This window comes from Ovis canadensis, chromosome X (assembly GCF_042477335.2).
Source record: "Ovis canadensis isolate MfBH-ARS-UI-01 breed Bighorn chromosome X, ARS-UI_OviCan_v2, whole genome shotgun sequence".
In the NCBI taxonomy this organism is placed as follows: Eukaryota; Metazoa; Chordata; class Mammalia; order Artiodactyla; family Bovidae; genus Ovis; species Ovis canadensis.
The window spans coordinates 115830897-115975075 of NC_091727.1; the positions used below are offsets into that span (position 1 = coordinate 115830897).

General features: G+C 40.8%; 3 protein-coding genes and 3 long non-coding RNA genes across 11 annotated transcripts; 5 read left to right on the top strand and 1 right to left on the bottom strand.

Annotated features, from left to right (window-relative positions):
* Positions 1–25165: 25165 nt before the first annotated feature.
* On the top strand, positions 25166–37125 carry LOC138931185 (uncharacterized). The gene is made up of 4 exons (XR_011446445.1): positions 25166–26002; positions 33459–33498; positions 35289–35434; positions 36592–37125. It is a non-coding gene; the product is annotated as an uncharacterized lncRNA (long non-coding RNA).
* A 7030-nt stretch (positions 37126–44155) lies between these two features.
* Positions 44156–89763, top strand: SLC25A14 (solute carrier family 25 member 14). 5 transcript variants are annotated; one of them, XM_070292102.1, is made up of 11 exons: positions 44156–44329; positions 48980–49132; positions 54345–54438; positions 55802–55949; positions 58431–58525; positions 59774–59859; positions 63382–63477; positions 75935–76059; positions 76836–76971; positions 88291–88371; positions 89333–89763. In XM_070292102.1, exons 2-11 carry the CDS (start codon positions 49001–49003, stop codon positions 89372–89374), a joined length of 1035 nt encoding a protein of 344 aa, XP_070148203.1. In that variant the 5' UTR covers positions 44156–44329; positions 48980–49000; the 3' UTR covers positions 89375–89763. The 5 variants fall into 5 exon arrangements, with proteins under 5 accessions (XP_070148203.1, XP_070148204.1, XP_070148205.1 ...); XM_070292103.1 differs by lacking the exon at positions 44156–44329 and adding an exon at positions 49263–49509 and having other exon boundaries at positions 49062–49132; XM_070292104.1 differs by lacking the exon at positions 44156–44329 and adding an exon at positions 49263–49500 and having other exon boundaries at positions 49062–49132.
* An 11941-nt stretch (positions 89764–101704) lies between these two features.
* Positions 101705–102712, bottom strand: GPR119 (G protein-coupled receptor 119). The gene has a single exon (XM_070292108.1). The coding sequence runs from the start codon at positions 102710–102712 to the stop codon at positions 101705–101707; it is 1008 nt and encodes a 335-aa protein (XP_070148209.1).
* Positions 102713–111051: 8339 nt separating this feature from the next.
* RBMX2 (RNA binding motif protein X-linked 2) lies at positions 111052–120997 on the top strand. The gene is made up of 6 exons (XM_070292098.1): positions 111052–111132; positions 111329–111444; positions 112556–112607; positions 117894–118023; positions 119744–119921; positions 120373–120997. Exons 1-6 carry the CDS (start codon positions 111068–111070, stop codon positions 120930–120932), a joined length of 1101 nt encoding a protein of 366 aa, XP_070148199.1. The 5' UTR covers positions 111052–111067; the 3' UTR covers positions 120933–120997.
* A 9475-nt stretch (positions 120998–130472) lies between these two features.
* On the top strand, positions 130473–136783 carry LOC138931187 (uncharacterized). Its single transcript, XR_011446447.1, has 2 exons — positions 130473–130563; positions 136687–136783. It is a non-coding gene; the product is annotated as an uncharacterized lncRNA (long non-coding RNA).
* LOC138931184 (uncharacterized) lies at positions 130867–133698 on the top strand. 2 transcript variants are annotated; one of them, XR_011446444.1, is made up of 4 exons: positions 131109–131304; positions 131943–132033; positions 132810–133053; positions 133370–133698. It is a non-coding gene; the product is annotated as an uncharacterized lncRNA (long non-coding RNA). The 2 variants fall into 2 exon arrangements; XR_011446443.1 differs by lacking the exon at positions 132810–133053 and having other exon boundaries at positions 130867–131304.
* Positions 136784–144179: the final 7396 nt, after the last annotated feature.

The following is a 144179-nucleotide window of genomic DNA, read 5'->3' on the forward strand; positions in this document are numbered from 1 at the left end:
TAAAAATAAAATTACACATCAATATCTTTCATAAATATAGAGGCAAAAATCCTTAACAAAACATTACTAAATAAAGAATCATACTTCAAGACTCTGCTTGCAGGCATGCTCAGTCCCTCAGTTGTGTCCCCCTCTTTGTAACCACATGGACTATACCCCATCAAGCTCCTCTGGACCAAGTAGGGTTTATTCCAGAATGCAAGGTTAATTTAACATTAAAAATCCATCAATGTAATTCACCATATTAACAAGATAAAAAAGAAAATCCATACAATCATTTCAATAGATGTAGACAGAGCATATGACAAAATCCAATGTCCACTGATGACTAAAATTTTCAGAAAATTAGAAATAGTAAAAAAAAAACTTTCTCAAATGAATAAAGAGCATCTATGAAACACCAATAGCTAGCATCATAATTGATGGCAAAAGATTGAATTGTTCTTCCTTAAGATGGGAACAAGGCAAGGATGCTACTGTCTTCTCTTGTATTCAACATGGTATTGAAGGTCCCAAGCATTGAAAAGAAAGAAAGAAATTGAAAGCACTGAGATTTTTAAAATCCCTATTTGTAGATGATATGATTATTAATGTAGAAAATCCCAGAGAATCTAGAAAACAAATGTTAGAACTAATAAGTGAACTTAGCAAGGTCACAGAATACAGGGTTAATGTAGAAAATCAGTTGCATCCTTATATACCAACTTCTGCAAAAAAAAGGTCAGTCTAGTCCTATGGTTTTTCCAATAGTCATCTATGGATGTGAGAGGTGGACTATAAAGAAAGCTGAGAGCCGAAGAATTAATGCCTTTGAACTGTGGTATTGGAGAAGACTCTCGGGAGTCCTTTGGACTGTAAGGAGATCCAACCAGCCCATCCTAAAGGAAATCAGTCTGGAATATTCACTGGAAGGACTGATGCTGAAGTTGAAACTCCAATGCTTTGGCCACCTGATGCAAAGAACTGACTCATTGGAAAAGACCCTGATGCTGGGAAAGAGTGAAGGTGGGAGGAAAAGGGGATGACAGAGGATGAGATGGTTGGATGGCATCACGAACTCAATGGACATGAGTTTGAGTAAGCTCCGGGAGTTGGTAATGGACAGGGAAGCCTAGCGTGCTGCAGTCCATGGGGTTGCAAAAAGTCAGACACAACTGAGTGATTAAACTGAACTGATACCAACTCTAATGGCAGAAAGCAAAGAGGAACTAAAGAGTTTCTTGATGAGGGTTAAAGAAGAAAGTTAAAAAGCTGGTTTAAAACTCAACAGTCAAACAACTAAAATTATGGCATCTGGTCCCATCACTTCATGGCAAATAGATGGGGAAAAAGTGGAAACAGTGACAGATTTTATTTTCTTGGGCTCCAAAATTACTGTGTACAGTGACAGCAACCACTAAATTAAAAGACACCTGCTGCTTAGAAGAAAAGCTATGACAAACCTAGACAGTGTATTCAAAAGCAGAGACATCACTTTGCTGACAAAGGTCCATCTAGTCAAAGCTATGGTTTTTCCAGTAGTCATGTATGGATGTGAGAGTTGGACCATAAAGAAAGCTGAGCGCTGAAGAATGGATGCTTTCGAATTGTGGTGCTGGAGAAGACTCTTGAGAGTCCCTTGGACTGCAAGGAGATCAGACCAGTCAATTGTAAAGGAAATTGATTCTGAATATTCATTGGAAGGACTGATGTTGAAGTTGAAGCTCCAATACTTTGGCCACCAGTTGTGAAAAGTCACCTCATTGGAAAAGACCCTGACGCTGGGAGAGGTTGAGGGCATTAGGAGAAGGGGGCAACAGAGGATGAGCTGTTCAGATGGCATCACCGACTCAATGGACATGAGTTTGAGCAAACTCTGGGAGATAGTAAAAGAAGGGAGGCCTGGCATGCTGCACTCCATGAGATCATGAGTCAGACATGACTTAGCAACTGAACAACAGCAACAATACCAAGAGCAAACAATTGGGAAATGAAACTCAAAAAACAAATCTATTCATGATAGCACTAAAATGTAAAATATTTATAAATAAATCCGATTGAATTTCTCTACTTGGAAATTGCAAAACAAAACTGAGGGAAATTAAAAAGTACAGACATATACCATGATTCAATAATGTTAAGTGACAATTCTCCCTAAATCTATAGGTATAACACAAACGCAAAACTCCAGTAAGTTTTTTTTTTTTAAATTTTTAAAGTGCACCATTGAGAAAAAGAAAAGCCAAGCCAGATACTGGGGAAAATATTCACAATACATATATCAAACAAAGGAAATATCCAGAATATGCACACACACAGTCAATAAGAATAAGATAAAATAATAATGCAAAAAATATTTCAACATACATTTGACAAAAAGAAGAGAGAAATGGCCAATAAGGTCATGAAAAAATACTTGAAGTCATTAGTCTTTGGGGAAAGGAAATAAAAAACCACATTGAGATACCACCACATGCCATTAGAATAGACAAAAATTTTAAAACTGACCATATCAAGTGTTAGTAAGGATGTGCAGCACTGGAAATCTCATACTCTGCTTGTGAAAATGTACCATGGTTATGACCAATTTGGAAAGCATTTTGACAGTTTCTGAAAAATTGTAACATAAGCCTACAATATGATCCAGCTATTCCACTTCCAGATATGCATCTGTGAGAAATGAAAACATATGTTCAAAATGACTTGTATGCAAATGTTCGTAGCAATTCTATTTGTAAGAGCCCAAACTGGGAACAACCCAAATGTGTATCAACATATGAATGGATAAACAAATTGTGGTATACAATGGAAATTGGGGTATATACTCAAAATGGAAAGCATCAATAAAAAGGAACAATTATTAATGCATGAAACAATATAGATGGATCTTAAAACCACCATGCTGACTGAAAGAAGTCATTAGAAAAATACATAGAGTGTAATTTCATTTGGTTAAAATGCCAGAATGCAAATGAACCTGTAATGACAGAATGCACAGATCAATGAGTACCTGTACTTGAGCTGGGGATGGAAGGGGAGATTCAAAAGGTTGAGGCATGAGGGAATTTTGGGGAATGATGGAAATGTTTTATATTTTTCTTTCTTCCTTTTGAACTTACATTTTCATTCCATTCTCTACAGAATTTTATCCTCATGAAATATATTTCTATTTTTGAAAGTCTTTCAACATCCCCAAATATTTCTCTGTGATAAAATCATAGGCATATTCTTAAGCTGGTAAATTTTAGGGAAGAATTCAAAATGAAGTTGAGAATCTGGAAATTCTAGTTTGAAGGTGATGCATGATAACATTCATTTGGCATTTACTATGTTAAATTACTAAATAACATTATCTATGAATGTCTTATTTGACTACATAATTACTGAATAGTTCATTGAAGGCAGAAATGTATCTCAGATGCCTGGCACACAGTAGATGGCTCATTGATTTATTTTCTCATTCATACATGCAATAAAGATTTCTTGAGCATTTATATGTAAAGTGCTTACCAGGACTTGGGCATATAATGAAGGATGTATCCAGGGCTCCATAAATTTCTCTTGATAATTGATTGACAATTATTAGGTACATTTCAGAAATTGTGTGATTATCTTTTCTCCTATAAGTATAGGTGCATTTTGGTCCTACTAACGCTGTTGTAAAATCAAAGACACTGAGACACAGAGATTAAGTGACTCACTTGGGGTTGTGCACTTTGTTTTGAGTGAAGCAATCATTAAGACCCTTACAGATTCTTTCCTGAAGCAAGGTGCTAGAGGAATTCATTCAGATTGACTGGGGTTTATATTTTCATTTAAACGTTCTCACTTCACTTCTGCTGCATCCACCTTCTCAGACTCATATTTCTCAATTGCTTTACTTCCACTTTAGACACTGTCAGGATAAATTAGACACCAAGGGTCCGTGATATTATCTGAAGCAGAAATACTGTAAGTATAAAATACAACAAAGCAGTGTTTTATTTCTATATAGTGTAGTCCTTTTTTTCTCCCTGGAGATTTTTTCCCTAAGAGCAAAAACGGAAATGATAACTGGGTGAATGTTGAAGCATAAAAAAAGAAAAGAAAATTTTATTTTACTATATATCCTCCAGCAAGTGTAGCCAAAGGAGGGTAGGTAATAGTAAGTATTTTATTGCCTGATGATGTATCCACAAATCATTCTGCTGAATAATCTGGTAGATTCCTGACTATAAGCAGATAAAGGGTAATGACTCTGATTATACATAAACTTGGATCACATACAGGCACCATTTTTGCTGTAATCACCCATACATGGCCTAGCCCACTCAGTTGACATGGCATATTGTTAATAAAGCATTAGTACCACAAGTACCACCTTCCCAGGTGGGACTAGCGGCAAAGAACCTACCTACCAATACAGGACCTGTAAGAGACACAGGTTTGATTCCTGGGTTGGGAAGATCCCCGGACAAGGGCATGGCAACACACTCCAATATTCTTGGAGCATTATACATGTGAATTATATATGAATTATATCATATCACATTTTTCACTGAGGCCATTGTTTCAGACAATTATGGTTTCCAACAAGATAAATGCAGTGTCAGACAATGTACTTGTGATGTGTGCGTGCTAGGTCACTTCAGTTGTGCCCAACTCTGTGTGACCCTGTGGACTGTAGCCTACCAGGCTCCTCTGTCCATGCGATTCTCTAGGCAAGAATACTGGAGTGGATGCCATGCCCTTCTTCAGGTGATCTTCCCGACCCAGGAATCGAACCTTAGTCTGTTATGCCTCCTGAATTATATCAAGATCAAAATAATTTAGACTAATAATAGTAGCTGTTCATGAAGGATTAAAATATGGGTTTTTACTGTATAGAGTTTATGACTCACCATTGCTGTTAGGTTCTGTCTCCATTCTGGTCTCTCTGAGAGAGCCATGATTATTAAGTCAAGTCTTTTTTAAAAATTAATTTATTTATTTTAATTGGAGACTAATTACTTTACAATATTGTGGGTTTTGCCATACATTCACATGAATCAGCCATGGGTATACATGTGTTCCCCATCCGGACCCTCCCTCCCACCTCCCTCCCTATCCCATCCCCCAGGGTTATCCCCGTGCACCAGCCCTGAGCACCTTGTCTCATGCATCGAACCTGGACTAGCTTCATATATGATAATATACACATTTCAATGCTACCCTCTCAAATCATCCCACCTTTGCCTTCTCCCAGAGTCCAAAAGACTGTTTTTTACATCTATGTCTCTTTTGTTATCTCGCATATAGAGTCATCGTTACCATCTTTCTAAATTCCATATATATGCATTGGTATACTGTATTGGTGTTTTTCTTTCTGACTTACTTCACTCTGTATAATAGGGTCTGGTTTCATCCACCTCATTAGAACAGATTCAAATGCATTATTTTTCATGGCTGAGTAATATTCCCTTGTGTTTATGTACTACAGCTTTCTTATCCATTCGTCTGCCAATGGACATCTAGGTTGCTTCCATGTCCTGGCTATTATAAACAGTGCTGCGATGAACATTGGGGTACACATCTCTTTCAATTCTGGTTTCCTCAGTGTGTATGCCCAGCCGTGGGATTGCTGGGTCATAAGGCAGTTCTATTTCCAGTTTTTTAAGGAATTTCCACACTGTTCTCCATAGTGGCTCTACTAGTTTGCATTCCCACCAACAGTGTAAGAGGGTTCCTTTTTCTCCACACCTTCTCCAGCATTTATTGTTTGTAGATCAAGTCAAGTCTTGTGGGAGAAACAAAGTTTCCCCACCAGAATGTGAACTGCATGCAGATGTGGAACCTGATTTAATTAGCAGTGTCTTCCTAGGATATTGTTCTTAGAATGTGCATGCATGCTCAGTTGCTAAGTCTTGTCTGACTCTTTGTGACCCTATGGACTGTAGCCTGCCAGGCTCTTCTTTCCATAAGATTTCCCAGACAAGAATACTGGAGTGGGTTATCCATTTAAAATATAGTAGTGTGTACATGCCCATCCCAAACTCCCTAACTATCTCTTCCCCCATCCTTCCCCCCAGCAACATAAGCTTGTTCTTGAAGTCTGTGAGTCTGTTTCTGTTTTGTAAGTAAGTTAGGTTTTGTATCATTTCTTTTAAGATTCCACATATAAAGGATGTCATACTTCCCCTTCTCTGTCTGACTTACTTCACTCAGCATGACACTCTTTGGGTCCATCCATGTTCCTGCAAATGGCATAATTTTATTCTTTTTCATGGCTGAGTAATATTCCATTGTATATATGTACCATGTCTTTTTTATCCAATCCTCTGTTGATAGACATTTAGGTTGCTTCTATGTCTTGGTTATTGCAAATAGTGCTGCAATGAACTTTGGGGTGTGTGTATCTTTTTGAATTATTATTTTCTCTGGATATATGCAAAGGACTGATATTGCTAGATTATATGGTAGTTCTAGTTTTAGTTTCTTAAGGAACCTCCATACTAGTCTCCATAGTGGTTGTGCCAGTTTACTTTCCCACCAACAGTGTAATGTGGGCTCCCTTTTCTCCACACCCTTTCTACCATTTATTGTTTGTAGACTTTTTTTGGTTTATTTGTAGGCTTTTTTGATGATGGCCATTCTGACTGGTGTGAGGTGATACCGCATTGCAGTTTTGATTTGCATTTATCTAATAATTAGTTATGTTGAACATCTTTTCATGTGCTTTTTGGCCATCTGCACATCTTTGAAGAAATGTCTATTCATATCTTCTGCCCATTTTTTGTTGGGTTAATTTCTTTTTTTCTTTTTTTTGACACTGAGCTGCCTGAGCTATCTGTATATTTTGGAGATTAATTCCTTGTTAGTCTCTGTTTGCAAATATTTTCTCCCATTCTGTGGGTTGTCTTTTAGTTTTGTTTATAGTTTCCCTTGCTGTGCAAAAGCTTTTAAGTTTAATTAGGTCCCATTTGTTTATTTTTTATTTTTATTTCCATTACTCTAGGAAGTGGATTAAAAAATATCTTGCCGAGATTTATGTCAAAGAGTGTTCTGCCTATGTTTTCCTCTAAGAGGCTAGCCTTACATTTAGGTCTTTGTACCTACTTGTTTTGATAGCACTTTCTTTACTTCCTCTTATTAGGTTGCTAATTACCCATACCAATGGTATGGACTTACAGGCAAGCCACAGTCTCAGGAGAATGTAATGCAAGTGAGAAAACAAGGCACAATTTAGTATTTGCTTTCTTCAAACGTGTATATCAATTGGCTCATAGGTCTGCAAATGTGTGCAAGAGGTGGTAGTGCTGTCCCCCCCCCCCACCCCAGATATAAAAAGAACAAGATGTCAATGTTCGGAATGAACCATAGCCGAAAACCAAGTGAGAAATTCACCAATTTAAGACTCTCTTAAAAGAGAATACTCAAGAATGTTGAAAGAGTCCACAGAGTCTCTAAAGAATTATGAAGGGTACAGTCTTTTTCCTCAACGAGAAGTCTCCATGGCACCGCTCTACATGTGGTCTGTTAGGAAAGCCTGGATGGTGGTGGAATGCTTAGTGTAAACCTTGACAAACATGCTAATTACTATTCTAACGAACACTCTTTTTCCTCATTCATCTTCACTTTAGAGAGAATAATAAAGGTGTTTAGAAGACGGGGTCAACAACTGGAGAAAGTTCAAAGGAGAATCGGTAAGGAAGTTAGAGAGAAAGAAAAACAGAAAAAGAGAGAAAGGAAAAAAAAAACAAGCGAACAAGCTGGTGGGAAGGGGAGTGTCCGTGGGGGTTGAGGCTGCTCATATTAGATGATTCTGGATTAGCCGTACTGGACATGGAACAACAGACTGGTTCCAAATAGGAAAAGAAGTACATCAAGGCTGTATGTTATCACCCTGCTTATTTAACTTATATGCAGAGTACATCATGAGAAATCCTGGGCTGGAAGAAGCACAAGATGGAATCAGGATTGCCGGGAGAAATATCAATAACCTCAGATATGCAGATGACACCACCCTTGTGGCAGAAAGTGAAGAGGAACTAAAAATCCTCTTGATGAAAGTGAAAGTGGAGAGTGAAAAAGTTGGCTTAAAGCTCAACATTCAGAAAACGAAGATCATGGCATCTGGTCCCATCACTTCATGGCAAATAGATGGGGAAACAGTGGAAACAGTGTCAGACTTTATTTTTTGGGGCTCCAAAATCACTGTAGATGGTGACTGCAGCCATGAAATTAAAAGACGCTTACTCCTTGGAAGAAAAGTTATGACCAACCTAGATAGCATGTTGAAAAGCAGAGACATTACTTTGCCCACAAAGGTCCGTCTAGTCAGGGCTATGGTTTTTCCAGTGGTGATGTATGGATGTGAGAGTTGGACTGTGAAGAAAGCTGAGCGCCGAAGAATTGATGCTTTTGAACTGTGGTGTTGGAGAAGACTCTTGAGAGTCCCATGGACTGCAAGAAGATCCAACCAGTCCATTCTGAAGGAGATCAGCCCTGGGATTTCTTAGGAGGGAATGATGCTGAAGCTGAAACTCCAGTACTTTGGCCACCTCATGCAAGGAGTTGACTCGTTGGAAAAGACTCTGATACTGGGAGGGATTGGGGTCAGGAGGAGAAGGGGACGACAGAGGATGAGATGGCTGGATGGCATCACTGACTCAATGGACATGAGTCTGAGTGAACTCCGGGAGGTGGTGATGGACAGGGAGGCCTGGCATGCTGCGATTCATGGGATCGCAAAAAGTCGGACACGACTGAGCGACTGAACTGAACTGAATGAACTGAACTAATCTCCTGCTTCCCTGGCAGCTCAGACAGTAAAGCGTCTCCCTACAACGCGGGAGACCCAGGTTTGATCCCTGGGTCGGGAAGATCCCCTGGAGAAGGAAATAGCAACCCACTCCAGTATTCGTGCCTGGAAAATCCCATGGACCGATGAGCCTGCGGGACTACAGTCCATGGGGTTGCAAAGAGTCAAACACGGCTGAGCGACTTCACTTTCACACTTCCACTTTCAATCTCCTGCCACTCATTCCCGCAGACAACTGCGCTGGGGCCCCAGACCCTAGTACCTGCGGCTGCGCAGGACCAGGCGGAAGGACAAGTAGTCCCCCTTTAGGGGCGGCTCGTTCTCCGAGAGGCTAGGGCAAAGGAAGGTGAGTGGACTGGACCGCAGCTTCTCTCCTAGTGCCACAGTCTTCCTGGGTGGATTCCGCGACCCCGGGGAAAGCATTCATTCTTCTACAGTTAAGTATGCTGCTCTGTCACTGTGAAGCATAATGTTAGCTGTAGGTTTTTGTAGATGTTCTTTACCAAACTGAGAAAGTTCCTCTCTATTCCTTTTTATATGAATGGGGGTTAAATTTGGCCAAATGCTTTGCGATGTCAATTGACATGCTCCTTGGATTTTTCTTCTTTAACCTTTTGATATGGTTGGTTACGGGGCTTCCCAGGTGGCTCAGTGGTAAAGAATCCGCCTGCCCATGCAGGAGATGTGGGTTTGATCCCTGGGTCGGAAAGAATCCCTGGCGAAGGAAACCGCGACCCACTCCAATATTCTTGCCTGGAAAATTCCATGGACACAGAAACCTGATGGTCTACAGTCCCGTGGGGTTACAAATAGTAGAACAGGAGTGAGCGACTGATCACATGGCTGGTTACATTGAATGATCTTTAAATGTTTAACCAGCCTTTTGTACATGGAATAAAGCCCACATGGTTGTATTTGTTTCATAATTTTTTAGTCTATTGTTAGAAGATTTTGTTGAAGATTTTTGTGTCTAAATTCATGGGAGATATTGGTCTGTAGTTCCTATTTTGCGCTTGTTGTCTGGTTTTGGTATTAGGGTAATACCAGCCTCATAAAATAAGTTGAGAAGTGTTAGCTCCTGTTTTCTTTTCTGGAGGAGGTTGCATAGAAATGGTATTTTCACTTAAGTGTTTGGTATAATTATTCAGTTCGCAACCCTGGGATAGAACGTGGGTCTCTTGCATTGGCAGGTAGATTCTTTACTGTCTGAGGCACAAGGGAAGCCCCCGTAATTACTCAGTAAAACTATCTTGAGCCTGGAATTTCTTTTCAAAAATGTTTTAAATTATGAATTAACATTCTTTTGTAGTTATAGGAGTATTCACAGTAACTTTTTTGTCTTTAATGAGTTTTGTTTGTGAATTTCAAGCAATTGGGCTGTTTCACCTAAACTCTAGAATTGCTTGCAATATTTGCTTTCTCTCCTTTTGATGTCTGCAGGATCTGTAGTGATACTACCTGCTTCATTCCTGATATTGGTAATTGTGTCTTTTCTTTGTCAGACTTGCTAGAGGTTTGTGAATTTGATTGATCTTTTAAAAGATCCAGCTCTTTGTTTCATGGATTTTCTTTATTATTTTCCTGTTTTCAGTTTTATTGATTTCTGTCCTTAGACACAGGCCTTTTGGAAACTCATTCTAGAGCAGAAAAACCTTGTATAACAAATAATTATGATTGTATGGTTCTATTTATTTAAAATGGCCAGAAAAAGTGAATTTATAGACACAGAAAATAAATTAGTGATTGCTCAGCCCTGAGGGTGAATATGGGGATGAACTAACTGTAAATGGGCCTGAGGGACCTTATTGGGGAGATGAAATGTTCTAAAACTAGGTTATGGTGATGGTTGAACAATTTGGTAAATTTACTAAAAGTCATTCAATTGTACACTTGAAATTGGTGAATTTTATTTATTTTTAAGGTTTAAAAAAACTTTTTATTTTATATTGGAGTATAGCCAATTAACAATGTTGTGATAGTTTCAGGTGGACAGCAAAGGGACTCGGCCATACATATACATGTATCCATTATCCCTTAAATTCCCCTTGAAATGGGTGAATTTTAGAATATGCAATTTGTATCTCAATAAGGTTGCAAAAATAATTATGAAGTAATGTGAATAAGTGAATAATCAGATAATCTTGTCCTCTTTTAACAGTCAAGGAAATGGAGACTAAGTGATTTGCCCCAAATCACATAACTAACTAATTAGTGACAGGGTTAGCATGTGAATGAATCTAGTTCTATTAAACCAAGACCAGTCATCACCAGCGTGCGTGTGTGCTAAGTTGCTGTGTGTTAAGGCTCCCCTGTCCATGGGATTCTTCACGCAAGAATACTGGAGTGGGTTGCCATGCCCTCCTCTAGGGGATTTTCCTGACCAGGGATCAAACCCAAGTCTCCTGCGTTGGCAGGCGGGTTCTTTACCACTAGTGCCACCTGGGAAGTCCAGCCACCACCAGAGGTACTAATAAAAGAAGGGACAGAGACGTGTATGTCAGGAAATAGATACCCTATCACAAGTGGAGGTTGCCCCTCTCTCAGAAATGTCTTCACTCTGTGAAGCAAAGATCTCACTGAGTGGTGACCTAGACCTCATCTCACGTGCCAATTGATGGGGCTGTACAAGCCAGCTAGCCTCTGGCAAACCCTTTGACTTGATCAGAGTGCTTAGTTTCAAGCAACAAATACCAATTCTGAGTGATTAAGGTAAGAAAAGGAAATGAACAGCTCACGGAATCATTATGAGGATTAAGAAGTAAGCTCAGAGCTGGGCAGCTAGGAACAATGCTCAACATCACACTGCAGATTCCACCCAATGGGAAGACTACTGTTCCTGATGTTCCCAAGTATCCTGGACTCTGCCCCTTCCTTTACCACCACTGCCACCTTGGGTTTACAATTTGGCCAGTTCGCAACTGGGGCTGTTGCAAGAGAGAAAACTTATTGCTTTCATAGTTAATATGTTTCTAGTTCTTGACTCAAATTCCTATGTAGGTGCTTCTGATTGGCCCCATGTTTTCGTTGTTCAGTTGCTCAGTCGTGTCTGACTCTTTGCGACCCCATAGATTGCAGCATGTCAGGCTTCCCTGTCCTTTACTATCTTCCAGAGTTTGATTGTATCCATTGAGTTGATGATGCAATCCAATCATCTCATCCTCTGTCGCCCCCTTCTCCTCCTGCCTTCAATCTTTCCTGGCATCAGGGTCTTTTCAAATGAGCTGGCTCTTCACATCAGGTGGCCAAAGTACTGGAGCTTCAGCTTCAGCATCAGTCCTTCCAATGAATATTCAGAACTGATTTCCTTTATGATTGACTGGTTTGATCTCCTTACTGTCCAAGGGACTCTCAAGAACCTTATCCAGCACCACAGTTCGAAGCATCAATTCTTTGGTGCTCAGCTTTCTTTATAGTCCAGCTATTACATCCATACATAACTATTGGAAACACCATAGCTTTGACTAGACAGACTTTTGTCCTCAAAGTGATGTCTCTGCTTTTGAATACACATCTAGGTTTGTCATAGCTTTTCTTCCAAGGAGCAAGTGTCTTTTAATTTCATGGCTTCAGTCACTGTCTGCAATGATTTTGGAGATCAAGAAAATAAAATCTGCCACTGTCTCCATTTATCCCCCCATCTATTTGCCATGAAGTGATGGGACCAGATACCATGATCTTCATTTTTCGAATGTTGAGTTTTAAACCAGCTTTTTCATTCTTCTCTTTCACCTTCATCACGAGGCATTTTAGTTCCTCTTTACATTCTGCCATTAGGGTGGTATCATCTGCGCATCTGAGGTTATTGATATTTCTCCCAGCAATCTTGATTCTAGCTTCTGCTTCATCCAGTCTGGCATTTTGCATGATGTACTCTGCATATAAGTTAAAAAGCAGGATGACAATATACAGCCTTGACATACTCCTTTCCCAATTGGGAACCAGTCCATTGTTACATGTCCAGTTATAACTGTTGCTTCTTGACCTGCATGCAGATTTCTCAGGAAGCAGGTCAGGTGGTCTGGCATTCCTATCTCTAAGAATTTTCCAAAGTTTGTTGTGATCCACACAGTCAAAGGCTTTGGTATAGTCAATGAAGCAGGAGTAGATGTTTTTCTGGAATTCTATTGCTTTTTCTATGATCCAACAGATGTTGGCAATTTGATCACTGATTCCTCTGCCTTTTCTAAATCCAGCTTGAACATCTGGAAGTTCTCAGTTCTTGTACTGTTGAAGCCTAGTTTGAAGGATTTTGAGCATTACTTTGCTAGCGTGTGAGATGAGTACAATTGTGCGGTAGTTTGAACATTCTTTGGCATTTGCTCTTCTTTGGGATTGGAATGAAAGCTGACTTTCTACAGCTTTCTTTGTGGACACTGCTGAGTTTTCCAAATTTGCTGGCATATTGAGTGCAGCACTTCCACAGCATCATCTTTTAGGATTTGAAATAGGTCAGCTGGAATTCCATCACCTCCACTAGCTTTCTTTATAGTGATGATTCCTATGGCCCAGTTGCCTTCACACTCCAGAATGTCTGGCTCTAGATAAGTGACCACACCATTGTGCTTATCTGGATCATTAAGAGCTTTTTTTTTTTTTTTTTACAGTTCTTCTGTGTATTCTTGCCACCTCTTAATCTCTTCTGCTTCTGTTTCATTCATACCATTTCTGTCCTTTATTGTGCCCATCTTTGCATGGAACACTGCCTTGGTATCTCTAATTTTCTTGAAAAAAATCTCTGGTCTTTCCTATTCTATTGTTTTCCTCTATTTCTTTGCATTGTTCACCTTAGAAGGCTCTTATCTCTCTCCTTGCTTTCTTTGGAACTCTGGCTTTCTTATCTCTCCTTGCTATTCTTTGGAACTCTGCATTCAAATGGGTATATCTTTCCTTCTTGCCTTTGCTTTTCATTTCCCTGCTTTTCACAGCTATTTGTAAGGGCTCCTCAGACAGCCGTTTTGCTTTTTTGCATTTCTTTTTCTTGGGGATGGCCTTGATTCCTGCCTCCTGTACAGTGTCATAGTTCATCAGGCACTCTGTTTATCAGATCTAGTCCCTTAAATCTATTCCTCACTTCCACTGTATAGTCATAAGGGACTTTATTTAGGTCAAACCTGAATGGTCTAGTGGTTTTCTCCACTTTCTTGTCTGAGGAGGCCTTACAAATAGCTGTGAAAAGCAGGGAAATGAAAAGCAAAGGCAAGAAGGAAAGATATACCCATTTGAATGCAGAGTTCCAAAGAATACCAAGGAGAGACAAGAAAGCCTTCCTCAGTGATCAATGCAAGGAAATAGAGGAAAACAATAGAATGGGAAAGACTAGAGATCTCCTCAAGAAAATTAAAAACACTAAGGGAACATATCATGCAAACATGGGCTCAATAAAGGACAGAAATGGTAGAGACCTAACAGAAGCAGAAGAGATTAAGAAGAGGTGGCAAGAATACAGGGAAGAACTGTACAAAAAAAGATCTCCATGATCCAGATAATCACGATGGTGTGGTCACTCACCTAGAGCCAGAGATCCTGGAAAGTGAAGTCAAATGGGCCTTAGGAAGCATCACTATCAACAAAGCTAGAGGACGTGATAGAATTCCAGTTGAGCTATTTCAAATCCTGAAAGATGATGCTGTGAAAGTGCTGCACTCAATATGCCAGCAAATTTGGAAAACTCAGCAGTGGCCACAGGACTGGAAAAGGTCAGTTTTCATTCCAATCCCAAAGAAAGGCAATGCTAAAGAATGCTCAAACTACCACACAATCGTACTCATCTCACATGCTAGTAAAGTAATGCTCAACATTCTCCAAGCCAGGCTTCAGCAATACGGGAACCATGAACTTCCAGATGTTCAAGCTGGTTTTAGAAAAGGCAGAGGAACCAGAGATCAAACTGCAAACATCTATTGGATCATCGAAAAAGCAAGAGAGTTCCAGAAAGGCATCTACTTCTGCTTTATTGACCATGCCAAAGCCTTTGACTGTGTGGATCACAATAAACTGTGGAAAATTCTGAAAGAGATGGGAATATCAGACCACCTGACTTGCCTCTTAAGAAATCTGTATGCAGGTCAGGAAGCAACAGTCAGAACTGGACATGGAACAACAGACTGGTTTCAAATAGGAAATGGAGTATGTCAAGGCTGTATATTGTCACCTGCTTATTTAACTTATATGCAGAGTACATCACAAGAAATGCTGGGCTGGAGGAAGCACAGGCTGAAGATTGCCTGGGAAGATTGCCAGGAGAAATATCAATAACCTCAGATATGAAGATGACACCACCCTATGGCAGAAAGTGAAGAAGAACTAAAGAGCCTCTTGATGAAAGTGAAAGAGGAGAGTGGAAAAGTTGGCTTAAAGCTCAACATTCAGAAAACTAAGATCATGGCATCTGGACCCATCACTTCATGGCAAATAGATGGGGAAACAGTGGAAACTGTGTCAGACTTTATTTTGGGGGGCTCCAAAATCACTGCAGATGGTGATTGCAGCCATGAAATTAAAAGACGCTTACTCCTTGAAAGGAAAGTTATGACCAACCTAGACAGCACATTAAAACGCAGAGACATTACTTTGTCAGGAAAGGTCTGTCTGGTCAAGGCTATGGTTTTTCCAGTGGTGATGTATGGATGTGAGAGTTGGACTGTGAAGAAAGCTGAGCGCCGAAGAATTGATGCTTCTGATCTGTGGTGTTGGAGAAGCCTCTTGAGAGTCCCTTGGACTGCAAGGAGATCCAACCAGTCCATCCTAAAGGAAATCAGTCTTGAATATTCATTGGAAGGACTGATGCTGAAGCTGAGACTCCAATACTTTGGCCACCTGATGCAAAGAGCTGACTCATTGGAAAAGACCCTGATGCTGAGGAAGACTGAGGGCAGGAGGAGAAGGGGACGACAGAGAATGAGATGGTTGGATGGCATCACCGACTCAATGGACATGGGTTTTGGTGGACTCCAGGAGTTGGTGATGGACAGGGAGGCCTGGTGTGCTGTGATTCATGTGGTGGCAAAGAGTCGGACACGACTTAGCAACTGAACTGAACTGCATTCAGTTGGGTATATATTTTCCTTTCTTCTTTGCCTTTTGCTTTGTGTATTCATGGAACTAAATCCCCGTGTAGATTGTGGAACTAAATCCAGGCTGCAAAGCAGTCTGGTGAAATGAGTATTTGACACCTTCCTTCTGTTTTCATAGTGAGAGCCAGGCTCCACGTTCCTTCAAGAATTATTTTGGTGAATTCCTTATGCTCAGAAAGGAAGTTCATATGCTGGGCAGCCAAAATGCACACACACACATGCACGCACGCATGCACGCACGCACACACACACACACACACACACACACTCACACACTCAAATTTCCACTAGAGCCTTGCTCAAACTGCGGTCTGGAAACCAGCATCATTGGCATTAACTGTTAGAAATACAGATTCTGCTGCAGATCCTCAGAATCAGAACCTATTTTTCAACAAGAACTCCAGATAATACATATGTACACTCTATTAAAGTTTTAGAAGTGCTACGCTACCTTGTACATATGTAGTCCTTTTTAACTTCCCGAAATTAGTCGCTGTTACTCTGTACTCATCCTTAGGGTTGTCAGATTTAACCAATAAAAACACAAGACTCCCAGTTAAATTTGAATTTCAAGATAAACAATGACTCCTTTTTTTAGTATGAGTATGTCCTGTATTTTATCTGGCAACTCTGCTCATCCACATGCTCCTCTCTCTGCAGTTAAGAAAATGAACAAAAAGGAAAATGAACATAATGGCTGAGAGGAATGCATGTACAACATAATAAATAGCGTAACAGCAGAACATGTAAACTCTACCCAGTTTCCAGCACACTGAGTTCTGTGCAAGCATTCCAAGCCTGAGGTCTTTATAATTTGAGGGGTGAGTGGCTTTCTCTTTTAACTGCACAATAGAATAGTCATTTTTCCCCCAATAGACCTATGAATTGCAGCTACTTATACTTAATTAACTTTGACCAACACCTTTAACCCATAGAATCGGACTTGTGTTCCTTTCAAAATATGGATTAAACAAATCTTAAATAAAGAAAATACATGGTAAAAAAAAAAAAAGAAAATTTGAAAATACGTGCTGGCTTTCCTCTGGGGAGTACTTCTAGTATAAGACAGCTTAATTCACTCTAACATTTCAGCCAATATACCTATTGCCAAGCAACCAAATAAGGAATTTGGCATGGTTGGGAGAGAGTGCTTTCTGTTTATAATTCTTAAGAATAAGGGATAAGGTTCCTAGGTAAAAGCTTCTTCCATAGGTGAACAGGAAGTGAGCTCCCTCCAATAAAGGTTAACAACAAACACCTTTCAGTTATCATATTCCTACCCAATATTATCCTCTACTGTACTCATTTTTGCATGGTTTCTTTCACTCAACACTGTTATCTTGAAATTCACTCAATCTTATGCATGTATCAGTAGTTCTTCCTTCCTGCTGCTGAACAGTGTTCTGCTAGACACTTCAGTTGTTCCAGTTTTAAGCTATTACAGATAGAGCTGCTCGGGACAGTTGTATACAAATCTTTGTGTAGATATATGCTTTCATTTGTGTTTGGTAAATAAATAGGGGTGGAATAGCTGGCTCATATGGTAGTAATATGTTTCACTTCAAAAAATATTTCACTGCACCAGGTCTTAGTTGTGACATGAGGAATCTTCAATCTTTGTTGAGGCATGTGAGATTTTTAGTTTGGGCATGTGGGATCTAGTTCCCTGACCAGGGATGGAACCTGGCCCCACGCATTGGGAGCACAGAGTCTTAGCCACTGGACCACCAAGGAAGTCCCCCTGTTTCACTTTTAAAGAAACTACCAAACTATTTACCAAAATGGTTAAGTGATTTTACACTCTCTTAGAGCTCCCCAACAACTTCACTAACACTTGGTGCAATCAGTTTTTCAATGTTAGACCTTCTTACAGTGTGTAGTGGGCTTCCCAGGTGGTACTGGTGGTAAAGAATCCACTTGCCAATGCAGAAGACATAAAGAAATCTGGGTTCGATCCGTGGGTGGGGAAGATCCCCTGGAGGAGGAAATGGCAACCCCCTCCAGTATTCTTACCTGGAAAATTCCACAGACAGAGAAGCCTGACGGGCTACAGTCCATGGGGTCACAGAGTGGGACATGACTGAGCTCGCGCATACAGTTATCCTCTTGACTGGTGATGAAATGTCCAGAGACTGTTAGAGGGATTATAGTTCCAGGAAAAAGCAGAATATCCTTTGAGGCTGATGAGTATTAGGGCCTAAAATATGCTTAATTTCCTCTCTGGAGGTTTTATTTCATGTTTGCTACTACCTTTTATTTTCCTGATTATTGTTTTTCTTCCACCTTTTGATTCATTGTTTGCAAGTCCCACTGTAGAAGCAAATGTCTATAATAGGTGAATGTCTATAATAACAAATGTTTATCATTATAGAATTGATAGAATGTCATCATTTTGTTATCCTTAATGAAGTGGTACAAGGAGGAAAAGATCTTCAGAGACTGCTAACTTCAGGAAAACAATAGGTTAGGCCCCAAATGGGTCGATTGACTAGGCTTTTGTTAAATATCAACGTTAAATACTAGAGAAAACAGTTAAAGGTTATTATCAGTCACTTGTACATGCTATTTCTATCAAATAGCTCAGTATTTAATTTATAATATAGAATAGTCACAGAAACTATCTGAAGCTTTTTCTCTCCAAGTAGTGGACTAGTTGAATAAGAAGTACATTCAAAAGATGTAGCCATTAAAAATAATCTTTTCCAGGTCTCGTTGGAGGTATAGCTGTCTCTAGGATTGGAGCAGGAAATTACAGAGTGATCCTGAAACATCTTGTCATGTAAGAAAAGTATCAGTGATCACTGGATCTTCCTAAAAAGAATTCAGGAGCAACTTGAAGATCCCTCCTATTGTTCAAAGAGGGGAAAATCTGAATATCAATGAGAATAGTAACTCTATTGGATTGAAACATATCAAATCTATTTCAATGCTTTAGGTCAGATTAATACTGTAAAACAACGCTAGGGAATCAACTCATTTTAAAAACTAGAAAATAAAAGAGAATGAGGTCGTATTTATCCTGCCTTTCATAGGGCCTATTGTACTTGAGGATAACCACAGAGTTAGTAAGAGGATGTTTCTCTTTATAAAATATTCTAGTTGATAAATGGAGAAGAAATGATAGTATGTCATCATTTTATTATCCTTAATGAAATGGTGCAACTAGGAAGCAATCTTCAGGGGCCATTAACTTCATAAAAACAAACATTGTTTATTTTGATGAAGTCCAAGGCATTTACTTTTTCTTTTCGTGCTTGTACTTTTGGTATCATAATTAAGAAATCATTTCCTAATCCAAAGTCACAAAGATTTAACTTATGTTTCCTCCTAAATTTTTATAGTTTTAGGTTATATTTCAGGTTTTGAGCCATCTGAGGAATTTTATATATGGTTTGAGGTAGGGGCCGAATATCAGTATGTTCTTTTGTATATAAGTATCTATATTGTCACAGAATGATATGCAGAAAACACTATTTTTTCCCATTGAATCAATATGTCACCCTTGCTGATATAGCTTACCTCCGGATTCTTATTTTATTTCACTGTTATATATTTTCCTTCCTTATAGAGAAACAACACTGTTTTGATTATTGCAGCTTTAATTGAGTAGTATGAATCCTTCACCATAATTCTTCTTTTCCAAAATTGTTTTGTTTAGTCAAGGTCTTTTGGAATTCCACATGAAATTTAGGATAAGCTCATCCACTTCTATAAAAAAGGTATTTTGATAGTTCTTTCATCAAACTGAAGATCAATTTGGGAAGAATTACTGTTTTAACCATATTATCTCTCTATTAAATTGGGCTGACTTTCTGTTTATTTAGACTTTTGTTAATTTCTTTCAAGAATAGTTTGTATTTTCCAGTGTACAAATCTTGCATTTCTTGATTAAATATATAAATATATTCTTAAGTACTTTTGTCTTTGATGATACCTTTTTAGAAGGAGTGATAATGGATTTTTCAAAAGAGCTTTGTTGATATATAATTTGTATATAATGGATTTTCTGACATAGAGTACAGTACAGTGGTTTTTGGTGCATTACACTATTTATAATAGTGGCAAAATATGTATAACATAAAGCATTTTATCCATTTTAAGTTTATGATACAGTGGCATTAAATGAATTCATATTATTGTGTTACCATCACCACTATCTTATTTCACAACTTTTTCATCACCCCAAACAGAAAAACTGTAACCCTTAAGCAATAACTACACATTTCTGTTGCCTCTCAGCGCCTGGTAACCTCTATTGTACCTTCTTTTTCTATAAATTTGTGTAATATAGATAACTCATATAAGTGGAATCACATAGTAGGTGTCCTTTCGTGTCTAGCTTATTCACTTAGTGTAGTGTTTTCAAGTTTTGTCCATGTTGTAGCATGTATCAGAATCCCATTCATTATTTTTAAGTATTTATTTTTGTCTGTGTTGAGTTTTTGTTGCTGTGCAGGCTTTTGTCTGGTTGCAGCAAGCAGGGGCTACACTCTAGTTGTGGTGCGCGGGCTTCTCATTGTGGGGGCATCTCTTGTTGCCGAGCACGGGGCTCTAGGGCACGCGGGCTTCAGTGGTTGTGGCTCCCGGGCTCTAGAGCACAGGCTCAATAGTTGTGGCCCACAGGCTTGGTTGCTCCGCAGCATGTGGGATCTTCCTGGATCAGGGATCCAGCCCACGTCTCCTGCATTGGCAGGCAGATTCTTTACCACTGAACCACTAGGGAAGTACCCCTCCTTTGTTTTTTAAAGCTGAATAATATTCCATTGTACATGTATACCATATTTTGTTTGCCCATTTATCTGTCGATGGACTTTTGACATTTTGGCTATTGTGAATAACGCTATTATGAACATGAGTGTACACACACCTGTTTGAGTCTCTGCTATCAATTCTTTTGAGCATATATACAGAAGTGGAATTGATGGATTGTATGGCTTTGCTATGGATTAAATATTTGTCTTCCTAAAATTCATACGTTGAAACCCTAAGCCTCAATGTGATGGTATTTGGAGGTGGGGGCTTTGAGAGGTAAGTTTAGATGAAGTCATGAGAGTATAGCCCACATGATGAGATTAGTGTCCTTATAAGAAGAAACCTTCTCCTCTTGATTTCTCTCCTCCTATGTGAAGATACAAGAAAGCAGCTGTCTGTGAGCCAGGAAGAGGGCTCTAACTGGGAATGGAATTGGCTGGCACCTTGATCTTGGACTTCACAGCCTCCAGAATGGTAAGAAATAAATGTCTATTGTTTGAGTCACTCAAGCAGACTGAGAAAATATTTATGTGTTTAACTTTTGAGGAACTGTCAAATTGGTTTCCCACAGTGACTGCATCATTTTACTGTCCCGTTAGTAATGCAAAGGTCTTTCAATTGCTCTTCGTACTATCCAACTTGTTATTTTCCCTTTTCTTTTGAATATGCATGGTAGTGGATGTGAAGTGGTATCTCGGTGTAGTTTTGATTTGCATTTGCAAACGTCTTTTCATGTGTTTATTAGCTATTTTTGGTGAAATGCCTGTATAAGTTTTTTGCCCGTTTTTTTCCGTTACCCATTTTTTAACGTGACTTTATCTTTTTGTTCTTGAATTCATAATGCCCAATGAAAGAAACTAGACAGAATGGTCATATGTATTTTTTATTTTTTTCAAACTTTAAACTTTTTTATTTTGTACTGGGGCATAGCCAATTAACAATGTTGTGATAATTTCAGGTGAACAGCAAAGGGACTCAGCCATACATACACATGTATCTATTCTCCCCCCCAAACTCCTCTCCCATCCAGGCTGGCATATAACATTGAGTAGAGTTCCATGTGCTATGCAATAGGTCACAAAGCTCATATATTGTATGATTTTTCTTAATGTGAAATATCCAGAATATCAAGTGCATAAAGATAGATAGCAGATTAGTGGTTGCCAAGGCACGGATGGAGAGGTGAATGGGGAGTGAGTGTTTACCAGGTATGGAATGTTCTTCTGGGATAATGAGAGGATTTGAAACTGGATGGGGGTGATGGCTGCATAGCATTGTAAATGTACTAGATGCCACCAAATTGAACACTTTAAAATGGTTCATTGTATGTGATGTGAATTTTACCTTAATAAAAATAAACAAGAATACTAGCAAGATTTACAGGAATCTTTGTACCTACTAATGTTCAGAGAGTAAATCTAAATAAATTTTCTAGCAGAGAATCCCAGAGATGGGATTTTCTTGCTGGCTGATAGAGGAGAATAGTTGGGAGTAACTGGCTTATGATAACATAGATTTAAATCTTAGATTTTTTTTTAAACTGATGTCCTAAGTCTTCTTTTATATATATCGTTGCTGTGAGGGCTTTTCTCCAGTTGTGGTGCACAAGCTTCTCATTGTGGCAGCTTCTCTTGTTGTGGAGCATGGGCTCTAGGGCACATGGGCTCAGTAGCTGTGGCTCCCAGGCTCTAGAGCATAGTGTATAGTTGTGGCACAAAGGCTTAATTGCTCCTTGGCATGTGGGCTCTTCCCAGATCAGGAGTCAAGCCTGTGTCCCCTGCATTAGGCAGATTCTTTACCACTGAGCCACCAGGGAAGCCCCCTAAATCTTGGATTTTAGTTCAGTGATAACTGACATGTCGTGAACTGAAGGGTTTGATTGCTATGAAATAATTTTTAAAATCATATTGTTCCCTCTAGTCCCAAGTGTACAGAGTTATTATAGGAAATCCCCTGGTGGGAATAATAAAATGTGTCATTAAAAATAATTTAAAATGACACATACAAAGACTACATTGTGGCATAAATTTTTTTCTGTTATAATGTCAAATGATTGATAGATTTCATTCCAGCTCCCATTTTTTGAGTGTCTGCTTTGTAGTATGTTATACAAAAATGCCTGGCAACCCCAGCTTTCATGGGATTTGCAGTCTACTAAGAAAAAGAAAGTATAAAGTAAAAATATTGTGGCCCCAATAGCTATGAAAAGTTCTACCAATTAGTCCCTCAGAGGAGTCACTCGCCATGACTGAGGATTTGGGTAGATGGCTGTTTCTTCCTCTGAATCAGTTGTCTGTAAAGGGTGAAAAGTTGGCTGTTCATTACTCTTGAAAGCAGACGTGAACCCCTCAGATCAGGTTACGGGCTTCTTCCTGCTCCAGGATTTCCTTTTAGCTCTACTACTCAAATGTGGTAGTCTCTTATCACTGTGGGCCTCAAAAGTTATTTAATCCATCTGCCCATTTGATGCTTGGGTCTTTGCTATCAAAAATGATCATTGGGCCTGTATTAGTTAGAAACACGAAATGACAATGAACAGAAAACTCAAATCTCACTACCCTAATCACTGAGGGTAGACCTAGACTCAAAAGCTGCTTGATTCAGAGGCTCAAAAATGACACCAGAGTCAGATTTCTTCCTGCCTGTGCTTCTTGATGTGTGCTTTATTTTGACTTGGCTCTTTCTTACTGCTGATATGTGGCTGCCTGCAGTTATCAGGGGCTCTTTGTTTCTTTGAGCACATGAAGAGGAGGTGGTTGCTTGCTTCCACACTCCTCCAGATAATGAAAGAAAAAGTTTCTCCAAAGCCCCGGGAAATTGCTACTCTCCCCTTCCCCAATTAGATTATGCTCATAGCCAGCCAGTGGCAAGGAATGGGACAAGGCTGATTAATTTGGATTTGAATTGTGCTAATTTGCTAAGATTGGAATCATATGTTCTGGGAGGGAGTTAGGGCAAGGATGTGACATTAAGGAACAGGAGGTGGCCACCAAGATAAGAAGAGGATATTGGGGAAGTTACCACAGGGTCTGTCTGATACAGGGTCTTGGGTTAGCCATTGACAGCATCATGAAAATCCCCTGGAGAAGGGAATGACAGCCTATGCCAGTATTCTTGACTGGGAAATCCCATGGATAGAGGAGCCTAGCGGGCTACAGTCCATGGGGTCGCAGAGCTGGACACAGCTTAGCGACTGAACAACCACAAAGCTACAATCGCCTTCCCTGCTGGACAACTCCCATTCTAAGAAAGTATATTTTCCATTGAATTAACCTTCTTGTTTCCATCCAGCTCAGAGTACCAATGGCTCCTTCTTGGCATGCTGTTTCCTTGAATTCATTACTCTGGATGTGTTTTCCTTCTCAGCAGCCTCTTCTGCCTGGGCCTTACCATTCTTTACTGAATTCACTGACCCCAAAGGTGACTGTCTGTCACTGGTATTTCTTCCTGAATTCGGAATTGAACTGAATGGAGGTTCAGTTATCTCTTCTTTCTCCTCCGTTTTCGGGTTCTTCCTCAAGCCAAGTCCAGTTGTGCCAGATAGTGGCTATGTGATCGTTCTCCGTGGTAAAATGAAAAGGACCGTCCTGATCCATTTCCAAGGACTGGTCCCACTGCAAGTTCTGTGACATGTTAATTATGAAAAATTCTCCCGGTCAGTACCCACACAGAAGTCCCCGTGACTGAGGATATGGGGAGCTGGCTATTTCTCGCTCTGAATCAATTGTTATTCGAAGGATGAAAAGTTGGATTCTGGTGGGAGGAAATGATTCTGGGCGTGAAGGGCTCGGTGAGTGCCGTGTTTGGAAACCTGAAGCCCACACTGCTTTGTCGAGTTTGAGGGAGTTTCTGCCCTTTATTCTGCACTGGGCTCCGCACCGAATGTGATCAACCTAAACCTACTCCGAGGGTAGGCCGAGGTAGCCTGGCCTCCCTTCACTCACGCGCGCATCTTCTTCCTCCAAGCGCAGCGTAGCCGGCCCAGGCCTGAGTCGCCAGCAGCCAGAGCCGCTGGCTCGGAGACGGCAGCCATCAATGGCCTGGGCAGCGGATCCAGATGCGTCCGCAGCTGCATCTCCTTCTGGCTCCGCTTCGGGACAGAGGGAGTAGCTGGAAGAGCAGAAGGCTGGAGGCGCCCCGGTGCCCGTCGCCCCGCACTCCCCAGGGGCCTGCAAGCCTCTCGGCCGCCCTGCCCTCCCCTACAGGCGGCTTTGTCCTCCCGCTGTGCAGAATCTCCCTTCTCCTCCCCCTCGCTTCAGATTCCCGCCTGCCTTTCTGCGCCCCCCGCCCCTCAGCCTCCGGAGGGCCCCTACTTCCCCCGCGCAGGTGGCGCCAGCGAGGCGGCGACTAACGGGTTAACCAGGGGTTCTTCCAGGCGAAGGGGGCGCGCCAGAGGGGGCGCTGGGGCCTAGTCGGTGCTGAGACCACCCCAGCGACAAAAATGCCCGCCCGAGGCGGCCCACCGGCTCTGTTCCCGGAGACGGCCCACTCGCCCGGGAGGAAGGGGCGATCGGGACGGTGGGCCGCCTCCCTCGCCTGGACTCAGAGCCCCTGCTCTGGGTGAACCAGAGGCGCTCTCCCCACTCAAGGAACTGGAATCCGGGTGGCTGGATGCTACTGTGGGGCGGCTGGCAGTTTCGGGCTGGCGACGGGGAGAGGAGTGACCCTGGCCCGCGCCCCGACTCCCGCGCTACCGCGGGGAACCTCTGGCCCGGTCTGCACGGGGGAGGGATGCGGGCCGCGAGTCCGGGATCGCGAGTCTGCGGGCGACATGGGGGTCTGGGGCCGGGGCCCGGGCTCGGGGGCGCGTGGGGCAGACCGCGGCTTCCGAGCCCAGCGAGCCTTGTGGTCTTGGTAGGTGCCGAGCTGGTCGGCCGCGGGCACGACGGCAAAAGTGGGAGGAAGCCAAGCCAAGGGAGGAGGATGCTGGGCGACAGCGAGACGTTGTTTTCTTTTTAACAACGGTCCTTGGACCCGCTTTCTGACTCCAGGGCCCCGTTGAGGATATCCGGCGGCCGCTTGGACCTGGCCCTGCCACAGGCGCCTTCCCAGCATCAGGGCCATTCTATCCTTGAGGGGCGAGCGGGTCACTTCTTGTCTCTACTGGCCGCCGCTGCTGCCCAGCTGGCAGGGATGCCCAAGGGACCTCTTACCCGGCCTGGGCTCTTCCGCCTCCCGCCCGCACCTCTTTGGGAACTAGTAGGGGACCTTGGGAATCAGCCCGGCGCCCCCAGCCTTCTTTCTCTTTCCTGACGCCCTGCTCCATCTGCCCACTCCCCACTCTGGCTTTGGTGGTCTCTCACTAAACCTTTTCCCCCAGTTTAGGACCTGCTGGAAGGGGTCCTAAGATGAAAGTCAGCCGCAGCGCGTGGCCACTGTAGAGACCTAGGAGCTGAACAACCCGCTCCACTTCAGTTCGGTATGAGAACTTTCCGCGGCATCTTGGAAAGCTGCGGAAGTTTATAAACAAAAATAGGCAAGAAAAAAATTGGGGGAAAAAAGCGATCTGGAGGTTAGGCAGCTTGAATTCCATCGGCTTTGAGCAGCAGTTCTCGGGGCCAGAGTCCAGCTTCCCTGACTCGGACATCTGAATTTTGATGTAATGTCTAGACTTGCAGATTTAAAACTTGACTGCCAGAGAGGTCATTTTGTTTAACCAGTTGAAAACAGTGAAATCATGAGTCACTCTCTGACCCTGATACTTATTAGGAATTTAGGTATTTAAAGTATTATATGAAAAAAGGTTAATTTTTTTTTCCCAATATCCCTTTCAAATCCCTTCTCCAAGATCAGATTACTACAGTTAATGCTATCTGGGCTTCCCAGGTGGCGCTAGTGATAAAGAACCTGCCTGCCAATGTAGGAGATGTAAAAGACCCGGTTCAATCCCTGGATGGGGAAGATTCCTCTGGAGAAGCAAATTATAGCCCACTCCAGTATTCTTGTCTGGAGAATTTCCATGGACAGAGGAGCCTGGCAGGCTATGGTCCATAGGGTTGCAAAGAGTCAGACACTACTGAAGCAACTTAGCAGGCATGCAGGTGACATCTGAAAGATGTCAGTTATAAGAAAGTACAAGGCTAGAATTTTCAGCCAGTTTTAACTGGGCGCTTTTATTTTAAGACTGTTTTGGCTTTTTATTTTTGGCATAGGAAATAATTTAATACCTTAAAAACCCCTTTGGTTTTGGCTGATATTTTTTGTTATTAAATGGTTGAATTTTGTTGTTAACTGCTGCATAAGAGGCAGAACCAACACTTGTTCTATCAAACTGTCATATGGTGAATCTTTACTGTGTGTGGTAGTGTCATTGGACACAATTTTGACTGCATATACGTAAATGTAGAGTAAATGTAGTGAGATTTTCTTTCTTCCAAAATGAAGCTCAGAGGCAAAAAATTAGAATGCAAATTTAACGATCTTAAAATCTCTCATGTAAGTGACTAGTTTTTCAAAACAGAACCACCGTATTGTTGGAAAGTCAAATCCCTCAATGCATTTGCTGTGTATTTGTGGACTATTATTTACAATGTTAATGAAATAAATGATACAAATGAATAGAAATTTAGATTTAAAATTAAATGAGATTTTTATTCCTAGATTAGTGCTGTCTTGAAGTTTACTTTCTGTGTATTTATGACTAACTCCATTATTAAACATTTAGCCCATTTTTGTACTTTGTTTTTCAAACTTTTGAAACGTAAATTTTTATCAACATTCCAGAAGCAAGGTCTATCTTATCTGTAAGGGGAGTGTGAGAATTACATAAAAGAAGCTTTATAAATTGTTTAGTAGAATATCTGGAATTTATTAAGCACTCTATAAACACTCATTCCTCTTTTTACTTCTGTTCCCATGAAAAGTTACAAATTGATTTTGATACAAACCATGCTGGGAACTCTTAACAGTCTTGGATGCTCCTTGGAGAGGCAGCTGTTTTGAATTCCTGCAGTTTGTTCTGAGCAAGATATGGACCTCTTAACCATTTTTTTAAAAAAGTGCTCAACCAAGGGTTGTGTAAGTGAGGAAAATTAAACTCTTTGTAAAATTGGAGACATTGGAGAAGTTCCCTACATTAAGAGGTTTTTCTTGGTTTGGGAAGTTATTGAGAAAAAAACTGAGTCAACCCAGATTCTTATGACAGAATGCAGATTCTTAGAAGACAGAACGCCTCAGTTTCTCAAATCTTTTTAAAGGCAAGGGGAGCTATTTACCTCACAGGGTAGTTATGAGACCTAATGGGGTGTGTCTGTCAAGAGTTTGTCATGCTCAATAAATATTAGTTTCTTTCGTTTATTTATTTTTGGTTGTGCTGCGTCTTTGTTGCTTCCTGCAGGCTTTCTCTAGTTGTGATGAGTGGGGGCTACTCGTCCTGAGGTGCATGGGCTTCTCACTGGGATGGCTTCTCTTGTTGTGGAGCATGGGCTCTAGGTAAATGGGCTCCGTGGTTGCGGCTTGCAGGCTCTGGAGCACAGGCTCACTAATTGTAGTCCATGGACTTTAGTTGCTCTGCAGGCTTGTGGAGTCTTCTCGGCCAGGGATTGAACCTGTGTCCCCTACGTTGACAGGCGGATTCTTATCCCCTGTACCACCAGGGAAGTCCTTCTTTTTGTGATGTGCTTTTGTTTTCATATATTCTAATACTTTTATTTTGAGAATAACAAGCTTGAAATGATTTCCCTCAATATATTGAATATCTACTTGTTTATGATATATATCCAATGTTACCTAACTGAAATGATTATTTTAATGTTAATATGTCTTACTGTGCACTTTCTTTTTTTTTTTTTGCATGGAGCAAGGCATTTTCTTGGCCTTTAGCATAGCTAATTGTGCAGTAAGGTACCAGCTGTCCTGAACCAAATATCTTCTCTGAATTAAAGATACCACTGTATCTAATTGTTTCTTCTTTCCTGATTTCTTGCTGTGCTGTTCTTAATTTCCCACCAATCCTGTCTCCCTCCATGGTATCACTTTTGCTCAGTATCTTTTTTCCAACTTGGAGTCTTGTACTCTTAGATATCTGTTCTCTTGTCCTTGGACTGTTTACATAGAAATCTGCCCCCTCCTTTCATTTGTGAAACATTTATTGATTGATATTCTGTTGTATTCAAGTCACTGGAACTGTGTGGACAAAAGAAAAATGATCAGTTCACATTCCCTGGGCAGGAGTGCTGAATTCCATGGGAAAGACAAGTGATGGTACTATATGCTAATAAGTGATATAATACAGACAGCCCATGGAGTAGTGGAAACCCAGAAATACAAGCAACACTTGTTTAATGAAGCCTTCAAAGCATACACCAAACTGAATGAAAATGATAATCTGTTGTGTAATACAAGGAACAGAAGATTTCAGCCTGGAGACATGTTCTTTTATTCAAGTGGTCTTGGTCAAGTGAATCACTCTATCTAGATATCCCATTCCTCGTGTGTAAAGCAAAAGTTTGGAACAAGACCATGGTTTCCAAAGTGTATTTTATACAATATTACTAGTGTGCAGATAAACAGCTCCATGATCAAATACATTTGTGATTACTGGGTGAAACCAAATTAAGCAGATTTGTTTATTGTTGAATTTCTCAGTTTTTGATTGGATATTGTAAATTATACATCTTCAAGAGAGGAATCTAATTCTTTACATTTTTTATACCATAGAATCTTTTTGTATCAGAAATTAACTGCTACATAACATTTCAAGAAATATTTATCCTTTAGGTCTATGATTCATTGCGAGTTTATTGCTATATGAAACATAAAATGAGTGATTTTTTTTGTGTGTAAGATTATCCAATTTTTACAGCATCATTTATTGAAAATATTATCCTTGTCACCTCAGTGGAAAATCAGTTGACCATACATGTATGGGTCAACTTCTGGACCATCTGTTCCGTTCTGTTGATCACTGTGTCTATCCTTCCAGCAGTACTATTATGTCTTGATTACTGTACCTTTATGATAAATCTTGAAATCAGATAGTGTAAATGTTTAACTTTGCCATCCTTTTTCAAAATTGTTTTGTCTATTCTAGGTCCTTTGCATATCAATTATGAATTTTAGAATTAGTTTATCAATTTTTACTGGAAAGCCTCCTAGGATTTTGGTTGGTATTGTGTTGAATCTATTCCTCAACTCGAGGAGAACTGACATCATATCAACATTGAGTCTTCCAGCTCATGAGGATAGTATTTTTTTCTATTTAACCAGTCTTTAATTTTGCTTAGTGATCTTTCATAGTCTTGTAGTTTTCAATGTCTAGGTCTTGCACATTTTTCATTACATCTATCCCTAAATATTTCATATTTTGATGCAGTTTTAAATTATTTTGAAAATCTAATGTCTGACTAATATATGAAAATATAATTGACTCTTGTATATTGACTTTATATGCTGTAATGAGCCTTACAGCCTTATATGCTATAAATGAGCCTTTCTAGGCTCATTTGTTAGTTGTTGTAGCTTTCTTGTATTAATACATTCTTTAAGATTTTCAGTTTCAACAATTTATCATGTTTGAATAATGAGAACTTAACATTTTCCTTTCTACCCTAGATGCATTTTTTCTTGTCTTACTGCTCTGACTAGAATTTTTAGTATAATATTGAATACAAGTGGTAAAAGTAGATTGCTTTGATTTGTTCCTGATGTTAAGGGAAAATCATTCAGTTTCTTATTAAATATGATGTTAGCTATAGATTTTCTTCAGACTGAGGAAGACCTCTTCTATTCTAAGAGATTTTATGCTTTTGCTAAAAAATTTTATGCTTTTGTCCAATGCTTTCTGTGTCTAATGAGATGATTGTATATTTTCTTTATTCTTTTATTAATATGGTGAATTACAGTGATTAATTTTCTTTTTATAATTGAAGTATAATTTGCAATGTTGTATTAGTTTTAAGTGTACAGTAAAGTGATTTAGTTATACATTTTCTTTAAATTTTTGTTTTTAATTGATTTTTTATTGAAGTATGATTGACTTATAATGTCGTGTTAATTTTAGGTATACTGCAGATTCATTCAGTTATATATATACATGTGTGCATATATATTCTTTTTCAGATTCTTTCCCCATATAGGTTGCTACAAAATATTGAGTATAGTTCCCTGTGTTGTACAGTAGGTCCTTGTTATTAATTTGTTTAATATATAATAGTGTGTATTTGTTAATCCCAAACTCCAAATTTATCCCTTCCCTCTACTTTCCCCTTTGGTAACCAAAAGTTTGCTTTCTGTGTCTGTAAGTCTATTTCTGTCTTATAAATAAGTTCATTTATATAATTTTTTAAGATTCCATGAAGTGATATCATATATTTGTTTTTCTCTGACTTACTTCACTTAATATGATAATGTCTGGGTCCATCAATGTTGCTGCAAATGGCATTATTTCATTCTTTTTTATTACTAATATTCCATTTTGTATGTACCACATCTTCTTTATCCATTTATTGATGTACATTTATGTTGCTTCCATGTCTTGACTATTGTAAATAGTGCTACTATGAACACTGAAGTACTTGTATCTTTTCAAATTACAGTTTTCTCTGGATATATGCCCAGGAATGGGATTCTGGGATCTATGGTAGTTCTATTTTTAGTTTCTTAAGGAAGTTCCATACTGTTCTCAACAGTGACTGCACCAATTTACATTTCCACCAACAGTATAGGAGAGTTTCTTGTTTTCCACACCCTCCAGCATTTATTGTTTGTAGACTTTTTGATGATGGTCATCCTGAATGGTGTGAAGTGATACCTCATTATAGTTTTGATTTGTATTTCTCTAGTAAGAGTGATATTGAGCATCTTTTCATTTGGCCATCTGTATGTCTTCTCTGAAGAAATGTCTATTTAGATCTCCTGCCCATTTTTTGATTGGGTTGTTTGTTTTTTTGCTATTAAGCTGTATCAGCTGTTTGTGTATTTTGGAAATTAATTACTTGTTGGTCACATCATTTGCAAATATTTCTGCCCATTCTGTGGGGTGGCTTTTCATTTTGTTTATGGGTTCTTTTGCTGTGCAAAAGCTTTCAAGTTTAATAAGGTCTCATTTGTTCATTTTTGTTTTTATTTACATTACTCTAGGAGACAATCCCCCCCCAAAAAAATGTTGCTGTGATTTATGCCAAAGAGTGTTCTGCCTATGTTTTCCTCTAGGGGTTTTATATTATCCAGTTTTACATGTAGGTCTTTAATGTGTTTTGAGTTTATTTATGTATATATATAATTTCATTCTTTTACATATAGCTGTGCAGTTTTCCCAGCACCACTTATTGAAGAGCCTGTCTTTTCTCCATTGTATATTCTTGTCTCCTTTGTTCACACTGTGCTGTGTATTTAGTCACTCAGTCATGTCCGACTCTTTTGTGACCCCATGGACTGTAGCCCACCAGGCTCCTCTTTGCATGAGGATTCTCCTGGCAAGAACACTGGACTAGGTTGCCATGCCCTCCTCCAGGGGATCTTCTCAACCCAGGGATCAAACCCAGGTCTTCCACATTGCAGATGGATTCTTTACCATCTGTGCCACCAGGGAAGTCCAAGAATACTGGAGTAGGTAGCCTATCCCTTCTCCAGGGAACCTTCCTGACCCAGGAAGTCCAACTGGGGTCTCCTGCATTTACGAGCTGAGCTACCCAGGAAGCCCTTTTTGTACATTAATTGATCTTAAGTGCATGGGTTTATTTCTGGGTTTTCTATCCTCTTCGACTGATTTATATGTCTGTTTTTGTGCCAGTGCTATACTGTTTTGATTACAGTGATTGATTTTTGATAGTCAAACATAATCTGCATTCCTCAGATAAATCCCACGTAGTCATGATGAAGCATCCTTTTTACATATTGTTAGACTTTACTTCTGAGAAGGCAATGGCACCCCACTCCAATACTCTTGCCTGGGACATTCCATGGATGGAGGAGTCTGGTAGGCTGCAGTCCATGGGGTCGCGAAGAGTTGGACACAATTGAGCAACTTCCCTTTCACTTTTCACTTTCATGCATTGGAGAAGGAAATGGCAACCCACTCCAGTATTCTTGCCTAGAGAATCCCGGGGATGGGGGAGCCTGGTGGGCTGCCATCTATGGGGTCACACAGAGTCGGACACGACTGACGTGACTTAGCAGCAGCAGCAGCAGACTTTACTTGCTAAAATTTTGCTAAAAATTTTTGCATATAAGTTCTTGAGGAATCTTGTTCTTTGTTTTCTTTCTTATAATGTCTTTGAATTTACTGCTAAGTCACTTCAGTCGTGTCTGACTCTGTGCGACCTCATAGATGGCAGCCCACCAGGTTCCCCTGTCCCTGGGATTCTCCAGGCAAGAACATTGGAGTGGGTTGCCATTTCCTTCTCCAATGCATGAAAGTGAAAAGTGAAAGTGAAGTTGCTCAGTCATGTCCGACTTAGCGACCCCATGGACTGCAGCCTACCAGACTCTTCCGTCCATGGGATTTTCCAGGCAAGAGTGCTGGAGTGGGGTGCCATTGCCTTCTCCGGTCTTTGATTTTGATTCTGGAGTAATGCAGGTCTCACAGAATAGGCTGGAAAGTAATTTGGTAGCTTCTATTTTCTGGAAGAGTTTGTGTAGAATTGCAATAATTCCTTACTAAATGTTTAGGAACATTCACCAGTGACATCATCTGGGCCTAAAGTTTCTTTTGTGGAAAAGTTTTTAAACTACAAATTAATTTTTGTAATAGTTGTAGGGCTAGTTGGGTTGTTGATTTCTTCTTTTGGAGGCTTTTTAAAAAATATTTTAAGTTAATTTTTATTGGAGTATAGTTGCCTTACAATGTTGTGTTAGTTTGTGCTGTACAGCCAAGTGAATCAGCCATATGTATATTTATATCTCTTTTTTCTTTTTTGGATTTCCTTCCCATTTAGGTCACTACAGAGCATTAAGTGGAGCTCCCTGTGCTATACAGTAGGTTCTCATTATTTATCTATTGTATCATACTAGTGCACATTTGTCAATCTCAGTCCCTCAATTCATCCCACCCTCCCCACCAGTATCCATATGTCTGTTGCTGATTTCTTTTTTCCAAGACTTATTTATTTATTTTTAGCTGCACTGGGTCTTCGTTGCTACACTCAAGCTTTGTCTAGCTGTAATGTGCGGGGGCTACTCTTCATTGCAGCGCATGGACTTTTCACTGCAGTGGCTTCTTGTTGCCGAGTACAGGCTCTAGAGCCTGGGCTCAGTAGTTATGGCACACAGGCTTAGTTGCTCTGAGGTATGTGGAATCTTCCAAGATCAGGGACCAAACTGGTGTCCCTTGCATTGCAAGGCAGATTTTAACCACTGGACCACCAGGGAAGACCCTGATTTCTTCTTGAATGAGCTTTGACAGTTTGTGTATTTTTTAAAAAATTTCCGTTTATCCTTTTCATTATCAAATTTATTATCATAAAGCTGTTGATAGTATTTCCTTATCATTTTGCATTCATACTACTTAGCTATTTCTAAATAATAAGTTATCCAAAACTAAACAGCTTAAAACAATACATATTTATTGTCTCACAGATTCTGCAGTTCAGGAATTTGGGTACAGCTTAGCTGGGCTTCCCTCGTGGCTCAGACGGTAAAGAATCTGCAGTGCAGGAGACCCAGGTTCAATCCCTGGGTTGGGAAGATCCCCTGGAGAAGAGAATGGCAGCCCACTCCAGTATTCTTGCCTGGCAGGCTACAGTCCATGAGTTCACAAAGTCGGACACAACTAAGCAACTTAACACTTTCACTTTCACTAGCTGGATCCTCAGTTCAAGGTCTCCCATAAGGCTGTAATCAAAGGCCCTGTCAGCCAGGGCCAGGGTCTCATCTGAAGACCTGACTAGGGAAGAATCCAATTCTATGCTCACATGAGTGTTAACATGATTCAGTTCCTTGTGGGTTGTTGAACTGAGGTCCTCAATTTTTTGCTGGATGTTGGCAAGAGGGGCCTCCAGCATGGCAGCTTGTTTCATTCAAGTCAGCCATAGAGGGTAGCAAGATGGAGTCATAGCCTAGTTATGGAAATGACATCCCCCTACCTTTGCTATGTTTTACTGGTTAGAAGCAAGTCACTAGGTCACTTCAGACTCAAGGGGAGAGGACTACACAGGGGCATGAATACTGGGAAGCAAGCATCAACGGGGATCATTTTAGACACAATATTTGTAGGATCTATGTTTTATAGTTTATTGACATTCTCAAAGAACCAGCTTTTCTTTGTTTTTCTGTTTTCATGGTGTTTGAATTCTGTCATCTTTATTTTGGGTTTATTTTCTTACTTTAAGTTTAATCTGCTTTTTATCTTTTAATTTCTTTCTTCTTTTTTGGCCACACCATGAAGCATGCAAGATCTTAGTTCCTTGACCAGGGATCAAGCCCATTCCCCGCTGCAGTGGAAGCACAGAGTCCTAACCACTAGACCACCAGGGAAATCCTTTTAAATTTTTTAATGTGAAAGCTAAAGTCATTGTTTCCAGGTCCTTAATGTTTTCTAGTATAGGCATTTAGTGCTATAAACTTTCTTCTAACAATTGCTTTAGCTACATCCTATAAATTTTTATGATTTCATTTTCTTTTTAGCTGTAGAATATTTATTTTTATTGAGGTGTAATTGGCATATAACATACTAGTTTCAGATGTACAGCATAATGATTTAGTATTTGTATATATTGTAAAATGCTCACCACAATAAGTCTACTTATTTGTGTGTTCATAATTTTCAGTTGCCAACAACTGGCCATGACCGGAAAACTCAGCACCCTAACATTCTAGTTGACTCAAGCAATGAAAACGGGTTCACGCCATCAATCTTGATATTTCTGTGTGAAGCAACCCTAACAAGATGATACAACAGTGACTGCTACTCCAGGTGTACACAACAAAATCATCAGTCCATTGGTGATATAAAGAACACTCTGGTCAGACACATTCTTTTGGGTTGGCTAAGGATCAGTTATGGTTCTCTTGGAGACAGGCAAGGAGTAAGTTACCAAGCCTGCTGTGTGAATTCTTCTACCCACAACATGCAAACATGAGATTTCCCTATTGTTAACTCCTGCAGTTTGAGGCACAGGTATCAGTGATGGGGCAGTGAAAGAGGGTCAGGGATTGGGCACCATTTGAATCTATAATCACATATAACCTGGGGCCATTTGTTTTAATGGAAATTACTCTCTTCTTCACTTAAAAATAAAAATGTGAAGAATAGATACCTCCGTTTTTTGTGGGTTTGCTCTTTCCTGACAATGTCAACTATCTCAGACTCTTAGAATAAAATCCAAAGTTGTTACCAGGGTGTTATAGCCCTACACGGTTTGCCCCAGCTCTTATGTTTCTGACCTCATCTCCAACTGCTGTCCCTCTTTATCCATCTGCTCCAGCCACTCTGGTGATCTGGATATTCCTCAAACACACCTGGCTCACTCCTGCTTAGGGGCCTTTGCTATTGCTGTTCTCTTTGCCTAGAATGATCTCAAAGATCCTTAGGGCTCCCTCTCTCACCTCTTTCATGCTTCTCTTCAAATATCATTTCATTAGAGAGGCCTTCCTGACCATTTAATCTAAAACAGCAGCTCCTGCCATTCTCTGTGTCCTTTCCTTGCTTCATTTTTCTTTACACTTAATAATATGTTATTAACCTGAATATTTCCTTCCTTTTTGCCTGCTCCTCCCTCAAACAGACTGTCTGTTCCGTGGTGGCAGGGGCTGTTTTTAGTTCATCACTAGGTTTCCCATGCCCAGCAGAGTACCTGGCACACAGTAGGTGCTTGTAGGTACTTATCAGTGAATTAATGAATGAATCTGATATACAGACATGTCTATCTATCTAGATGTATTTATATATGTATCCATACATATAGAGAAGGAAGGCATTTAGAACACAAGATTCTTTATCCTCAACTCCAGACTATAGAGGAAAAAAGCTTAACTAAAGCCAACTTTTCTTTCAGGATTTGAGTATGCAAATGTAGTTAGTATCATAAAATCTCTTTTATAAAGATGATTTTTTTTTTTTACTGTTTTCAGATTAGAAGTAACACTTTCAGAAAAGAAAATATAAGCAATGCAGAAAGGACTCAGATGGAAAGTGAAAGTCCTCTGGACTGAAGGTGAGGAGAGAGAGCAGGCCTGGAGACTGAATTGCACTGTGCATTGGGACGGAACACTGGGGAAACCACAGCTGCACTAGAGTAGTTGTGTCAACAGGGCTCATCAGAATGTCCCCACAGAAGAACTGGCCACATCAGAATGTCTTGCTTTGCTGCTTATTATCTTCTGTCCACTATTCTAGGAAAATAACCTTTCAGTGTTTGTATTGTTTTAAGTTATGAAGCTCATTGTATACTAAAGAGCTTTTAGTCTGTCAAATTTGTTACAATTTTTTCCCTAAATTATTGTTCATCTTCTAACTCTTTGGTGTTTTCTGCCATTCAGAAATGATTTTTATTGTGTTGTCAGTTCTAATAATCCTTTTGTTGTCTCTGCCTCTGATAGGATGCTTAGAAACTCTTCTTCAGCCCCACGGTTATAAAAGTGTTCACTTGAATTTTCTTCTACTACTGTCATAGTTTGGTTTTCTTTTTCATGTTTAAACTTTCAGGGGACCTGGAATTTACTTGGTGAAAAGGCATGTCTGGAATGCTTGTGGTGTGCCAGGTTTTATTCCAAGTGCCTTACATGGATCATCACATTTGAATGCTCAGAAACTCAGGAGGTGGGTGCTAATAGGAGCGTTGTTTTCACAGGGGAGGAAATTTAGGAACAGGCAGGGTGGGTACTTGTCCAAGACCACACAGCTGGTGAAACCTGGCCCATCAGTGAGAAAGCCTAAACAGAGTTAAGGAATAGAGTCGGCACGTGAAAAGTTTCTGAAGTACAGAAGTCAATAGAAGGTAGAGTTGGGTTTTTTTTTTTTACTACTTTTATTATTATTACACGGTTCTCATAAACATAATTTCTGACAGCTGCAAATTACTTGAAAAATCATGTATATTTAAGGCAAGCACAACTCTAAAATACTATTCCTTCAAAAACATGTTTAGAATTCCATGGTAAAGAAACCTTTATTTAGAGAAACAGTTGTCATAAAAAGAAATTCAGAAAGAACATTTATCAACATGTGAAGAATTTTATAGGATATAGGATTATAGATTTTTATAAAAATCTTATCTTTCCACTCCAGTTTTCTTAAAAGAGGATATTTTTAAAATGTTCTGATCAGAAATAAAGCCACAATAACTGTTCTTATTTTTTTAAAAAAGCTATAACAAAATAATGAAGCTGCTATGAAAAGCAGTTTGGTAGTTCCTTGAAAAGTTTAATATAGAATTACCATATCGCCCAACAATTCCACTCCTAGGTGTAGGCCCAAGAATTCAAAGCAAGGAGTCAACCAATATAATTCAAACCAAGGAGTCAAACAGATTCTTGTAACCAATTTTCAAAGCAGCATTATTTACAGTGACCAAAAGGTGAAAACAACCCAAATGTCCATCAACATATGAATGGATAAGCAATATGTGGTACATATATCAGTTCAGTTCAGTTCAGTTGCTCAGTCGTGTCTGACTCTTTGTGACCCCATGGAGGGCAGTACACCAGGCTTCCCTATCCATCATCAACTCACGGGGCTTACGCAAACTCATGTCCATCGAGTCGGTAATGCCATCCAACCATCTCGTCCTCTGTCACTCCCTTCTCCTCCTGCCTTCAATCTTTCCCAAAATCAGGGTCTTTTCCAATGAGTCAGTTCTTCACATCAGGTGGCCAAAGTGTCAGAGTTTCAGCTTCAGCATCAGTCCTTCCAATGAGTATTCAGGACTGATTTCCTTTAGGATGGACTGGTTGGATCTCCTTGCAGTCCAAGAGATCCTCAAGGGTCTTTTCCAACACCACAGATGAAAAGCATCAATACTTCGGCACTCAATTTTCTATATAGTCCACCTCTCACATCCGTACATGACTACTGGAAAAACCATAGCTTTGACTAGATGGACTTTTGTTGGCAAAGTAACGTCTCTGCTTTTTAATATGCTGTCTAGGTTGATCATAGCTTTTCTTCCAAGGAGTAAGCGTCTTTTAATTTCATGGCTGCAACCACCATCTGCAGTGATTTTGGAGCCCCCCAAAATAAAGTCTTCACGGTTTCCATTGTTTCCCCATCTATTTGCCATGAAGTGATGGGACCAGATGCCATGATTGTAGTTTTCTGAATGTTGAGCTTTAAGCCAATTTTTTCACTCTCCTCTTTCACTTTCATCAAGAGGCTCTTTAGTTCTTCTTCACTTTCTGCCATAAGGGCGGTGTCATCTGCATATCTGAGGTTATTGATATTTCTCCCGGCAATCTTGATTCCAGCTTGGGCTTCATCCAGCCCGGCATTTTGCATGATGTACTCTGTATATAAGTTAAATAAGCAGGGTGACAATATACAGCCTTGACGTACTCCTTTTCCTATTTGGAACCAGTCTGTTGTTCCATGTCCAGTTCTAACTGTTCCTTCTTGACCTGCATACAGATTTCTCAAGAGGCAGGTCAGGTGGTCTGGTATTCCCATCTCTTTAAGAATTTTCCACAGTTTATTGTGATCCACACAATCAAAGGCTTTGGCTTAGTGAATAAAGCAGAAGCAGATGTTTTTCTGGAATTCTATTGCTTTTTCTATGATCCAACAGATGTTGGCAATTTGATTGCTGATTCCTCTGCCTTTTCTAAATCCAGCTTGAACATCTGGAATTTCTCAGATCATGTACTGTTGAAGCCTAGCTGGAAGGATTTTTGAGCATTACTTTGCTCATGTGTGAGATGAGTGCAGTTGTGCAGTAGATTGGACATTCTTTGGCATTTGCTCTTCTTTGGGATTGGAATGGAAGCTGACTTTTTCCAGTCTTGTGGCCACCGCTGAGTTTTCCAAGTTTACTGGCATATTGAGTGCAGCATTTTCACAGCATCATCTTTTAGTATTTGAAATAGCTCAGCTGGAATTTCATCACCTCCACTAGCTTTCTTCATAGTGATGCTTCCTAAGGCCCGCTTGACTTTGGACTCCAGGATGTCTGGTTCTAGGTGAGTGATCATTGTGGTTATCTGAGACATGAAGATCTTTTTGGTATAGTTCCTCTATGTATTCTTGCCACTGCTTAATATCTTTTGCTTCTGTTAGGTCCATACCATTTCTGTACTTTATTGAGCCCATCTCTGCATGAACTGTTCCCTTGGTATCTCTAATTTTTTAGAATAGATCTCTAGTCTTTCCCATTCTATTGTTTTCGTCTATTTCTTTGCATTGATCACTGAGGAAGGCTTTCTTATCTCTCCTTGCTATTCTTTGGAACTCTGCATTCAAATTGGTATATCTTTCCTTTTCTCCTTTGCCTTTAGCTTCTCTTCTTTTCTCAGCTATTTGTAAGGCCTCCTCAAACAACTATTTCGCCTTTTTGCATTTCTTTTTCTTGGGGATGTTCTTGATCACTGATTCTTGTACAATGTCATGAACCTCTGCCCATTGTTCTTCAGGCACTCTATCAGATCTAATCCTTTGAATCTATTTGTCACATCTACTGTATAATCATAAGGGATTTGATTTAAGTCATACCTGAATGGTCTAGTGGTTTTCCCCATTTTCTTCAATTTAAGTCTGAATTTGGCGATAAGGAGTTCATGATCTGAGCCACAGTCAGCCCCCAGTCTTATTTTTGCTGACTGTAGAACTTCTTCATCTTTGGCTGATTTCAGTATTGACCATGTGGTGATGCCCATGTGTAGAGTCTTCTTGTTTCGTTGGAAGAGGGTGTTTGCTATGACCAGTGCGTTCTGTTGGCAAAACTCTACTAGCCTTTGCCCTGCTTCATTTTGTACTCCAAGGCCAAATTTGCTTGTTACTTCAGGTATCTCTTGACTTCCTACTTTTGCATTCCAGTCCCCTATAATGAAAAGGGCATCTAAAGGGTGTTAGTTCTAAAAGGTCTTGTAAGGCTTCATAGAACCATTCAGCTTCAGCTTCTTCAGCATTACTGGTTGGGGCATAGACTTGGATTACTGTGATATCGAATGGATTGCCTTGGAAATGAATAGAGATCATTCTGTTGCTTTTGAGATTGTATCCAAGTATTGCATTTTGGACTTTTCTTTACTATGCTGGCTACTCCATTTCTTCTAAGGTGGTCTGCCCACAATACTCGATATAATGGTCATCTGAGTTAAATTCACCCATTCCAGTCCATTTTAGTTCGCTTATTCCTAAAATGTCATTGTTCACTTTTGCCATCTCCTGTTTGACCACTTCCAATTTGCCTTGATTCGTGGACCTAACATTCGAGGTTCCTATGCAGTATTGCTCTTTTCAGCATCAGACTTTACTTCCATCATCAGTCACATCCACAACTGGATGTTGTTTTCACTTTTGGTCTGCTGCACCCAGATCCCTTGCCTATGCGGCAGGTCATTGCTGACCCATACCTTCACAGGAGATACCTAAACCCAGTTCAGGCTCAGTCTCTGTGGGGTCTCTGGGTCCTGGTGTGCACAATGTTTGTTTGAGCCCTCTGAGCATATCTGGCAGGTAAGGGGTTTGATTCTAAATGCAATTTTGCCCCTCCTACTATCTTGCTAGGGTTTCTCCTTTGCTCTTGGAAGTGGAGTATCTTTTTTTGGTGGGACCTGGCATTCTCCTGTTGATGGTTGTTCAGTAGTGAGTTGTAGTTTTGGTGTTCTCACAGGAGAAGATGAGTGCACGTCCACCATCTTAATTAATCTTACTCTATAATGTTGGTACATATATACAATGGAATAATTATTGTACAAAGGAAGGAAATTCTGAAATAGAGTACAACATGGATTAACACTGAAACCCTATACTAGGTGAAAAAAACTAGATACAAAAGGACAAATATTGTATGATTTCACTTATATGAGATACCTAGAATTGTCACACTCAGAGAGACAGAAAGAACAGTGGATATTAAGGGCTGCGGGGAGAGTAGAAGGGGAAGTGATTGTTTAATGGGCTTATGTTTGAAATAATGGGAAGTTCTGGAAATGGATAGTGACTCATTCCAGGTGGCAGTGGTAAAGAACCTGCCTGCAATGCAGGAGAGACAGCAGGAACCACAGGTTTGACCCCTGGGTGGAGAAGATCCCCTGTAGAAGGCAATGGCCACTCACTCCAGAATTCTTGCCTGGGAAATTCCATGGACAGAGGAGCCTGGTGGGCTACAGTCCAGGTGGTTGCAAAGAGTCAGATATGACTTAGCCATTGCGCATGCATGCAGTGTTGTTTGCACAACATTGTGAATGTACTTAATGCCACTGAACTATTAAAATGATAAATTATATATATTTTACCATAAACAACAATGACAGTAGCAACAATGACAAAAGGAGTCAAAATTAGACTATTTCATAGAGTTGTAGTTGCTAAGTTGATAAAGTTTGCTCAATTTCGTATGCATTGAGTCGGTGATGTTATTTAACCATCTCATCCTCTGCCACCCCTTTCTCCTTTTGCCTTCAGTCTTTCCCAGCATCAGGGTCTTTTCCAGTGAATCGGCTCTTTGCATCAGGTGGCCAAAGTATTGGAGATTCAGCTTCAGCGTCAGTCCTTCCAATGAATATTCAGGGTTGACTTCCTTTAAAATTGACTGGTTTGATCTGCTTGCAGTCCAAGGGACTCTCAAGAGTCTTCTCCAGCACCACAATTTGAAAACATCAATTCTTTGGCACTCAGCCTTCTTTATGGTTGAACTCTCACGTCTCTCCACGACTATTGGAAAAAACATGGCTTTGACTATATGGATGTTTGTCTCAGAGTGCTGGGCTTAAATGAGATAATTCTTGTGCTGTGCTTAGCATAATGCTGGGCTTATGAATAAATTTCTAATACTTGGAACCATTTGAAGATGGAATGGGCTTCCTTAGGGATGGGATAGTGAGTGAGTCCATGTACTGGATGTGTTTAACAGGAGGTGAATCAGACTTAAATTTCCTAAGCAAATGAATCACCTGGGGATAGTGTTTAAATACAGATTCTAATTTAAATAGGTCCTTCGTGGGGCATGAAATTCTGCATTTCTAATAAGCCCCAGGTGATGATGAAGATGCCTAGTGATGAAATTTGAATAGCAGGGAGCTAGATGATTCTTTCGAGTGAGGGGATGCTGGAGAAGCTCTGTGATCCTCCATCAGGTGGAGCATTGAATTAGACCTCTGCTGTCCATTATGGTGGCCACATCACCATATGTAGCTGTTTGAAATGTATCTTGTCTGAGATGAGTTGTGGGTGTAAAATACACAAGAACTCAGTATAAAGAAAAGAAACTGTAAGACAGCTCATTAATACTTTTTATATTGATTGCATTCTGAAATGATATTATTTTGGTTATGTTGGGTTAAGTAAATATTGTTAAATTTTTTACAAGGGCTGTGAATAGAAGGTGATTGGGCAATAACTAGAGGGTGTCAAAGGATTAGAAGAGGATTTTCTTGGCTTTGGCAGCCTGGAAAGAATATGAAGCTAATAAGAAAGGGAGACTTTGGCTCTCCAGGATCGGCAAAGTGGGTGAGTGAGGGAGTGAGGTCTATAAGAAGGAAAGGAGGTTAATACAAGGTTTGTGTGGCTTGTATTGTTGTTTAGTCGCTAAGTGGTATCTGACTCTTTGCGACCCCATGGACTGCAGCACGCTGGGTTTTCCTATCCTTTACTCCTGTGGCTTGTATACAGTTATATAAAAGATGGTAAGACTGGAAGGAAACATGTAGAAATGTTAACGTCAGTATCTAGGTAGTGGGGATGACATTTGCATTATATTTTTGTGAAAGTGAAAAGAAGTGTTACTCGCTTCATTCTGTCTGACTCTTTGCGATGCCATGGACTATAGTCCACCAGGCTCCTCTGTCTGTGGAATTTTCCAGACAAGAATACTGGAGTGGTAGCCTTTTCCTTATCCAGGGGATCTTCCCGACCCAGGGACCAAACCTCAGTCTGTTGCTTTGCAGGCAGATTCTTTACCGTCTGAGCCACCAGTACTTCTTTGTATATGTTTTTGTATTTTCCTTTTTCTTCCATAAAGATGCATAACTTTTAAAATTGGGGAAATGTAGAGGGACCAGAAATTAGAGGTAGCTTGGAACACTGACTTTAGCACATGAGGAACACCCCAGAGGAACGTGTGACAGGAGCACACAAATCACAAGAATGACAGTATAATAAGCAAATGTGTAGGCATAGAAAGAAGACTAGGAAGAGGTGTTCCACACTGTTAAGAGGAGTGTCTGTGGATATTAGGATTTCAGGTAATTTATTCCATCTTTTCACTCCCAATCCAGGGATTGAACCCAGGCCTCCTGCATTGCAGGAGATTGTTGATTCTTTACCAGCTGAGCCATAAGGAGAGCCCTAAACATCATCTTTTGACTTTTGTGTATAATTCACTTTTTGTGTATAAAGTTTAAAAATGATTATGTACTTTTTTATAATCAGAAAAAGAAGCTACTGTACTTTTGAAAAATAGGCATGTTCTTGCCTCACAGAAATAATAGTCCCACTATATCCTGTGTTGATAAAACCACATCTTAGGCTCTCGTCTTCTACCAGCTTTGGAAGAAACAAGTGGCCTATAGAACTGCCTGTGAACTGCCTATGGAGAGGGCCAAATCACGGGAAACTTGGCCTGCTACAGGGGCTGGGAGTGGCCTCTGGCCAACAGCCAGCAAGAAAGTGAAGCCCTGGTGGTACAGCTGCATAGAAGTGAATTCTGCAACAACCTGAGTGAGTTTGGACATGAATTCTTCCCCAGTCAAGTCTTGAGATAAAAACACACTGGCTATTTACAGGATAGGAGGCAGGCGGTCACTACAGGTGGGTCACTGCAAGATTACTGCATAACACGCAATAATCTGGAGAGAAAAGGGAGGAGGGAATGTCCTTTAGGGCTGTTTAAGAATCACTGAAACAATGGAATATTACTCAGCCATAAAAAGAATGAAATAATGCCATTTGTAGCAGCATGGATGGACCTAGAGACTGTCATACTGAATGAAGTAAGCTAGAGAAAGATAAACAGCTGATTCTTAAAACAGCCCGAAAAGACACTCCCACCTCCCTTTTCTCTCCAGACTTTTATGAAGTGTCTTTCAAGTATTTTTCCTATTAAAAAAAAAAAGAGTTGCCTATCTTTTGATTGCTGAGTTTAGGAGTTCTTTATTTATACTGGCTATGAGATTTGATGGGATACATGGATTAAAAATCTCTTCTCCCAGCCTGGAGCTTACCTTTTCACTCTCTTAATTGTGACTTTTAATGAAAATAAAAATGTTATCAATATTATTTATTTTTCCCTCAGTTTTATTGCAATATAATTGACATAATATTGTATTAGTGATGTGAACTTCACCTCAATTAATTTAAAAAAAAGGGCTTCTGACTCTAAATAAAATTCTTTTTTCATTTTTTTAAGACGAGGTGTTTCTCTTGGGAGAGTAGAAAGATGAAAGCACTTTTTGGTTCAACATAATGAGAGTTTTCAAACAGAACTATCAAAGAGCTTAATGGGTTGACTTGTGATCTATGCTTACACTGGAAATATTCTAGCAGGGACTGGACAACTGTCTGTAATGAGTATTATAGAAGGGAACTCTAAGTCTCCTTCTGACTTTTAGGATTCAAGGATTCTATTCACTTGAATAGCTGATCTCGGAGAGATCAGAATTTGAACATTCCTGGCACCTATAACTACTACATAACCCAAGACAGAGTATAATCAAATTTGGGTTGTGTGGTAGAGACTATAAACAGAAAGTGATTAAAAAGTGGCCAACTTTGACAAATTAGATTTTTTTTTTAATTTGCAGTTTAAAAAAATTTTGGAAACTAAGCAAACAGCAAATGTGTTAAATAAAAGTGTGCTATATGTTTATAGTTTGTTTTTACAAATGCTATTTTAAAATTAATCTATTGTAGATCTTTTAAAATAAGTCATTTGAAAACAGTGCTTCTTTTAACGAAGTTTACCTAGGTGTTTGGTGAGATTATCTGGCAGTGGCTGAGGTGACAAAAGTGCAGTGCAGTCTTGTAGAAAAGCTAAGAGAGTGATTTGGTCACAAAGAGAGCCATAATTCTACAAGGTTGGGCAGTCTGGATGTGAGGGACAGGCCCAGGTCACAGCTACAGCTAGACATACGGTTCATGTCACTGGAGAGAATATAGTCCTTCCAATTTAGAAAGACTCTAAGCTGTAACCCCCTTAGTCTGGCTGGAAGAGAGTACTTTGCTGAGATGTAAATTTAAGGATATTTACATTTTGGAATGCATGTACAGGTTTCTCACATTATTTTTAGTAAGGAAGTTTCTGAAGGTAACAAGGCTATTCAGTTCAGTTCAGTCGTTCAGTCGTGTCCGACTCTTTGTGACCCCATGAATCACAGCACGCCAGGCCTCCCTGTCCATCACCATCTCCCGGAGTTCACTCAGACACATGTCCATCAAGTCCGTGATGCCATCCAGCCATCTCATCCTCTGTCGTCCCCTTCTCCTCCTGCCCTCAGTCCCTCCCAGCATCAGAGTCTTTTCCAGTGAGTCAACTCTTCACATGAGGTGGCCAAAGTACTGGAGTTTCAGCTTTAGCATCAGTCCTTCCAAAGAAATCCCAGGGGTGATCTCCTTCAGAATGGACTGTTTGGATCTCCTTGCAGTCCAAGGGACTCTCAAGAGTCTTCTCCAACACCACAGTTCAAAAGCATCAATTCTTTGGTGCTCAGCCTTCTTCACAGTCCAACTCTCACATCCATACATGACCACTGGAAAAACCATAGCCTTGACTAGACGGACCTTAGTCGGCAAAGTAATGTCTCTGCTTTTAAATATGCTATCTAGGTTGGTCATAACTTTTCTTCCAAAGAGTAAGCATTTTTTAATTTCATGGCTGCAATCACCATCTGCAGTGATTTTGGAGCCCCCCAAAATAAAGTCTGACACTGTTTCCACTGTTTCCCCATCTATTTGCCATGAAGTAATGGGACCAGACGTCATGATCTTCATTTTCTGAATGTTGAGCTTTAAGCAACTTTTTCACTCTCCACTTTCACTTTCATCAAGAGGCTTTTTAGTTCCTCTTCACTTTCTGTCATGAGGGTGGTGTCCTATAACTAAAGTTGAAAGCAGCGTGGCATAGTGGTTAAGAGTTTGGGCTCTTAAGTCAGAAATGAATTTGAATACCAGCTTTGCCACTCACCATGTTACTCTCTTAACGTAAGACCTCACATTTCCTATATATCAAAAGGGGGAAATAATAGCCCCTGTCTCATAGGGTAGTTTTGTGCACATGAAAGCTTTTGGCACCACCCTTGGTAAGTATTCTATAGTGTCAGCTGATACTATGTGTGCTGCCTGAATAAATTTTTTAAGTGGGGGCAAAAAACCAAAATGTGAACTAAAATGAGAATGATCCTTTTGGAACAAAGGTATTCTGAACATTCATTCATTTAACAAATGCTCATTTAGAGCCACGTGCTTTGCATTGACTTTTACTCAACATCTAAACCATACTATTTTGTATTCCCGTGTGATTATGGATCCTTCACACAAGAGGCTTAAAAATGTAGCCCATTGGTTAATGTAATCACCTAGGGTGATTTGAAGTTGTCCCTTCTGGTTCCTGGGGGTAGCTAGAGCCCAAAGCTGGTCACCAGGCCCTCATATCATTTGCTGGCTGATTGTGAGGTCTGGATCAACTCTCGGACTCCCCTGTTATATTTCCACTCTTTATTTTATCTAAAACTTTTTATGGTTCCTTTTTTTGCTTCCAATTTGCTCTTAACCATGCTTTTGGTTCCAAATAGGAAAAGGAGTACGTCAAGGCTGTATATTGTCACCCTGCTTATTTAATCTATATGCAGAGTACATCATAAGAAATGGTGGGCTGGAGGAAGCACAAGCTGGAATCAAGATTGCCAGGAGAAATATCAATAACCTCAGATATGCAGATGACACCACCCTTATGGCAGAAAGTGAAGAACTAAAGAGTCTCTTGATGAAAGTGAAAGAGGAGAGTGAAAAAGTTGGCTTAAAGCTCAACATTCAGAAAACGAAGATCATGATGTCTGGTCCCATCACTTCATGGCAAATAGAAACAGTGGAAACAGTGTCAGACTTTATTTTTCTGGGCTCCAAAATCACTGCAGATGGTGACTGCAGCCATGAAATTAAAAGACACTTGTTCCTTGGAAGGAAAGTTATGACCAACCTAGACAGCATATTCAAAAGCAGAGACATTACTTTGTCAATAAAGGTCCATCTAGTCAAGGCTATGGTTTTTCCAGTAGTCATGTATGGATGTGAGAGTTGGACTGTGAAGAAAGCTGAGTGCCAAAGAATTGATACTTTTGAACTGTGGTGTTGGAGAAGACTCTTGAGAGTCCCTTGGACTGCAAGGAGATCCAACCAGTCCATCCTAAAGGAGATCAGTCCTGGGTGTTCATTGGAAGGACTGATGTTGAAGCTGAAACTCCAGTACTTTGGCCACCTGATGTGAAGAGCTGACTCATTTGAAAAGGCCCTGATGCTGGGAAAGATTGAGGGCAGGAGGAGAAGGGGATGACAGAGGATGAGATGGTTGGATGGCATCTCTGACTCAATGGACATGGGTTTGGGTAGACTCTGGCAGTTGGTGATGGACAGGGAGGCCTGGCATGCTGCGGTTCATGGGGTCGCAAAGAGTCGGACACGACTGAGTGACTGAACTGAACTGAACTGAACCATGCTTTGAGGGCCTGGCGACCTCAGACCTGATGCTGAGGTTATTTGCTTACTTGATGTTTATTTCTGTCTCCTCCGCCCCCATCTCCTCCCTCCGCACCCCCCCCCCAGCTCAGCTGCTGCTGCTAAGTCACTTCAGTCGTGTCCGACTCTGTGTGTGTGACCCCATAGACTGCAGCCCACCAGGCTCCCCCGTCCCTGGGATTCTCCAGGCAAGAACACTGGAGTGGGTTGCCATTTCCTTCTCCAATGCATGAAAGTGAAAAGTGAAAGGGAAGTCGCTCAGTGATGTCCGACTCTTCGCGACCCCATGGACTACAGCCCAGCTCAGGCACCCCTCTAAATACCACTCATGCCTTTTCCCAATTTTAAGATCTTTGCCCCGCCTCCTCACGCTCCCTTCATTCCCGTACTCTGCGCGCAGGCGCCCCACCCCTCTTCTTTCCCTAGACCTTGCACGCACGAGGTGGGTGGTGATACTGTAACAAGGCATCACTGCGCCCACGTTAGCTGCAGAAGCTGCTACATCCTCATGCCTTAGCCTCTTCTCCCTGCACTTCCCTAAAGTCAGGTTTCCCTCTTTGGGCCTTTGCGCTGGTAGCCTGCCCAACTCCCCCGTTAAGACCCTTGTCATTTCCGCCTCTTCTTTCGCGCCTCCGTTTTTAGGCTTACAGGGGCGGAGTTGGGATGGCTGTACCACCGTTGCCGAGGCGACAGCTTGGTTACTTCCGTTGGTATCAATGCTTCCGGGTTGGGGTTGCAGTGGCGCTTCCGACTGTGGGAGCCTCGGCTTCCCAGTCGTCGGATGAGCCCGAGCAGGTGAGGGTGAGCTCCTGCACTTCCAGGCTGGGGAGCGGGGCTGGGCCGCGCCAGGCCGCGCGGGGCCGGGCTGGCCTGGTTCCCGACCTGGGAGGGGCTTAACGGTCCTTTGATCTCTCTCTCCCCTCAGCTGAGTCCCTTCCCTGTTTTTCACTCTTCTGGCATCGGTGGTTTTACTTCTTCGATTGAACCCTGCTTCCTCGACCCCCCAGGGAGGCCGCCTCATTAAGGCGCCTCCCTTCTCTCCACGAACTCGCTCTGACAGCTGAGGAACTGGCAAGATCCTGCTACCCAGAGGGTGAATGGGTATCTTTCCTGGAATAATCCTAATTTTTCTAAGGGTGAAGTTTGCAACGGCGGCCGTGATTGTAAGCGGAGTAAGCAAACACCTCCATTGTATTAGTGTGAGGGATGCTGTTGAAAGGTGCTCCCTTTCAATTTCTAGCCCCTGTCACTCCTTGAGATCAAGGCATTGAAGGCATCTATTAAAATGCAGTTCAGCTAACTGATTGGGATGACAGCCATTATGAATATGAATTAGCTTCTCAGACAAGGTAACAGCAGGGACATTTGTAGTTTTCTGTCAGTGTTGCCTTGTTTTTTTGTTTTTTGTTTTTCTTTTTTCAGGCCAAGGGTGCTTCAAGTCATCAACTCTTCCCTCACCTTCATTCCCTACATCATCAAGTTCCTTTCTGTCTCCATTTTAGAAGTTTATCTCTAACCTTGCTGCCAACAATCATCTTGTCTGCTTTACTTCACACCATCCTAAGCTAGTTTCCCTGCCTCTCCTGTTTGTAATGCATTGCTTGCTGCAACCCTAGTAGGCTAACTAAAATGTGGTAGATTTCATCAGGTCACTAGTCTATTCAAAAATTTACAGTATCCCTTCCACTCTGCCATACTCACTTTGATTTCATGCCTTTCAACTGAATCTGTTCCTTATCATACTGTTTGTCTGATATTGTTTCAATATAAACAATATGTAAACAACATATTGTTTCAATATAAAATAATTCTCTGTTCCAGTTAGGTTGCGTTCTTCCTTCTGAGAACAAACCATACTGATGCTTGCCTCCACATCCTGTGTTTTTCCCCAAAATTGTGTCTGTACAGCCTGTTCTCCCCTTACTCTCTCCTTTACCTACACCTGTTAATATTCTACCTGCCCTCTATCATGGCCCACTTTAAGTTCTCTCATCTCCATAAGCTTTTTCAAATTATTCAAGCTCACGTGGATTGGTTCCTTTTCCATGCTTGTCCTGCTCTTATAGTTTGTGCTATATAGTTTAGCACTTTTTTTTTTCTCTGATGAACTACTTTGATTTCTTCCACCGGATTATAAGCTCTTGAAAGGCAAGTACTGTATTTCATACAACTTTTATCCCCACACCCATCTCCTTAATTATCCATGAAACATAAATATTGCCATGGTGTTAGAACATGTTATGTGTTTTTTTTTTTTAAACTGGCATTTGCACCTGTAGCACATTTGGGCATTTAGTATGCCTTCAATAAGCATTTGCTTGAGTCTCTATTTTATCTTCTGAATCTGAGAATATCTAATGCCTACTCTTTCTTAAAGGGGAAACCAAGAAAAGCGCCTGGATTTTTCTGACCAGAGCTTTGCAGTAGTGTGACAGGATTATGTAACTTGTGTTCTAGGACATTCTTCTCACTCTTTAGGCTATCAAATTTTCCTTAGTCAGATTTCAGAATACATGTCTGCATTTTGAAGGCATTTTTCATTGGCTTCTTTACACAATAAAAATACTTAAGGTACTGTATTTCTATATTAACTCAGATGTGGCTTCTTTTACCCATATCTGGGGATAGACCCCACAAATCAAAATCCTTTGGCGAGTATTTTGCACAAATAATTTTCTGCAACAAAACCTAGGGAGAGAGTCTCTGAGGATCAGCAAAGTGTCATGTACAGAGTGTGTAGTATTGGTTGGGTCCAGCAAGTTATCTTTCTGATTTCCCCTGTAACCTTTTACATACAAATGTTTATAAAGGACATCACGCTGGAACCAACCAGGTATTTAATGGATGTGTACCCAATTCTGTGTAAGCTATACTAGGGGTTATAAAAAGTACTGTGAGACCAGGTGCCAGCCTTCAGGGATCTTACCTAGTTAAGAGAAAATAACATGGGGCAACCAGAATATAAACCTCATCCTAGTCATTATTTGTATGCCTGTGATTTAAGATATAGAAGGGATAAATGAATGCTCAAAAGAGCATTACACAGCTGTGAAATAGGTATGACATACCATGCATGCATATATACAGCCTTATGTAAAAGACTTGGGGATTATAGCTGACATTTTAATGATTCAGTAGTGTGATATGACTCCCATAAAAGTGACTGCAATTTTCAGCTATAGTAATTGAAGTGTAATATGGAGAACAACAAACATTATTGGTAGATATTTAGCCTAAAAAATAAGATGTAGGAGGAAAATGGTAGCTGTCTTTAACTGTTTGAAGGACTCCCCTAAGGGAAAAGAATAAATTGTTCATACTGCCTCCAAAATATGAATAAAAACTAGAGGAAGACAGACTTTTGGCTCAGTATGAGGAGGGAATGTCTAAAATCAGACTTAAAGATGATACAGGATTTCTTCATAACAAGATTCTTTCCCTGCATTGGAGGGAAAGAAAGTTTACTATCAGATGGGAGCGGGAAGATGGCAGTGGTCCCAGACTTATAGTCTTCATGGACTAGTAAAATTGAAATGAAAGTGTGGGGAGGCAGCACAAATTAGGGTAGCCAGTCTTATTTGGCCAAATAAGAACACTAAACAAAATCAACTACCAGCTATTACATTTCATAAAAGAAAGGTGATTTTTGAAAAATGCTCTAGGAGTAGGAAGAACATGATCTAATAGTCCTTTACATGAGATACATTTTTAGCTGAAAAAAGGCACTTGGTGCCCTTATTTTCTTTATTTCAATTCAGAAATGTGAAAATTTCATTAAAGAACTACTCGGCTAACTGACCAGAGATTGTGACTGGTCTTTCTGCTCCCTGCTGTGACTTTGCCGCGTGCCTTTAACTCCATTACTAGTATTCTCTGAACCCTGAGTACATCTTTATTAAAAGGCTGGGTAGCAGGTAGTCAAGTCAGGCTTCTTCTATAATGAAGAGTTGAAAGAAGTTATAAAGAGAGAGCTTTCGAGAGAAGCATAGCTGCCTTTTGAAATATTTGACTGTTTGGGGAAATCTCTAAATTAGTGAATGGAAAGGGCATTCCCCCTCCCCTAAACTTAGAAAAGGGATATGCCGGTTCCTTGCTTTTCCATGTCTACCCTTTCATTGTGTGTGTCATGTGTTGCTATTATTTGTAGTCTTAAAATATGGGCATAACTGAAAATGTTGATTAGGTAGTATTTAGTACTCAAGACTCTTCTTTCAAGCTGCAGCTGATATTTAAAGTGCTTATTCCTACTTTGCTTTTTAGAATTCTTTTAAGCAGTTTTCCTCCAAAAGAGCTATGTATTGCCGACTCTGTATGTCAGATGGACTGGCTGATCATACTATGCATGAAAGGAAGTTTCCATAATTATTTTTGTGGCCTCTTAAACATTTGTCTGCATGTTAGCTATCCTTTCTGGAAAGTTGTTTTTCTGTCCTTAGCTACAGAGGATTCCTTATGCGGAAACAAAGCAAAACCTTGTCTCCTCTTAAAAGAGACTGTCAATTCAGTGCTAATCCCAGATTGGGCAGTAGGGGAAGTGGGCAGTAAGTATTATCTGTTAAAATATATATATTTGAGTACTTAACTATTCAAAAAATGTAATAATGTTAACAAATAGTTTTTGAATTAGGTGCCAGGTACTTTTTCTAAGAGTTTTATGTTTTATTTAATTTTCACAACAATCCTATAATACAGTACTTATTATTATCATCCCCATTTTACAATTCAGCAAACTCAGGGACACGTGGTTAAATAACTTGCCCGAGGTCACAGAATTAATAAGTGGTGGTGCCAGGATTTAAACCTAGGCAAGTCTAACTTTTTGAATCCTCATTCCTGGCCAAAGACCAATTGAAGTTGCTTTTGAAATTCAATAGTAGGCAGACCTTGAAGATCTGAAAAAAGGAATATTTAAGAGAAATCTGAGAAGTCATCCTAAGAAAATAGCTTCCAGCTGGACCAGAATTTAGTAGGCAAGGCCTAGAGCAGTAGGTCTTAAAGCTTGAAAGTATCAGCATTGTTTGCAAATTTTCACGTTCTCAGGCCAGACCCAGACCACCAATCAAAAACTTGCAGGAGTAAGACCCAACAATCTGTGTTTTAATCTGCCTTCTGGGTGATTCTGGTGCCCATTAAAATTTGAGAACCACTCTTGGAGAAAGCAGAGCTGTGGGGAAAATAAAATTCCAGAGAGAAATAGCTGGGAGTGGCAGGAAAAGAAAATAGGCTGAAAAGATTGAAGGTGACAGGTCTATTGGGGGCAGGAGGGGGAGGGAGGTAAGGAGGACTGGGAGTAGAATACTTTGTTAAAGAACTCAAATATCAAAGAGAAACAGCATTTGTATTTATGTGCTTTAAAAGGACAGGGACGAGGAGATTCACTAGATGGATATATGTTAAATGTCAGAGAGAAGAGAGACATCATCCATGTTGCTGTCATTCCTCAAAGAAACAAAGGAAGGTGAAAAGGTGCTTAACTTGGCCTGGGCCTAGTGTGAGGAGGTTTTGTGTAGCTGGAAAGTAGCTAGATGAAATAAAGTTTAGTGGAGAGATGAGAGGGCTAAGAATATGAGAGGGTAGTGATGCCAGTCTGTGCTTTGCACCTGAATCAAGCTAACAATACCATGAACTGCTTTTATGAGATGCCTCAGCCTATGTAATTTAAACTCCAGATTCCTTCAGTTGTAATTGTCTAGTTGAATGTCTAAGTTGGGTGTGCTAGGTGGACTGAAACCTCTTCTTTGGGTGGGATGGGGATAAAACACTAAAGAAACTAGATAACGTGAAGTGCACAGGTTGACATTTGAGTAAATCGCACACTTACCCCTACAGAAAGGCAGTAAAGAACACATTCACGGTCATCTATCACATAAAACAGGAGCCTTCATTTTGTGTCATTCCACATGGTAGGGTTTTTCTCTATGTCCGTTTTGTTTGCTCTAAGTTGTGATCATACACTGACAGGTGCTCCTCACTCTTGTGCCTTGTTCTGATTTGTGTTTATTTTTAGCACCAGAAAAGTGCCACTGTAAGCCATGAGATGTCTGGTCTGAATTGGAAACCCTTTGTATATGGCGGCCTTGCCTCTATTGTTGCTGAGTTTGGTAAGAATGTGGAAACTGACATATCTGCTCCTTTAGGGTATAGATATGGTAATGTTATTTTTGGTAAAAAGTGGAGAAAAAGAAGCTTGCCCTATTTGTTTTAAAAACTGTTGTCTCGTACATCAACATGGATCATCCAGAAACCAACACAATACTGTAATTACCCTTCAATTAAAAATAAGAAAAAAACTTGCCTCAATGCTATCAAGTAATATTTTCTGGGAAAGTACTACTACTGTAAGTGATGTTAAGAAAAGTCAAACTTAGGACTCTATTTTGGTGGTTTAATGATTTAATTTGCTAGGCTTAAGAAGTGTGCATGAACATATAGAGGAGTTTGGTAAGATAGCGGTTTCTGCTATATTCTTATACTAATGGCCTTTCCTTTGTGCTAAGTTGTTCATAAATTTCTTAGTAAGTGTTCAAACTCCTTGTTTTCAAACCTCTTTCCCATTTTGGAAGAAAATAGACCAACAAGATCAAACCAGATTCTTCTCTTTTTGATTTTAACTTTGAAGTACTTTTAGATTGTTTTTCATTTTCCAGATTCTCTTTCCTAAATTGTTAAGTGACCCCACTAGCTTTTCTTGACTTTCTTGTCATGAACTCTGGTGTTATGATATCAGGGTCATCAGTGACCAGAGTTGCATAATCACTGTGTTAGTTTTAGACCTTGAAATAGTCCTTGAAACATTTTGCCAATATAATGACTACTTTGTCTGTGTTGATATAATAAGAGAAAGAAGTTTGGTTAAAGAAATTTTCCTGCTAAACACTGTGCTGGTTACTCCTGAATTACCTAAGGAACCAGATGAGTAGGCTATTTAGTCCTGTTTAGGACTTTACCATTATCTTTCATAATGCTAGAAAACTGTTTCTTATAAACAGATAAAAGAAAAACCCACAAAACTTTGTAACAGTATTTAAAAGTATGTGGAGCAGCGATGCCATGCTTTCCTGTCTTCTTTACAAAAATTTGTGGAGATTTTATGAGGGGGAAGTGGGGAGATGAGGTGGGAGGTGGAGCAGAAGGAAGAGACAGATAATTGCCAGATTGTATGTTAAGATGAAATTAAAACAGCATGTAAGTTATTTTGCATTTATAGTGTGTTAGGACTGTGCTAAAGCACTTTATTATATCATAGTTTCAGTTACACTGTGGATCAAATCCTGCTGCCTAGATATAGTACATTTCACTTTATCATATACAGCCCTTGTCCTCTGATAGTAATATTTTAGTGACGATCTAGCTGTTATAAAAAGGACTTTGCCTTATGTTTTAAAAATTACCATTGGCCTGAATCATCCAAAATTTAACTATGACTCTCTGGAAAAACTTATAAATGAGTGTGTTACTTCATAGGAACTTTCCCTGTGGACCTGACCAAAACGCGACTTCAAGTTCAAGGCCAAAGTATAGATGTCCGCTTCAAAGAGATAAAATACCGAGGAATGTTTCATGCCTTGTTCCGAATCTATAAAGAAGAAGGTGTTTTGGCTCTATATTCAGGGTGAGAATGGATTCTTGCCTTACATCATGAATAGAAATAATTTTTTGAGAAGCCATGTAGTTCAGCGTTCGATAGTTTGTGCCCTTTATATTCACCATTTCAACTTGTAATTCAATATTTTATAAACTTTTTGTTTTATATTGGAGTATAGCTGATTAACAGTGTTGTGATAGTTTTAGGTGAACAGTGAAGGGGCTCAGCCATACATATACATGTATCCATTTGCCCCCAAACTCCTGTCCCATCCATGCTGTCACAAAATGTAATTCAGTATTGATGTGCCAATTTATATTTCACTTGCTTGTAAATCTTGAACTTTGGATTTTGTGTTTATTTGGCTATAAGTGATACATTTTAAAAATAGATATCTCAGTGTAGCCCTGGCTTTCTCCTTTTTTTCCCTGAAAGTCGTCCATAGCCACCATGAATATAATTGACAGTATATATTTCTGTGATATTCTTCCTGAGTTGCCAAATCCTGACTTAAATACTATTCTGGCAGTTTAAACAGAAAATGAAGACTAAGAGAGAGGGAGACCCGTCATTTTTTGGGGGGGAAATCATCTTTTGATTATTCATAAATTGGTGGCTTATTGTCCACTGTGTTGTTTAATCTGCTGCCAATTTACTAGTTCACTTCTGCATCTAGGGTCCCAGTTCATTGCTCTGGGAATGGATATCAATTTTATTATTAACTTATGTTGGACTTAATTTCAAAGATAATTTACTTGGGGAAAAAATCAAGAATTATATCCTGAAGCAAATGAGTCATGGATCATGTGTTTCACCTTGTTCTTTCATCGGCACAGATAATCACAAGATATTTTCTTCAGATAGCAAGCAATAAAGTCAGAAATATGCATGTTTTGTCATTTTAAAATCTTAACTGTTTGAACTGCTGCTGTCTTTCTATTTATAACTGCTAAAGTTTAATTCTGCAATATGGAAGAATCTCAAAGGAGGTATGAGTGAGAATGTTTCCAGTTAATAAGCAGAACTTAAATAGAGTGAAATCTTGGCTCTGGTGTCTCCTGGATAAGATTAAAGTTGTATCTGCAACTGCTAGGAATTAAGATGGATTTAAAAAAAAAAAGCTTTGAAGCAGGTAATAGTGTATACTTCTTCTGTATTACTGGATTTAATTTGCTAATATTTTGTTAAAGATTTTCGTATCTAAGTTCATGATAGATATTGGGTTGTAGTTTTCCTTTTCTGTACTGTTTTTTTCTGGTTTTGTTATCAGGGTAATACTAGCTACATAAAATAAGTTGAGACGTGTTCCCTCTTCTGTTTTCTGGAAGAGATTGTATAAGATTGATGTTAATTTATTAAATGTTTGATTGAATTCCCTAGTGAAATTATCTGGGCCTAGAGATTTCCTTTTTGGAAACTTTTAAATTATAAATAAAAATGTTTTAGATGTTATGAGATTATTTGGATTATCTGTTTCATATTGATTGAATTTTGGTAGTTTGTGGTTATCAAAGAATTAATGCATTTCTTCTAAGTTGTTGGATTTATAGCATAAGGTTGTTTATTGTTGTTTTTGAGTCACTAAATCATGTCCAACTCTTTTGAAACCACATGGACTATAGCCCGCTAGGCTCCTCTGTCCATGGGATTATCCAAGCAAGAATATTAGCCACTCCCTTCTCCCAAGGGACCTTCCCAACCCAGGGATCAAGCCCAGGTCTCCTGCATTGCAGGTGGATTCTTTACCACTGGGCCACCATTCTTCTAATGACTGTAGGGTTGTAGTGCTATTCCCCATGTCATTCCTGATATTGATGACTTACTGTTTTTCTCCTGTTACTACCATGGCTCTTACTAGAGGTTTATTACTTTTGTTGACTTTTTTCAAAATAACTTTTTGTTTCATTGATTTTTCTCTATTTTCCTGTTTTCAATTTTATTAACTTATGCCATTTATTGTTTACTTCCTTCTGCTTGCTTTGGGTTCACTTTGCTCTTCTTTTTTCTTGTTTCATGAGGGTAGGAACTTAGATTATTGATTTTGAGACTCTCCCTCTTTTCTAATGTAAGCATTTTGTGCTATAAATTTCTCTCTCAGCACTGCTTTGGCTGCATCCCACATATTTTAAAAGGTTGAAATTTCATTTTCATTCAATTTTATGTGTTTAAAAAATACACCAATGTCACCCAAGGATTGTTTAGAAGTACCATATAATTTCCAAGTGTTTGTGGGTTTTCCTTACCCTACTGATTTCCAGTTTAATTCCAGTTTAATTATGGTGAGAGAACATACTGTATATAATATCAATTATTTTAAATTTTTTGAGGTTTGTTTTATGACCCAAATATGCTCTCTCGGTGCATGTTCCATGGATACTTGAAAACAATGCCTATTTTGCTGTTTTTATGGAATGAGGCTGGTGATGGAAGTGAATAGGCAGTCTAGATATGTATAATCTGCAAGTATATGATAAGGATAACTTTTTTTTCTTTCCTTCTCTTTGGCAGAATCGCTCCTGCTTTACTAAGACAGGCATCATATGGCACCATTAAAATTGGCATTTACCAGAGCTTGAAGAGATTATTTGTAGAACGTTTAGAAGGTCAGTGTAGACTCCTCATCCTCTTTTGAGATAACACTCAGAGGGATTGTTGAAATTATGCTTAGTGAGAAGTGTTAATCATGGGATGTCTGAGAATAGATAACAGTCATTGCAAGGTCAAAGTAAGCTTGTACTGATTTGAGATTAATCCCACTATAGGTTTGAGGGATCTGCTCTTCAAGTTTGTCCCTTTTCCTGTCAAACAAAAAAAGGCTTCTGGTCATCAGAAGGAGGACATGGAACAAACTTGTTGAGAAAATTAATGCTGTCCTCATCTATAAGAGAACTTCAACTATAAGGAATCCTCTAGCTGTGGATTTTGATAAGCTTTGGTTAGATAGAATGGTTTTATATATACATAAAATATGCTCATCTTAACCCACATTCAACATTACCATATGTCTATTTGCTGCTATAGCTTTTTCAGCTAAATACTGTACTAAAATGATTATTTTACTACAGGCCTGAGGCTGTTGCATAGTTGGGGACAGCTGGAGAGCCTTTCGGTTAGTAATGTCCTTTGAATTGCTTTATTTTCTAACTCAGCTTTTTCTGAAGCCTCTTCTTTGAGGATCCTGAAGTCTTCTAGTCCTGAAATAATTTCCTCTCACATTTTCTTCACTTGGGTTTACCTACTTTCTCTTCGTATGCTTTTCATGGTGAGGAGGCAGGGTGAAGATTGAATTTTAGAATAATATGCTCTGGTTTCTTTGTTCTTTTTTCTAGCTGAGAGAATTTAGTTCCAAATGACTAGTTTTTCACATTTAACTACAGAAATCTTCTGTAAATAAATAGACGCTAGTAGCTATCAAGGCCAATTAAAACTAGTATTTAGGAAATTTTTTTCTATTAGACATAAGATTTTATTTTTTAATATTTGGTTCTGAGTCTATAGAGTTGATTATTCTCTAGAAAGAGACTTAAATTTTTTTCTTTAGATGTTTGAAGTGATTCAAGTGCTATTTGCACTTCCTGAATTTATATGGAATATTGGCAGTTATATAGAATAATAGGATATATTCCAGTGTATTTTAGAAATATTTTAAAATAATCTATGTTTTACAAATTTTTTGTTTCAGTACTCATTTGGAACCTAGAAATATTTGAGTTTCTTTATTTTCATAAGCTTTGTAGTTCATTCCTACGGTCATTTTTCTGACCATGGTTCCCTTCCTCTGATAGCTCAGTACTCTCTTTTCAGAAACTCTCTTATAAGCAGACTTTTCTTTTTCTTGTTCCTTTTTACAGATGAAACTCTTTTAATTAATATGATATGTGGAGTAGTGTCAGGAGTGATATCTTCTGCTATAGCCAATCCCACTGATGTGCTGAAGGTAAGAAAAGTCTGGTTGCATTGGGTGTGTTCAGTGTGAAGCAAAAAGACATGAGCTTTGTATCAGATTTGGTCACAAATCCCTACTGTGTCACTTGCCAGCTATAAAACCTTGGGCAGATCACTTAACTGCTTTAAGCCTCAGTTTTCTCATTTGTAAAATGAAGATAATTCAGTATATAATACATAAAGTTGTTAAGAATTAAAGATAATATATGTAAACTATCATGTGTAAACATGGTAGGTAGTAGATGCTCAGTAAATAGTAGTCAGTTTATTATGATATGCTTTAATCCATTGGTCTTCAGACTATAAAGTATGCAAACCTTTAAATGTTCTTTCCAAGAGCTATGCAATTTTAAGGGAATCAATTTCCAGATCTTCTTTCCAAGAGCTATGCAATTTTAAGGGAATCAATTTCCAGATCCCTTACTTTCTTTATACCCTTCTCAAAAACTGATCTAAAAATGAGCTTATGTTTATAACAACCCTTTCCCTACTTTAAAAGAGAAAGGCATATTATATTCCCCCACCCATCCCAAATCTTAGTATGGTATATCGACCTGTAGTGTAACCTGGAATATCAAACAAAGGGATACACTGAAATATAGTTTTAGAGAAACCTCCTTTAAGAGAAACCTCTTAAGAGACTTAAGAGAAACCTCTTAAGTCTATAATGTTGATGTCTTTTCCTGTCTTATCCATATTTCTATTAAGGATGAGATTTGGCTTTAAAATTATATATTTTGGCTTATGTTGAGATATTCTGAATTCAGGACCAGAACATTATAGGTTAGTGGTACTGAATTTTTTACAATATAACTGGATTTCTTTCAGTATTTATCAGAACACAAAATGAAACATTTATTTAATTATATCAGTAATATCAGTCTCTATTTTATTTAATCTAATAATTGAATTTGATCTAATAGTATCAATCTATATCTTATATTTGAGATAGAGTGGTAAACATTTCCAACTTATTAACTCATTTAAACTTATGATAACTAAAATTACTAAATATATGATTAAAATGTATAAGAAGATCCCAAGTTTTAAAAAATTATTTTAGGGGAAATGTGGGGGGAAAAAGTAGGAGAACATATACTTTATTTATTTGAAACCACAGGTGGCTAGGTTAAGTGGAAAGGGCATCTGTTGTGATTCAGAGAGTTTTGAGAACTGAGAGAGTGACTTGAAAAACACATGAAAGAAATCAGTGGTGGTTGATGATATTTCTGGATTGAATTGAGAAAATTTTACCTACTGAATTTTTATATCACTTTAGAGTATACAGACCAAGTATTTTTAAAGATAACTGCTGCTAAGCCACTAAGTCACTTCAGTGGTGTCTGACTCTGTGCGACCCCATAGACACCAGCCCAACAGGCTCCCCCGTCCCTGGGATTCTCCAGGCAAGAACACTGGAGTGGGTTGCCATTTCCTTCTTCAATGCATGAAAGTGAAAAGTGAAAGTGAAGTCGCTCAGTCGTATCCGACTCTTAGCGACCCCATGGACTGCAGCCTACAAGGCTCCTCCATCCATGGGATTTTCCAGGCAAGAGTACTGGAGTGGGGTGCCATTGCCTTCTCCGAAAGATAACTGACTGTATCCTAAAACTCTAAAATATTTGCCATGTAATTACACTTGTTAGAATGTGCTTTTCAGATTCACTTCAGTTTTCTGTCCCTCTGACCTGTCTGGTACAGTTGCAACCACTGACGAATGCTAGAGTCTGCCTTTTCCTTTCTTATACTTAGGTAGGGCTGAGTGGTGAGTGGTCCCAGGGAATGGGGGACCAGTGTAGTCACAATCTTATTAGGAGTTATAATCACTGTTGATCTGTTTAATCCTTTCACTTATCCTTAAAGGGTTCTCTGAACTATGTGCTGCTTTCTTGCCTGTGTGCATGTAGTTCTCTTTTTGCCTGCAATGATTTCCCCCCCTTTCCTCACGAATTTGTCCTTCAAGACAGCTCAGAAACAGGGTCAGGACTAGGACAACACAAGTGAGATACTCCGCTTGGGTGCAAAATGTAAAGATGTGCCAAAAAAAACCCTCAATAATCAAGAGGAAATAACATTTTATGCAATCTTTTTTAAAAATTTAAATGAGTGCAAAAAATTCATGATGAAACAAAATAGCCATATTTTGTACAATCCATCTCACTTGCTTATGTTAATCCTGCCCTGTTGGATCCTGTCTTTAGTTACGGTTTTGATGATTGGTTCATCGTAGGTTTTTGTGCATTCATTTTTATTTTAAAAAATATTGCATTGAAATATCATTTATCTGAATTTCTGAGGTTTTGGTTTTTTGTTTTTTTTTTTACACCCCCCTGCTACATTCTGTGGCTGAGGAAAGTGCCACACTTACCTCAATGTCATCCCAACCCTGCTCAGGAATTACCTCCATAAAGAAGTCCTCTACTTACCATAGGATATTTATGGTTTCAGTGTGTCTTTGTGATAGTTTCTATTTCATTTTAATATGGTTTAGGTTTTATTTCTACACTCTTAGTAGTAGCAATTGACTTTCCACATAAAAACATATTGCTGTACCATGACTTACCAAGAACATTTATTAAAACCTAGAGTTGTGCTTCATGAAAGTCAGGCCTGAATTTGGTCCAGTAGAATTTAGTGGCTGACTACTATGATCTGTGTGTGCTCTCAGTGGTGAATTGTACCAAATCTTTCACATGGCCTGTCAATGTTATCTCCCCTTTCTTGTGCTTCTTAGAGGCTACTTTGCAGAGTACAGTGTCATGCTTTTTACAAGTAAAACTCAATGTGAGGTCTTGTGAGCATTAGATTATATTTTAAAACTCCCCTGCCCTGCTTTTTACACCTCAATAAATAATGCATGTTCAGTATAGCAAAAAGTGGAAGGCAGGAAAAACACAAAAGAGATATGCCCATTTGCGGCTTCATCACTTAAACTTAAGCTACCCTCAACATTTGGTTGTGCATATGGTTATTTTTAAGTTTACACATTTTTGATAAAAATAATATGCCATACATACTGCTTTGCAACCTGCTTTTTCTATCTAGCAGTTAATTGTTGACATTTTCAAATATCCACAAATATTATTCTACAATCAAATTTTATGGCTGCATACTACTCCATTAAATGGATGTTTCATACTTTATGCAACTAATCCTTTGTTATTTTTGAACATGTAGGTTGTTTCTAGTTTTTCACTAAACTAATCATAGTTTAAATGGATTCTTTTCAATCCTCTCTGAGTACATGTTCTTTTTTTCCCCCCAATTTTCTTCCAAATCCAGAAATGATGGACTTAGTATGAAGAATGTGAGGCTGATGAAAATCATCTTTATAAAATATACTTTGACACAAATAATGCTTTCTATACATAGCTTAAGTCATTAATTTCATCATAATAGCAGGCTGATTTTTTTTTTTTATAATTCCCAAATACTGTTTTCTTTATTTTAAATGAGTGAAACGTTTCATTTTGGTTCTCTGGCAAAACAAAATGTGCACCTCTTCTGATTTTAGATTCGAATGCAGGCTCAAGGAAGCTTGTTCCAAGGCAGCATGATTGGCAGCTTCATTGATATATACCAACAAGAGGGTACCCGGGGTTTGTGGAGGGTGAGTACTCTTGGTATTATTCTTTACACCTGGAATTTGTGAAGAAGACCTTTAATGTAAAGGCATAAAATTGTGAATTGTCACCTTATACTATGTAAGATTCTTGATAACTGCCCAAAGATAAGAGGGTAAGAAGCTCCTTATCACCTTTGAAAGGACTAAAACTTATCAGTTGTCTTTCAGTTCAGTTTAGTCGCTCAGTTGTGTCCGACTCTTTGTGATACCATGGACTGCAGCACACCAGGCCTCCCTGTCCATCACCAACTCCCAGAGTTTACTCAAACTCATGTCCATTGAGTCAATGATGCCATCCAGCCATCTCATCCTCCATTGTCCCTCCTGCCTTCAATCTTCCCAGCATCAGGGTATTTTTTAATGAGTCAGTTCTTCACATCAGATGGCCAAAGCATTGGAATTTCAGCTTCAGCACTAGTGCTTGCAATGAATATTCAGGACTGATCTCCTTTAGGATAGACTGGTTTGATCTCCTTGCAGTCCAAGGGACTCTCAAAAGTCTTCTCCAACACCGCAGTTCAAAAGCATCAATTCTTCTGCACTCAGCTTTCTTTATGGTCCAACCCTCACATCCGTACATGACTATTGGAAAAACCATAGCTTTGATGATATGGACCTTTGTTGGCAAAGTAATGTCTCTGCTTTTAAAAAAATTTTATTTATTTTTAAATTGAAGGATAATTGCTTTACAGAATTTTGTTGTTTTCTGTTAAACCTCAACATGAATCAGACATAGGTATACATATATCCTCTCCTTCTTGAACCTCAAAAGGAACCACAATATGATGGGCATATTGTGCCCATCTTTGCGTGAAATGCTCCCTTGCTGCTACAGCTGCTAAGTCGCTTCAGTTGTGTCCGACTCTGTGCGGCCCCAGACGGCAGCCCACCAGGCTCTCCAGCTCCTGGGATTCTCCAGGCAAGAATACTGGAGTGGGTTGCCATTTCCTTCTCCGATGCATGAAAGTGAAAAGTGAAAGTGAAGTCGTTCAGTCGTATACGACTCTTCCCTTGGTACCTCTAATTTTCTTGAACAGATCTCTAGTATTCCCATTCTATTGTTTTTCTCGATTTCTTTGGATTGATCACTTTAACATTATAAAAGTTAAAAGATATACTATTAAATATTGAGAAAATATATGAAGAAGAAAAATATCCAATAATTCCACTAGCAAGTAATGTCTGTGCTTTATTAATATGCTGTCTAGGTTGGTCATAGCTTTTCTTCCAAGGACCAAGTGTCTTTTAATTTCATGGCTACAGTTACCATCTGCATTGATTTTGGAGCCCAAGAAAATAAAATTTGTCACTGTTTCCATTGTTTCCCCATCTACTTGCCATGAAGTGATGGGACCAGATGCCATGATCTTCGTTTTCTGAATGTTGAGTTTTAAGCCAGCTTTTTCACTCTCCTCTTTCACTTTCATCAAAAGCCTCTTTAGTTCCTCTTCACTTTCTGCCATAAGGGTGGTATCATCCGTATATCTGAGGTTATTGATACTTCTCCTGGCAATCTTGATTGTAGCTTGTGCTTCATCCAGCCCAGCATTTTGCATGATGTTCTCTGCATAGAAGTTAAATAATCAGGGTGACAATATACAGCCTTGACGTACTCCTTTCCCAATTTGGAACCAGTCTTGTGCTCCATGTTCAGTTCTAACTGTTACTTCCTGACCTGCATGCAGATTTCTCCGGAGGCAGGTGAGGTGCACTGGTATTCCCATCTCTCTCAGAATTTTCCACAGCTGGTTGTGATCCACACAGTCAAAGCCTTTAGCGTAGTCAATGAAGCAGAAGCAGATTTTTTTCTGGAATTTTCACGTTTTTCCTATGATCCAGTACATGTTGGCAATTTCATTTCTGGTTCCTCTGGCTGTTTTAAATCGAGCTTGAACATCTGGAAGTTCTTGGTTCATGTACTGTTGAAGCCTAGCTTGGAGAATTTTGAGCATTACTTTGCTAGCATGTGAGATGAATGCAGTTGTGCGGTAGTTTGAACATTCTTTGGCATTGCCTTTCTTTGGGATTGGAATGAAGACTGACTTTTTCCAGTCCTGTGGCCACTGCTGAGTTTTCCAAATTTGCTGGCATATAAAGTGCAGCACTTTCACAGCATCATCTTTTAGGATTTGAAATAGCTTAACTGGAATTCTGTCACCTCCACTGGCTTTGTTTGTAGTGATGCTTCGTAAGACCCACTTGACTTTGGACTCCAGGATGTCTGACTCTAGGTGAGTGATCACACCATCGTGGTTATCTGGGTCATGAAGATCTTTTTTGTATAGTTCTTCAGTGTATTCTTGCCACCTCCTCTTAATATCTCCTGCTTCTGTTAGGTCCCTACCATTTCTGTCCATTATTGAGCCCATCTTTGCATGAAATGTTCCCTTGGTATCTCTAAATTTCTTGAAGAGATCTCTGGTCATTCCCATTTTGTTGTTTTTCTCCATTTCTTTGGATTGATCACTTTAACATTATAAAAATTAAAAGATATACTACAAAATATTGAGAAAATATATAAAGAAGAAGAATATCCAGTAATTGCACTAACTAGAAATATCACTGTTAACATTTTGTTATATTAACTTCCAGTATTCTATATAAACTTCGGGTGTTTTTTTTGTTGTTGTTCCTATAACTTTTTATCCTATGTTAATCACTTAAGTTTGTAATATTAAATAAGACTACTAGTTCAGTTCAGTTTAGTTGCTCAGTCGTGTCCGACTCTTAGCAACCCCAGGAATCGCAGTATGCCAGGCCTCCCTGTCCATCACCATCTCCTGGAGTTTACTCAAACTCATGTCCATCCAGTCGGTGATTTTATCCAGCCATCTCATCCTCTGTCATCCCCTTCTCCTCCTGCCCCCAATCCCTCCCAGCATCAGAGTCTTTTCCAATGAGTCAACTCTTCACATAAGGTGGCCAAAGTATTGGAGTTTCAGCTTTAGCATCATTCCTTCCAAAGAACACCCAGCACTGATCTCCTTCAGAATGGACTGGTTGGATCTCCTTGCAGTCCAAGGGACGCTCAAGAGTCTTCTCCAACACCACAGTTCAAAAGCATCAATTCTTTGGCACTCAGCTTTCTTCACAGTCCAACCCTCACATCCATACATGACCATTGGAAAAACCATAGCCTTGACTAGACAGACCTTTGTTGGCAAAGTAATCTCTCTGCTTTTGAATATGCTATCTAGGTTGGTCATAACTTTCCTTCCAGGGGTAAGCATATTTTAATTTCATGGCTGCAATTGCCATCTGCAGTGATTTTGGAGCCCCCCCAAAATAAAGTCTGACACTGTTTCCACTGTTTCCCCATCTATTTCCCATGAAATGACCAGATGCCATGATCTTCGTTTTCTGAATGTTGAGCTTTAAGCCAACTTTTCCACTCTCCTCTTTCACTTTCATCAAGAGGCTTTTTAGTTCCTCTTCACTTTCTGCCATAAGGGTGGTGTCATCTGCATATCTGAGGTTATTGATATTTCTTCCGGCAATCTTGATTCCATCTTGTGCTTCTTCCAGCCCAGCGTTTCTCATGATGTACTCTGCACACAAGTTAAATAAGCAGGGTGACAATATACAGCCTTGATGTACTCCTTTCCCGATTTGGAATCAGTCTGTTGTTCCATGTCCAGTTCTAACTGTTGCTTCCTGACCTGCATATAGGTTTCTCAAGAGGCAGGTCAGGTGGTCTGGTAGTCCCATCTCTTTCAGAATTTTCCACAGTTTATTGTAATCCATATAGTCAAGGGCTTTGGCATAGTCAGTAAAGCAGAAATAGATGTTTTTTTGGAACTCTCACTTTTTTGATGATCCAGTGGCTGTTGGTAATTTATCTGTGGTTCCTCTGCCTTTTTGAAAACCAGCTTGAATATCTGGAAGTTCATGGTTCCTATACTGCTGGAGCTTGGCTTGGAAAAATTTGAGCATTACTTTACTAGCATGTGAGATGAGAAATTTGAGCATTACTTTACTAGCATGTGAGATGAGTGCAACTGTGTGGTAGTTTGAGCATTCTTTGGCATTGCCTTTCTTTGGAATTGGAATGAAAACTGACCTTTTATAGTCCTGTGGCCACTGCTGAGTTTTCCAAATTTGCTGGCATATTGAGTGCAGCACTTTCACAGCATCATCTTTCAGGATTTGAAATAGCTCCACTGGAATTCCATCACCTCCACTAGCTTTGTTCATAGTGATGCTTTCCAAGGCCCACTTGACTTCACATTCCAGGATGTGTGGCTCTAGGTGAGTGATCACACCATCGTAATTATCTTGGTCATAAAGATCTTTTTGTACAGTTCTTCCATGTATTCTTGCCACCTCTTCTTAATATCTTCTGCTTCTGTTAGGTCCAGACCATTTCTGTCTTTTATTGAGCCCATCTTTGCATGAAATGTTCCCTTGGTGTCTCTAATTTTCTTGAAGAGATCTCTAGTCTTTCCCATTCTGTTGTTTTCCTGTTTTCTTGCCTTGATCGCTGAGGAGGGCTTTCTTATCTCTTCTTGCTATTCTTTGGAACTCTACATTCAGATGCTTATATCTTTCCTTTTCTCCTTTGCTTTTCGCTTCTCACTTTTCACAGCTATTTGTAAGTCCTCCCCAGACAGCAGTTTTGCTTTTTTGCATTTCTTTTCCATGGGGATAATCTTGATCCCTGTCTCCTGTACACTGTCATGAACCTCTGTCCATATTTCATGAGGCTATCTATCAGATCTAGTCCCTTTAAATCTATTTCTCACTTCCACTGTATAATCATAAGGGATTTGATTTAGGTCATACCTGAATGGTCTAGTGGTCTTCCCCACTTTCTTCAATTTAAGTCTGAATTTGGCAATAAGGAGTTCATGATCTGAGCCACAGTCACCTCTCGGTCTTGTTTTTGCTGATTGTATAGAGCTTTTCCATCGTTGGCTACAAAGAATGGAATCAATCTGATTTTGGTGTTGACCATCTGGTGATGTCCATGTGTAGAGTCTTCTCTTGTGTTGTTGGAAAAGGGTGTTTGCTATGACCAATGTGTTCTCTTGGCAGAACTCTATTAGCCTTTGCCCTGCTTCATTCCATATTCCAAGGCTGAATTTGCCTGTTACTCCAGGTGTTTCTTGACTTCCTACTTTTGCATTCCACTCCCCTATAGTGAAAAGGACATCTCTTTTGGGTGTTAGTTCTAAAAGGTCTTGTAGGTCTGTATAGAACCGTTCCACTTCAGCTTCTTCAGCATTACTGGTTGGGGCATAGGCTTGGATTACTGTGATATTGAATGGTTTGCCTTGGAGACTAACAGAGATCATTCTGTCGTTTTTGAGATTGCATCCAAGTACTGCATTTCAGACTCTCTTGTTGACCATGATGGCTACTCCATTTCTTCTAAGGGATTCCTGCCCACAGTAGTAGATATAATGGTCATCTGAGTTAAATTCACCCATTCCAGTCCATTTTAGTTCGCTGATTCCTAGAATGTCGACGTTCACTCTTGCCATCTCTTGTTTGACCACTTCCAATTTGCCTTGATTCATGGACCTAACATTCCAGGTTCTTATGCAATATTGGTATTTACAGCATCGGACCTTGCTTCTATCACCAGTCACATCCACAACTGGGTATTGTTTTTGCTTTGGCTCCATCCCTTCATTCTTTCTGGGGTTATCTGTCCACTGATCTCCAGTAGCATATTGGGCACCCACTGACCTGGGGAGTTCCTTTTTCAGTGTCCTGTCTTTTTGCCTTTTCATACTGTTCATGGGGTTCTCAAGACAAGAATACTGAAGTGGTTTGCCATTCACTTCTCCAGTGGACCACATTCTGTCAGACCTCCCCACCATGACCTGCCCATCTTAGGTGGCCCCACATGGCATGGCTTAGTTTTATTGAGTTAGACAAGGCTGTGGTCCATGTGATCAGATTGGCTAGTTTTCTGTGATTATGGTTTCAGTGTGTCTGCCCTCTGATGCCGTCTCACAACACCTACCATCTTACTTGGGTTTCTCTTACCTTGGATGTGGGGTATCTCTTCACAGCTGCTCCAGCAAAGCACAGCTGCTGTTCCTTACCTTGGATGTAAGGACCTTGCTCCTTACCTCTCCCACGTCCTCGTCCAAGACTACTAGTAGTACAGTATATAATGGGAAATTTTTTAATAGGTTCTTAAAAGGGAGAGACTCACTTTTATTCTTTCTTTATAATTTTCCCTAACTGTGCTGTGCTGTGCTTAGTCGCTCAGTCGTGTCTGACTCTTTGCAACCCCATGGACTGTAGCCTTCCAGGCTCCTCTTTCCACAGGTATTCTCCAGGCAAGAATACTGGAGTCGGTTGCCATGCCTTCCTCCAGGGGATCTCCCCAACCCAAGGATCAAACCCACATCTGCATTGCAGGCAGATTCTTTACCTTCTGAGCCACCAGGGAATGTCAAACATACAGAAAAGTTGAAAGAACACAACAATGAATAGAACCTACTCACCTGGATTAAATCACTCAAAGTTTAGTCATATTTGCTTTATCTACTTACATATATAGATATACACATATGCATACCTACCCACCCACCCACCCACACACACACACTTTTTGCTGAATTATTTGAAAGGAAGTTGCAGACATCATAGTACTCCCCTAAGTACTTCATTATGCATATCCTAATAATAAGGACATTTCCCTCATAATGACAGTAAAAGCTCCAATATTTTGGCCACCTGATGTGAAGAACTGACTCATTAGAAAGGCCCTGATGCTGGGAAAGATTGAAGGCAGGAAGAGAAGGGGACATCAGAGGATAAGATGGTTGGATAGCATCACTGACTCAGTGGACATGAGTTTGAGCAGCTCTGGGAGATGGTGAAGGTCACGGAAGCCTGACGTGCTGCGGTCCATGGTGTTGCAAAGAGTTGGACATGACTGAGTGACTGAACAACAACAACAAATTGTCACAACTCAGAAAATTTATAAGTCCCTAATACCTAACACCCAGTCCATATTCAGTTTTCTTATAAAATGTTTCCTTGCATTTCCCCTATATTTCCTGTATGCTGGAGGTTAGATCTGTTGGCTTGATTAGATGTATGTGAAATGTTTTTGGTAAGAGAGCTTCATAGGTGACCCTGTATGTCATATTGCACCACAGCAAGAGGCACATAATGTTAGGTTGCCCCCAAATTAGTGATGCCAAGTTTGTTCACTTGTTAAGATACTGTCCACCACCTCTTACCATAATAAAAGATAAGTCTTTCCCCCTTTGCAATTAACAGGTAATGTCTATGGTAATATATCTAACAACAACATGTATATATTCTGTTACTTAATAACCTTTAATCAGTGGCATCCATCAATGATACTTGAGGTTTGCTTTTTGATAAAAAGGCTCTCTGAGGTACCCTATCTTGATTAGTCTAATTTAAAACCAGAAAATGGAACTAACTAGAACTCTTTCACAAACTAATGCTAGGAGAAAGACAAAGACAGAGCAATAAATAGAATTGGAGATTTTGTCAGGGGAATATAACTACTTAATTTTTATTTAAAATAATCTTTTAATTGTAATAAAATATATACAACACAATTTTACATAGTTGTATAACCAGTCTCCAGAATTCTTTTTATCCTTCAAAATGGGGACTCTGTACCCATTATAGAACAGCGTGCCATTTCCTCCTCTCCCAGCCCCTGGCCACCAACCTTTTATTATCTCCTTATGAATTTGATGGTTCTGGGTACCTTGTGTAAATGGAATCATACAGTATTTGTCTTTTTATTACTGGTTTATTTCATTTAGCATAATGTCCTCAAGGTTCAACCATGTTGTCACATGGGTCAGAATTTCTTTTTTAAAGCTGAACAATGTTATATACATACACCGCATTTTGTTAATCCATTCATCCATTGCTGAACATTTAGTTTGTTTCTGTATTTTGGCTGTGAACATGGATGTGCAGATGCCTTTTCAAGACTGGTTTCAATTCTTTGTGTATATACCCAGAAGTGGGACTGCTGGATTGTATGATAATTCTGTTTAATTTTTTGAGGAATTGAAAATGGCTACTTTTACAATCCAGGCTATTTACATCATCCAGACATGTAAGGTAAAGAAGTGAAATACATTGTGTTATGTATTCTTTTGACTTCCCAGGTGGCGCTAATGGTAAAAAACCTACCTGCCAGCGTAAGAGACATGGGTTCGATCCCTGGGTCGGGAAGATCCCCTGGAGGAGGAAATGGCAACCCTCTCCAGTATTCTTGCCTGGAGAATCCAATGGACAGAGGAGCCTAGCAGGCTACAGTCCAGGGGTCGCAAAGTGTCAGACATGACTGAGCAACTTAGCACATTCTTTTGACACAGACACGTATTATTTACATATTAAAATACAGGAATATTTTTTTCATTTCAACAGGGAAGTATGTTTGCGTTTTTCTTCAAACACAGGGCCCTTTTCGTCTGTATTTTATTTTCTTGCTTTGATTGTAATAACATGGGTACTGGAAACATTTCATTTTCACTGGAAGAATTTCCCTTTCTTCCTAACTCCATTGTGAGAAATAACAGCAGGAGTACAGTAAGAAAGTAACTGGCACTTAGGTCAGGGTTGGAGAGAGAGTAGAGTGGTGACCTGGAGAGCACTTGCCCTGTTCATTGCTGCCATGCACCGTGGGAGTCCATGGCGCTTTTAAGAGAGGCTGAAAATCTGCATTCCTGTGTGAAGTATCCATTCCTGTGGTAGTTTTTTTTTTTTTTTAATGTTGACAGCTAATTCAACCTTCTAGGAAATACTGTGTAGGCCACACAAAACATGTCTGTGACCAAAATTCACCCTGTGGAGCCATACTGTTCACCAAACTAGTCTTCTTGGGCTACCTTCTAACAGAGTTGAGCAGGTGGAAGGGTCAGAGAGGAAGGTACTGCTGGGCACACCAGCCAGACCAGCTGAATCAAGCATCCGATGATAGCACAGCTCCATCACATCCACATTATGAATTGCGTTTGGGAATTTAGAGAGGATTGAACTCTAATTTTAACAGGTTATCCCAGAAAGCAGTTATTCCTCCTGGTATATTATTTTCAGTTTTTTATCAAATTATTTTAAATTATATTTTTTTGGCCACATCACACAGCATGTGGGGATCTTGGCTCCCCAACCAGGGATCAAACTCATGCCCCCTAGATTGGAAGCATGGAGTCATAACCACTGGACCACCAGGGAAGTCCCTCAGTTTTTTAAATGATATTTAAACACAGTTATAAAAGTAAAATATTCCTTGTAAAAATGTTTACATAAATTTGTTATTTGTGTATATACCTCTCCTCCTAAAGTTAGAATGCTCAATCACTTCAGTCATGTCTGATGCTTTGCGACCCCATGGATTATAGCCCACCAGGCTCCTCTGTCCATGAGGTTTCTCAGCCAAGAATACTGGAATGGGTTGCCATTTGCTACTCCAGGGGATCTTCCTGACCCAGGAATCAAACCTGCATCTCCCATGTCTCCTACATTGGCAGGTGGATTCTTTACTCACTGAGCCACCTGGGAAACCCAGTTAGAATAATGCTATCTCTTCCCTTCTTTAGCATTATAAGCACTTTCTTGTGTTATTCTTATTCTTCAAAAACATGACTTTTTAATGCTCTAGCAACCCTGTGTTGTAATGTAAGCTGTGATAGGAATAGTGTGCTTGTGACTGAAAAGCTGGTAGTGTTACTGTAGGAGGACTTGTAAGGAAGTGCACTTTGCCTTGGCCTTCTCCCTGGCTGTGGCATACCTTTTGTGTGATCCTAGTGTATCCTTTCTGCACATCCTAAATTCTGTGAGTTAAACTTGAAAGCTCTCCTCTGCCTACTGACTTTTGCTTCATGCTTTTATTTTTTTAATTGTTTATTTATTTATTCTTGGCTCTGCTGGGTCTTTGTTGCTGTGCATGGACTTTCTCTAGTTGTGGCAAGTGGAAGCTACTCTTCGTTGCAGTGTGTGGGCTTTTCATTGTGGTGGGTTCTCCTGTTGTGGAGCATGGACTCTAGGGCAGGCTCAATAGTTGTTGCTCCAAGGCTTAGTTACTGCTGGCCATGTGGAATCCTCCCAGGCCAGGGATTGAACCCGTTTCCCCTGCATTGGCAGGTGGTTTCCCAACCACTGGACCACCAGGGAAGCCCAACATCTTTATTGAGATAATTCACATACCATAAAATTTGCCATCTTAAAGTATATATTTTAATGTTTTTTGGATATCCACAGACTTGTACAGCCATCACCACTGTCTAAGTTTAGAACATCTCATCACCAGAGAAAAAACCCTATACCCATTCATAGTCACTTCTCACAACCTCCAAACCTCCCAGACCTAGGCAACCACTAATCTGCTTTCTGTCTCTATAGATTTCCCAATTCTGGCATTTCATGTAAATGTAATTATACAACATATGGCATTTATGACTGGGTTCTTCAGTTTAGCATACTATTCTAAAAGTTTCATCTGTGTTTTAGCATTTATCAGTACTTCATTTCTGTTTATGGCTGAATAATAATTGTGTGTACATACCACATTTTGTTTATCCTTTCATCAATTAATAAGTATTTATTTGTACTTTTGGGCTATTATGAATAATGATGTTATGAACATTTATGTACAAGTTTTTGCATAAATACATGTTTAATTCTCCTGGATATATCTGGATGCGAAATTGGTCATATAGTAATTCTGTGTTTAACTTTTTTAGGAATTGCCAAAGTGTTTATCACAGTGGCTGCTCTATATGGTATTCCCACCAGCAGTATATAATCGTATATCTTCTTTGGGGAAATGTCTATTTAGATCTTTTGCATATTTTAAAAATTGGGTTGTTTGTCTTTTTATTGTTGAGTTGTAACAGTTCTTTATATATTTTGGCTACTAGGCCATATCAGTTCAGTTCAGTCGCTCAGTTGTGTCCGACTCTTTGCGACCCCATGAATCGCAGCATGCCAGGCCTCCCTGTCCATCACCATCTCCCGGAGTTCACTCAGACTCACGTCCATCGAGTCCGTGATGCCATCCAGCCATCTCATCCTGGGTCGTCCCCTTCTCCTCCTGCCCCCAATCCCTCCCAGCATCAGAGTCTTTTCCAATGAGTCAACTCTTCGCATGAGGGGGCCAAAGTACTGGAGTTTCAGCTTTAGCATTATTCCTTCCAAAAAAAATCCCAGGGTTGATCTCCTTCAGAATGGACTGGTTGGATCTCCTTGCAGTCCAAGGGACCCTCAAGAGTCTTCTCCAACAACACAGTTCAAACGCATCAATTCTTCGGCACTCAGCCTTCTTCACAGTCCAACTCTCACATCCATATATGACCACAGGAAAAACCATAGCCTTGACTAGACGGACCTATGTGGGCAAAGTAATGTCTCTGCTTTGGAATATACTATCTAGGTTGGTCATAACTTTTCTTCCAAGGAGTAAGCGTCTTTTAATTTCATGGCTGCAGTCACCTTCTGCAGTGATTTTGGAGCCCAAAAAAATAAAGTCTGACACTGTTTCTACTGTTTCCCCATCTATTTCCCATGAAATGATGGGACCAGATACCATGATCTTCGTTTTCTGAATGTTGAGCTTCAAGCCAACTTTTTCACCCTCCTCTTTCACTTTCATCAAGAGGCTTTTTAGATCCTCTTCACTTTCTGCCATAAGGGCAGTGTCATCTGCATATCTGAGGTTATTGATATTTCTCCCGGCAATCTTGATTCCAGCTTGTGTTTCTTCCAGTCCAGCGTTTCTCATGATGTACTCTGCATATAAATTAAATAAGCAGGGTGACAATATACAGCCTTGATGTACTCCTTTTCCTATTTGGAACCAGTCTGTTGTTCCATGTCCAGTTCTAACTGCTGCTTCCTGACCTGCATACAGATTTCTCAAGAGGCAGGTCAGGTGGTCTGGTAGTCCCATCTCTTTCAGAATTTTCCAGTTTATTGTGATCCACACAGTCAAAGGCTTTGGCATAGTCAATAAAGCAGAAATAGATGTTTTTCTGGAACTCTCTTGCTTTTTCCATGATCCATCGGATGTTGGCAATTTGATCTCTGGTTCCTCTGCCTTTTCTAAAATCAGCTTGAACATCAGGGAGTTCACGGTTCATGCTTTGTACTAGTCCAGATATACGACTTGCAAATATTTTCTACCATTGTGTGGGTTGTCATTTTACTAATCACAAGAATGTTTAATTATGATGAAGTCCATTTATCTATTTTTCTTTCATTGTTTGTGCTTTAGATGTCATATCAATGATTTTATTTTTAGTACAGTAAGTGAATTGGGAATTTATAAGTGTTTCAGTATATGCAGTTGATGTGAAATAGTGATCTTATGCTGCAGACTTGGATTTTTTTCTGCCATTTAAAAATTCCTGACCTATTTTGTTCACCCTTTGACTCAACTCACTACCAATGTATTTCCCCAGTGTCTCATGTCACTTATGTTTTGTAGGGTGTTGTCCCAACTGCTCAGCGGGCTGCCATCGTCGTGGGAGTAGAGCTACCAGTCTATGATATTACGAAGAAGCACTTGATATTGTCAGGGCTGATGGGAGACACAATCTTAACTCACTTTGTGTAAGTCTGATAGGTTGTGTTCATTCCATATTGTCAGTACTTCAAGCACAAAAAGCATCTTTCACTGAAGTCCTCATTTAGAGTTGATAATGAGTACATATGGCCTAAATACCTTTTTCTCTCTCATCACCAGAACTTCAAGCCTTCTGATAAATGTACAGAGATTCCAGATGCAATAGGCACTTTCGTACTTGGGAGCAGTGTCTAATTCCAGATGTCTGCAGTATTTGCATTTGTTCATATATAGACTCTATACCTAATAAACTCATCCATTATTTGCTTTGATTAATTTTGGGTCAGAAAGCAAATTTTCTCAGTGATAAGCAGAATAAAAGGGTGAAATTTTATAGGGCTTGTGAAGCAAGACCACAGTTTTGGACTGAAATGTTGCTCATTTTATCTTGCATTTTCTTCATCTTGAAACTTTTATGATATTTTAATACTCAAATTCCTTTTGCATATGATGTTGTGACTTGAAAATTTTACATAACTAACAGATGATGCATAATACTTCCTGCTTAGGAAACTTGCTAGACTTACAAGCTCTTTTAAAAAAAAAAGGCTATCTGAATTTTGGATTGAAAAGTGAAGGGGACAGCTTTTGACTAATGTCTCTTTAGTAAATATTTCCTTTCTCTTTAGATTGTAATAAAAGAGCAAGTGCCAGGTTTTATGTGATGTCTGACTCATTGTACATTTATGTTTGACCTAATTTCTGTTTACGTGGGCAGAGGTGGAAATGGATCAGTCTGTCTTCTTACAGTTTTTATCTTTAGTTCCAGCTTTACATGTGGCTTGGCTGGAGCTCTGGCTTCCAATCCAGTTGATGTGGTACGAACTCGCATGATGAACCAGAGGGCAATTGTGGGACACGTGGACCTCTATAAGGGCACTTTGGATGGCATTTTAAAGGTACGCACATAGTAAACTTGGATTGTATTTTTGACTTTCTTTGATGTCTCAGACTTGCAGTCCTTATTCTTAGTTGCTGCTCTGAAGATGGAAGAATCATTATATCTATTTTTAGTAGCCTCTCAGAGTAATTCCCAGGTAGGAAAACTCTCCTTGGTAATCTGCTGATGCTTAGTGGTCCTTGATATTATTATTCCAGTTTGAATGCTTAAGACTGCAGGATACCTTATCAATAGCACCATGTAGAATTACTGATGAAAAGGACCTGACATATTCCACATTTGCCCACTTCAGACAAGGCAGAGATGCTGTAATAGAAAATCTGACACTCGATTCTAGTTCAGTATTGTACTATTGTTCCCAGTTTGGCTTTGAAAGTTTTTGCTGTGTTATATTTGTAGGAGGGTGAGAACCATACAGGTATTATGCATTATATAACCACTAGTAATAATACTTCTAAAAAGGCAAATTTGGAGCTAAAATATGATACTATCATATGGTTTCTCTGTTGTTATCAGTTTAGTTAACTATTATCTATCAGATACCATTTTATTTTATTAATATTTTATTTTTTAATTAATTAGTTATTGGTTGTGCTGGGACTCCATCCTCCTGGATCAGGGATCAGACCCATGTCCCCTGTATTGGCAGGTAGATTCTTATTCACTACCACCAGGGAAATCCCCTCAGACCATTTTAGTAGAAACAGAGAAATTACAGTGTACTGCAGGTATACAAACAGATAATCAACACATCTTGTTAAGTGATAAACTCAGGGCTCTATGGGAGGAAATTTTAGTCCAGTTTGGAAATTTGGGATAGGTTTCCTATAGATGGAAGAATACTGAATATAATAACTCACATCTGTTGAATGCTTTACTATATATCAGAGATTGTTCTAACGAGTCTTACATGTATTCATTCATTTAATCTTCACAATTACAGCACAATGAAGCACTCAGAGGTTAACTAACCTGCCCAAGGTTTCACAGCTAGTAGGTGGAGGCTGGGATTTCAACTCAGACCATTGGTTTCAAACCAACATTTTTAACTACACTGTGGTGCCTTCCCTATGTTGGTGGCTGAGGGTTAGTTAAGTTATAAAGGATATTAAATGCTATGTTGAGATGCTTGGGCTTATTTTTTTAGTTGATGAGGAGCTGTTGAAAGATTTAATCAGGTCAGATTTATGTTTTAAATAGATCATACTGGCTTTGTGGAGAGTGGATATAAGACAGTGGTTCTCAATCTTAAGTGCACATTGGAATCACCTGGGGAATGTTCTCAGCTTCTGTGCTCACCTTAGACCACTGAAATCAGAATAGATGTCTCCACCCTCTGGGGTCTAATGCCTGATAATCTTAAATGGAGCTGATGTAATAGTAATGGAAATAAAGTGCACAACAAATGTAATACACTTGAATTACCTCAAAACCGTCTTGCTCTCCCAGTCCATGGGAAAATTGTCTTCTACAAAACTGATCTCTGGTGCCAAAGAGGATGGTGACCACTGCTCAGAATGTCTGGAGTAGGAGCCAGGTTGTCAGGATTTTCAAGACTCCTCAGGTGATTGCAATGTTCACCCAAGGTTGAAAACCATAAAACCAAGGGAATAAGCCTGAAAACTTTAACGTGTATCTGTACCACCTGGAGGGCTTGTTAAAATGCAGATGGCTAGGCCCCATCACCAGACTGTGATTCAGTAAGTTTGGAGTAGGACCTGAGAATTTGCATTTCTAACCAGTTCCCAGGCAATACTGATGCTGCTAGTTTGGGACCACACTTAGAGAACTGCTGACCTAGGGATAGGGAAACTTGGTGGAAGGCTCTTAGAGTGGCCTGAGCAAGAGGTTATGAGAGGCTGAACTTGGCATGAATAGTAGGGATAAAGCTGAGAATAATTTAATTGATAAAGTCAACAGGATTTGGTTGATCTGGTGTGGAGAGGTGGGAGAGAGAGAAGGTATCAGAGATAACTTCCCAGTTTTTGGTTTTGGTGACCATGTGGTGACTTTTATTGACAGAGACATTACAGGAAAAGGAACAGGTTTTGTGGGAGACATCACAGTTCTGAGATACTTAGTTTGAAGTGCGGGAGGAATACCCAGTGAGTATATTTGGATATCCTAGTCTTAACTTGGAGGTTCAGGGGTGGAGGTCAGAACTTGAGGAAACAGTAGTATACAGGGGTTACATAACTGTGGAGGGGAGGCCATGGAGAGCAGGAAGAAGCGTTCATAAGTTTGTTGCTTTCATCACACACTGGAGTATTGTAAAGCTCCTGCCATTACTAGAGATTCACAGAAGCAATGATTCTCATACTCTGAAGAGTAGAATTTTGCGAAAGCCCTCCTTTCTATTTCTAACATGCTCACTCTTCCACTTGACAATCACTGGTATAGAGAGAGAAGAGTAGGGCCAAAGAAAGAACTCCCAATTTTTAAGGGCTTGACAGATGAGAAACTCAGGAAAGACACCAAAGATAACAGTTCAAAGATATGAAGGAACTTACAAGAGATACTATTGTCATAGAAGCCAAAGGAGAAATGAGTTTCAAGAATGGATGAGAAGTTATTTAATACTAAATAACTGGGATAGAGAGATCCAGTATAAGGGCTGCAAAGTCTGTTGGATTTAATGTTTTGTAGAGGAGGTTTGCTGGATTGGTATTTGCAAAAGCCAGATTGCTGTCCACTGGAGAGTGTGTTTAATCCTTCATTCATTTTTGCAAAGTTGTTCAAGTGTCTTTTGTGCTAGGTACTGTTCTAGGTTGGTGAACAAAAAAGTCCCAGCCTTTGTGACATTTTAATTCTAATAGGAAGAGACAGATAAACACATAAGAAGTGAGGATAAGTAGACAAGTGTAAAATACTCTTTCAAGAAGGTTGGCCAAGAGGAGATAGAGGTTACAGTAATATAGTAATAGTTAGCATTTATTGAATGCTTATTATGTACTACACACTAGAGTATATCCTTTAACTATTAGCAACCATGTAGAGTAGATAATATCTTTGCCATTTTATAAATGAGAGAACTTAGGTTCAGAGTAGCTAAGTATTTACCGAAGATTATATACCTAGTCGGAGAAGGCGATGACACCCCACTCCAGTACTCTTGCCTGGAAAATCCCATGGACAGAGGAGCCTGGTGGGCTGCAGTCCATGGGGTCACGAAGAGTAGGACACGACTGAGCGACTTCACTTTCACTTTTCACTTTCATGCATTGGAGAGGGAAATGGCAACCCACTCCAGTGTTCTTGCCTGGAGAATCCCAGGGATGGGGGAGCCTGTTGGGCTGCCGTCTGTGGGGTCGCACAGAGTTGGACATAACTGAAGCGACTTAGCAGCAGCAGCATATACCTAGTAAGTAGCAGATCTGGGATTTAAATCAGAGTTCATCTGGTTCCAAAGTTTATATTCGTAACTACTATGCCATATGGTATCGTCAAACATATTTTTGTGTTGACAGTAACCTTTATGTACTTATATTTACCAGCCATTCATTTATTTGCTAGTAAAACAACTTTGCTCTATATTGTCATCATCCTTTATTATTTTATCTGTAAGAGTACACTTGGGTGAATGGAATGATGCATTCCTCTTTGATTTAGAAATGAGCAGCTGTACCTCTCATCCTCTTAACCTCTATCTGCAAACACTTGAATTGCTTCTCATTGACACAAAGCTCATATTATTAGATCCCTCTTTACTTCTTACAGTCTTATCTTTGCTACCTTTATTCTATATTCCAGACAGACTGAACGGGTTCTAGTACTAGACTTTGTTTCATTGCCAAGTTTTCACCCATGCCATGTACTTTGTTAGATGGCTAGCTCCTACTCATTCTTCAGATTGCATTGTTTTTTAATATTTTTTAGCATGTGTGAGAATTCTCTTCTTTTTATTTTTTTAAAAACATTTTTGAGCAGTTTTTTTTGGCTGTGCCACATGGCATGTGGGATCTTTTCTCTCTTTGCTTTGTTTTTTTTAAAAATTTATTTATTTTTAATTGAAGGATAATACTGTAAAGAAATTATTTTTAAATTTTTAATTGGAGGATAATTGCTTTACAATGTTGTGTTGGTTTCCACCATAAGATTGCATCATTTTCATAAGTGCCTTCCCTGACCATTAAACTATATATGTGTTTAGTTATATGTTCTTGTTCTCTCATAGCATTTATTATATTTTGAAAAACATCTTTTTGAGGATCAACTCACTAATTCATAAAATTCATCATTTGTGTGGTTTTTGGTATGTTCCGAGCTATGTGCAACCATCAACCCCACCGTCAATTTTAGAACATTTTCATGACCTCAAAGAGAAATCCTGTGCCTTTTAGCTATTATCCCACTATCCTCCCAGCCCTAAGCAACCACTAATGTACTTTTATTTCTGTAGATTTGCCTATTGTTGGGTATCTTATATAAATGGAATCATACAATATGTGAGGTTTTTGACCAGCTCCTTTCACTTAACATGTTTCAAGGTTCATCCATGCTGTAGTATGTATCAGTCCAGGCAGAGCTCTGGAAGAGATGTGCTTCCAGACCACCACAATAAAGCCACACTGCAATAAAGTGAGCCACATGAACTTTTTGGTTTCCCAGCACATGTACAAATTATTTTTACATCACATAATAGTCTATGAAATGTGCAATAGTATTGCCGAATAAAACAATGTACATACCTCAAAATGTTAACCATCATCTGAGCCTTCAGCGAGTCATAATCTCTTTACAATAGTAACATCAAAGGTCACGGATCACAGATCACCATAACAAAAGTAATATAATGAAAAAGTTTGAAATATGATGAGAATAGCCAAAAGTGACAGAGAGATACAAAATAGGCAACTGCTGTTGGAAAAATGGTGCTCATAGATTTACTCAACTCAGGGTTGCCACATACTTTCAGTTTGTGAAAAATCCATTATCTGCAAAGTGTAGTAAAGTGCAATAAAATGAGGTATGTCTGTACTTTGTTCCTTTATTCTGTTGTATGGCTGTATCACATTTATTGACATTTGTTACATTTTATTGTACAATTGACCCTTGAGCAACTCAAGTTTGACCTGCACAGGTCCACTTATATGCAGATTTTTTTCAGTAGTAACTACTACAGTACTACATGACCTGTGGTTGGTTGAATTTGCGGTTGCGGAGGGCTGACAAAAAGTTATACCAGGAGTTTTGACTGCACAGAGGGTTGGTGTCCCTGACAACTGTGTTGTTCTAGAGTCAATTGTAGTTGCTTTTAATGTCTGTCTGCCCAGTAGACGTAAGTTCCATGAAGGCAGGGACATATCTTATTTATCTCTCTATCCACAGCAAATTACGTATTGAATGAATGTATAACTTCATAAAGTAGCCTCTTGTCTCTGTGTATCTACAGAAGTTCTTGTTTGTTTTTACTCAACTGCCTCAAGCCAAAGAGTGGTGCATCCCAGTTCTAATGTTTGGAAGTTGGTCCCTGTTTTGGAACTCAGCAAGGAATCATTAGGCTCGTGAGATTATTAGCGACTGTGTGTGTGTAAAAGTTTGTGTGTTCATTTACTCAACAAATATTTATTCAGATATTTAGTGGAGACTTTACTATGCCAGAGAGTGTTTGGTAGTGGAGTAGAATGGTGAAGAAGACCAACATGGTCCCTGCTCTCTGGCTTTCCTGGAGATTACATTCTAGTTGAGGGAGACAGAGAATAAACACACAGATAATAAACAGTGTAATTTCATAAAGAAGTAAATGCTGTGAAAAAACTAACACAGTGTAATGAAATAGTGACTCTGTGATGGTGGTGGGGAACTACTTCAGCTAGGATGGTGAGGGAAAGGGTGTGAGGGGGTGATATTTATTTGAGCAGGGGTCTGAATGATGAGAAGAGGGTGGTCACGAGAAAATCTGAGAGAAGAGCATTTCAGAAAGAGGGAATGGGTACAAGGGCTCTGAGTTTGGAATGAGCTGGACACTTTCACGAGTTAAAAACAAGGCTGGTGTGACTGTGTGTGATGAATGAAGGGAAAAGTGGTAGAAAATGAAACTGGAGAGAGGCAGGGCTAAATCATGTAGGATCATGCAGGTCACTGAAGAAAACTTACAATTAGAATCAAATCCACTGGGATGTCATTGGACAGCTTTAAGCAGGAAAGTGACACTACTGATTTATAATTTTAAAAGATGGCTTGGCTTCCTAGGTGGAGATCATAGACCAGTTAGGAGGCTTGTTGTGGTATTCCAAGTGACAGGTGATGAGACTGGCTTGACTCTCTAAGGTCCCTTGTCTTAGCAGTCTACTACTGTGGACAGGAATCCCTCAGAAGAAATGGAGTAGCCATCGTGGTCAACAAAAGAGTCTGAAATACAGTACTTGGATGCAATCTCAAAAATGACAGAATGATCTCTGTTCATCTCCAAGGCAAACCATTCAGTATCACAGTTATCCAAGTCTATGCCCCAACCAGTAACGCTGAAGAAGCTGAAGTTGAATGGTTCTATGAAGACCTACAAGACCTTTTAGAACTAACACCCAAAAGATGTCCTTTTCATAATAGGGGGCTGGAATGCAAAAGTAGGAAGTCAAGAAACACCTGGAGTAACAGGCAAATTTGGCCTTGGAATGCGGAATGAAGCAGGGCAAAGGCTAATAGAGTTTTGCCAAGAAAATGCACTGGTCATAGCAAACACCCTCTTCCGACAACACAAGAGAAGACTCTACACATGGACATCACCAGATGGTCAATACCAAAATCAGATTGATTATATTCCTTGCAGCCAAAGATGGAGAAGCTCTATGCAGTCAACAAAAACAAGACCAGGAGCTGACTGTGGCTCAGATCATGAACTCCTTATTGCCAAATTCAGACTTAAATTGAAGAAAGTAGGGAAAACCGCTAGACCATTCAGGTATGACCTAAATCAAATCCCTTATGATTATATAGTGGAAGTGAGAAATAGATTTAAGGGCCTAGATCTGATAGACAGAGTGCCTGATGAACTATGGACTGAGGTTCATGACATTATACAGGAGACAGGGATCAAGACCATCTCCGTGGAAAAGAAATGCAAAAAAGCAAAATGGCTGTCTGGGGAGGCCTTACAAATAGCTGTGGAAAGAAGAGAGGTGAAAACAAAGGAGAGGAGGAAAGATATAAGCATCTGAATGCAGAGTTCCAGAGGATAGCAAGAAGAGGTAAGAAAGCCTTCTTAAGTGATCAGTGCAAAGAAATAGAGGAAAAGAACAGAATGGAAAAGACTAGAGATCTCTTTAAGAAAATTAGAGATACCAAAGGAACATTTCATGCAAAGATGTGCTCAATAAAGGACAGAAATGGTCTGGACCTAACAGAAGCAGAAGACATTAAGAAGAGGTGGCAAGAATACATGGAAGAACTGTACAAAAAAGATCTTCACGACCCAGATAATCACGATGGTGTGATCACTCATCTAGAGCCAGACATCCTGGAATGTGAAGTCAAGTGGGCCTTGGAAAGCATCGCTACGAAAAAAGCTAGTGGAGGTGATGGAATTCCAGTGGAGCTATTTCAAATCCTGAAAGATGATGCTGTGAAAGCGCTACACTCAATATGCCAGCAAATTTGGAAAACTCAGCAGTGGCCACAGGACTGGAAAAGGTCAGTTTTCATTCTAATTCCAAAGAAAGGCAATGCCAAAGAATGCTCAAACTACCACACAATTGCACTCATCTCACATGCTAGTAAAGTAATGCTCAAAATTCTCCAAGCCAGGCTTCAGCAATATGTGAACTGTGAACTTCCTGATGTTCAAGCTGGTTTTAGAAAAGGCAGAGGAACCAGAGATCAAATTGCCAACATCTGCTGGATCATGGAAAAAGCAAGAGAGTTCCAGAAAAACATCTGTTTCTGCTTTATTGACTATGCCAAAGCCTTTGATTGTGTGGATCACAATAAACTGTGGAAAATTCTGAGAGAGATGGGAATACCAGACCACCTGACCTGCCTCTTGAGAAATCTGTATGCAGGTCAGGAAGCAGCAGTTAGCACTGGACATGGAACAACAGACTGGTTCCAAATAGGAAAAGGAGTACATCAAAGCTGTATATAGTCACCCTGCTTCTTTAACTTCTATGCAGAGTACATCATGAGAAACGCTGGACTGGAAAAAACACAAGTTGGAATCAAGATTGCCGGGAGAAATATCAATAACCTCAGATATGCAGATGACACCACCCTTATGGCAGAAAGTGAAGAGGAGCTAAAAAGCCTCTTGATGAAAGTGAAAGTGGAGAGTGAAAAAGTTGGCTTAAAGCTCAACATTCAGAAAACGAAGATCATGGCATCCAGTCCAATCACTTCATGGCAAATAGATGGGGAAACAGTAGAAACAGTGTTAGACTTTATTATTGGGGAGCTCCAAAATCACTGCAGATGGTGACTGCAGCCATGAAATTAAAAGACACTTACTCCTTGGAAGAAAAGTTCTGACCAACCTAGATAGTATATGCAAAAGCAGAGACATTACTTTGCCGGCTAAGGTCCGTCTAGTCAAGGCTATGGTTTTTCCTCTGGTCATGTATGGATGTGAGAGTTGGACTGTGAAGAAGGCTGAGCACCGAAGAATTGATGCGTTTGAACTGTGGTGTTGGAGAAGACTCTTGAGAGTCCCTCGGACTGCAAGGAGATCCAACCAGTCCATTCTGAAGGAGATCACCCCTGGGATTTCTTAGGAGGGAATGATGTTAAAGCTGAAGCTCCAGTACTTTGGCCCCCTCGTGCGAAGAGTTGACTCATTGGAAAAGACTCTGATGCTGGGAGGGATTGGGGGCAGGAGGAGAAGGGGACAACAGAGGATGAGATGGCTGGATGGCATCACTGATTTGATGGACGTGAGTTTGAGTGGACTCTGGGAGTTGGTGTTGGACAGGGAGGCCTGGCATGCTGCGATTCACGGGGTCGCGAAGAGTTGGACACGACTGAGCGAGTGAACTGAACTGAACTGATTCTAGATTATCTGCATCCAGGATTTATTTTGGTTGATTTTCACAATTTTCCAACATCAATTTCAGTCTGAGACCTTTAGCATTTGCTGATGATCAATTGGGACAAGCATATTACGACTATGTTTTCATAAATAGTGCCCTTATGTTACTATTTGCTTCAAAAATGATTAGTAAGGATAATCATATCAAGTCTTCTTAATCTATAGTATAGGATAAGGGATATTTAGAAGTCTGGATTTTCATATTGTTGTTTTATCCAAATATATTCATTTTTTAGTATAGTGGTGGGTTTTACTTTATCAGTAAGAGGGCAAAATTACATTTTTCAATGTAGAAATGATATCTTAAACACAGGAGTTACTTAATATTTATCCATTAAACAGGAACTGTTTCTGTTGACTGAATTTGACACATATCATCAACTTATGACCTTTGGTATACATTATTTATCATTTAATTCTAATAACCACTCAGTTGGTATATGTAGGACCTCCATCGTATAAAACAGAAAACTTAAATTCAAAACATTTCATGTTGTCCCTCACCTAATCCTCCAGCCATTCCTATAAAGTCAGCCATTACATATGCAGAATTTGTAATGATGAAACAAACTCAGAAAGGATAGTGACTTGCCCAATTACCTATTCCCCTACCCTGCTTTAGTTTTCGTATTAGTACTTATCCCACTCCACTACTCTTGCCTGGAAAATCCCATGGACGGAGGAGCCTGGTGGGCTGCAGTCCATGGGGTCACGAAGTCAGACATGACTGAGCGACTTCACTTTCACTTTTCGCTTTCATGCATTGGAAAAGGAAATGGCAGTCCACTCCAGTGTTCTTGCCTGGAGAATCCCAGGGGCGGGGGAGCCTGGTGGGCTGCCGTCTATGGGGTCGCACAGAGTCGGACACGACTGAAGTGACTTAGCAGTAACAGCAATATAATATTATTAATTTGTATATTTGTTCATCAGTTCCACTAGAGTATACATTCTATGGGACTTCCCTGGTGGCTCAGTGGTAAAGAATCTGCCTGCAGTGAAGGAGACACAGGATACGCTGGTTCAGTCCCTAGGTCGGAAAGATTCCCTGGAGGAGGGCATGGCAACCCACTCCAATATTCTTGCCTGGAGAATCCCATGGACAGAGGAGCCTGGTGGGCTATAGTCCATAGGGTCATAAGGAGTTGAACATGACTGAAGCTACTGAGCACACACATGCACGTGTGCATTCTATGAGGGCAGAGAATGTATAAGTTATCTGCTGCTGCTGCTGCTAAGTCGCTTCAGTCGTGTGTGACTCTGTGCGACCCCATAGACGGCAGCCCGCCAGGCTCCCCTATCCCTGGGATTCTCCAGGCAAGAATACTGGAGTGGGTTGCTATTTCCTTCTCCATTGCATAAAAGTGAAAGTGAAGCTGCTCAGTCGTGTCCAACTCCTAGCGACCCCATGGACTGCAGCCTACCAGGTTCCTCTGTCCATGGGATTTTCCAGGCAAGAGCACTGGAGTGGGTTGCCATTGCCTTCTCCGTATAAGTTATCTATGGCTGTGTAATAAATGACTCCAAAGCTCAGTGCCTTAATACATCATACATTTATTATCCCACAATTTCTGTGGATTTGGAATTAAGAAGCAGCTTAGCTGAATGATTTCAGCTGTAGGCTCTCTCATGAGGTAATTGTCCAGATGTCAGCTAGGGCTATAATCATCTGAAGGCTTGACTGGTGCTGGGCCATCTACTTCAAAGATCACTCATGTTATTGTCAGCAGGAAGGCTCTGTTCCTCTCTGGCTGTTGGCCAGAGGCCTTAGTTTCCCCTCACGTGGGCTTCTCTTCATGATATGGCAGCTGGCCTCCTCCAGAGCAAATGATCCAAGAGAGAACAAGGCAAAACCTTCTTAAATGCAAAGTATCTTTTATAGCATAGCATAGCATAGCATTGTTAACTACTGCCGTATACTATTGGTGACACAGACCAATCCTGATATATTGTGGGAGGGACTACACAAGGGTATGAATAACTAGAGATGATTATCATCGGGGGCCATCTTGGAGGCTGGCTACCACAGCTACTTTCTCTCTTGTTTACGATTATTACTGTTATCCCAACACTGAGAAGAGTATCTTGCATATTGTAGGTGCTTAGTAAATATTTGTTGAATGAGTGGGTGGATGAATTTAGAATACCATACTAATTAAAAATGTATGTCTATAGCAAAAAGGACCATTCATGGATCCTAAGTTGTTGGGGAGGGGCGTGGAAGATGAGTACTATAATAACAGTAATTGTCAGATGTAAAGTGCAAGGAGGATTCACTCTTATTTTTTTGTATCTTTCCCTCAGATGTGGAAACACGAGGGCTTTTTTGCACTCTATAAAGGATTTTGGCCAAACTGGCTTCGACTTGGACCCTGGAACATCATTGTATCCTTTTAGAACATGAGAATGAAAGCATATGGTTCAAGCTCCCAGGTAATTCGAGGCTATGGGAAGGAAAATTTTGATTATTGGAGCCTTTTAGGCAAATGAGAATCTATTCTAGTGATGACCATTGCAGATGGAACTAAGTACAGAAATGGCTTTCAGTTGGAGTCTAATACAAACTAAAGGGATTAGAAAAGAAATGTCAAAGTTTTTTTTTTCCTCTTTTAAACAAACAACAACAAGCACAGCCAAATCTGGAAGGGGCTAGGAAGGTTTTGAAAGCCCTGCCACAAGGTATCCTCAGGAAGGCCTATGTAGTCCACATTTCCTACCCCCAAGTATAGGACCAGAGTAGCTGGGGAAATAATAAGACAGAAAACACTCATACAACAAAGGAATCCAGAGCCAAGGGGGACTCTTTCCTCCTGGGTAACTTTCCTTCCTTTAGCTGTGTTTGAGTGCCTCCTGTGTGCAGAGCCATGAGTTGGATGGTGTGTGTGGTGGTGTTTGTATTGTGGTGAGCACTGCAGGGTTGAAAAGTCATTCCCTGCCCTTGTGGAGTCTATAGGTTGAGGGAGATGGTGTCTCCGTTCCTCTTCCTGATCATCTAATGTCTGTAACAGTTACTCTAACACTGAATTTTATGTTGTTGATGTTCTTGGATGTGCGCGCGTGTGTGTGTGTGTGTGTGTGTGTGTGTGGCCTATTTGCCCCTAAAGAATAGAAGTATGTTAGACTTTTAATATGCTTATATTGCTAAATGCCAACAATCAAAATGGGTGCATGATGGGCACTCAACACATGCTTGATTTGCCAGATGTAGTTTTTAAAAAGACTTTTAAGCAAGTACAACTTAGAATAGTAGAGCCTAAGTATCCCAATAAGAGAATACAGTGTACAATTTATAACCAGGTTTGACTTTCAGTATCATTCCAGTGATCTTCCATGACTCACTCTTCAGTTTTTTATTACATACGAGCAGCTCAAGAGGCTTCAAATCTAAGGATGTGAGCCAAACCCTGCCAACCTTTCTACTCTCTTTCCTCTTTTTTCTGTGTTCTAATGCATTTTGATCAAGTTGTAAGTGTTTACTGAACCATTGGTCTCCCAAGGCCCTTCTGGTGGAAGAATGATAGGATGGTTCAAAATTGCTCATGTGTTTGTGTTGCCATGTGAACTGTTCCCTGAGAGGAAGTATTAACATTGAGACTCTGGCCCCAGATTGGTATCTTCTGTGAAGATGGATACTGATGGATGATACTCAAAATGGCCTTCTCTTCAAAAGTAGTTTGTTAGCCCCAGACTTGGGCTAGAGCAAAAGGCATAGGCCAGGGCAGTTACTGCTATGTATGTTACAGACCTCAGTTCTCATTAAAGTATTTATTGAAAGAATCACTTTGGCTTTGTCTTCATTTACTGTTCTCTCATCTGCCCACTCTTTAAGTTATATTCTCCGGAAATTGATAAAGATAAGGTGACTATGAAATTGAGTCTGGACTCTTAAAGCACATTTATGGGAACAGACTAAGTGCGTTGTGCTTTCCCACTGCCATTCATTCTCGTAATGCCACTCGCTTGTAAACATCAGACAAGTGGTTCTAACCTAAAGAGTGAATAAGCAAACAAGGGGCTCATTTGGACAGTTTCCACAGATAAAATGCTGAAAGAGGCTTAAAATAGAACCCTGTGTCCAAGGTTCTAATTGCCTTACAGGCAAAAATTTCTGGCTACTTTCTTATACTAGAATAGTATCTACCACATTGTAGGCACTCAAATACTTGTGAAAGGAATAGTTTAGTTCTTCATCTTTATCCATCCATTTGTTTGTTCAGCAAACATTTATTGTATGTTTAGTATGTCCTAGATGCTGGGGGTTTAAAAATATATTAAGACATAATCACTGTTTTAGAGGTCACATCCAAGGAGAAACAGACATGTAAATAGATTCTAAGTACAATAGGTACTAAGTACTGTCTGACGAATGAACTAAGTGCTGTAGAAGCACAGAGGAGGGAACAGTCCATTGCCTAGGGGCCGGGCTAAAGGCTTCACAGTAGAGGTACCATTTGTGCTAAAAAGCGGATGTTACTATGTAGATTAAGGCAGGGAAGGACATTCCAGGCAGGGGAATTGTGGGGGGGGGTGGCGGGGGGATGTTCAGCATGGCTAAAATACAGGGTTTTGGTTTTCAAATACCATGTGAGGCAGAATCACCTGAAGATCTTGCAAAAAATGTAGATTCTTGTGTCCTATCACCTGAGATTCTAACCTTATTTGGGGAAGAGGTATTTGCTTTTGTCACAGGCATTCGATGGTGGGGGATCCTTAGATTACACTTTGAGAAGCACTTGTAAAGAAATATGGGCTAGAATGAAAGGAAATTATAGTGTGGCCAAAAGGGTCAAATTATGAAGGCTCTCTATATATCCCTAAGAAAGAGTTTGGCTTTTATCTTGGAGGAGGCAGGCAAAGGAAGCTGAAAATAGGGGATAATATAACCAGCTTCTGATTTTTAGGATGATAACCCTGGTGTGGAGGGTAGCCTGGAAGGAAGCAACCCAAACCAGGTTAGAATCCACTGAGATCTACTCCCCTTTATGTACAAGGTCCAGAAAAGCTAAGAAAATGTGTCCTAAGTCACATAGCCTGATTGTGGCAGGTTTGAGGCTAGCACATAGTTGTCAGATTCCTTCTCTGTCTCATTCTACCACCCCACAGTGCCTTCTTATTTGTTAAAGTACTGCCTTTTCAAAATAAACTTTAACAGACTATTTTTTTAGAGAAGTTTTGGGTTAATGGCAAAGTCCCGTGGAAGGGGTGGAGATTTCCTGCATACCTCTTACCCCCACAAGTGTGCAGCTTCCCCCTCGTCAAAATTCCTCAGCAGGGTGATTCATTTGTTAGAGTCAGTGAATCTATATTGGTGCATCATTATTACCTCACATCCATCATTTATATTAGGGTTCACTCTAAGTGTCATACATCCTGTGGGTTTTGACAAATGTATAATGACATGTATCCACCATTATAGTATCATATGGTAGAGAGTCACTGTCCTAAAAATCCTTTGTGCTCTATTCATTCTTCCTTCTCCCCCAAACCCCTAGAATCCACTGATCTTTTTACTGTATCTGTGGTTTTGCTTTTTCCAGAGTGTCATATAGTTGGAATCATACTGTATGTAGCCTTCTTAGATTGGTTTCTTTAACTTAGTAATATATACTTAAGGTTCCTCCATGTTTTTTCATGGGCTTATGGCTCATTTTCTTTTTTTCTTTCTGCACATACCACAATGTATCTATCCATTCACCTGTGGAAGGACTCCTGCTTGCTTCTTCCAAGTTTTGGCAATTATGAACAAAGCTGTTATAAATATTCATGTGCAGGCTTTTATGTGGACACAAGTTTTCAGCTCATTTGGTTAAATATCAAGTGAAATTGCTGGATGGTATGGGAAGAGTCTGTTTAGTTTTGTAAGAAACTGCCAAACCATCTTCCAAAGTGGCCATACCATTTTGCATTCCCACCAGCAATAAATGAGAATTCCTATTTCTCCACATCCTTGCCAGCTTTTGGTGTTAGTGTTTTGGATTTTGGTCATTCTTATAGGTGTGTAATGATACCTCATTGTTTATTTTTTATTTTTAATTTGAGTATAATTGCTTTACAACATTATGTTAGTTTCTGCCATACAACAGAGTAAATCAGCCATCAGTTCAGTTCAGTCACTCAGTCGTGTCCGGCTCTTTGCGACCCCATGGACTATAGCCCACCAGGCTCCTCCGTCCATGGGATTCTCCAGGCACGAATACTGGAATGGGTTGCCATTTCTTTCTCCAGGGGATCTTCCCAACCCAGGGATCAACCCAGGTCTTCGGCATTGCAATCAGACGCTTTAACCTATGAGCCACCAGGGAAGCCCTAAGTATATATCAGCCATAAGTATACATATATCCCTTCCCTTTTGAACCTCCCTCCCCCGATCCCGCCTCTCTAGGTCATCACAGAGCACTGAGTGAGTATTACACAGCAACTTCCCACTAGCTATCATTGTTTATTTTTAAGACTACTACACCAGTCAGATACTCTACTCCTTTCCAAATAGATGAACGAAAAGGAAGCCACTTTTTTTCACAGTGGTATAATTTCTTGTACTAGAAAGATAATTTCTTGTAGGGTGTGTATATATTGGAAATTGACTTTCAGCTCAGTTTAAATGTTATTCCTTCAGAGAAACCGTCCATTGATTTCCTCTCCATGAATCTAAATCACTTTCAATATTGTAATTCCTTATACCATGAATTTATAACTATACATTATATTTATGTGATTATTTAATTAATAATATCTATATCTCCCATTGGTCTGTATACTCCACAAAAATAGGGATTCTGTCAGTTTCATTTACTGCTTTGTTCTCAGGGCTGAGTACAGTTATATATACTCAGCAAATATTGGTTAAATAAATTGATCTGTAGCCAAAGACCTGATAAAATGTCTAAAGCATAGCAAAGGTTCACAAATGCTGTGCGATCTAAATGAAATGAAACTAAATTTGGAATTACTAGATAATGGTGGGTGATAGGTTATTTAAGAGATAATAGAAGTGCTTGGGGAATGCATGTCACCTTTTAAACTGATTATCTGTTCATTTGTTCATTCAACAAATATCTACGCCTCATGGAGCTTATAGTTTACAAAGGGAGACATCATGAAAAGATAAATGAGTAATATATAGTATATTAGATGGCAGTAAAAGGTTTCTAGAAAAATAAATTGGGGGAGAGATATGGGGAATATAGGAGTGTGGTTGCACACTAAGAAAAGCAAATTGGATTGAAGTCTATAGATTGAGAGAAGAAGCCAACCTAGGGTTAAAGCAAATGGAAGACCCCTTAGGTGCGAGTGTGCCTGGAATCTAATGTGATAATTCAAGCAAGAACTAATGGTGGCTTTGATGAGAGTAGTAGCAGTGGAGGCTGTGAAAAGTGGTTGAAATTCCGATATGTTGGAGAAGAGTGAATAATGACTTGCTAAGGGATAGGATTTGGGCTTTAAAAGAGAAGAGAGCAGAGGTTGGAGTTTTAACTCCAAGGCCTGGGCCACGAGAAGGGCGGTATTGTCATAGAGGTGGAGAAGACTAGAAGGTACAAGGCTTTTTTGGCAGGGGTGGGGGGCAATAATTTTGTACATGTTAAGTTTGAAGAGCCAGTTAGACTTTTGGAGAGATGTGGTTTAGGCAGTGAGACATTGAAGTGTGTTCAGGGGGGATATGGGCTGGAGATGTATATTTGGAAATCATCAGTATGTAGATGGTGCTTAAAGCTGTGATAATGAATGAGATCACTAAGGGAGTAAGCGTCAATAGATAAGAGGTTCAAGAACTGAACCTGGGGCAGTCCTTCATAAAACAGTTGTCTAAAATAGAACAATATTCTGGTGATAGAAAAAGAGTGAAGGAGGCAAGGAGGTAAATTATTTTCAACATGAAATTTGAAGAAACAGAGTTTGAAGCTAATGAGATCTTTAGCCAAATTGCCAAAGCTTCAATGATTGCTGCCTTTAAGTAGCCATATCATGAGCAGATAGTTCAAATTCAAGAATTTGACTTGCTATTTTTATTTTTGGTGTAGTATTCCTATCTTAGTCAAGATCTTTTTGGTACAGTTCTTCTGTGTATTCTTGCCACCTCTTCTTAATATCTTCTGCTTCTGTTAGGTCCGTACCATTTCTGTCCTTTATCGAGCCCATCTTTGCATGAAATGCTCCCTTGGTATCTCTAATTTTCTTAAAGAGATCTCTAGTCTTTCCCATTCTGTTGTTTTCCTCTATTTCTTTGCATTGATCGCTGAAGAAGGCTTTCTTATCTCTTCTTGCTATTCTTTGGCACTCTGCATTCAGATGCTTATATCTTTCCTTTTCTCCTTTGCTTTTCGCTTCTCTTTTCACAACTATTTCTAAGGCCTCCCCAGACAGCCATTTTGCTTTTTTGCATTTCTTTTCCATGGGGATGGTCTTGATCCCTGTCTCCTGTACAATGTCACGAACCTCTGTCCATAGTTCATCAGGCACTCTATCTATCAGATCTAGTCCCTTAATTCTATTTTTCACTGTATAATTATAAGGGATTTGATTTAGGTCATACCTGAATGGTCTAGTGGTTTTGCCCACTTTCTTCAATTTCAATCTGAATTTGGCAATAAGAAATTCATGATCTGAGCCACAGTCACCTCCTGATCTTGTTTTTGCTGATTGTATAGAGCTTCTCTATCTTTGGCTGCAAATATAATCATTCTGATTTCGGTGTTGACCATCTGGTGATGTCCATGTGTAGAGTCTTCTCTTGTGTTGTTGGAAGAGGGTGTTTGCTATGACCAGTGTGTTCTCTTGGCAAAACTCTATTAGCCTTTGCCCTGCTTCATTCCATATTCTAAGGCCAAATTTGCCTGTTACTCTATCCACTAATATTTTCGTTGCTGCTGCTGCTGCTAAGTCGCTTCAGTCGTGTCCGACTCTGTGCAACCCCATAGACAGCAGCCCACCAGGCTCCTCCATCCCTGGGATTCTCCAAGCAAGAACACTGGAGTGGGTTGCCATGTCCTTCTCCAATGCATGAAAGTGAAAAGTGAAAGTGAAGTCGCTCAGTCGTCCGACTCTTAGCAACCCCATGGAATGCAGCACACCAGGCTCCTCCGCCCATGGGATTTTCCAGGCAAGAGTACTGGAGTGGGGTGCCATTGCCTTCTCCGATATTTTCGTTAGCCTAGCACAATCAAAATATTGCATATAAGTCAGAGTGATAAAGTTGCTTTTTAAAAATACCATCATATCTTCTCAGTGAAAATGGCTACTCGCAGTAATCTTAATTCCTGAGGTTTCAGTAAAGGATATTTCTTCTCTCTATTCAGTGTCTCAGCATCAGAATTCAGTTGCATTTGGGGTTGTGCCTAACTCATTATAAGCACTCTTCATACATCCTTGGCTTTCCCATTTATTTAGTAAATAAGAAAAACAATTTAGCACATCATTGCATAAGATTTCTAGGGGACCTGATAATTTTAAGGTGGTAGTTGGAATTTTGGATTATGAGCCCATTTTCCATATTTGAAATAACCTCATAGCCTTCAGCTCTAATTTCTTGGTTCAATTTTCTTAACTATTTAAACCACCTCTGAGATGACATCAGTTTGCTTTTACATAGGATGTGCTTTAGTATTTGTGGAATGGCTCAGTGGGAAAATCTGCAAATTTTATGAATCATAAAAGCACATTTGTAAGACAGCATGGCATTTTATTGGGCCAATGACTGTTGTCTCAGCGTGTTCATCATCTTTTAAAAAATTAATTTTACTGATTTTTTTTTTGGCTGCACCATGTAGCATGCAGCATCTTAGTTCCCCAACCAGGGATTGAATCCACACCCTCTGCAGTGGAAGTGCAGAGTCTTAACCACTGGACAACCAGGGAAGTTCTCATCCTTTTAGTGTTGTAATGTTAACACAATCAAGAGAGAACTGAAACCAATATGGATTTATTATAGTAAATGGGAAATATAATTCAATCATGAAACTGTTGGGTAACATACACCAAATGAAAGCAAACCTAAAAAAATATAGACCCAACCCCCCACCCCCCAGGTTCTTGGTGTGATTTTAGTCCCTCTGGTGCTTTGGAGCAAATGAATCCTGCTCGCCCCATTGTGTGGAAGGCATTCAAAAGAAACAGGCGCTGCTTTGTGCATTAAAACAGACTCTGAGACCCTTAGCAGCTGCATCAGTCATCTCTAGGACTCCTCATGAGAGGGCTCTTTGAGCTCAATGGCGGCTTATGGTCCCAACAGCTTGGAAATCCAGTGAACATATAGCTGCCTGGTTGCCTGTGAAGCCCTCCCGCACTTCAGCCTGCCACAGTGGATCTGTTAGGTGGAACACATCTTTCCCTGTCAACCAGGCTGCAAGACTATGGCTTTGAGGCTTCAGCTGCATCAAGAGCTGACTCCTGGCTCCATGTGATCATATTTTCATATTCTCATGCCTACTTAGCATTTTATGGTATTGCATAAAGCAACTCCCTCAGAAGATTTTAAGAGTGAAAACACACTGAAATTGGTATCTATATCACATGGCGCTGTATCAAGCATGCCTTTGTCCTATGAGGGGGGTTGTTAAACTGCTGTGTCTCATTAGTCCAGATTTCTGGATTTGCAGATTAACCCCGTGGCAGAGTATACCAACAGGTTTTCTTTTTTTTTTTTTTTTTTAGTTTGTCTCTCCTTCTTCTTTTTTTTTTTATATATATATATATTTTTAATTTTTAGTTTTTTATTTTTTAAATTTTAAAATCTTTAATTCTTACATGCATTCCCAAACATGAACCCCCACAAACAAAATAACTGGTGAGCCCTCTTGGTATGGATTATGCTTTCAGGAAGCCATGCACATTCATTTCTTTGAGATATTCATATCAGTGTGATCTGTTCATTTATGGCTCACTTTTGGCTTCTTGTAGCAAATATCCTTGGATAAGGCAATGGCAACCCACTCCAGTATTCTTGCCTGGAGAATCCCAGGGACGGGGGAGCCTGGTGGGCTGCCATCTATGGGATCGCACAGAGTCGGACACAACTGAAGCGACTTAGTAGCAGCAGCAGCAGCAAATATCCTAGGGAAACATTTTGTCGTTGTAGTTGTTTACTCGCTAAGTCATGTCAGACTCTTTGTGATGCCGTGTACTGTAGCCCACCAGGCTCCTCTGTTTATGTGATTTCCCAGCCAAGAATGCTAGAGTGGGTTGCCGTTTCCTTTTCCAGGGGATCTTGACCCAGGGATTGAACACACGTCTCCTGCATTGGCAGGCGGATTCTTTACCACTGAGGCACCTGGTAAGCCCCCAGGGAAACATTACCCTCCAAGAAATGCCAGCAAAAGTGTGAATCAAAATTCTTATAAGTGTTTAATGCTCCTTGACCTAGTAACACTACTTCAGAGAATTTTATCCTGAGGGATTAAACAGACATGTCAAAGATTTATGGCTGTATGCATGCTCAGTCATTCAGTCATGTCCAACTCTTTGTAACCACAGGGACTGTAGCCCAACAGGTTCCTCCATCCATGGGATTATCCTGGGAAGAATACTGGAATGGGTAGCCATTATCTCCTCCAGGGGATCTTCCCAATCTAGTGACTGAACCCACATCTCCTATGTCTCCTGCATTGGCAGGTGGATTCTTTACCACTGGGCCGCCTGGGAAGCCTGACAAAGATTTACACACAAGGGTGTTTGAAGTGGTATTATAACAGTGAGAAATTGGAAATAACAAATGTACAACTATAGAAAAATGGTTAAAATATTATATACTCATGTTGAAAAACATGCAACCTTTACAACTCATGTTTTTGAAGAAAGCTTAATGACATAGGAAAATAGCACAATATAATATTAAGTGAAGAAAACAGATAAAGGAAAGTAACAGTGAGTATCTCTGGATGGTATAATTATAGGTACCTTTATAATTTTCTATATTTTTAAAAACTTCTAAAATGAATAAAAATTATAATCAGAAAAGAGTAATGACCATCATGTATGCATGAATATATCTCTAAAAGAAATCCAGGAAATCTGGGGTAGTTTTAGCACCTAGCTCTCAATAAACATTCATGGGGTGTGTAGACAGATGAATGAATAAATGGCAGTTGACACTTAAAGGTACCATCATTGAGTTTATATGATTACAAGAAATAACAAATGAAGATTTATTAATTAAAAGGAGAAGGATTTCAGACCAGTCAGCAGTTTGAAGGATGACATAGAAGGTACTGAAGGAATCACAAAATGAGTGGCTGATGGCAGCTAAGGTGTGGGGCCGGTTGCTGTTCTTGTTGCCCAGCTGTCAGCATCATCTTTCTTCTCGTTCTGTGCATCCTCGAAGTATCTCTCGAGCCTGTTGTTTTCACTGGTCTCTGTTCACTTTGGCCGGTGACTGAGCAAGTGCAGGTGAAATCAAAGTCACAAGTTCATTTCCCATGTGAACCTGCAAACACTTCATCATACAGGGCGACAGTATCCCAAGGCCAAGTCTAGCTAGCCAGCTCTCAGAGATGGCTGTTTGGTCATGTGGACAAGCAGGGGAGTGGTGATGGATCATGGAAACCTGCCTCTAACATTTGTGAGATGACTCAAAATGCCCGTGTCCAGAGGGCTGTGTGTTCTGTTCTTGAGGGTTGTTGTCTGAAACAGAGGGGTGCTATGCATAACATTAGCTACACAAGGAATTAGTATAAAACTTAGCCATGTCACAGTATTTTTTTAAACAGATTCATAGTAAGCTGTTCATGGAAATGATTGATGAGCCCAATTGGTCTACATTCTGTCCTTCAAGGTATTAATATCTTTTGGCTATTTTGATCAAATTGCTGAACAGGATCTGGCTTCTCTGCAAGTGCATCGGGAGACAACATTGGATGCGTGAATGAAATCTAAATATTTCCACGCCAGTGCATTCCCTTATCTGTACAGGAACCTGCATCAAAGAAAGCCATTAGACTAGTACAGAGCTTTCTGTATCTCTGCTCTTGGTGGCTTATCAAACACAGGGTTCTTGATTGCGGTTACTCTTAAACCCAAGTATATGGTAATAGTACCCTGTTTATATCTCCTCTGTCTTGATCCTGCTAAGGTATTAGATTTATGTCTGTCTTTTCCAGCCTGAGTCACCTCTCATCACTCATTTTTCAAAACCTTTATTCAGGTATTGAGGAATTCATGGTTTGGGGCCTGATAGTCCTTGTCCTAGAGGTCACAATGCCTGCAAATGTGACTGATTCCCTTGAATCGATCAGCAGGATATTTTATTCCTCAGGATTTTTAAGGAAGAGGAAGAGGATATTTTCTGAGAACTAACAATGTGCTATGGTTTACTAGGCATTTTCACATACAGTGTCTGAGTTAATCCTCACTAATAACCAAAGAAGGTAGGTATAATTACCCCCAATGTTACAAATGAGAAAGCTGTGGCTTTGAGAACTTAAACGACTGAATCATAATTTGAATACTGGTCATCTGGATTTCAAAACCTGCAGTTTTCCCATTGGACACACTGACTCCCAGGAATAGCAGGAATTTTTTAGGCTGAACCTCATAGCACAACAATCAGCTGGCCTCTGCTCAGCTCCTGCCTTTCTCCTGTAACTAAATTCCATTCCACTTTGCTTGTGTTACCTTGGCAAGATCAGGCCTTTGCAGCAAGGCCAGAAAATTAAGCTTTGAACCACTAATAAGGAGACCATTGATTTGAGCCTGTTTTCAATTTTGTCCTCAAACCCAGTTACTCTTTGTGTTTTACCTCATTCCCAGTAACTCATAACCCAGTCCAAGCTGGCATAACTGGTACTTGCTGGGTGCTCAGCCTTTCAAGGCATATTGGACTCCATCATCCACTCGAGAGCCAGAAAGTTCTTCAGTTGTAGGAACATAAAGGTTACTATGGCAAAGGCAAGCACGGCCCTCCTCTAGGTCAGAGTAGCAAGCAGAACAACTTGCAAAATGATCTACCAGAGGAGGCTTGATGTGTATTAGAAGAGATCAGAGAAAAATGTGCCATTTGGTCTGAAGGTAAGAGAAGAAAGGGAGAAGGGAACTTTCAAGAACATGGACATGAAAAGGGATGACCGTTAACTTCAAAACAACTGAGGAGAGCAAGCTGGGGGTTAATCTAAGACTGAAGGGGAATGAAAACCCAAGTGCGAAGCATCCTTCTGAGAGACCAATTCCATCCAGGTTCTGAGCATCATAGTTCAAGATTGGAATGAAAATCGTCAGAGGCCTCTTAGAGTTAGGCATTACACGTTAGGCTCAGATGTATCCCCAAGCCATCATTTTTAGAGAGATTGAGGGGTTAACCTTCCAAGGTTGTTTGGCACCAAGTCCCAGACAAATCAATCTGTACTGTTTTGGTTTCTTCCTTTCCCATTTTTGTTGTCCACTTGGCAGCTTTCTAGGGAAATAATCTAGTTTAGGGCCTTAGGCGGCAAATTTCTGAGGAATGTGTTGTAGAGACTAGGAGGTTGGATAAAGGGTTATAGGAAACTCAAGATGGCTGAACATGGCTCCTAGATTTCTTCCCCACTATGCTCTTATAGTTTCTGCTGCCAGGGTTGCCCAGAGGGAGCCTGAGCATAATTCCCAGTTGCCAACTGTCATTTTCTGTACCCACAAGAGCAGGATGAGGCTAGTCTCCTGGGCCATTTTGGAGACATCCTCTTATGCAACTGAATTTCTTAGGGAAATGCAAATTTGGGAGTAAATGGCAGAAGGTCAAGCTTTGAGGAACAAAGTGGGCCCAGTGTGGAGAGCTTGGCAGTGCCGTGTTTTGGTACCTGCCCCTTTCTTCCCTTTAAGTGTCTTGGAATCTGTGGTTCAGCATTGTCATCAGCAAGAAGCTACAAGTGACATAAGAGGCCAACTGAGGGGAAGGGGCACCATAGAGTTAAGAAGGTGGTGGGCTGGGTGGGGAGGAGGTTAACAGCAGAAATAATCACAAGACTGGCTATTTGTCAAAGAAACACTCCTTTGAACATCATGAAGCATGGGAAAAGACCAGCTTTAGTATCTATTTCAGGTTCCTACATTTATACAACCTCACTACATAAAATGTCTGATTATATCAGGGAGAGCAGGACTCCTCATTTTATCAAAGCAATCACTATAGTAAACAGTTACAAAGAACAGAACCTCATTTTTCTAATACTGTGCTGTCTAATCTGATAGCCACTGTCCATGTGTAGCTCTTCAGCATTTGGAACATGGCTAGTTTGAATTGAGATGTTCTGTAAAGGTAAGATACACAGCAGAATTCAAAGATTTAGCATGAAAAAAAGTATAATGTTTTATATTGATTACATGTTGAAATAATAGTTTTAGGTATATTGAAGTAAATGAAACATTAATTTTGTCTGTTTCTATTTTTACCTTTTTAACACGACTACAAGAACATTTAAAATAACATAGGTGGCTTGCAATATATTTCTATTAGATAATGCTGTTTTAGTGCATTCAAAAATAAGATTTGAGTTTAAGCATCTTTCCAGTAGTACACTTGTTGCTTTAAGTAAGTATAGCTGTATAGGAGAAACAGACTCATTGCAAAAGAAGGGCAGGGAGGAATGGAGATTTGCAAATGGGGAAGCTGATTATAAAGGGTGAGAGGGTGCAGGGGTACAGGGGGTGGTCAGTTGCCAGAAGCAAGTGTTCTTTTTCTCCTATAGCTCCATCTGATCTAGCTGGGGCTCTGCGAAGCGAGGGAGAGGCACTTTGAAACTGGTCTGCCTTTACCATCTTAGCCTTCAAGCTCTGAGTGGGACATGGTGGTGATGTAACGCACACTTTCCCTGCGCCCCTCTGGACCGCCATCCCTGGGCGAGAGAAGAAGAAGGCATGTGGTGAGTCCCTTCTTCATAGCCAGGGCCATCTGGGAGAACTGTTGCCGCACCTCCTTCTGCCAATAGGCATAGATGAGTGGGTTGAGCAGGGAGTTGCCCACACCAAGCAGCCACAGGTACTGTTCCAGCACCAGGTAGAGGTGGCACTCCTGGCAGGCCACCTGCACAATGCTCGTGATAAGGAACGGGGACCAAGACAGAGTGAAGCTGCCAATGAGAATGGCCACCGTGCGCACAGCTTTGAAGTCATTGGGGGTCCGTGGGGGCCGGTGAGCCCTGACTATGGCTCCCGCATGCTCCGTGTTGCGGATCTGCTGGCTGTGCGTGGAGGCAATCTTGAGTATGTCACAGTAGAAAAAGACAAAGAGCAGTAGGGCTGGAAAGAAGCCGACGCAGGAGAGGGTCAGCACGAAGCGCGGGTGAAACACAGCGAAGAAGCTGCAGGACCCCTTGTAGGTGGTCTGCTGGAATCCGTGGATCCCGAGGGGAAGGAAGCCAATGAGGTTAGACACAAACCACAGCCCAGCAAGGCAGGCCCAGACCATGAACCCATTCATGATTTGGAAATAGCGGAGGGGCTGCTTGATGGCAAGGTACCTGTCAAAGGCAATCAGCATGACCGTGAGGACAGAGGCGGCTGCAGAAGAAGTGACAAATGCCATCCGAAGGCTGCACAGTGTCTTCTCTGTGGGCCGAGCCGGGCTGGAGAGCTGGTCTGTGACTAGGCCAGAGATGGCCAGGCCAAGCAAGGCATCAGCCACAGCCAGATTCAAGGTGAAACAGAGACTGACGCTATCATTCTTGAGGATCAACAACAGTACCGCCATGGCCACGAGGGCGTTAGCAGCAATAATGAGGGAGGCCAGGACAGCAAGGATCACTCCAAATGAGACAGATGATTCCATGTCTTGAAGTGGCAGGATTTCCACTTACCGGGGGATACTGGCCCTCCAGCTCAAATTCTCACGGGCTGGGTGATACAGAGCTGTGTGTTCAGAGCTGGCAGTCCAGGCTGGTGGCTGGCCGTCTTTGGGATCCTGCTGGTCATGGAGAATCACTCCTTTGGTTTTCAGTCCTCAGCCTCTTGCCTCTCCAGTGATCTGAAGGCAGCAACCCCAGTGCAGATGTATCCCTCGGCCCTGAGCTAGTCCCTCCTCCAACAACCAAGTTACTAGACAACTCCCAAGTACCTGCCTCCTGTTGTCTCGCCAGGCTCTCTCGCTTCACTAATGTTTCAAGGGCTTTGTTTGGAGAGACCAGGTCTCCTATCTCGCAGAAGATATAATTGACTCTAATCACACATTTTTTCCTCCATAACGTGATCTTAAATGTCCACTTGTTTTCTTCCTAAGCCTCAAATACTAGCTTGACAACTAATCTCAGCTGAATTAAGCATTTTCTGGATAACGAATTCTCAGTTACTATGACTGCTTTTAATCACACAAGATGACCATAATCCATTGAAGTGGAAAGTGGGGCAGGCAAGCTATTTTAGGGTCCAGCATACTTTCAGGAGAGTTATACACATGTTGGCAGTTTCTTATCTTTCATTTCCTAACACCTCAGATTATAATTCTTTCAAATAGGGTGTGCTGGTCCCCTATTTCTCATCCCTCAAAGCTTGATTAGTTGAGGATTCAGAAAGGCCAGAGAAGCAAAAGAGAATTGTTACTAGCTGTCATTCAGTTTAGAAGAGAGCCCGCTCCCTATTGAAAGCTGCTGTCTGTTGGGTATACTCATTGAGAAAATTTCTGCCTTATGTTGGACCCTGTCTCTGGTCAAGAGTTGTGGCTGCCAGCCTTTTACTTTCTTCTTTTTGGCTGTGCCAAGCAGCATGTGGGACCTGACTAGGCATGTGAGACCTGACTAGGCACGTGGGATCTGACTAGGCATGTGGGATCTGACTAGGCATGTGGGACCTGACTAGGCATGTGGGACCTGACTAGGGATTGAACCTGTGCCCTCTTCAGTGGAAGTGTAGAGTCCTAACCACCAGACTGCCAGGAAGGTGCCTGCCTTGTACTTTCTTGATCCTGTGACCTTGCCTTTCTTTTTTAAGAATTTTATTTTATTGAAGTATAGCTGATTTACAATGTCATGTTAATTTCTACTGTACAGCAAATTGATTCAGATATATATATATATATATACACACACACACATTCTTTTTCATGTTCTTTTCCATTATGGTTTATCATAGGATATTGAATATAGTTCCCTGTGCTACACAGTAGGACCTTGTTGTTTATCCATCTACTAATCCCAAACTCCCAATCCCTCCCGCCCCGCCCCCCGCCGCCATTAGCAACCACAAGTATGTTTTCTGTGTCTGTGAGTCTGTTTCTGTTTCGTAGATAGGTTCATTTGTGTCATATTTTAGATTCCACATATAAGGGATATCATATGATGTTTGTGTGTCTCTCTGACTTCCTTCACTTGGTATGATAATCTTTAGGCCCATCTATGTTGCTGCAAATGGCACAGTTTCATTCCTTTTTATGGCTGAATAATATTCCATTGTCTATATATGCCACATCTTCTTTATCCATTCATCTGCTGATGGGCATTTAGGTTGTTTCCATGTCTTGGCTATTGTAAAAGTGCTGCAATGAACATTGGGGTCCATGTATCTTTTTGAATTATAGTTTTCTCCAGATATATGCCCAGAAGTGGGATTGCAGGATCATATTAGCCTTGTTTTTCTTGATCCTATTGACTTGAGTTATCTCTGGGACAGGAGAAGGCGAGGTGAGCTGTACTCTGGAAAGTGTCTGCTCTAATATTTGGTTGTGGAATTTTCCATTTTCCAGAGATAGAGTTAGACCAAAGGACAGCAGTGTTGCTGAGGCAGGTGAGATGGGGCCAGGGAGAGTGGCTGTGTAGCTCATTCTTATTTTAGATTGTATATCCATTTGCTCAGGTACATTAGAACTAACCTTTTGCATGCTACTCTCATCTTGGATACCAAGAAGAGAGGGGTGGGGAGAAGAGTGATTAGAAGCTTATTTACTCAATTCGGGTCAGAGCACAAATGGGAAAGGTTAGTGTTTTAAGTGAAAGCGTGGAGAGCAGGGTGCAGAGTTGGAAGCAAATATACTCCAGGATGTTTTGACAGTCTGAGAGGGCCTTTGGCAGATGTCTCTCTTACAAGGATCAGAAAGCCTGTGGGGTGGTATTCTGGTTGCTAACCTGAACAGTTCTTATTCTTTGGTACATCCATTAGGAGGCTGGCTTCAGTCGCTTAGCACTTGGTCTAACTTTATACCTGGACCTATGGCATGCTTTTGTCTCCCCAGCGCCTTGACTCTACGTGTGGAGTCAAGATGGCCGTTTCAACGCCATGCTAAAATTCGAGAGTGCATCAGAGTCCCCCAGAGGGCTGATTAACACCCAGATTCTTGAGGCTCACTGCCAGAGTTTCAGATTCATTAGTTCTGAGGCGTTCCCAAGAATCTGCATTTCTAACAAGCTCCCAGGTGGTGCTTATGCTTATGCTCCTCTAGTGAAATGCTCCGGGGAAATGGTTCTTAACCTTAACTGTGCAGTGGAAACACTTGTTGATTCCCAAAGTACTGACATTTGGGTCACACACCAAGGGATTCTTATGTCCTTAGTCTGAGATGTGACTTCTGCATCTGGAATTTTAAAAGATCCACAAGTGATTCTAATATGCAGCCAGGGGTGGGAACCACTGTCCAATGGCAAAAGCACAGGCTCTGAATTCAGGACACTTGGGGGCTACCCCTACATAAATTCCTGTGCTTTTGTGTGGACAAATGACTTCACTTCTCTGACTTAGCTTTGGCTTCCTCATGTGTGACATGGGGAAGATAATACCTACATCTCAGTGTTGTGGGGATGATGAAAACGAGATTATGATGGATATGAAAAGGCTTTTTAAAAGACTTTTATTTATGGCTGCAATGGGTCTTTGTTGCTCCATGAGGGCTTTCTCTAGTTGGGATGAGCAAGGGGCTACTCTTCATTGCGGTGTGCAGGCTTCTCATTGCAGTGGCTTCTCTTGTTGTGGAACATAGGCTCTAGGGCATGTGGGCTTCAGTAGTTGTGACACATGGCCTTAATTGCCCTGCTGCATGTGGGATCTTCCTGGAGCAAGGATTGAACCTATGACTCCTGCATTAGCAGGAGAATTCGTAACCGCTGGACCACCAGGGAAGTCCATGGAAAGGCTTTCGTTGAGTTTACATTCTTATTGAGGAGAAGGAAAATGACATGAATATCCATCCAATGTTGATAAATACAATGAAGGAAAAGGGCTTCCCTGGTGGCTCAGATGGTAAAGAATCTGCCTGAAATGTGGGACACCCAGGTTTGATCACAATGTGGGAGACCTGAGTTCGATCCCTGGATTGGGAATATCTCCTGGAGGAGGGCATGGCAGCCCACTCCAGTAGTCTTTCCTGGAGAATCCCCATGGGCAGAGGAGCCTAGTGGGCTCCAGTCCATGGGGTTGCAAAGAGTCAGACAAGACTGAGCAACTAAGCACAGCACATGGAGGAAAAATAAAGCAGCTGCTGCTGCTAAGTCACTTCAGTCGTGTCTGACTCTGTGTGACCCCATAGAGGGCAGCCCACCAGGCTCCCCCGTCGCTGGGATTCTCCAGGCAAGAACACTGGAGTGGGTTGCCATTTCCCTCTCCAATGCATGAAACTGAAAAGTGAAAGTGAAGTCGCTCAGTCGTGTCCAACTCCTAGCGACCCCATGGACTGCAGCCCACCAGGCTCCTCTGCCAATGGGATTTTCCAGGCAAGAGAACTGGAGCATGGTGCCATTGCCTTCTCCAAAAGCAGCTAATTGTGTCCAACTCTTTTTGACTCCATGGACTGTAGCCTGCCAGCCTCCTCTGTCCATGGCATTCTCCAGGCAAGAATACTGGAGTGGGTTGCCATTTCCTACTCAAGGGAATATTCCCTACTCAAGGATCTAACCCGGGTCTCCTGCATTACAGTCAGATTCTTCACTGTTTGAGCCACTAGGGAAGCCTTGTCTTCTAGTCTCTTGTGCACCAAAGGGTGAAACAGATCAGGAACATTGGTATGACCTGACAACTGTGTAAAAATGCAGATCTTTTGCCTTTGGTAGTTCTTCTGCTGGTTCCTCTGCTTGAGATGCTCTTGCCCATTCCCTATCTTCCATCTACAAGGTGACTACCTTCAAGGTCCAGTTCAACTATTACCTGCCTTTCTGTAGTACACAACAATCTGCTTTCCAACCCCAGCTTCTTCTGACCCCAAGCAGTCAGAATGAATTGATGCCTTATCTAGTTCCAATAGCATTTCACTCATGTCTTCACTGCAACACTCATCCTTTTGTATATTTATTCACATATGTAACTGTCTGGCAACACTGTGAGCTGGAATCATGTAGTTTTGTTCACTGTAGTATCCCCAGCATCTAGACCAGCACCTGAACACTAACAAACACAGGATATGACTTTATGTTGGTGTTAGACGTGTTCTTTTTTTTTAGCGTAAAAAGATACCAGCGTGGAATATCACCTCCTTTGCTATCACCCTGAGGCAAACCACCATCCTCTCTTGCCTGAATTATTGTGGAGCTTCACAACTTGTCTTCCTGCTTCTGTCCTAGGCATTTCCACACACCCTCCCCACCCCTGACTTCCCCACCCTTGGCCACCTCCAGTCTGCGGCCAAGGTGATCCTGCTAAAATGTAAGTCAGACTAATATCCTTTGGTGGCTTCTCACCTCACATTGAGTAAAATCCAAATGTTGAGTAAAACCCAATATTTTCATGCCTGATCTGCTCCCCTGACCCTCATTTATCCTGTGCATAGAGGCTAAAGATACAGACTTTGGAGCCACACTATCCTGGTTCTCCCATTTATCAGTTATGTGACCTAGGGCAAGTGACTTAACTTCTCTGTGCCTCAGTTTCCTCATCAGTAAAATGGGGACAATAGTATCTCCTTCATAGGGTTACTGTGAGAAGTAAATGAATTAATATGTGTAAAGTACCTAGAAAAGTGTCTAGTATGTGGTGGGTACTAAATCAGATTTTGTTAAATAAACACAACTCTGTCATCCCCTTGCCTGCTTCTCTCCAGCCAGTCTGGCATGCTTGTTGTTTCTAAAACACACTCCTGTCTCGGGACCTTTGCATGTACTGTTCCTGCTGCCTACAACACTCTTCTCCCAGATATCTCTAAGTGTTGCTCCTCATCTTCTTGTAGATCTCTGCCTTCATGTCACTTTACTGGGGAAGGGGCTTCTTTGGCTGACACCGTTTATAAAATAGCAACACTCTCCCGCTCTCTGTCACCAATGCTGCTTTATTTTTCCTTCATAGTATTTATCAAGATTGGATGTATTTTCATGTAATTTTCCTTCTCCTCAATAAGAGTGTAAACTCCATAAGGACAGGAATTCCACTTCCCTTGATTGCTGTTATATCTCCAGCACTTATACCAGTGTCTAGCATATAATAGTTGCTCAATAAATATCTGTTGAATGGGTGAATAAAAGACAAAAGCAAGAAAATTAAGGTCATGCTCTTTCTGCCAAGGTAACATGGCAATAAAAATGTGATAAAGAAAAGAGACCTGGATAAAGTTAAGAAAATGATAATGGTGTAGAAAGGGACAAAGGGAAAATAAAAGCCTCTTTCCCTTTACCCTCATCTGTTTCCATAAAGGTAACCATAGCTGTATTTTCAGTTTCATTAACCAATAATTGTATTGTGTACTTGCTATGTGTTTGAGGTTTGAGGTACTGAGAGCTTAAAGATGCAGTCTTTACCTTCTAGGACCTCACAGTCTTTCCAGGGGGAGAACATAAAAGAGCTGTGAAGAACTGCAGAGTTCAGAAGCGGGGGCCATCACTGCAGGCTGGTAAGGTCAGGAAGTTTCCTGAACGAGAAATGCCTTGATTGGAGTTTGGAGCTCGGGCAGGTTTCAGTCAGAGAGAGGTTGAAGGGCCCAGAGATATATGGATCTCTCAGAAGAGGTATCTAGGTTGGATAATGAAAGGGGCCCTTGAGATAACAGACAGAAGTGGAGCCTGGCTGAAACTGAGGCTTCATGGGGCGGGGGGAGCAGCTGGAGAAAAGACTGAAGAATAGGCGCTGGGGCAGTTATAAGAGTACTGAAAGAGCTAGGAGGCATGTGATGATGACTCAGAACATCACTGACAGTAGACAGGATGTGTTTGACAGACACTGAAGTGGCGTAATTATTAGGAATTGGTGATTGGATAGATATCTTTGGGTAAATAGGAATAGGGAATACAAGCATGACATCCCTGTTTTTGAACATGGGCAACCAGGAAAATGGTGATAACATTCCCTGAAACAGAGAAGTCAGGAGGGAAAGTGTTTGCGGATGTAGTGTGGTAGTCAGAAGTAGAGAGATGAATTTGACTAGCCATATTGTTGAGCCTTTCCTTGAACGTGGGGACTGCTGTCAATTTCCTTAGCATTACCCACTGAACCTAGAAATGAGCTGTGCATACAATGGGTGCTAAATGAATGTTATTGGTGAAGAAAGGAGTAGAAGCTGGGAGAGCTGAAAACCTTCCCAGTTTGCCTGGGACATCTCCATGGATGTACTTCCAATTGGTAGGAATTGGTAGGTAAGATGATGTCTAGAGATTTCTATAAGTCTGAGTGGAAAGGGGATGAGAATCCAGAGGACCCTCTGAATTTAATGTCTGAGAGGAGGACCAGAGTTTGCCATCCCAGGTGTCTATTATTTGGTTGGTCTTACTCTTCTCTTTTGCTTCAGCTTCCTTTTGAACTCTGATGACCAAGGCCTAGGTATTGCTCCAATTCTCTCATTTCATAGTTGCTGGAAGAATTCAGCCAGATAATGCTGCAAGCTAGTTTACCACTTTGCAGTGACTGCTTCAACCCTACAACTAGGCAACCTAAGGTTTCTAGGAGCAGATAAAACCCCTATGCAATCTGTCACTGTTTAGTTTTCATTGCCAATGTAATTCTACCAAGTTAATGAATAGCTGGGTTGGAGTCGAGGAAGGGAAGAGACACAGAATGAATGAAGAGAAACTGTCATTTATGAGCAGATTCTATTCTGCTTCTTAGCAAGACATTGGGTACATGGTGAACCATTGAGGGTACAGTTGTCATCATCACTGTCATCATCAAAGTACTTTTACGAAGTGCCTAGATTCAGGGGTTCTGAGCTAGGCCTACACAGAGAACTACATAGCTCTGGAATTTCACTTTTAGACCATGCATGGTCTAAGACCAGATACTGATGTGAACATGCGCAAGATGGATTTAAATACTCAATATGGTTTATTTATACATTATATGTCACCACCTCTTCTATAGGTTCCTGATTATTTCTGGAGTGAAATCTATAAAGCAGATATATCCTGTATGCTCAATGATATTATCAGCTCTTTGAAGGCAAAGAACCCAACCTTACAATTCTGTCTACAGACTTGCTGTACAGAACATATATAGATGCTCAGTATGGATTCATAAATCAACCAGACCTGATGGGTAGACACAGTACCTTTCAAATCATTAATATTTAACTCCTTTGAACCTCAGTTTCTTCTATAAAATGGAGAGAATGATTGTATCACAGACATCACAGGGCTGTTATGAGGATAGAAAGCCAATGCATAAAAATTGATTAGCACACAATGTAGTATTGTCTGCTCAACTGTTAGCTATTAATTTAACAATACGAATTTCTACCTCCCGTAGGAGACTGTGGAAAAGGGGTAGCAGCTTTTCACACATATCTGGGTATGCAATTCAGCCTACGGCGGTATACCTGTCAGTTGCCTATGCATTGGGATTTAGGAGAAAAAAAAAAAGATTCACCCTCTCAGATATCTTCTTTACTTTTCTGCCGTCACTCTTGAACAAGGATGCTTTGTTGGGGGTGCGCGTGTGAGTTACTGACTGGGAGTGAAGGATGGAGGCTGAATTTGAGAGCGAAGGCTACGACTTAAGTCGCCGTATCAGGCACTTTTTCAGTCTTAATTCAGCAAACATTTGTAGTTAGGTGCCAGGTGTCGTCCAGGAGCTAAGAGTCCTGGAACAGACCAGGCTCGCACCCTTGCCCAATTTTTCGAGGGAACGTACGAATGGACCAGAGAAACACTCTGATTAAAGAGCGAGTTCCGCCGAACAAGGAAAGCCGCTTCCAGCTCTAGTGCTCAGGCGCCACGCCCCCGGCGCGCCAGCGCTCTTCCGGCGCGGCGCACGCCCCGCGGCAACCAATGGGCGCGAGGCGCCGGGACCGCGCATGCCTCTTGCGGCTCCTCCGGGAAGTTGCTTCCTAGGTTCTGAGCCCGCACCCGCGGAGATGAAGTAAGGCCTCAACTGTCCTCTGAGACAGGTCGGGGGAATTGGTGCCCGGGGCAGCCCACCGGGGCTGAGGTGGTAGAGCATCTGCGGGGCTGATGGGCGGGAGAGGCGAGGAGTCTAAAAAATTAGTCTCTCGGTTTTGTTCTGTTTTACCTCAGGCCGGGGCGCGCTTACATGTCCGCTTTTCCTTCCGGTTTAGCCCTTTAACTAAAGTGAAGCTGATTAATGAGCTGAATGAGCGTGAGGTCCAACTGGGGGTGGCGGAGAAGGTGTCTTGGCACAACGAGTACAAGGACAGCGCTTGGATCTTCCTGGGTGAGGCCCACGTTTTCCTCTCGTAGGGCTCCTCCTCTCCTGCCCTGCTTCCTAACATTTCAGCGTTCCCGGCTTTCATTCCTCCCGACATTCACCACCCACGTTTATTCCCTTCCGCTGTCTCTGTAAATACGTTTTCCTTGTCTTCTCCCCATTTCTAGTTTGCTCTCTCTGCCAAGTCAGTGCCCATAATAGGTACTGCCGGCCATTCACTGTGCTGAGAATCGTGCCACTTGGTTTCTCAGAGACCATTACTATCATCCCCCTGTCCCTCCCCATTTACACAACTAAAGAAATAGGTGCAGAGAAGTTAATGACTTCAGGTCACATAGCTTAGGAAGTGGAACAGCCAGAACTATGGCACTCTAGAACTCATGGTCTTAGCCCCTATCTCATACTACTGCCAACTCCCTCCCCTCCTCATTCTCCTTCCCTCAGAGTTTATTTTCCTCATCTAGTTATCTCCTGCCTTCTATCCGTGGCTGTATCACCATCCCTATATTCACTTTGTGTCATATGCGGTAATTTGACAATTTATTCAAAGAGGTTATTGCACCAGACATTGTGTTAAACATTTTATTTCCATTTATTTAACTATTATAACAATTCTGTGAAGTTAGAACTGTAATATCCCCATTCTGTTGATGAGGAAGGAAACATTTGCAAGGAAATTTATTTCCTATGAAATGCTTAACAATTGACTTTATAATCCTTAGTCTTTGTGAGGTGGGGTTAATATTTGCATATTTAGACTGATTTTGGACCTTAGCTGTGAATTTGCAGATAGAGAGCACATGAGTTCAAGATATGTTTTTGGAAGCCAAGTTTTGTGCTGGAAACTATCTGCTTTGTCCAGAAGATTTTGGGTGTGAGGGGGGGTTAGTTTGGTTAGGGGTGATCCCAGCTTTTCCACTCAAAGTTAATCACTCCTTTTTCTGTATTACTGCTGCATTTTCTGTGTGTGTCTGTCATTACATTAGACTAGGTTCTTTGAGGGAAGGCCCTGTTGCTTATTCTGATTTGCATACCAGTGCCTGGCCTAGTGCATGCGTGGTACATAGTGGACACTTGGTAAGTGTTTGCTGAACTGAAATGTGTTTTTCTCTTTGAGGGGGACTTCCTTATGAACTGACTGAAGGGGACATCATTTGTGTGTTCTCACAGTAAGTCACCTTTTTTTTCTTCTTTTTAGTAAGTCACTTTTTTATTTCTTACCTTCTGGGTCATCAGAGTAGTTTGCTTTCATAATGCATTTTATGGCATCACAAAAGCCCATTTATTTTAACTCTAGACTGACTGGCCTCCCTGCATGGGGAGGCCTGAAGCTTCTGTTCTGGTCTAGATCAGTCCCAGGACGTGGTTCTGGAACTCTCCAATGTGCCAAATCCAAGAAGTTGGTTGATATAGGAGCCTGTCTTGGAGATTCTGGTCTATTTTTATTGTCTTTTCACTGAAGCCTACACTGGAACAGACTGGAACTCCTAGGAAGGTGCTCTGTTGGCCCATCTCCTTGGGCTCTTATAAACTAAGGGTAACTTATGATCATGGGGCCATTCTGGGCCCACACCTGTGTGGCACTGTAGGATTAGGGCAAAGCACAGAGGAACTGGGAAAAATCAAAAGGTTTAGGCAATAGTTTTTTTCGTTGTTGTTGTTTGTTTCTAGTTGAGTGTAAGGTTAGTGAGCAGAGCCAGTCTCTTTAACTGGAGACTGAGAATTACAGGCTGATGAGGGATAAGCATGAATAGGAGAATCTTATATTCTTTATTCTGCTATGGGGATGAGGGATAAGCATGAATAGGAGAATCTTATATTCTTCATTCTGCTATGGGATGATAGCAGCAGCACTAGGTAGGGGAGAGTCTTGGCAGCTCACACTAGTTGTGGCAGCTGGTGGGAGAAGGGTTGGGTACAATCCCAAAGCTACACAGAGTAGTTAGTCCATAGGTGGCAGAAGGCCTTGGCAGCTCAGAGCAGCAGACAGCCATGACCCCTGGACTGTGGAGTCCTCAGGCAGAGAACCATGATAAAAGAGCTTGGGCAAACAGACAGTGGCTAGCACACCCTGGCAGAGGCATTGCCATGGCAGGGAATGGTTGGACCATCCAGTGGGCAGAGGTCCCTGGCTGATTGGTTGGGCCATATATAGGACAGAAGGCCGTGGGAAAGAAACTGGGCAAGAAAAAGGCCATGGCAGAGGGCCCTGGCAGGGCCTGAGGCTGCTCTTTCCAACTCTTGGGTATTGGGAAGTTCACAGTAGGTACAGCCTATAACTTCCACCCCTTTGTGGTAGCTCTGCCTAGTCCAGTCTTCCACCTGGGAGCTGTTTTTGTCTTATTTGTATTGAGTGATGATCGCTAGTGTGTGTGTTTATTTCAGTTCTCTGTTTTGGCTCCACACATTGCTCTCCATGAAGATTGCCTGTGTCACTGATAACAGTGGCTTTCAAAAAAATACTTTGTTTTCTAATTATCAGAGTAATGTATAGTTGTTGTAGAACATTTGGGAAAAAAAAAGTACGAAGAATAAAATAAGAATGTACTTTAAGGAAAAAAATGTTAACATCTTTGTGTATTTATTGTCTTCTTTTCAATGTTGGACATTATTTCCAATATTTTGCTGTTATGAATTATACTGCAGTGTGCATTGTGATATATACGTCTTTGTATGCCTCCCTGATGATTTCTTTCATGAAATTAATTTATAAACATTGTCAAATTACTCTCTGAAAAGGTTGTATCAGTTTTCACTCTGACTGAAATGCTCATTTTCCTGAATCCTAATCAGTAATGGTTATTTTAAGAAAATATTACCATATGACTTCTCATTATTATTTTACTTTGCCTTTATTTCATCATCAGGGAGGTTGAACATCTCTTCATAGATTTATAGGTCCTTATTCTTTTTCTTTGTAAATTATCTATTAAGATCATTTGCCTGTTTTTTCCCTGTTAGTGTGTTCCTCATTTTCTTACTGATTTTACCAGAGCCCTTCATGTATTAAGGATATTAACTTATTGTTTTTAACACTTTATCATGTATTGTTTTGCTGTGGACTTATTTTTTTAATTTGATGTGTTATACTACATTGCCATTATTATTATTTCTTGATGCTCAAACTGTCCCAGTTGTGGTCTGTAGTTATCCTGTCAAGCCAGCTTCTATATTCTTTTTTCTTTTACTTTTTATTTTGAAATACTTGAAATAATTTCTGGGTTAAAACAGGAAAGTTATGAAATAGAATGAAGAATACCTATATCCCCTTTACTCAGAGTCCCCAGATGTTAGTATTTTATCACATTTGCTTTATTATTTCTCTCCACCTGTATGCATATTATTTTTTTTTTCTGAACCATTTGGGGATCAGTTGCAGACATGATGCACATTTACCCCTAAATTCTTCAGTGTGTATTTCCCAAAATACTGGGACATTTAACTTCAGGATAGTGATCAAATTCAGGAAATCAACACTGTTACACTGTTATCTAATCTATAAACTTTATTTGACTTCCAGTTGTCCTGATAATGTCCTTTATAGCAAAAAGGAAAAAAATGGCTTTCTAGCCTTAATCTGTGATGTAAATTGCAGACGTTTTCTCCTAGTTTGTCGTTTGACTTTGTTTATTGTGATTTTTTTTCTTTGCAAAATTATTATTTTTAAATTTTTATGCATTCATTTATTCATATGTTTAAATGATCTTATGGTAACATTGACTTTTTAGGGGATGTACAGTCCTATGAGATATTTTGTTAAATACTTGAATAAATTTGTGTCATCACCCTCACAATTAGGATGAAGGACAATTCCATCATCCCCCAAACTCCCTCATGCTGTCCCTGTATAGTCTGTCCTCTAATTGCTGGAGAAGGCAGTGGCACCCCACTCCAGTACTCCTGCCTGGAAAATCCCATGGATGAAGGAGCCTGGTAGGCTGCAGTCCATGGGGTCACTGAGAGTCAGACATGACTGAGCGACTTCACTTTCACTTTTCACTTTCATGCATTGGAAAAGGAAATGGCAACCCACTCCAGTGTTCTTGCCTGGAGAATCCCAGGGGTGGCGGAGCCTGGTGGGCTGCCGTCTATGGGGTCGCACAGAGTCAGACACGACTGAAGCAACTTAGCAGCAGCAGCAGCAGTGGTCAAATTTATCAGTCTTTTATTGCTTCTGGATTTGAGTCATAATTAGAAAGTATTTCTCCCCACCCATCCACGTTCTCTTCTAATACTTGTATGGTTTCAATTTTATGCATTGAAATCTCTGATCCATTTAGAGTTATTCTGATGTGTAGTGTGAGATATGGACCCAATTTCATATTTTTTCAAATGGCTATCTAGTTGTCCCAACAGCATTTATTTAAAACTCCACATTTTCCCCCAGCAAATTGGAGTGTCACCCTTATACAGAAGTATTAACTGGGGAGGTGATTTGGTATCTTTATAATGTTGAGTCATCTTATGCAAGAAAAAGAGGTGTATTTATATTTATTGAAAACTGTGTTTGTGTCTTTCAGTAGTTTTTTAAGAGTTTTCTTTGCGTAGACCTTGTGCATTGCTTGTTGTTAAATTTATTTCTAAGTATTTTATTTTGTTATTGTTGCTATTACAAATGGGGCTCCTCTTTCCTTATATCTTATGATTATTGTTTGTAAGAGGGTGGTTTATTTTTGTTGTCTTTATATCCTGTTATCCTACATATTTGTTATATTGTTTGTTTTTATCATTGCTTATCATTGCTTCTCTTGGGTTTTCTATATATATCATCATATATAATCTTCATACAGAGATAGCTTTACTTTTTCATTTTTTAATTAATTTTTAAAATGAGAGTATAGTTGATTTACAGTGTTGTATTAGTTTCTGCTGTGTAGCAAAATGAATCAGTTATACATACACATATATTTACTCTTTTTTTATGTCTGTTTTCTCCTGTCTAATTGCATGGGCCAATACCTACAATATTAAATAGTGTTAAATAGCTGAATACCATAGTTGAATCATTTCTAGTGTTTTCTTTTAAGATGCTAGATTTTGGGCTGAGGTATATGTATGTGATCATGTTATAACATTTCCATCAGTTACTATTGTATTTTTATGACTGTAGTTTTAAATTTATGAAGCTTTAACTTTTCTGGAATTAATTTTTATATAATGAGTAAGGTAGAATTTTTTTCTGTTTTCTTTTTCATTAAATTATGTCTTTATTAACTTTCACCTACCTTCCTTAGATTTACTCTCCCCCGCTCCCCCGTGGCTTGTGGGATCTTAGTTCCCTGACCAGGGTTTGAACCTGGATCCTGACCACTGTGACTGCCAGGGAATTCCCCTTTCCTTTTTAACAATAAAATTCTTTAATGTCACAGATTTTCCTGAGTGTGGTTTTAGCCACATCCTGTAAGTTTTGGTGGGCTTCCCTAGTAGCTTGGACGGTAAAGCATCTGCCTGCAATGCAGGAGACCTTGGTTCGATCCCTGGTTCAGGAAGATCCCCTGGAGAAGGAAATGGCAACCCACTCCAGTATTCTTGCCTGGAGAATTCCATGGACAGAGGAGCCTGGTGGACTGTAGTGCATGGGGTCGCAAAGAGTCAGACAAGACTGAGCAACTAACACACACAGACACTAAGTTTTGGTATATATTCCCATTTTTGTTGTTTTCTAAATAGTCTACCATGATTTCTTTATTTTGTTTCGCTTTCTCTTTCATCCAGTAGTTAGCCTGGAGAATAGGTTTCAAGTTCTAGTTAGGGCATTTTTTGTTTTGAAATTATTGTTCCCAGCTGTTTCACATTATGATTGGAGAACATGGTCTGTGCTGTTTTTGGAGATGATTGAGGTTTACTTTGAGATCTAGTCTATAGTCAGTTTTAATATGTGTTTCATGGATTCTTGAGAAGAAACTCTTTTTGTACAATCGAATATATCTGTATATCTACTAGTCTGATGTTAATGTTTTTAACAATGTAATTGTTATATTATTAAATATACATTTATTTGTAGTTATGTAATTTTATATTAATTCTTCTGACTTATTTTTCTCAATTTTATGTGTTACGAACTCAAAGTGGTGTGTTAAAATTTCTAAAAACTTTCACTCTTAGTTGCTCTTTGTATTTTTAATTAAAATTTTGGATGTGTTAATTTATGTATAAAATTTCATGACTTATGTATTAGGACCTTTTTCTGTGTAAAAGAGCCCTCTTAGTCACATTTAAATGTTTTTTTTGGTTGGCCTTGAATTCATCTTTGATCTTAATACTACCGCCCATTTTTTAAATTAGGTGTTCTTGATATATCTTTTTCTAACTTTTAATTTTTAACCTTTCTTTGTCATCTTGTTTTCAGTGTGTCTCCTGTACAGATTATATTATTTGAATTTTGTTTTATCATCCAATCTGAAAGTTTTTACATTTTAAATCAATAGTGTCTTACTCTTTTATAAATTAAATAGATACGGGGAGATTGTTAACATTAATCTGGTACGGGACAAGAAGACTGGGAAATCCAAAGGATTCTGTTTCCTCTGCTATGAAGACCAGAGGAGCACAATTCTGGCTGTTGACAATTTTAATGGGATCAAGGTGAGTATGCTTACTGAGCAGAACTTTTCCATTGTGTAGGGTTTCAGTTTCATTTCCCAGCTGATGACTACAGGCTCAAGGGCAGTATTGGTCAGCTGGGTTGCAGAGCCGTGGGGACATACTGACTGGGAAATGACCCCAGGAAGTAATTCTGTTGGCTCATGACCCTGTCAACATGCGTCTCTTTTCCCCATCTCTTAGCAAGCTATGTCCTCAGGAGCATAGGTACCATGACCCCCCACTCCCCTTCATCTCACACCCAACCAGGCATCTGTTTTTCACCTTTTCTTCCTCACACTCCACTCTCATTTCTGCTGTGAAAGGTGAACTCGCTCAGTCGTGTCTGACTCTTTGCGACCCTGTGGACTGTAGCCTACCAGGCTCCTCCGTCCATGGGATTCTCCAGGCAAGAATACTGGAGTGGGTTGCCATTTCCTTCTCCAGGGGATCTTCCCGACCCAGGGATCGAATCCAGGTCTCCCGCAGTAGAGGCAGATGCTTTAACCTTTGAGTGACCAGGGAAGCTGTATTGGAGAGCAAAGAGACTAGCAAACACTGCTGTTTCATGCTGTCCTGTATCAGGGAATTTGGGGTTCTATCATGATTTCGTGGCTGAGGACCTAGCCATGTATGTCTGTCATATGTCTCTATTGACTTAGCAGTACTAGGCCCTGAAAATTCTCTAGTTAAAATCTGATGACAAAGTCTATGAAAGTAACTCATTGTGAAGGTTTCCGTCCTCTCTTCTCTCTCCTCCACCCTTGTAAGTGAGACAGGGTGAGTGATGACATGAGAGTGAGACATGAAAAGGGGATGGGGCAAGTCAGGGCTATCTGTGCCCCACATGCTCCCTGTGCTCATTTAGGAAAAGCACTGCCATTGAATGAGCATTGTCACAGGTTGGAGGGGTGACTCTTGACTTGGAGAATTTGTCACTGATTGCACCAGCAGTGAAAGGAAGTCACCATAAAAGGTGACTTTATTGCACCTTTTATGGTGGAATGGGATAGGTGAAAGTACTCAGGCTTAGGGGTAAGAGTAAAAACTTGCTCTTGAATGGAACAGTAAAAGCCAGACATTTCACATTTCTGATAGCATTGCCTATAGAATAAGTCTGTGTCTGCTCGAATGTTTTTAAGTGAGGGTTTAATTTTTTGTTGTTCACCTGGAGAGTTGTGATTTGCAGTGATAGTATCAGCATGAGGCAGTGGTTCCAGTATGGTTGGGGTGAAGCAAGGAGTGAGGGCTTAAGAGAAAAGAAAGTAGTCCTTTCTAGATTCCTTACCCTCTCCCAGCTATTGTTCTGCTTTGGCCTCATCCAGTTGTGTTGAGAAAGCAACTGTAGTGTTGAGCTGAATTTTAGGAATTCCCTTTAGCTTCCAGGCTTTTTCACAGTGTGTTTCACTGTAAATTAATGTTACAGATGGAAGGTAATTCATGTTTGTGCATCTAAACTTTTGCAGTTTTCCATGCCGCTTATGCTTTGGGGCAGTACTTCCTGGCTCTTTTCACTTCATGGCACACTCGTAGCATGGAGCTATTTATATAGAACTCTGGGATAAACTGATGAGGCTCCCAGGCTCTCCAGCTGCCTCAGGCTCTACCTGCCTGCCCCAGGGCTGAGCGAATGTGTAGGGGTGTGTGCTGTGACACATCAGTGGAGCAGGTCTGCTTTGGAGATTTTCTGAGAAACAGAATTAGCATTGCCTGTCTGTCTTAGATCAAAGGAAGAACTATCCGAGTGGACCATGTATCTAACTATCGACTTCCTGAGGACTCAGAAGAAATGGATGAGGTGACCAGAGAGCTGCAGGAGAGGGGCTGTGGGACTCATACTCCTCCACCAAGTTCATCTGAGGGCTCTGAAGATGACAAACCCACCAAAAAACACAAAAAAGGTAAATGGTTAAGGCCTATGAGAAGATTCTGGGTAAGCTTAATGTTTGCTCTTCTTAGCCTTCACCGAGAGTTGGTAGTCAGTTCTCAAGTGTGAAGGGGGCAGGTGTGGGGAACCTTACTTTAACTGGGAAAGAAGTATCAGCAGAAGACTAATGGCTGTGGGCTAAATTCTGGCCACCAAAATGCATATGTTGAAGTCCTAACCCTCTGATACCTAACAATGTGACTGTATGGAGGTGGGGTCTTGAGAGAGAGAATTAAGATCTGGAGTTGCCTTATACAGCAACCTGACATATTAAGGGTGACAGACATCCAGCTTGGATTCTTGGGGGCACTTTTCTAGAAGGAGAGACTGTGTGTCACGCTGCTGCCAAGCATGCTTTCCTTTTGTATATCCTCCATCTTTTCCATCTTCTTTTTCTTACTGATTGTGCCCCCCTTTTCCTCCAGACAAAAAGGAAAAAAAGAAAAAAAAGAAAGACAAAGAGAAGACTGGCCAGGAAGTACAGGCAGAGCAGCCAGCCTCCTCTTCATTGCCCAGAAGCAAGACGATAAAGGAAAAGGATGACCCTGGCTCTAAAAAGCACAGTGGCAAGCACTCAGAGAAGGCAGAGAAGGGTCAGAAGTCGGAGTCCAGGGAGGTGCGGAAGTCCCACCCCAGTTCCCCTGAGGTCAGGACAACCTGCCGTGGTGGAACGGAGGACCGAGAGAGGGAGCCAAGAAAGGAGAAGTCCAAGCACGAGCACAAGTCATCAAGCAGGAGGGAAGAGAGAGAAGACAGGCACAGGGAGAGAGACAGGGGTCGAAGCTCAGACATACATTCCAGACGGCATGACGGGCGCTCTGAGGGGCAGCATGACGGGCGCTCTGAGGGGCAGCATGACAGGCGCTCTGAGGGGCGTAGTCACAGGAGTAGAAGTAGGAGCCGAGATAGATCCCACCGGCACAAAAGGTCCCAGCACTCCCGAGACCGGGAATCCTCTAATCCCAGGGAGCGCAAGCATCACTGATGCCGCAGCCTGTTCAGCTATTCAGCATGGTAGAATTAAAAATGAACTGTATTTTTCAAATACAATGAAATTCAGTTATTCTTTTACTGTATTTACATGTAAAGTCTCTGAGAATGAATTCTTTCGATCCCTTGAGTATAATAATCATCAAGGAGCTGTAGTTTTTAACAGCTAAATGTCCTGGATTTTTGAGCAGAATCCATTGTCCCTGGGGATATACTTGGTACTTTTGGTACTTACCAGAGCATGTACCTAAATCTGGGTTCATAAATATGGCCACTGAATTCATGACCCCAATTTATGATGAAATGGCCAGGAAGGGGAAATACCAGACAGTTCTAGAATTCCAGTCTTTGTGCTACATGCTAAGAACCTTTCCAGTTGGCAGCTATAACCATTGAGCAGAGAAGTGTGGCTTAACCAGGTTCAGACAGGTTGCTATGAATATGATAAGGATTCTTAACATCAGCCTGCTCCTTCCTTATTTTTGCCTGAGTGCCCCCTGTTTTTTGAAACTGTAGACATCTTTTTTTCAATTCTGCTGTTTTTGTTTTGGTTGATATGTCTACATATTTTTCTTTATAACATTTATTTTATTGAGAAGAAATTCACATGAAATTAACCATTTAAAAATATTTATTTTTAAATTTAAGGATAATTGCTTTACAGAATTCTGTTTTCTGTCAAACATCAGCATGAATCAGCCATAGGTGTACATATGTCCCCTCCCTCTTGAGCCTCCCATCTCCCTCCCCATCCCACCCCTCTAGGTTGATACAGAGCCCCTGTTTGAGTTCCCTGAGACATAATGGTAAATTCCCATTGGCTATCTATTTTACATATATTATTGAAAGTTTCCATGTTACTCTCTGTACATCTCACCCTCTCCTCCCCTCTCGCTGTGTCCATAAGTCTGTTTTCTATGTTTTTCCATGTCTGCCTTGCAAATTCATCAGTACCATCTTTTTAGATTCCGTATATATGCGTTAGTATACGATATTTATCTTGAAATTAACCATTTTAAAGGGAACATTCAGTGCAGTTTGGTACATTGACAGTGTTATAAAACCACCAACCCTATCTAGTTCCAAAATATTTTCATCACCCCAAAATGAAACCCTGTATACCCATTAAGCAGCTCCTCCCCATCCCCTCGTCCTCCTTGTCCCTGGCAACTACCAATCTGCTTTCAGTTTCTGTAGATTTACCTATTCTGGACATTTCACGTAAGTGGAATTGTACATGTGGCCTTTTGTGTTTGGTGCCTTTCACTTAGTATAATATTTTTGAGGTGCATCCATATTGTATCAGTGAAAATGTTAACTCAGTTTCGTCCAACTCTTTGTGATCCCATGGACTGTAGCCTTCCAGACTCCTCTGTCCATGGAATTCTCCAGGCAAGAAGATTGGAGTGGGTAGCCATTCCCTTTTCCAGACACCTCATTCGTTTTTATGGATAATGTCCCATTGTATGGATATTCCATGTTTTGTTTTCCACTCCTGAATGGCTAGACATGTAGGTTGTTTCCACCTTTTGGCTAGCCAGGTATACCAACCTGCTTCTGTGCTTAGTCTGCTTTTCGAGTAGCTGCTGTTTGTGAGGTGGGAACACTTTGTCAGCTCCATTGTATATCTGTCTGGTCTGATGGGTAGTTCTTTCTCATTTTGAGATTCTTTTTATTTATTTATTTTATTCTACTTATTTAATTAATCCTTTATGAATTTGAAAGAACAGTCCACAAAACCTTGATACCTCTGCTGAATTATTAAAATGGAATTTCTGACACTGTAAAACAGAGGACTAGAGCTTTAATAGTGAATGTGCTAAGTTAAATCAACTGGTGTGTTTGTATGGGTCCTAGATGAGATGTGCACCTAGATTGGTGGTTGGGATGTCCATGAAGGAGAGTGGGGAGGGAGCTGGCGGAGATTGGGAAAGCTGTCAGACTATGATGTATGTCTAACTTTTGGAGAAGAAAGGGAGGGAAAGAAGGAAGTTACATAGGAAAAGTCTTAAGACTGCAGTGGAGCTCTAAGACTATTTCAGCAAGACCAGTGGTGAGCCCTTGATCAAGAGTCACCTGTCAGAGGAGTCCCAGTAGATGAGCCTTGGTAAACAGGCATCCTTGCTGCTGGACCTCCATCAGCCATCGTGACCACTCTGCTCGTGTCCATCATGCCAGTTGTGTAGTAACTAACGAAGGCCCCTGCATCTGGCTGAGTCGTTGTGTCTGCCTGGTGGTTCAGTGCTTCTTCCATAACAGATGTTTTCTGGTGGTGGTTAACATATGATGCAGAAATCTTCACACTTTGCATGCTCCCATGTGTCAGTCCACAGCCTTTGCATCAGATCGCCTTGTCTCTGATCTTCCAGCCCTTTTCCTTTCAGGCTTCCAATTGGATGATCAAGCCATTGGCCACTTCCAGGAGTCTTACGTATTCAATAAACGGTCTCACTTTGGGCCACTTTTTCCACACCAAGTCAAGTGCCCTGCTTGTTGTTCCATCCACTGGAAAAATGTTCCTTCTCCCCTGTGAACGTATCTGCTGTTATGTAGATACCGCCCATCTTCATTTCGTACTTAGATATTGAGTGCTGGCCCATCTGTAAACCAGGCTCAAGCCGTTTCCTCCTTCAGCTGGTCATACGGGCATCCCTTTATGGCCATAGGTGCAGAGTTACTAGAGAGCCTACCACTGTCTGCATCATTCAGGTGTTTAACAGCAGCCCTGACCTACTGCATCTCCATGGAATATGTATTTGATTTATGTATCAATTAGGGTTTTTTCAGAGAAACGGTATACATATATGTATGTGTGTGTATATATATACACACACACACACGCCATATATATTTTGCATCCAGTATTCAAATGTCTGGCTAATCTTGCCCCAGTGTGCTGCTGCTGTTGCTGCTAAGTCACTTCAGTCATATCCGACTCTGTGTGACCCCATAGACAGCAGCCCACCGGGCTCCCCTGTCCCTGGGATTCTCCAGGCAAGAACACTGGAGTGGGTTGCCATGTCCTTCTCCAATGCATGAAAGTGAAAAGTGAAAGGGTATACATATGTGTATGTGTATGTATATGTATATATATACACGCCATATATATCTTGCATCAAGTATTCAAATGTCTGGCTATTCTTGCCCCAGTGTGCTGCTGCTAAATCACTTTAGTCGTGTCTGACTCTTCACGTCCCCATGGGCCGCAGCCCACCAGGCTCCTCTGTCCATGGGATTTTCCAGGCAAGAGTACTGGAGTGGGGTGCCATCGCCTTCTCTGTTGCCCCAGTGTACATACACCCAAATGAGTGGCTTTAGGTCCCTTCATTAGTTAGTGCTGGGAGAAGCATTACATGGCATTTTCCTTCCTTCTAGGGGCCCAGTTACCTCTTCTAGATCTGAGGATGGGCTGATGTCTGGAAATTGAGCAAGTAATTTGGACTTTTTATTGGGGAGAACCTCCCTCGGCCCCCTATTTCTCCACTTTTGCCTTTTTCAGCTTGTATATCTTGAGTGATAACCCTTGGTGGCTCTCTGTATTGCTTCTAGGGACACCATGGTCCATTTGCGCCATTTCCATGAGTCCATGTGGGTGAAGCCCACCAGGCTGCCCTTCTGACCTTGAGGTTCACTTTAGTATTTGTGTCTTCCTGGCTTCTGGTGGATAAGGACTGCTCAGTTCAGTTCAATTCAGTTACTCAGTCATGTCCGACTCTTTGCAACCCCGTGGACTGAAGCACACCAGGCTTCCCTGTCTATCACCAACTGGAGCTTGCTCAGACTCAAGTCCATCGAGTCAGTGATGCCATCCAACCATCTCATCCTCTGTTGCCCCCTTCTCCTCCTGCCGTCAATCTTTCCCAGCATCAAGGGGCTTTTCTAATGAGTCAGCTCTTTGCATCAGGTGGCCACAGTATTGGAGGCTCAGCTTCAGCATCAGTCCTTCCAATACTATTCAGAATTGATTTCCTTTAGGATTGACTGGTTTGATCTCCTTGCAGTCCAGGGGACTCTCAAGAGTCTTCTCCACCACCACTGTTCAAAAGCATCAATTCTTCGGCACTTCCTAGGTTTTTATTACTGTGGGGCCCCAGCTCTGTGATGGTCTCTTACTGCCATCCCTGGCCTGCAGAGGAGGCCACCTCTGAACCTAATGACATTGGTGCCCCTCTCACCACTGTGTGCCTCGGTGAGTGGGATATCCTCTGGACCTTGCTATGGAATACTACCCTCTGGTGAGGTTTCTTACCTCATGTAATCTCCTCTCCAGGATACCTACTCCCCTTGGCCTCTTCCTTCCTTGGTCCTTTGCCAGGGCAGCTCAGGTGTTTCTGCTTTGCTTAGTGGTGGCCAGCACTTTCTCCAGTCCTCTGTGAGCCACCTCAGTGGAAGCTGCTCAGCCCCTGCAGTTCTTGCCTGGGGGTTAAATTCTGTATGTATGTGTGTGCGTGTGCTCAGTCGCTACAGTCGTGTCTGAGTCTGCAGCCCTATAGACTGTGGCCCGCCAGGCTCCTCTGACAGTGGGCTTCTCCAGGCAAGAATACTGGAGTGGGTTGCTGTGCCCTCCTCCAGGGGATCTTCCCCACCCAGGGATTGAACGTGCATCTCCTGTGTCTCCTGGATTGCAGTCGGATTCTTTTACCACTGAGCCATTTGGGAAGCCCTCCCAATCCTATATGCTGAGCTCTAAGTCTGAATTCTTGCTTTTCTGATTCTTGATACAGCACCCTTGAAAACCAAACCCAGTGTTCCCATGGCTCCTGTCAGTACCTGCCAGTTAATTCTTGCAGCTTTTTGGTAGGCCTAGCACTTCCCTAGCCAGGTCATGCTGGAATTTAATCCTGGATAGCAGTTTGGTAACCAGGAAAGAGGCTGGACACAGCTCCTGGGTCGGGGGGCACTGCATGTCTGGTGAGGGGAGCAGCCTCTAGCATCTTCCAGCACAGGGTGTGCAAGCCCTTGTTTGGAAAGAATGGCCCCCTTTGCATACTGAGAGCTGGGTGGGGGTGTCTCCAGAGCCACCACCTTCAGGCGAGTCTAACCAGATCTTCCTACCCCACGTTTCAGGGTCCCAAGGATTTTCCAACCATATGAAGTCATGTGGCCCTGACTGCAGCAAAGCCGACCTGCCATATGTTAAATATTGAGTATTTAATCTCCCTGGAGTTCTGCAACTCTTATGGCTTCTTTGTTGCTCTGCTGCATCCACTCCTCCACTGCAGGAACTGAGGGCCTCTTTGGAAGCTCCTGGAGGCCCTCTAGCTCTCACACATACTCTTTACTTACTAACGGTCATCCATTTCTCATTACCTTGCTGCAGGGCATCGGTACACTTAACAGTATCCAGCCATTTCCACTGTCTTTGTAGGCCTTCCTTATTCCTCCATTTTCAAAAGTCTGAATCACCACATCTGGCAGCCTGTTTTCTCAGGTTTCCCATATCATCTCCAGAGAAATCTGTAGCAGTTGGGTCCTCAAGGCCTGGGACTGTCCGTGCCCCACATCCCCTCAGGACAGTGTCCATTCTGCCCACCAGGCAGTGACTGAAGCAGTCCCAGGCCCCATCTTACACAGCCTGTTCTCTTGGACCACTGCTGGCACCATCTGTGATAATTCGGGTTCTCTGAGAAGCTGGGGCCAAGATGGGATTAAACACATAAGAGATTTATTAGGGTAAAGGCCTATGAGGGAGAATGCGGAGGGAGTCAGGGGAGAGCTGTGGGACTCGATGCAGGTCTCTAACCCCGGTGGAGAGAGGGAAGGAAGGAAGGGTGGAGAGGAAAATTCTTAACCAGGTGGTGCAATTCTAAGGACATTTTGCGAAGCAAATGCATCTTTCAGGACAGGCAGTCCACCATGGGCCCTGAGCATCTGCACATTCTCGGCGAGGCTCTTGAAAGCACAATTTACCTGCTTCTTAATGCTGAACCATTTCTGTAGGGCAAAGTGACCATAGTATGACTACTGTTTAACCACTCGCTTCCCAGGGGAAGGAGCACTGGTTGGTTTGTTCATTGCTCAGAATGTCCTGGGCACTTGACCCTGGGTTCCTCGGCAGTGATGCAACCTGCCACACAGGTAGCATGTCTCTGAGCCCACTGAATTGCCCCTTGGGGGACTGGCAGAACTCCACTGATACCCATTCTGTTTGCTGATAAAGTATTATTATCTTGTTCTGCCCCATGAAGTCTGTCTACTTTGCATCTGTAACGTGGGATCAGGTCGACCTGCCATCCTTTGTGAGGATGGGCTTCTTCCCTGACAGCATCCCTACTCAGTTACCTGTCGGGGAAGTCCTGTGTCTTGCAGGAATAACCAATCTTAGCATCTCTGCTACACTCTGCCATTGGCTGAGAGTAGCCCATGAGAAATTTGGCCTTGGTGAAAATGCAGCGATGATGGAAAGTGCAGCAGCATTGCGATTCAGAGCTCAATAGCTGTGGCAGTCAGTCACTTATGCTCCCTAGAGTCAGAGATCTGAGAGGTGCAAATACACCCTGCTCTATGCCCAGCTGAGAACAACCAGCTAGCTATTGGTTTTAGTTGATCTTTGGCAACAGCGAATGTTTACTGGTTCCTTTCATGGGTTCACTCGCAGTGACCTCAAAGCTGAACAGCCAGTAAATAAAGTGCTCATTAAGAACAATTTCTACTTCTTGGCATATCAGTATTTCTTTCATGTGGCCTAATTAACACCCTAGTCTGTCTCTTTCCTTCCTCTAACCTACTGGAATGTGTACCTCATAAGTATCTATCTTGGCAGTATATGGCCTCAGTGAACCCTAAATTGGAAGTGATCCTTATCTAGTACAGATGTTCTGTAAACATGTTTTGAAGCTTTTTGAAAGGAATAGCCTGGTCATTGTCTAAATGGTAGTCTAATGAGGTGTAAAGTGCTGTGCACTATGCTGTTGAGACCAAACAATAAAGTCAAACATTTGCTGATAGCTTTCATCTGAAAAGGTAAGCTTAGAAGACATGTTTGGGTGTGGCTATTTGCACTGAAAGGATTTAACCTAGTATCTTTCCTTTACTAAATAGGTGGCCTCTGATTTCTGCAAGTGTTACTGGGAACTCCATCATAAAATGAATGATAAGAACAGGTCATTTTTTCCAGTTGGAAATAATAATTTTATCTGTGATAAGCATTTGTTATTCTTTAAGTATGGGCTTCCCTGGTGGCTCAGTGGTAAAGAGTCCGCCTGCAATGTATGAGGTGCAAGTTTGATCCCTGTATCAGGAATATCCCCTGGATGAGGGCATGGAAACCCACTCCTATATTCTTGCCTAGATAATTCCATGGACAGAGGAGCCTAGCAGGCTACAGTCCATTGGGTTGTAAAGAGTTGGACACAAATGAAGCAACTTAGCATGCATGCAAACTAAGTATGACCAATAGCGTGTCATCAAAGACACATCGGTCCCTAGATGAATTGTTAAAAATACTGAAATTATGTGCTGGGTCCTAAAAAGGGGCAAAACCATATGACAGGTTACTCTAAAATATATACTTGTCACCTAGCTATATAGCTATTGTATATTTAATCTAATACCAATATACTTTCTATAATGAACATCAGTCAAAAATTTGGTTACCTTTTGCCAGCTTAGAATTTAGAAGAGTACATTGGGGTTGATTGAAGATGACCTCCTATCTTTACAGAAGTTGTTCGAAACAATCTGAACTAATGCTTTGTTTTTCTACGCCTCATAAGAAACTGAGGCATTTGGTATTATCCATCTTAGGCTAGGTTTAGAATTGGCATAAGAATTGATGTTGGAGATGGTTGTGATGATGTTTCCTCAAGAGAAAGGCATTTGTTAGCAAGCAGCTAACAGCAGCAAAAAGGAAAAAAGTCCTTCATGATTATTTAGATCTCTTAAGTTCTTTGAATTTTTATTAGTATATGATTGCCAAATCATAAAGTATACTGTGTAATTGTTATCAGTGTGACATCTTTTTTCTTTCCTCTAGCCTTCCCTGGTGATTGTAGGAAATCCTGGGGTCTCCTTGGGTCTGTGGCTGCCTTCTGGCCCTTCTGGTTCACGTCCTGCTTGCTTGGCAGGCCCGGTTGGGCCCCTTGGAACACGTCCACACCACGAGAGGAGAGTGGAGGGGCACTGACGCCTCCCCTCCCAGCACCCTTGTGTGGGGAGGCCTGAACAGGGCCTTATTTTGTGCTCACATTTTATTTGTGTGCTGGTTTTACTTATTTCATATCTGCATTTCTTTGTGTGTATATTTTCACTATCCTTGTCATTTTTCAGTGCCTGTATAGCATTCTTTTCTGATAATACACCACACCAGTGTCCCACTAGGATTGTTTTAATTTTTCTTCATAATTAATAGTAATGTTATGTACATTTTTATATAGTCTTTTACATTTTTTTCACTTTATATTATTCCCTTGGACCAAATTTACCTAAATGTAGTTACCAGGTCCAAAAGTACAGCTGGAACCATAACTCATTGTTAGACTGCTTTTCAGAAAGATCAAATTTGTAGGATTGTCACTACTGTAGAGTTCAAATGTAATTCCCTACATCTGGGCAACATTGGATTTTTATCATTTTATTCCTTTTTTCTTTTCTGAAAGGTATATTGTGATACATTTGGGTTATTCTAATTTGCATTTTATTTCACTGCATTGTTACTTTTAGTGCTTTCATTTTTAAAAAAAAATATTTAAATGGTCTATCTCTAAGGACTGTAGTTACCAGCTCATACATTCTCAATGTATTTTGGCCAGCAGACTTTGAACTATAGTAGGCACCTTTCCTCCCATTCTGGTGTTCACCTTTTGACATTTAGTTCATTAGACAAAAGAGCATTTTAAAAAATGGACTGACTTTATTTGAGACTACGAATGCAGTGATATTAGGACATAGTAGCTGTCAGATAGCCTGCATACATTCTCTCCTTCCATTCTCGCCTCCGTCTTCCTGTTTTCTGCCTTTTTTGAGGGAGGATATTAGACTTCTTGCTAAAGTCATATGAAAATACACTTGTTATCCAAAGCCTATCTCTGAGAAGGATACTGGTCCCATTGGTAATAGAGATTGCTTTGGGAGAGGTGAACCAGGCCAACAGCTGGGAGAGGAGAGGGAAATTTCTCACTGTAGCTTTTATAACTTTTGATTTCCAAACTGGATTGCTATTACTTTAAAAAATTTTTATTTTTTGGTATTACTTTTTTTTTGGTTGTTGTTGATATATTTTATTTATTTTTTTAAATTTAAATATTTTAATTGGAGGCTAATTACTTTACAATATTGTATTGGTTCTGCCACACATCAACATGAAGACAAAGGCTTATGTAAGATCAGTGCTTGTCATTATTGTGGATCTTTAAAAGCTAACTTTAAAACTTATGCTGCCACGTGCGATGAACTTCAGTATGTAAGGGCAGAAAATGAGATGAAGGCAGTGCAATTTAGGTATATGTGATATTTGGGCAGAACTGCCTGCCATTCTATTTACTAAACTTCACTTAACATTTCTGGACTATAGGTACAGCATGAAGGAAATTGACTTTCATAGAAATACTTCTCTTGGGAATTAGTATAAGGCTGAGACCTTCCACTGACCTAAATTCCTGGATAAAGCTGGGGTATGAGAATGACAGGTGAGTGATCTTCATGTGTTTCTGTCTCATGGAAGCCGTTTCTAGCCAAGCACTACTTGAGGCCAGCTGGCAGATGCAGGTTCCAATTTTCTATTTGTGATTCCCTGACTTTGGTGTTCTCCATGGGGCTTATCCTTTCTCCATCAATTCTTTGACAAGTGCAGTGGCACAAATATGACTGGAAACCATGAGCTCCTCTCTGGCCACACTGGTGGTGCATGTCTCTTAAAGGGACCAAGAGGATGCCTGGAGGCTTCAAAGCCCCCTGAGGAGTTAGATCTCTGCATGTCTTTGTTTGAGGATAGACTTTGGAAATGAACTTTCAGGGAATCCTTCAACCTAATTGGAATTGGCTGCTATCCCTGAGGTCTTGTACCGATTAGACTTGTGCTGTCTGATAAGGGAACCACTAGCTACATGTGGCTATTTAAACTGAAATAAAATGGAAAGACTGGGTTCCTCAGTCTTGCTAGTGACAATAGCCACGTGAGGCTGGTGCCTCCTGTACCTTACTGAGCAGATACAGACCATTTCCATTATGGTAGAATGTCCTATGGGCCAGAGCTAAATTGTTCAGGCATGGCAGCAGTGTACGCAGGTGTGTGACCTGAGGGGATCGCCTTCCTGGTGCCGTTAAGGCCTCCCTAATCCTAACGGTCCTTTGAGGATTGTCTGAATTCCAGTTCCTCCAGCAAGACCACTCCAGCCCACAGCGACGACTCCCTTCTTTGAACACCTAAGGTACCTGAAAGATGTGATGACACGTTGTTTTACTGGTATAACACTTTTGCTTTGAAGTTAGTTCTCATCTTCCCAGCAAGGCTGCAGGGCCCTCAAGAGCAGAGCTTCAACCCCACACTGCCTGCTAGATGCATCTATATGTGACACAAAGCTTCCCTTTTCATCCCAAAATGCTTGTCAGAAGCATTTATCAAAACCCTCCTTTTCTCCAACTGCCTTCTTATGCTTTCTTTGCTCTTATTTTCAATAGTTACAATAATCAGTGTGTAGGACACAATGTCAGCTTTAACAACCATTTATTTTTTGAGGAAGGTCAACATGCTTATTGGGTATTACAGTCTCATTTTCTGTCTTGGTGAGGGGGTGAGGGTGAGGAAGGTTCCAAACACTGGTGTTAGATCTTGAAAACACTTTGAAGAAAGTTGATATCTTCCTCATCATTTCAGACCCCTGTCTAGAGGAAGTATGGGGCTTCTCAGTCTGTGAACAACCAAAAGAGAAATGTGATCAGTTACCAGGCTTTCCAATTGCTGTCAGGCCCCAGGGAGTGATCATTTGGGATTCATAAATAAGTAGTTATATAATAGCTTTTGTTTTTAAAAGTGCTTTCACAAAGAGTATTTTGCTCCTTCTGACAGCCTTGGGAAGAAAGCAGGAGAAACCCAGTGAGGTCAGATGCCTTGTCTAAGGTCACATGGGTAGCCTGATGAGCTAATTCCACACAAGAAGGTAATTTTCAACTCTCAACAGTACTGGTGTCCATTTCAAAATGTCCAGGCAAAAGCAGCTGTGCACTACAAAAGGCTATCATTTCTCACTCAGTTTGGGTGCATTTTCAGTTGTCTGACCCCAGGTGATCTGTTTGTTGTATGAGCTATACAGGACTTGTGTGGCCAATAAAAGTCTCCATCTGGACTCACTGTTCTATACCACTTGTCTTGTGCAAAGGGCTCTTAAAGCATCTAATAGTTTATGTTAACAAAATGATTTTTGTATCTGTAAGGACAGAAATGAGCATTTATCTTTGTTGCTGATGCATTGTGAGAAGATGTCATAAAAAGAAACAGGGCAATAAAGCACATACCTTATTTCTAGTAAAAGACATGGTTCTAGACCTCTTGCAAATCCTCACTTTTTCTCTTTAGCAATATAACCTTAGGAACCTCAAGGATCTATGATTAAAACTAAGGTAGCAGATAGCAAATTTAACCCCAAATAAAGGGGGGGGATAGTTTAGCTCTTCAGAGCAATAATGCAGTACTGGAATGTGATGATAGTTTAAACAAAATAAGAACCAAGAAATTAATAAGGAAAAAGCCAAAATTTGCAAAGGTAAAGGCTTGAATGGAGAGACCTTTTCTGAAAAAGTAAGACAAAGACTTAGTTACAGAATTCAAGCATATACTGCAAGGCCACATTCTGAAATCTCGAGGGGAAGAATAAAGCTTTGTTTTTGCAGTTTGCGGGTCTTGTTAAAAATGTAGATGCCTGGTCACCATTTCCAGGTCTCCTTCAAGACACCCTGCTGCTGCTTTGATCTGCTTTGTGGGCAGCACTATGGACTTCACTTGGTTGGTACTGGTCACTCTGAAGAGAGAAATGTACCTGGGTGTTTATGGCCACGACACATGCCAAGGGCTAGGGAATGACACATCGTACCATGAAGGGATTTTGATTCCCCCAAAATCCTATTCGTGAAAAAATAAGCTGTAATGAGCCTGTCTTGGTCCAGAAGCCCCTTCTTTTTGGGTGAGTTTTCCTAAGCAGGTATCATTGTAATTTCAAATTCAATGTAAACTGTCCTCTGTGGGGAGCTTTACTACTTTGAGCACCTTAGCACAGGGTGAGCCATTTCTGCATTTCTTCCTCCAAAAGCCCTTATCAGAGCAAAAATAGGTTATCTGAACTGCTTCTCAGTGAATTCCTCTAGTTTGTAGAATGTAGGGGTTGGGAGGGGTGTCCCCATCAAACTGAAATCACAGAAGAATGTGATTTTACTCTTTGACTGGACATGCTACTTGGAAACTTAAATGGGATCTTTTCTACTTATCACTAAACTCTGCAGGCAGTTCCTGGTCATTGCTTAGTTCTGAGATGTGGCCCGTTTGGCAGGAAAAAGAATATGGGATAGAGCCTCAAGACCTGTGATGTTTGAGCCCTGGCTCAGCCACCTGCTGGCTGTGCCACCTCAGGCAGGTCATTTGCCTCCATTTTCTCCTCTCTGAGAGACAACTTCAAGACTTGCAAGGAAGCATGGTATGATAAGCTTTAGTGACTGTTAACCTTGTCGATATAATGGAAATGATGCTTCACAGGGTGGATGTGAGAAAAGCACTTGGCAGAATGCCTGGTACATGGCCGGTCCCTAATAAATGTTACTCTCAGTACCTGTCACCCCTTTGCTGTGAGGTTTAAATCAGATAACTGCATAATAACCTGAAAATTGCAATCTACATACATACTAAGGGAGAAGGAAATGGCAACCCACTCCAGTATCCTTGCCTGGAGAATCCCATGGACAAAGGAGCCTGGAGGGCTACAATCCATGGGGTCGCAAAGAGTCAGACACGACTGAGCAACTCACATATACACACACATACATACTAAGTCATATTATTTCATCCTCGTATTGCTGGTGGGTAGGTGTGCTGCAAGGCAAGAGCCATTCAGTGTGATGGGCAAGAGGGGTGAATGATCAAAACTATGTTGAAAATGACATAACTGAGAGCTTCATTCTAAAATGATAAATTTGTTCTACCTGAAGTGACATCGTTTGAGGAATATTGGCTGGTCAGGTCACTTCTGCGTTGATAGAGGGTGAGAAACTGCCAAGACAAAGGTGCAATACTAGCTTAAGCCTCTGCCCTTTGATGGACAGGAAACACTAGAAACCCTGAAGGGAGCACAACCATTGTGGCATCGTACATAGAAATCTCAGGGCCCCTCAGTCTCAAAGAATTATCATCTGGGACTTGGTTATTCCTAGGCACGACTTCTCATAATTCTTGCTAATTAGGACACCCAGGATTGGTGCCAGACTCAGACAAGGGCTGCCGCTGGCGGATAATTTCAAGGGCTTACGTGTCCCAGGTCACAAAACAATGTCAGCCCTCCTGGAGCTTGGAACAAATAAAACATTTTCGATCCTTCTCGGAGCAAAGATAATGATAGTGGAGGTCTTAAGAGAAGAGGAGGCAAGGGGAGGTCCATTATACTACCCCAATCTTTGAAATAATTCTTAACCATTGTGAGGTCTGGAGCAAGAAGGTGGTAGTATGAGGTTGCAGCAGCCTGGACGGGGCAGGGTGGAGATGGTGGCTCAGGTGCTGGCTTTGCACTGTGGACCTTCCTCACCCCCTGGAATGCAGGAGCAGCAGGGTCCCGGAAGGGCCTGCAATAGGCTGGCGGAGGTGGCTGGGCTAGATGTGCCATGGTGAGGGCGGGCAAAAAGGATGGGGCAGATCAATGAAGGCAAGATGAGAGAAGCATGAGAGATGAGAGAAGCTCTCCACACCAACACCTATTGTTGGTATGGAGAGCAGAGTATTATGGTGAAAGTTTTGGATTTGAGGCAGTTTGTGGATTAGGATACTGAGGATAGACTACATAAAAGGATAAACTGGGACAGAACAATCTAAGGGACTGGTTCTCAACGTTGTCTGCACAACACAACCATCTGGAGAAATATTACAAATAGGCGTGCTTGGACCCCCACCACAAATGAACAGGAATCCCTGAGGCTGGGGTAAGCATTGTTTTCTTTTCTAAGTTGCCTAGGTGACTCTAGTGTGAAGTCAGGTTGAGAATTCCTTATCTAAAGGAAGGAGGGGAAGGGGCAGATGCTACTAAATGGCTAGACACAAGTCCATTAACTCAGTGGTTCTCAACACTGCCTGTTCATCAAAATCACCCAGGGCCCAGGCTGCAACCCAGACGAACTGAATCCAAATCTCTGGGGATGGGACGCTGGGCGTCAGTTGTTAAAGTTGATTCCAGGGTGCAGCCAGGGTTGAGAACCTCTGCTCTGTGTAACAGTTCCCACACAGGGCTGTCCATCAGCTTCATGGGGGTAGGAGCTGAGGCACTCCTGACTTAGTTGAAATTTGACTCTGATGGTGCTAAGGCTGTTCATCTGACAAACATTTATTGAGCATCTACCTTATCTCAGACCTATGTTAGGTGCTGGGCATGCAGTTATGAGGGAAAGAGACAAGCCCTTGCTGTCGTGAAGCTTATACTCAAGTGAATCCTCTGCCAGAGGATGAGGGCAGGAATATTTGACAGCTTTGTTTACTTCTGAATCTCTAGCCCTTGGCAGATAGTAGGCACTTGATAAATGTTGAATAAATGACTAAATGGTGACCTAAGTGCTGTGGAGAAAATAACACAGGATGAGGGGGATGGTTTGGGTTTATGTGTGTGTACATGCATGTTGGGGGATGGTTAAAGTGAAGCAAAAGTAATACAAAACAGAGGAGGATCTAGGAGGATCTGTAGTTTCAGTCTCCTCAGAGACTTCCTAAGAGGGCTTTAGGTGGAGGGAATTTCCTGGGATCACACTAAGGTGGGCCAGATTTTTGGAAAGCTGCCTAGGAAGGGTACCCTGCAAAGCAGATGGAGCCAGCATTCATTTCCCTCAGCCAGCGCCCTTTCCTTTTTGAAGCATCTGTTCCCTCGCTGCCCCCACCAGGCCCTCCAGTTCCAGGGACTCCTTGCATGCCATTGTTCTCAGGTGCTAAGGGGCTTACTCTATGCACTTACTCGGGGACAATAACTTCAACCAGGGGTTGGCCCCAGCTGGGAGTGCTTCCTGAGGCCCCCTCAAGGCAGACCACACTCTTACTTTAAGGTACTCCCTCATTTCTGTCAGGGTTCCACTGGCTCACACTGAGGGGAGCCAGTGAAAAATATTTACCTTAAGACTGCTCAAACTCTCCAGACATGGACTTTCAAGACTTTCTGTGACCAAAACACAATATTGAAAAACAGTTATTTCTGAGACATGTACACATTTTGGCACAAAAATAACCTCAATAATTTCATCAGAGAATCGCAGAAACTAGGCAAGCAGAAGAAACCAAAAGAGGTGAGATCCTCAAATTCTGGGCACAGGTCTTGGGGAAGGTGCCTCTAACATGCCAAGCTCATCCCATCTAGGGTTCCTTGCACTTACTGAACTCTGTGTGTGGGACCCTCTGCTTCCAGATCTTCTTGTGATCACTTCCTTCCCGTTATTAAGATCTGATGTTTCTAGACTTCTTGGACCAAACTAATCTAGCCAGTCATTCTATATCATTGGGTTCTTCTTTATTTTTTATTTTCATATTCATTCATGAATTTCACAAATATGTACTGAGTATCTACTCTGTGCTTCTTTTGTAGACACGTGGGGATACAGTGAACAGAGAAAAATCCCTGCCCTCATGGAACTAACATTCTAGGGAAGGGAGAGAGTCAATAAACAAATTTTTAAAAAAGCTTTCAGATGGTACAAATGCTAGGGATAAAATTAAAGCAGGGAGTGCTGGGGTGGCATTGGGGTTTCAGTTTTAAAGAAAAGTGTTCAGGGAATTTTTGACTTCAAATATAATATTTCAGCAAAGATCTGAAGAAGATAAATGTTCATGTGGCTAGAGTGGAGTGATTAAGAGGGATCATAAAGAGAGGTGGTCAGACAGGTCACCAGGAGGGGCGAGTGGAATCCAGACCATGTGTGGCCTTGTAAGCCATTGTAAAGACCCTGGCTTTTATCCTGGGTGAAATGGGAAGTACTTACTCCTATCTAGAATTATTGTGTTTATGTGCTGTACTCAGTCGCTCAGTCCTGTCCAACTCTTCACCCCAGAGGAAGCCCTATTGTGTTTATATCCCCTTCCCAATTAGAAGGAGGTGAAGACTTTGTCTCTCATTCGCAGCTGTATCTCCACAACTTAGAACAGCGTCCAGCCCGAAGAAAGTGCTCAGTGACTCTGTTGAATGTGAATGAATGCGTGAACTGGACAGGTGTAATATTAAATATTACCACAGGATTCCTATGTCTAAGTATGACTCACTGCAGTGAAGCTGAAGAAAACAATGACATTGAATTCAGATTTAGGAGACTTGGGATCTATATTCTGACTGACAGTATGACCTTGGACAAGTCACTTCCCTACCCTGAACCTCAGTCTCTTCAGCTGTAAAATAAGGTTATACTAGCTACTTTCTTTGGAGAAGGAAATGGCAACCCACTCCAGTGTTCTTGCCTGGAGAATCCCAGGGACAGGGGAGCCTGATGGGCTGCCGTCTATGGGGTTGCACAGAGTCGGACACGACTGAAGTGACTTAGCAGCAGCAGCAGCAGCAGCACCAGCAGCTACTTTCTGGCTCTGACAGCCTATGATTCCATAATACAGGAAACACACCAGTGATGTATCGTCCTCTGACGATGACCTATTTATGGGATTCTGGCAACTTAACTCCATTCTATGATTCATCTTTTAATGAATGTTATTCCCACTCTCAAATGGAGAGGATATATTTCTTGAGTAACTTCTTGAGTGGGTGCAGGCTTGAAACAACCAAGGCCAACTCCAACTCTGTAGTTGGAGTTTTCAGGCCATCTTTACAGTAAACATGATATCCCTACCTCAGCGCTGTTCCATTGTTAGAGCCACATTGATCCTTTGAGCTTTAAAAGAATAGAGGACCAAACTCATAAATAATGAGTCAGTTTTAACAGAGACAGAATTAAAGTGGGGTCCACCCTAGGCAGGATTTAATGTAAGCAAATAAATGTAGGTTTAATTTTTAGTTTTAAAAGCTTTTAAATATATTTTACTAGGGCTAACCTAGTTATACAAAGCAAGCATACATTCTTAAAGAGATGATTAAATTCTAGTGGCATGGGCTGTAGTCTACATATAGATGTGATAAACCTTTATTTCCTGGATATTTCCCACAGGATCATGGTAACTGTAAACTTATAATCACACTACATACTTCTCACCACAATTATTAATGGAATCTTACTAGTGTTTCAGAAAAAGCAAACTAGTTCATCACACTAACTGGTTAACTGACTCAGTATTCCTCCAATTTAGATCAGCTTACTGGAAAACTCAGTATTCATCAATGTGATGAACAAACTCTCTCTTTAAATACAATCTAATTTAAAGGAAGAAAAGAAATCAATCCAACCTTCTGTAACCTTGGCACTTGGATCTGTGGAACGCTCGTCATCAAAGCTAAAGAAAAGATACAAGACATTTCATTTTCTTTGTATTTTATATGAAGGAATGAATAATGATTAATGAATAATAATGACTGTTAAAGAACCATCTGTCCAAGTCTTTATATAGATGTAAACCTGGCATGGTATGTCTGTGAGTTCTCAAAATAAAAATGACAGCTACACTGACTTTGGTTTATATGTTCCCACTTGTCTTAGGCAATGATACCAATAGTTGAGATTTGCCTGCAATACTAATTATGTATGTTAAGACAAGCGTGAGTGGAGATAAAGCCAGTGGTGGGCCAGGAGTGGATGTCCTAAAATGGCATCGGGTCAAAAAGAAACCTTAATTTCATGGTGCCAAGTGGAAAAGGATATAGTTGGAACAGGGTGGATTTTCTTCCTTATGCCCTATTTCTCCCATGATACAAAGTGCTACTGTTTCGAACTTATGGTTACCAGCGGGGAGGGTGGGGTGAAGGGATGGTTAGGGAGTTTGGGATGGACATGTACACACTGCTGTATTTAAAACAGATAACCAACAAGGATGTACTGTATAGCACAGGGAACTCTGCTCAATGTTATGTGGCAGCCTGGATGGGAAGAGAGTTTGGGGGAGAATGGATACATGTATATGTATGGCTGAATCCCTTTGCTGTCTACCTGAAACTACAACATTGTTCATTGGTGATACCCCAATATAAAATAAAAAGTTTTAAAACACAAAAACAGTGCTAGTGTTCCCAGTTTGTGAATATTCTTATAAACACAAGGGCAATTTTAGACATGTTTTGGCTATTCTAGAAAAACTATTAAGACTTCAGTGTACTTTGTTCCTCCCTGTCCCTATAGATACCACATGGTCCAGCCTTTCTCTTACAGTCTTCGCCAACCTGGATGGTCTTATCTAAATCTTATCCATCACTTAAAGCCCAACTCCAACTCTAATGCTTTGGAGAATTCTTCTGAGGGCTCTAATTTACATTGCCCCTCTATGTCCTTGGGATTCTTCTGACAGTGCCACCTGGCTGAGCATTTAGGTACATACATGAACTAAGTGGGAACTCCTTTAGGTGAGCCATTAGTGTGGGGACTGTTGACTCAGAGCCTGTCTCCCAGATTCAAGAACCTAACACATTAAAGACTCAAAGTAACTATACTATAGACTACTATACTAGAAAGTAGATCCCAGGAGAAGAAAGTAGAGACCAGATAAATAGTAATAGGAGAAAAGATGTGAAGGGAGGGCCCAGGAAGTAAACACAGAGGGGAGTTAGGGGAAGGAGTGAGGAGAGATTGAAGGGCTAAACTGGCTTCCTCACAGGTTTACTTGAGGGGCCCATTCTTCCCATCAACATAATCTTCACTTCAGATTTCTATTTCCTTGCTGCTAAGTTGCTTCAGTCGCGTCCGACTCTGTGCAACCCCATAGACGGCAGCCCACCAGGCTCCCCCGTCCCTGGGATTCTCCAGGCAAGAACACTGAAGTAGGTTGCCATGTCCTTCTCCAATGCATGAAAGTGAAAAGTGAAAGTGAAGTCGCTCAGTCGTGCCCTACTCTTAGCGACCCCATGGACTGCAGCCTACTAGGCTCCTCCATCCATGGGATATTCCAGGCAAGAGTACTGGAGTGGGGTGCCATTTCTATTTCCTTAGCCAACTAGTATTACTTTAACTGACTGTACCTAGCAAATGAAGACAGATCTTCTTCATTATATAAAGATGCACTCATCATTCTATGGATGAAGTGATGTGTTGGTTCGGTGCTAGGTCTCATTTCTGTTTCCTGGAAAAATACAAGTAAGACACAAAAGAGTGTTTATAATAAATAAAATATACCACAACATTTCCTTAGTTATCTATATAGCCAGCATTTCTGACCAGGCACACTTTGTTTGGTCATGAGATTTCACATGGCTTTCCAGTAAATAAACAGATCCCAATACATAGAGTTTGTGTAAGGCTATTGACCTGATGAGCTCCTGAACTGGCCAGAGTCATATCCCTGTGTTTTGTTTTCTCTGGTTCATTGCTGCTTCTGAGTTAATTGGAAAGAAGTGAAAGTGAAAGTCACTCAGTCATGTATGACTCTTTGCAACTCCATAGACTGTAGTCCATGGAATTCTCCAGGCCAAATACTGGAGTGGGTAGCCTTTCCCTTCTCCAGAGGATCTTCCCAACCCAGGGATTGAACCCAGGTTTCCTGCAAATTGATAATCCATGGGATTCTTTTACTAGGGAATTCTAAATCATGTGTAATCCCTTACATATGTACCTTACATATGAGTAAGGTACAATTTTGGGGGTAGGGCTAACCCAAGAAGTCAGTGAGGCCCAGATCACCACTAGAAGGGTACAGAACCAGGGCTAAGAGCTAGAGTTTATGGGCTATTTACAGGGGGAATATTCAACATATTCAACTAACAAGCTGGATAAGTAATTTTTAAGAAGATGGTTAAATAACTTTCCTCAAAGTCACATAGCTACTAAGTGACAAAGCCAGAATTCAAACCCAGATAGGCTGAATTTGCATGAATGTTTTTACTCCCCTTCAAGTCCATCTTCTGGTCCTGCCCACTGGAATGTAGTTGGTACACACAAAACTTCCAATGAATATTTACAGGTCAGTGTACCAAAAACCCCCACAACCTATCATTTTAAATAATTAACTTATATTTCTCCTAACCAGTTTCTATTTTCTGTTTTTCTTGTCCTTCTAAATAGCCTAGGACTCTTTTCATGATTTGTTTTTCTTCAATTGAGGCTCCTGGCTTCATCTGTTAATCATTTCCCTTTTGTTGTAAATATCATCAGAGCTGGAAGAGACAACTTGGGATCCAGTTGATGCCCTTATCTTCCTACCCAATGTGTATTATTTGGACTAAGTTTGTGAAACTTTCTACCCTTTCTATAGAAACCTGGTCACTGATAGTTACATTTCTGTCTTATGCTCAGTTGTGTCTTTTTCTCCCAAGGCGAGTTTGTGACACTGTAAAAGCAAGAGAGTTCCAGAAAAACATCTATTTCTGCTTTATTGACTATGCCAAAGCCTTTGACTGTGTGGATCACAATAAACTGTGGAAAATTCCGAAAGAGATGGGAATACCAGACCACCTGACCTGCTTCTTGAGAAACCTATATGCAGGTCAGGAAGCAACAGTTAGAACTGGACGTGGAACAACAGACTGGTTCCAAATAGGAAAAGGAGTACATCAAGGCTGTATATTGTCACCCTGCTTATTTAACTTCTATGCAGAGTACATCATGAGAAACGCTGGGCTGGAAGAAGCACAAGATGAAATCAAGATTGCTGGGAGAAATACCAATAACCTCAGATATGCAGATGACACCACCCTTATGGCAGAAAGTGAAGAGGAACTAAAGAGCCTCTTGACGAAAGTGAAAGAGGAGAGTGAAAAAGTTGGCTTAAAGCTCAACATTCAGAAAATGAAGATCATGGCATCTGGTCCCATCACTTCATGGGAAATAGATGGGGAAACGGTGAAAACAGTGTCAGACTTTATTTTTTGGGGCTCCAAAATCACTGCAGATGGTGACTGCAGCCATGAAATTAAAAGATGATTACTCCTTGGAAGAAAAGTTATGACCAACCTAGAGAGCATATTCAAAAGCAGAGACATTACTTTGCCCACAAAGGTCCGTCTAGTCAAGGCTATGGTTTTTCCAGTGGTGATGTATGGATGTGAGAGTTGGACTGTGAAAAAAGCTGAGCACCAAAGAATTGATGCTTTTGAACTGTGGTGTTGGAAAAGACTCTTGAGAGTCCCTTGGACTGCAAGAAGATCCAACCAGTCCATTCTGAAGGAGATCAGCCCTGGGCTTTCTTTGGAAGGAATGATGCTAAAGCTGAAACTCCAGTACTTTGGCCACCTCATGTGAAGAGTTGACTCATTGGAAAAGACTCTGATGCTGGGAGGGTTTGGGGGCAGGAGGAGAAGGGGACGACAGAGGATGAGATGGCTGGATGGCATCACAGACTCGATGGACTTGAGTCTGAGTGATCTCCAGGAGCTGGTGATGGACAGGGAGGCCTGGCGTGCTGTGCTTCATGGGATTGCAAAGTGTCGGACACGACTGAGCGACTGAACTGAACTGAAAACAACTTCATCTTCATCAGAAGCTAAGCTTTCTTCATTTTCTAAATTTTCTTGACTAATATCATGAGTTATTAACCGAATGATAAGATCTTTTTTGCTTTGGACACCTTTTAAAAGCTTTACTTTGGTGATGTCGGGCTTTATTAAACTCTGAAATGAATTCCTACTAGAAGTCTGGAATTAAAGAGAGAATGCATGTTAAAAAACAATCAATTCAGTCATTTTTGCTGTGGTTCTATTGTATTGAATAGTAAGTAAGGCAACTTTCACATGGTTTCTATTTCAATTTAGTAAAATTACTTATCTTTAAGTGCCTGTTACTTATATATTAGTCATATGTTTAAAAGAAAAAATAAATGAAAATCACAAGCAATATTTCCTCTTTTCTATAATTCTTTTTTGCATTCAAGATTAACAGTCCAGTTCAAAGAAGAGACCCTAACTAAGGTTCCTCCTTTTGCTTCAAATTTTACATTTTACTCATCAAGAAATGCAAAATGCATACTTTAAGTACACTGTTTTCATCATTTGCTTTGAAAGCCTTATAACAGATTTAGACACGATAACATGTTTTTCTGAACTTCTTACTAGGGAACTAATACACCAATCTAAATAAAGAAATTTTCATGAAAAAGACACAGTGTTGGCTGACCTGGATCTTTAAAACTGATGAATAATGGTAAAATTGTGAAGGACTTTGAATGTTCACTCCTCACCCCTCCAACACCCTAATTCTTGGAACATATTTTCCAAAGGAAGCTTCAAAGAGTAAATTTTCATTCTCCTCACTTCCCTAGTCAAATGTTACTTTCCAGTTTGCAATGTTAAAGACAGATTAAGGAAGAAACCATTACAATTAAACAAATAACTTTTCCCATTTCTGTAGCCTTTTGATGGTGCCACAGAACTTTTAAGTTAATCTGAGTTATCAATCTTAGATCCCTCTGTAACACTGCAAACCAGATTTTCAGATAAATGCTGCCTTAAAGGAATATCCTTTGTGCAAAACAAAATCTGGGTTAACAACTGGTTTGAGGGGCCCATAGTGAAGCACTCTTTGATTTTCACCCTCTTCCGTTTCTTTGAAAGACATGGGGTGCTCTAGTGTTGCCTGTGCAGAGTCACTGGATTTCTGAGATGAAACTGGTAAGACAGTGCCTTCTGGGAGAGAGTAGTCTCCTTTCACAGCTTGATCAGAATGGCTGAAGGCTTGGGCTTCACTTCTAGAAGATGATGGTTTAAACTCTGATTCGAGCCCTTCCATTGGCTCTACGGTTTTAGTTGAATCTCCTGTGGAGTATCTGACATATGAAGGTACATCTAAGGAAGTCTTGTCCTTTATTTTCATATCTTCCTCTGAATAAGACAACAAGCTGGAGATTTGTGGAGGATCATCCCAGCAGCTAATTCCCTTTACTTTGAAGTGGACATTTCTGGTCTAGTAAATCGGGAGCAATTAACAGTGCAGGCATTTTTAGCTCCTTGGAGCAGATTTTCCTTTGGATGGCTTTTGATCATCAACTCATAGAAATACGTGCACTGGT

What these genes read in the sequence shown, in the direction of transcription:
- SLC25A14 (XM_070292102.1), top strand. Translation starts at nt 49,001, where the DNA reads ATGGCTGTACCACCGTTGCCGAGGCGACAGCTTGGTTACTTCCGTTGG. An exon ending in ATCCCACTGATGTGCTGAAG is followed by an intron (nt 59,860 to 63,381) that starts GTAAGAAAAGTC and finishes TTCTGATTTTAG; the next exon opens with ATTCGAATGCAGGCTCAAGG. An exon ending in CTTTGGATGGCATTTTAAAG is followed by an intron (nt 76,972 to 88,290) that starts GTACGCACATAG and finishes TCTTTCCCTCAG; the next exon opens with ATGTGGAAACACGAGGGCTT.
- GPR119 (XM_070292108.1), bottom strand. Translation starts at nt 102,712, where the DNA reads ATGGAATCATCTGTCTCATTTGGAGTGATCCTTGCTGTCCTGGCCTCC.
- RBMX2 (XM_070292098.1), top strand. Translation starts at nt 111,068, where the DNA reads ATGCCTCTTGCGGCTCCTCCGGGAAGTTGCTTCCTAGGTTCTGAGCCC. An exon ending in CAGCGCTTGGATCTTCCTGG is followed by an intron (nt 111,445 to 112,555) that starts GTGAGGCCCACG and finishes TTTCTCTTTGAG; the next exon opens with GGGGACTTCCTTATGAACTG. An exon ending in CACCAAAAAACACAAAAAAG is followed by an intron (nt 119,922 to 120,372) that starts GTAAATGGTTAA and finishes CTTTTCCTCCAG; the next exon opens with ACAAAAAGGAAAAAAAGAAA.